Source organism: Suricata suricatta, chromosome 2 (assembly GCF_006229205.1).
Source record: "Suricata suricatta isolate VVHF042 chromosome 2, meerkat_22Aug2017_6uvM2_HiC, whole genome shotgun sequence".
Taxonomy (NCBI): domain Eukaryota; kingdom Metazoa; phylum Chordata; class Mammalia; order Carnivora; family Herpestidae; genus Suricata; species Suricata suricatta.
This window is the reverse complement of record NC_043701.1, coordinates 158,900,113-159,035,950: the sequence shown is the minus strand read 5'-3', so window position 1 is coordinate 159,035,950 and position 135,838 is coordinate 158,900,113. Positions and strand designations below refer to the sequence as shown.

The following is a 135,838-nucleotide window of genomic DNA, read 5'->3' as shown; positions in this document are numbered from 1 at the left end:
CCCTTGAGACTCCCTCTTTGACTCACAGATTATATATATTATATATTAATATATATATTAATATATATATTAATATATATTATATATATAGGCCATGATTTTTAATCATTCTGCCAATGTGTCTTTTAATTTGTGTATTTTTACCATTTATGTTTAATGTAATTATTGATGTATTAGAGCCTATCTGATCTTTTATTTCTTGCTTTCTGTTTGTTCTGCTTCTCATTTTCATTTTCTTTTCCCTGCCTTTTTGTGGGTTACTGGAACACTTCTTAGAATTCTGCTTAAAATTTTTTAAATGTTTACTTATTTTTGAGAGAGAGAGAGAGAGAGAGAGAGAGAGAGAGAGAACACAAGTGGGGGAAGGGACAGAAATAGAGGGAAACACAGAATCCAAAGCAGGCTCTGAGCTCTCATGGAGCTTGAACCCACAGACTGTGAGATCATGACCAGGGCTGAACCAAACAACTGAGCCACCCAGGCACCCTTTAGAATTCTACTTTTAGTCTTTTGACCTTGGGGTCATGAGTTCAAGCCCCACACTGAGTGTGGAGCTTAAAAAAGAAAAGAATTCTATTTTTATTTCTCTATGTTTTTGAGTGTAAGTCTTTTTTTTTTAAATGGTATCTTTAGGTATTATATTAAATATGCAAAACTATCACAGTCTACAAGTGTCATCATTTTACTAGTTTGAGTGAAGTGTAGACATTTTAACTCATTTTATATCCCTTTATCTTCCCCTATTTATAATATAATCAGCTAAAACATTTCCATTATATGCATCAGTGTTGTGATTTTTGTTTCAACAGTCAAACATAAGTTAGAAAACTCAAGAAAAGAAGGAAAATCGACTGTGTTTATATTTTTGCTTACCATATTTTTTCTTCCTTTCTGGTGTTTCAAGGTTTCTTTTATCAATTCCTCTGTGTTTGGAGAATTTTCTTTAGGTATTCTTTTAGGATAAGTCTGCTAGTAACACATTCTCTTAGTTTTTCTTTATCTGACAATGTCTTATTTTTCCTTTCATTTCTGAAGGATATTTTCACTGCATACTCTGGGTTAAGAGTGCTTTTAGCACTTGAAAAAGTTGTGCCACTTCTTTTTTGTATTTATGTTTTTTGATGAAAAATCCACTGGATTTGAATTGGGTTCTCCTTCAGGTAAGGCGTCATTCCTCTCTCATTACTTTCAAGAGTTTTCTTGGTCTTCAGTGTTTAGAATTTTGACTACAATATGCCTTGGTGTGAACTTCCTTAGGTTTATCCTGTTTGGAATTCACTCACCTGCTTGAATCTGTATATTTACATCGTTTGCCAAGTTTTGGAGAGTTTCTGCTATCTTTGAATACTTGTTCAGTCCTACTCTCTATTCTTCTTCTGGGACTCCAATGACTAAAGTTTTAGACTTCTTGTTATAGTCCTACAGTTTATTTTTGGTATTTTTTCTCTCTGTTGTTCAGATTGGGTAATTTCTATTGTTTTATCTTCCTCTGTTCTTCTCTATTCTGCTTTCAAGCCCATTCATTGAGATCTTTAATTCTGTTATGGCATTTTAGAATTCTAAAATTTCTTTTGGTTCTTTGTATTTCTATTTCTTTGCTAAGACTTTCTATATCTTTGCTGAGACTTTTCATTTTCTTGTTTGTTTCAAGTGTGTTCATAATTGTTCATTAAAGAATTTTTTGAGATGTTGCTTTAAAAATCTTTGTCCAATAATGCTAACATTTTTGACAACTTAGTGTTGGTATCTATTTATTTCTTTTTCTCATTCAGTTTGAGATCTTCCTTGTTCTTGGTATGATAAGTGATTTTTTTATTGAAACTTGGAATTTTGGGTATTATAAGACTCTTGATTTTATTTAAACCTTCTGTTTTAGCTGGCTTCCACTGACACTCCTCTAGCAAAGGCATGAGGAAATCATCTCTCTGTTAGTGCAAGGTTGGGTAGAAGTCCAGGTTCCCCATCTGGCCTTTCTCCTTATTACTGCTGGGTGGAGGTGAAAGCTCCAGCTCTTCACTAGGTTCTCTGATACCTCCCTGGCTGAGAGGGGTTAGGAGTGCTTTGCTACTCCTATCCACATAGCTTTCATTGATACCATGGAAGGAATGGAAGTCCTTAAACTGTACTAGGCCTCCTCCAACAGCACTCCAAAGTGAAGGAGGGTCACCTCATAACTGCTGGGTGTGGGTTGAAGTCCAAGACCTCCATGTGGTCTCCACGGACACTGTGGGGTGGGGAGCTTGTTACCTCTGGCAAGTACAAGTGTCCACACTCTCTACTTGGCCTTCTCTGACATCATCCTGCCAGGGGTTGGAATGCCTCATTACAACATACTTAGAAGTCTAGACTTAGCACTCATCTTTGCTGGCATATGGGGTGGGGCCACAGATATTTTTTCCTGTGGAATTCAGTTGAAGTAGATCAGTTATTGTCTAAAAGCTCTTACTTAGTTGCCCTTTCCTGCTTGTTTGACTAGAGAGAGCAGCTTTCATTAGGATTTTTTTTTTTTTAACTTCTTGGTGTTTCTGGGCTGCCAGCTTCTTCAGCTCCGGGTCTAAGATAGATGAGGTGGGACAAAAAGAAAACTCAGAGAATTTAATATGTTGTTCCTTGATTCCTCTTTCCAAGGTCCCTAGCTGATTTGCCTTCTTCTCTCCACCTTTCAGAGTCTTCTGTTTGCTTTATGTATAACATCCAGGAATTTTAGTTGTACTTATTGAGAAGAATAAGGAAAAGTATGTCTGTTCTACCCATTCTATGCTATCTTTCTAGGATAGAAATTTTTCTGATGATTTTGAAACCAACCCATTTTCTGGGTCTTCAGGACATAGTAGGCACTGTGTAGGCACTTCAGGGGGAGCGTAATACATAGATTATAGCTCCTGTATGTCAGGACCTCACCATTTGGTGAGACAGATAGCCACGTCTCATATAGTCTGGCTCACTGTTAAGAGCATGGCTTAGAATCAGGACTGAGTCCCAATTCCAGCTCTGCACATCCAAGCTCTGTGACCCTGGGTAAGTGAGTTAACTTCTCTGATCCTGTCTCTTCACTTGTAAAACAGGGGAGAGGGGTGCCTGGGGGGCTCAGTTGGTTGAGCGTCCAACTCTTGATATCAACTCAGGTCTTGGTCTCAGTTATGAGTTCAAGTCCACATTAGGCTCTGCACTGGGCACAGAGCCCACTTAAGCAACAACAACAACAATGAAACCAAAAACAGGGGGAAAAATAGTACCAATATCATAGGCTGTTGATGGATTAAATAGTGCATGTATATCACTTTGCATGATGTTATCACATAGCAAATGCTTAGTAAATGTTAGTTGTTGCTGTTATTGCTGCTGCTCTTATTGTTGTTATAAGGCAGGCTGGACCAGGTATAAGAATTCTCCCTTCGCCTAGTACTTTCCAGACAAAGCAAGTCTTTTGACCTATTCTGTCCCCACTGCCTCTCTCTTCTTACCAATTGTGGGAATCTTTTTAACTTCATGCAGTCTCTTTGAAAGCGTTGAGGGATGTTGCACATGACTGGGGGGAGACAGATGTTAACTATTTATTTTCACTCATTCATTCCCTTATTTGTTCATGAATTCCTTCACCAAATCTTTGTTGAACAATAAGCCTGTGGTTGGCAACATGAAGGGAATTACAATTTAGCAGGATAGGCATCTAAGTCATGATAATTTGGGGCAGACTCTACGTGCCAAGAAGGATATGATCAGAATACTCTGAGAGCTCAGAAGATAGAGAAATCATATTTGGGTAGAAGAACAGGGAAGAGTTCATAAGAAGGATGCATCAGAACTTAACTTCAACAGGTAAACATGGAGGAAGTACATGAGATGAGCAAAGAAACAGAGAAAAGAAGGTACAAGTTGTCCTTAGAAAACAGAAAATAATATGGTTTGACTAGAACATAGTGTGCCTGTGTGTGGGAGGGAGTAGTGAGTGGTGGCTAATATTTGGAGAGCTTTGAATATCAGGTATATCAGTCAGGGTTCGGGCTGACTGCAAACACTCAAATTACATTAACTTAAACCCATAAAAGTTTATTTTTCTCTAAGTAAAATAACTTCAGGGTTTGGTGATCTGGGGTTGGTTTGGCAGCTCTACTGCCATCAGAGACCCAGGCTCCTTATATCCTTAGCAAATGCTTCCATTCTTAAAGTTGTGTTGTGGTCCAAGACAGCTGCTGGAGCCAGCATCCCAGACATGGAGAGAAGGGAAGGGAAGAAAGGCAATCTGTCCAGCCATCTACCCTCCTTATGGAAACTTTATGGAACTTCCAGGAAGTGGCATCTAACAACTTGTATTAACATCTTATTGGCCAGAACTTAGTCACATGCATTTATCTACAAGAGAAAAATGTACCATTTATGTGCTAAGAAAAATAAACTTAAACCTCGGGGCAGATTGTTCCTCTGGATAAGATATAAGTTCCATTACTAAATTACTAAAGATGAAAGGATAGTAAGTAGACAACTGGAAGTCTCTTACTAAACCTTTATATCAGAGTAAAGGGTTTAGATTTAATTAATCTGGCAGTGAGAGCCCTATGGGGGATTGTTTAACAGGAGACTGGAACAATCCAAGCTGCTGACTAGAAAGATTAGCCTGGGAATGTGAAGACTAGATTGTAGTAGAAAGAAACCAGAGGCAGAGAAATTAGTTAGTAGGATTTCACTGGTCAAGCAGGAAAGGGATGCAGATATGAGATGGAAAATGAAGGAACAGAGGGGAGACATATTTCAGGACTATATTATTAGAGTGGCAGCTGATTGGATGTGATTGTGTGGATTGATTTTGCAATTGGAAACTCAGCCACTTGACCGATAGATACGGAATTGGATGATGGGGCCATTTTTGGAAAGAGGAAATCTGAGGAAGAGCTTTTTGGGGCCAGGTGATGATTTAGTTTGAAACAAGATAGTTAGGCAGAACACTTACGCCATTGGTTCTCAAAGTGTGAGCCCCAACCAGCATAAGCATCACCTGGGAACTTATTAGAAATGCAAATTCTGGCTGGGATCACATGCCAGACCTACTGCCTCAGAAATTGTGGGGTTGGGGCCTAACCATCCATTAGTGCAGTAACACCTACTGTATTTTTATATACTTGCAATAAACAATAGGAAATACATTTTTTAAACGCCATTTACAATAGCATCAAAAAATTTTAAACACTTTGGGATTAACTTGACCAAAGATATGCAAGACTTATACTCTAAAAACTAAACAACACTGCTGAGAGAAATTAAAGAAACCCAAATAAACAAAGAAATATTAGCCCTTGCATTGGAAAATTCAATATTGTTAAGATGTCAATATTCCCCAGACTGATCTATAGATTAAATGCAATCTCAAAATCCCAGCAGGCTGTTTATTTTTAGACACTGACAAATTAATTCTAAAATGCATATGGAAATGTAATAGAGTAGCCCAAACAATTTTGAAAAAGTTGAAAGGTTTACACTACCTGATTTTAAGACTTATAAAGATACAGCAATACAGTGTGGTGCTGGATTAAATATAGATAAACAGTTCAATGGAACAGAATACAGAGTCCAGAAATAAACCCATACATAAGTGATCAATTGATTTTTGACAAAAGTACCATGGCAATTCAATGGGGAAAGGAGAATCTTTTCAACAAATGGTGCTGGTGCAATTGGATAGTCATATGCAAGAAAAAAAAAAAAGAACCTCAATTCTTACCTCACACCATATACAAAAATTAACTTGAAAAGGACCAAAGACCTAAATATGAGAGCTAAAACCATAAAACTGCTACCAGAAAACAGAGAAAATATTAGTGATCTTGGGTTTGGCAAAGATTTCTAACTATGACCCTAAAAATGCAAAGTATTAAAAAAAATCATGGGAGCCTGGCTGGCTCAGTCTGAAGAGCATGTGATTCTTAAAGTTCGAGTCCCATGTTGAGTGTAGAGATTACTTTAAATAAATAAATAGTAAATTTGACTTCATCAAGTTAATAATGTTTGTTCTTCAAAAGATATTGTTTAACAAATGGAAAAGTTAAGCCATATACTGGGAGAAATTATTTGCAAAGCAAATATCCAACAAAGCACATCTGTCCCAGAATAAATAAAGCTCAATGCTAAAAAGACAATAATCCAGTTTTTAAAATAAGCAAAAGATTTCAACAAACACTAAACCCAAGACGATATATGGATAGCAAATAAGCATCTGGAAATCGGGTCAACATCATTAGTGATTAAGGAAATACAAATTAAAACCACTGCATACCACTACCACGATATTACATACCCCCCATGTACCCACATACCCATTGGAATGGCTAATATTTGTTTTAATAAGGTTTTTTTTTAATGTTTATTTATTTTTGAGAGGGACAGATAGAATGTGAGTGGAAGAGGGGCAGAGAGAGAGGGAGACACAGACTCTGAAGCAGGTTCCAGGTTCTGAGCTCTCAGCACAGTGCCTGATGTGGGGCTCGAACTCAGGAACTGTGAGTTCATGACCTGAGCTGAAGTTGGATGCTTAACCAACTGAGCCACCCAGGTGCCCCTGGAATGGCTAAGATTAAAAGACTGGGGGTGGGGGCTGGAAGAAGACCGATCATACCGGATACCGGCAAAGATGTAGAGCAGTTAGAATTCTCATACAGTGCTGGTGGCTGTGTATAACAGCCAATCTGAAAAACAACGTGGCAGTTCCTTAAAAAGTTAAATATGCATTTACCATATGACCGAGCCATTCCACTTGCAAGAGAAATAAGAGCACAAAGATTTTTACGTGAATGTTCTTGGCACCTTTATTTGTAATAGCCCCAAACTGGAAACTCAAATGTCCATTAACCAGTAAACAGAGAAACAAACTATTGTCTATACGATGGACTACTACTCAGTAATAAAAAGGAATGAGCTATGGATACAGGCAACAACATGGATGAATCTCAAAATAATCATGGTAAGTGAAACAAGCCAGAAACAATAAAGAGTACATTTTTGTGATTCCACTTACATAAAATTCTAGGAAATGCAATCTGTAGTAACACAAACAAGTTAAAGTTTAGCTGGGGGTGGGAGAGGATGTTGGGGGGAGGGAAAGAGGGATTCTAAAAGAAACAAGGAAACTTTGAGGGGGGTAGGATATATTCATTACCTTGACTACAGTGATTTCATGATTGTATTCACATCAAAACGTATCAAATTATTCACTTTAAATATGTGCAGTTTATTATATGTCAATCATACCTTGTATAATGCTGTAAAAAAATATTCTCTGGCTCTACTCCAGGCCTACTGAATCTGAAACTATGGAAGCAGGTCCAGCAACCCATTTTTAAACAAACACTCAGGTGATTCTGATGCACAACAAAATCTGAGACCACTGATTTAGGTGACAAACTCCCAGCAGGTGGTTGAAATAAGGCTCTGGATTGGAGTACAGATTTCGGAGTCACCTGCTTGGAGGTCATAGCTGAAGTTATGGCATGAGGGGGTTTAGAGAGGAAAGAAACAGAAAGCAAGAGGTGGGACTAGCGAATACCTACCCCCAGGAGACAGAGGAAAAAGAGGAGCAGGTGACAGAAGCAAAGAAGGAGTCTGAGGTTCAGGAGAGGAACATAACAGGTGCTGAGGAAGAGATTTTAAGATACAACGTGATCAACAATGCTGATACTAATGTGGCATTTCCATGAATGATGTCCAGTTTCCAAATCCTTTTCATGCATGTTCATGCATTAACCATGCCAGGGGTGGGCAGACCGACTTTGATGATGTTATACCTGGTAGGAAGCACTGTGTACAGGAGAGAGTCCAGGATTTGGACCTGGACAGATCTGGGTAGAATCTAGCTCCTTTGCCTACTCATGTGTACATTTGGTCAAATTACTTGAACTGAATTTCCATTTTCCTATTTTCAAACAGGGATAATTCTACCCACTAGGAAGGTAGAATATTTCGGGCATTTTGACTTACAAAGTTGTGCATTTCTTTACACTTTTCACCTTCACTTTGTAACTCCTTATCTTACAGATAAAGGAATTGAGATCCAGAGAGGGCACATGATGTACTCCAGGTCACAGGGCTGGAAAATATTCCATTCTGGGAGACACATTCTTGACTTGGAACCCACAGACCACAGGGCAGGTATGTAGATGGGCCTCAGGAGCCTGTGAAACTGCTGAAATCATGCACAGACTGGATATGAGTACCTGACATGTGTTTTTCCTGGGCCAAGTATTCATTATTTACAATGGCATCTCCATGGGGTCCAGGATCAAAAATGATTAAGAACTTCTGCTCAAAGGTCAGTTGTATTTAGGGGCACCTGGCTGGCTCTACTAACATGGAGCATGTGACTCTTGATCTTGGAGTCATAAGTTCAAGCCCCACATTGGGGGCAGAGTTCACTTAAATTTACAAAAGTCAGTTGTATTTATTTTTCCCCAAGTGCCTGATTCACATCCCATAATTCTCATCCATCTCATATCTTCTTCCAGGACATAGTTTCACTACTTCCTTGCTGACTGACCAGTCTGCATACCAGGAAACTTGCTTCATGGACTCATCTCAGATCATTTATTCACTTCAAAAGCACTTGCTGATCACCTGTAGGTCCAACTGGCACCATCGCTAGTTCCAGGAAGGACCAAACATGGACGAGGATCACTGTGAAGGAGCTTACAGTCTGGTAGGGGAGGCAGGCAGGGATGGAGAGAACTACAATAGCCCCAGGCAGACTGTGAGGGGAAACATGAGAGAAGGTGCACAAGCACAGGTCTAGAAAGATTGCATTTCGACTGGCCATGCCCTGACCCCTGGCAATCTATCCACATGTTTGTCCATTCAGAGTTGTACAACCCTCAGCTTCATCTTTATCCTTCAAGCCATCACAACTTGCTTTCCACCCACCACTTTGATGAAATGCTCTCCTCAAGTTCAACCACCAGGAACCTCTTGTACTCTTCAATAGACTCTGCCACTGTTATCTTTGTTGCTAGGTCTCTGTGACACTGAGATGTGTTGGCTGAGGCCCTTCTACGTCTCCTTCTTCCCAGGCTTTTTATGACAACCAGCATCTCCTTGTCCCCACCCCACCCTGTTTCTCTGGGATCCCTTTTATCCTCCATCTCACACTTGCCAGTTCCACCTGCAGCACACAACTCTCCCCTTTACTGACTCACTAGGTGGCTTAATCCAGGCCCCTGGCTCCACTGACATTGACACAAACAATCCCCACACATTTCCCCTCATTTAGCCCTTCTCAGAGCTCAGTTCTGAATAACTGACTAGCACCTCCAGCTGGATTCCTCAAGAATCTCAATTTCAACACATCCACAATGAATTTACCACCTCCCCCACCCCAAATCCATTCGTGTGCTCCCGGAAGTAGTCACCCAAACCAGAAACCTGGGAGTCACTGTGAATGCCATCTTTTTCATCACCTCTTTCATCCATGCCATCACTAAGCCCTGTGAATTTGACCTCTTGAAAGCTTTTACATATTTTTAAATTTAATTTTTTAGAGAAAGAATGCAAGCAGGGGAGAAGGGAAGATGTAGAGAGGGAGAGGAGAGGGAGAGGAGAGGGAGAGGGAGGGAGGGAGGGAGGGAGGGGGAGAGAGAGAGAGAGAGAGAGAGAGAGAGAGAGAGAGAGAGAGAGAGAGAATCCCAAGCATGCTCCACACTGAGTGCAAAGCCCAACACGGGGCTTGATCCCATGACCCTGGGATCATGACCTGAGTCAAAATCAAGAGTCTGATGTTCAATCAACTGAGGTACCCAGGCGCCCCACCTCTTAAAAGCTTTTAAACTGGCCTCTACCGTCCCACCCCTGTTGCATCCGTCTTAGCTCTGCCCTCACCAAAGGTTTCTTGAAAACCTGCAGAAGCCGTCACGCTACAGCTTCCACTGGTCTCTGCCCAGCCCAGGCTGGCCTGTAGTTCATCTTCCCTGAGGCCTGTCACATGCCAGCCTCACTTGTACTGTCACATCATCCTTACAACGACTCTAGCCAGCAGGCACAATTATTACCCCCATCTTACAGACAAGGGACTTGGGGCACAGAGAGGTTAAGTCACTTATTAGTAGCACACCTAGTAAGTAACTGTGCCAAGATTATTCTAAAATACAAACAAATCTTAATTAGAATCACACATTACCCTACAATCCTTAAGGGCTCCCCATCCCCTTCATACAAAAACTCAAATTCTTTAGCATAGTAATGCAGACCTTCAGAGCTGAGCTCTGCCTACTTTTGCATCAGCATTGTGTCTGGGTTTTAGTAAGACTTTTCTTTATACCAGAAACTCCCCCTTTTCCTACACATCCCCTTCCCGGCTCCCCCCCCCCCTTACTTATTCTCCTAAAGGCTCATGTATTATCTCACACAGGAAGGCTTCCTTGAGTGCTTTGCCCTCCCTAGTTGGGTAGGCACCCGTGGGGGACACTATCTTGTACCATCTAGATCCCCTTCAATGAGGAACTTATCCTAGTTGCTGGGAGTGCTACCAGGCAGTCCTGTCAGCTCCTGCTGGAGAATGGCCTCAGCTGAAGACAGCTGTCCAGCCCAAGGTCATGCCTGCTTTTATGGGCTACCCACCCTCTGACTATCAATGTGGGGGCTAAGAGCTGAACTGTCTGGCCCCAAGATGGGAAAAAGTTGAAGGGCCATTCCAGCTTGAGTGCCACAAAAGGTTGGCTCTGTCTAATCCTGATTCCTTCCTCTTCTTCCATGGGTTTTGATCCCTAGAGTTTCTTGACAGCACCTTGCACATTAATCTCCATTTCAGAATCTGCTTCTTGGGGAAGCTCTCAGTGCTTATGACTCAACTAGGCTCTGAGCTTCCTGAGGATTCAATGATCCAGGGCTAGGCCACTATAGGAGAAAGGCAGCGTCCCCATGAACATCAGCCCCAGTGGTGCAGCTCTTTAAATGCAGGGCAGTAAGTGACAAACCCTTGGTCTCCATTGATCCACCTGGTCATGGCTTCTTAACCAGATAATTCATTTCCAGGTAGCCCTGGACTTCCTGACCCCAGGTGGGTCATTAATTTGGTGACTCCTGCTACCCTCCAGCACTCACTTGACCACTGCCCCCCCTAGAAACCCCCAAACCATACTGTGAAGCCAGAGCATTGATTTCAGAAGACATAAAGTGAGGATGTATGGCAACAAGGGTGTAGTACTCTGTCACATACTCTGACCACTATGAAAATGGGTTACTTGTACTTAAATTGCTCCTGGCCAAAATAATGTGGACCCCCAAAGTCCTAGCACTCCCAGACCTCACATCTTTGAGTACAAACTCCAATTCCTAGTCTGATCCTCAAAGCAAAGAAACAGCATGGGGTTCTGGAAAAGGCACAGCTTTGGAGTCAAGTAAATCTGAAGTCAACTCCTGAATGTTCTCTGTGTTGGTGGTAAGACCTTGGGCAAGTCACCTCAGCTACCTAAAGCTTCTTTTCCCTGTCCATGGAACAGATGTGGTGACAACCCCTTCTAAAAAGAATTTTTTTTTTATTGAGACACTACATATAAGACCCTTTACATACAGGGGGCCACTCATACCTGACAGTTCTCTTCCTCTAAGCAGACAGAATTTTTCCCATATAAGAAAATTATACAATAGATAGAACTATCTAGCAAATGAGAAACATAAACATCAGTGTCATGGAGTTTGTCTTTCTAGCTGTCTGCTCTTCAGTTTATCTTATTATCTCTTTGTCCATCTCTCTATGTATCCATCCATCCATCCATGTTAACAATTTTTTAAATGTTTATTTTATTGAGGGGGGTGAAGAGAGAGAGAAGGAAGGAGAGAGGGAGGAAAGGAAGGAGGGAAGAAAGGAAGGTGGAAGGGAGAGGTAGGGGCAGAGAGAGAGAGAGGGAGAGAGAGAATCCCAAGCAGGCTCCCTACTGTCAGTGTGAAGCCTGATGCAGGGTTCAATCTCATGAACTGTGAGATCATGACCTGAGGTGAAATCAAGAGTTGGATGCTTAACAAGACTGAGCTGGTGTCCATCTTCTTTTCTTCCTTCTTTCCTCCCTCCCTTCCTCTCCTTCCTTCCTTCCATCCATTCTCCATCTATAGCTGTTCATTCATATGATAAATATTTATTGAGCACTTACTGTATGCTTGGCTCTGTGCTAGTCTAGGGATATTAAAGGTGGGTAAGATGTGATTCCTAGCCTCAAGGAACTTGTGACCTTCATGTTACCATGAAGAATGATAAGGAAACCAATTTCACCATACAGTAGGAGGGGGCTGATATGGTATTCTACACACGTGGCCATGGGAACACTGAGAAGGAGAATCCAAATCAGACCAGGTCAGGGAAGACTTTCTGGAGGTGTCCGTGGTCTGTTTGTCTACGTATGTCTCCATCTGCCAGTCCTCTCATTTATCCCACCATGCTCCAGTCCATATTTCATTTGTCTAATTCACCTCTGTCCATTTGTCTGCTTACTTCGTACCCACCTACAAACTATCTGCCTCTTTGTCAGTTTGAAGAATCTGTTTATTGTCTAACTGTCGGTCTCTTGGTCATCTATCTGTATGTCTTTCTACTGGTTAGTCTCTCCACTCAATTATATCATACCTCTTCAATTTTCCAGTATCTCTTTCAATTTTGTCTGATTTGTCAGTTGATTTGTGTAGCAAGTAAGATGCATTTGGCTGCAAGTAACAGATAGCCCTGCCAAAAGTGGCGTCGATGAGAAGAAAAATATTATGTCACATAACAAGAAGTTTGGGGGCAGGAAGATTCCTAAATTGGCTAATGTGACCCGGTGGCATCATTCGACACCCAGATTCTTTTCACATCTTTGCCATCTTTGTCATGTCAGCTTTTAACTCAGGAGGAATCTCAAGGTTTAAAAAAAAAAAAGGCTGAGCACCTCAGCATGTTGTATTTTAATATAGTGAAATCCAAGATCCAATAGGAGAAAAGGGGGCATATCTCTTCCCTGGGCCCTTTTATAAGTGATATAAAATTTCTCCAAAGTCTCCTTAAGAGACCTCTTCCCACATTTCAGTGTTTCAGAATTATAACATGTCATTCCTAAATCAATCCCCAGCAAGTTGAGTGGAATTACCATGATTTTCCTGGACTAATTAAGTCACCTCTGGGACAAGGGAGGGGTTCGACTCCTCCCCTGCAAAGCAGTCGATCTCTAAACACCAAACAGAAGCATGGGTTCTATTAGCAAGGAAGGAAGATGGGATATTGGGCACGGCTCTAGGCCCGTTCTGTATGCTGAGCTATACATCCATCTTCTCTGTGCAATCAGCTGTCCATCTTCTATCGATTGGTCTGCCTGTCTGTTGGTCTGTCAGTCACTCCTAGAGATTGTCTGCCTGCCTGACTATTCACATCAGTCTGTGTGCCTACCTATACAGCTATTTATCCGTGTCTCTATTTGTCTTTTGGTCTGTCTATAAATAAATCTATTCATCAGTTTGTGTGTTCAGTCAGTATGTCTATCTGTCTCTGTTCATCCATCCATCTTGAGTTTCTGCCCACTATTGCCCTTCTATCCCTCACCTGTCCCATATTTAACAAATGGATAGCTCGTTTCCTTTTTTCACCATGGAGTAGTCTAAAACTGTTGAAATCATCATTCTGAGCAAAGCATACACCTCAGGGCCAGAGTTTTTCAGCCTACCCCCCCACCTCCCGCCACCATGGTGCACCATCTCCCCTCTTCCCAGGTCCTTCCCAGAGGCTGGATTTTTCATGATGTGTCTACCATTGTAGTCAGGTCCTCCCTAAGCTATCTGAGCTCCCAGAGTGATTTCGTTCATTCATCATTCTTAAATGAGTATTTACTGGGTACTTACTATGTGCCGAGCTCTTTCTTAGGTGATGGGCACACAAGGGGGATACAGAGTTCCTGCCCCTACTGGGCTTACAGTCTATGCATAGACATGTCCACACAGATACACTTACACAGGCTTATACACCATGATAGATGCTCCCGAGTGTGTATACACACAGGTTCTCAAATATACATTTACAGACATACACAGCCACACTCCGACCCTGCCAGCCTCTGCGAACATTTCTTGAGCCTAATACATGTGTGGCACTTAAATTAGTACTGTTCAAAAGCATATCTTTCTTTCAAAAGCACACACATACACACACAGAGTTTACCACCCCGGGGCTCCAGTAGCAGGGAGAGGAAAAGTGGCACAGGGTTCTTATTTCTGATCCCTCTTCTAGTCTGGATTCCCAGCATGACCTTGAATCATCACCTCTTGACCAAATGGTGTCCCCCCCCACCCCGTACAAAAGGGGCAATGCCTGGCCCAGCAACGATCAGACCCCTCTGGTTCTCTGAACTGCTCTACTCTTGCTCCTCTGTGGCATAAAAGTTGCTTCCAATCTCTCACTGGAACTGTGTCTCTGTCCCTCTTCCCCTTTCGGTCTGCCTGGTTCCCGGTCTCCAGAGGGTCACCCTGACAGTGCTCCTCCTTTTGTGTTGCCCTTTAGAGTGCAGCAGTGTCTGGGGATGGGTCTCTGTCTTTGTGTGATGTTTGTGTACTAGGGTGTTTGAGTTCACGTCTGAGTATACGTTTGAACTGCTGTGTATTCCTATGTGTGTCTGCTGTGGGTCTCTGTGTGTTTTTATCCAAGTGTGTATGTGTGTACACACTCACATACATACACACACAGGCGCGCACTTGGCTCCCCTAATATGCTGAACGGGCCATTACGCCTCTTGCATGTGGGGCTGGGGGTGGATGGGGAGGGGAGACAGAGGGAGGCAGCAGGATTCTTTAAGAACATTAAATCCCAAATAAAGTAGAAAATATTTTTTAAAATTACCGACTTCCCGTTTTCTCCGAAATGGAGTGAAACGAGGCTGGTCCCGAGGCGGGGGCTCCGCGGGGCCAGCCATTGGAAAGGGGCAGCACTTTATTTTTTATTTTTGTAATAAGAGGAACTGAATTAGAAAAAACGGGGAAGGAAGAGCAGAGTCAGATTGTTAAAGGATTCAATGAGCTGTGGCCAATGTATTCGAAAGGTGCTTAAGGCAGCAGAGCCGCTCACCAAACACACACTCGCACGAACGCACACACACACACACACCAAGGCACCACATACCGCCATCACACTCACACGACCAAGACAAAGGCACATTCAACCACGTTCACATTGGGACACACACCCAGAGACACACCCAGGGCACACGGACATACTAAGCCCACCCCACACAGCCCCCCGCAGAGCTGGCACACGCTCCAAGATGCACACATCCATCTCAGGTGCCAGGGCAACTCAGATACACCCCCAAGACACAAAGTCACCTATTGTGAACAGATACATACAATGATACAGACACCCACAGACAAACTCATTCACAGTCACACAAAGACATCCGCACTGACTGCTCTTGGACCCACACAGATATTTTCATATATTTTGATAAAAGACCAAACACGCACCTAACACCTGTACACTCACTCTTTCAACAAACTCATCACAAATAGAGTTCACGCTTACTACTCTCACCCAGACACCCACTGTGACTGATATACACAGATATCCAGGCCCCTAGACACACCCACACCATCATACACAGTCACCCAATACGCCCCACATGCAATTATTAACAATGATACTGCATGTTTACAAAGAGATTTACAGCTGACCATTTATTTCCGTCTATTTAAGCCCAACAATCACCCTGTGGAACAGGTACCCTATCCCTACTTCAGAGATGAAGCAACGAAGCTCAGGGAGGGTAAATGACTATCCAAAGCCACACGCCAGTAACAGTCCACACCAGGAAGCAAGCCCCCTGTTTAAGATTTAAATTCCCATAAGCAGAGAGTTGAACACACACACACACACACACACACACACACACACACACACAGTGTCCTGCTCACACACTTTCATGACCTCGGCCTCCCACTCATCTGTTCAGGCAGGTTCCTACTCTGACAGCACAGTCCCTTACGTGCGGGCACGCAGTCTCAGTCACCCCTTCCACTCCCTTTCTGTTTTCTGCTTCTCCACTTGCTTCCTAGTCCTGCCTCCCTGGATAGCAGGAGCTGAGGCACACTGAGGGGACAGAAGAGGCCTGGGACTCTTGCTCTCAGTTACACCTAGAACTGCATTCCTTCTACCCCACCTCCTGGCTGCCCCAGCCCTCCTCCAGGGCCTGGGAAAGGTGAGCTCCAGCTTCCCTCACCCCATTCCTCCCACACATTCTAACTGAGGGGACATTAAAAAGTGCTGACAGGGCAGGGGAGAGGCCACCTGCCTGCCCGCCAGGCGGGCCACTTTCATCTCAGCCGCCTCCTGCCAAAGCCACCCCGCCCTGGCCTGCCCTCTCCCAGGTCCCGCTTTATTAATCTGGCCCCGTCTGACCAGCTAGGCCTGCCCAGGCGCCCTCATCTCCCCTCTGCCTCTAGCTCCAACCAGCGGGGGAGGCTCCAGTCCCTGCACCGATCATCCCAGGGGTTGTGGAGAGTGCCTCCAACAGTCCCAGGAAGCTTGCTCTCCGATAGATTTACTGCAGGAGACAAGGCCTTCCAAGTGGCACCCCCAGACACACAGACACATGGCAGTCCTAAATCACATCACACAGAAAACACAGAACCATCTACAACCTCAGCCACACCTGCTGTTGTTACATCAGGTTAGACATAACACCCACAATGACAGGCACACATAATGACACCTAGAGGAGCCTTATATGGTCACCCATAGTGGCCATCATTTTGAACATATGGCCAACACATTTTCACACACACCCTCATGCATAACGACACAATGCAACAACATCACACACAAGGACACACTATCACCCACAGTGATATTGGTTGATATGTTGGTTGCCCGTGGTGATAAGTGAACAGTACCTGGCACATAGTAGCGCTTAATATTTACTGAATGAATAAATGATACAGTAGCAACACACTCACACACCATATGCACATGTATACCTTACGGCTGAAATGCATATGCCACAGAAAGTGGAAACCAGACCTGCTGAGAACACCCCAAGCAGCATGTGACTGAAGTCAGAAAAGGAGACAGAAGGAGGTGATGGAATGAAAGGAAGTCAGCTGAGACAGGGTTGGGGACAGGGCATTCAGTTACCTTTTACAACTGGAGACATCTTTTCAAAACACAAATCTAATCCTCAAATAAAGCCCTAGCCCTCTTTAATAGACCCTGCAACCTTGTCTGGTATATGGCGCCAGCCCGCCGGTCTGGCCACATTCTCGCCTCCCACACCACACTCTAGCCTCACTTATTCCCCTACCAACTTTGTTCCCTCTGGCCCCGGGGCTTTGCATTTGCTGCTCCCTCCACCTGAAACACTTCTGTTCTCTATTCTCCTAGTTCACTTTTAGCTCTGGGCTCCAGGTTACTTTCCATCTAGGTTAAATCCCTCATGCTACAGACTGAATGTCTGTGTCCCCCACAAATTCATATGTTGAAACCTAATCCCCAATTTCATAGTATTTAGAGGTGGAGGAAGTGATTAGGTCATGAAGGTAGAGCCCTCATGAATGGGTTTAGCGCCCCTATGAAAGGGAACCCAGAGAGCTTCTCACTCCTTTCACCAAGTGAGGACACAGTGAGAATGGTCGTCCCACTATCCAGGAATTGCATCCTCACCAGACATCAAGTCTGCCAGTACCTTGGTCTTAGATTTCCCAGCCTCTGGAACTAAGAGAAATAAATTTCTGTTGTGTATAAGCCACTCAGTCTATGATATTTTGGTATTTTTGTTCTAGCAGCTCAAATGGACTGATACCCACTTACGAGTCTTCATTTTCACACCATTGATCTTCTTCACGGTACTTGCCACAGATGTAGTTTTGCTGCCCCCACCAATAGACTGAAAGCCTCATTAGAGCAGACAGTGACTGCTTTTGCTTCCATTGACAACCAGGACTGGTACCTAACAGTAGGTGCTCAATAAACATCTGCCAAGTAAATGAATGACAAACACAAAGCACATAAAAGAACACTAGAGAGACAGCTCAGCTGGAAGTTAACAAGTCCTAGAATGCTAGAACTGGGAGGGATCTGAGAAAATCCTGAGTTTTTGTTCTTGTTGTGTGACCTTGGGCCTCATCTCTTTGGGCCCCAGTTTTTCACCTCTAAATCAAGGCATCAGACTTTCAAAATGTGCTCTGTGGGGCTCTAGGGGTTCTCAGGGGCATCTAAAGGTGCTGTGGGCAAAGGTTGGGGTGAGGGTGAGCAAGTTTGCTGATAAAAGCCACTTCTACTTTTAGCTGTGTGTTTTCAGAATTGAAGAATCTAAAGTTTAAAATATTCTTTGAGAGGCGCATGGTGTTCAGTCGGTTGAGCATCTGACTCTTGGTTTTGGCTCAGGTCATGATCTCACAATCTGTGAGCTCGAGCCCCTCACTGGGCTCTGAGCTGAGTGTGAAGCCTGCTTGGAATTCTCTCTCCCCGCCCCTCTCTGCCCCTCCCCTGTTTGTTCTGTCTGTCAAAATAAATAAGCTTAAAAAGATATTCCTTGAAATCTCTGGACTAGGTGATCTTTAGCTCCATTCCAGAATATCATAATGCAACAGAAGCAAGATGGTTCCAAACAGTAAGATACCAGAGTACATGCTGCAAAGTTATCTAAGTGGAACCCCATCTGCAGAATCAACAGAGGAAAGGAGCAATAAGAACTGAATGAGCCCAACTGGAGGAGTCCTAGAGGAGAAGAGAGTTTTCAACATTTTGTGCTGATTCCTAACTCTGGTGACAGACTCAGACACCAGAAGGCTGATGGGGGAGGCACCCCCTTGATCAGGGCACCACTTCCCAGAAGGACAGGTGATCAATTCGACCAGTCAAAAAAGGGCAAGTCTGGCCTGAATGGGGGGAGCAGCAGAAGACTATGAGGAAGGGGGAGAAGAGTGCAGGGTGGTCTACAAGCTTCCTGAAACAGGAAAAAGCTCCATGGTCAGGTCACCTAATGGGAGCAAACTGTATCCTGGGAAAGGGAAGGCTGAGGGCGCAGGAATCACTGAGTCTGGAAGGAAGGGTAGGAGAGCCAGATAAACCAGAATAGTTATGGGACATGGGCTATCTGTTATTTTCTGTGTTTCTTGGGGAAGGACGGAGAAAATAGCTTGAACTGGGGGTTGGGGAGTGTGCAGAGAAAGGCCAAAGAATTGAGCCTGGAAAAATCCATTACTTTGTACCTCAGGTGAGGATTGTTCCTCGGGAAGCCCTTAGGTCAGAGAGGAACCACCTCTCTTGCTTCTTCCCCTCCATCAGCCTCACGGCTGCCTTTCTCAAATACACCGTCTTCAGCCTGCTTTCAGATCCCCCAGTTCTGTCCCTTTGTCTCTCCTTGAACTCCAAAACCTCCAGCTCACCAGCCACCTTCACCTACCACCTCCTTCCCTCAGTGGCTCCGCTGCCTGACTCTGCCCTCCACCCTGCTGCTGTCTTGAAGTCACTTGTTCTGGAAGCAGCCCTACCCTGGGCCTTTTCTCTGCAGAACCTGGCACTGGTGAGGGTATCAGGAAGCTCTTGGCCTCCTAGTATCCTGGCAACTCTCTCCCAGCAGCTCTTCTTCCCTTATGTGCAGAGAAGGCCAGGCTCTCTGAAGATTTCAGCACTTCACATCCTTTCCCATGACCAATGTATCTGCAAGTGGGACTTCAAATCCAACCAGCGACCCCACAGGAATGGCCCTCGATAGATGTGGATTACTGACTCCCAAATCTGTACTTCAGTCCTGACTTCAACCAGCATCTCTGGCTCCTCACCTCTCTTTCCTGGCTCCCTATCATTACCTTAAATCCACCATGATCACCACATCCCGAATACCAGACATGGGTCCCAAACCAGCCCACCTCTCCCAGAATTCCCTCCCAGGTCAGTGCCCACCAGATCCAGCCCAGCCCGCTCTCCATTCATGCATCTTCACACTGGGAGTTTCCTTAGTGTTTCCACTTACTCCAACCCCAAACTCTGTCCAGCTCATGTCTGCTTCCTGCCAGGGTTTGGCCCCACTCCCCTAAGAAGTCTCCAGACTCTTCCCCCAATCTTTTCCCTGGCTGTATAAGTATCTCCCTAAATATAACCTGTCCCTCATCCAGAACCCCACAGCTCTCCATTTCTCCTGCTCAGTGTCCAGACCCCTCAGCCTGGCCTTTTGGGGTTTGGTCCAGCCTACCTTTGCAGACCTCCCCCACCTTCCCCTCTGGGGAGCCTTGCTTCCATCAGGGTCTGATCCTTCCCAGGCCCCTACATATATCCAAGCTCATTCTAAATGCTCAGCACTTACTCAAGCTGCTCCAGTCTCTGGAACTGCTACTCTTCTGAGGAGTTAAATCTCATGCATCCTTTCCAGATGGTTTTCTCCTGAACGTTCTCAACTGGGATGTGCCTGCCCACTGTTAACACTCCTGCCTCCTGCCTACCAAAACCCAGTAGCTCCTTCTGGCCACTGTGATAGCAAAAATGTCCTTGGTTGAGAACAACTGGCTGGATCCCATTCTTTTACCTTTCCCCCACTATGTGACCCTCTCTAAATGACCTGTGCCCCAGGACCTTCCTTTACTTTCTGCAAAGTTTTCAGCTTTTGTTTAGAGGCAGTAAGGGATAAAGACAATCATAAAATAATACCAACTAATGGCATCCCCTTAAGTAGCACTCCCTATGAGGAAAGTGAAGGGAGAAATCGAATAACTTATCCAAGGTCATTTACCTGGTAAGTAGCTAATAAAAAGGCATAGCAGAAAACAGAGTCTGGAGTCAGAAAAATCTTTCAAATACCAATTCTGCCACCAACTGGCTATATGACCTTGGCCAAGTTACTTTCCCTCTCTGAACTTCAATTTCTTCATTTCTGAAATGGTAATAATAATAATAGCACCTGATTCATGGGGGGGGGGAGGTCTTGTGAGGATTAAATTCATTTATATAGAACAGTGTTTAATACAAAGCAACGCTCCCTTTATGCATCTCCTTACATTCTTCTCTCCACTCAGAACCCAACTCAGATACTTAAAAGTGGTAACAATAATCCTCACATTTGAATCCAGGCTCCTGATCCCCATGTTGCATCGCTGCTGCTGGTCCATCAAGCCCTCCCAGGTCAGGATCTGACAGCTGTCCCTCGGTTTCCACAAGGCCCCTCACTGCCCTCACGGTGTCCTGGCCTCTAGGCCCCTGACACTGTTGTAATCTGGTTACACTGTGACTGGATTGCTCCATCCTGTTCCCAAAAGCACAACTTCAGACCCTGCCCGAGACAAACCCCAGCCCAGCTCCCGTGTCCTGACACCACCGTGTAGTATTAGACATTAGACTGCTCCTTTGAGTCCACCATTGCCTTCCTCTATGTTCCTCCAGCCCAGCCCCACCCCAGGCACCTTTACCTGAAGAAGCTGACCTCAATCATGACTATTTCTAGGAGATCAAAGCCTAGGTCCAACTTGAGTCCCTTACCTCACACATTTTCACATCTGAGGCTTTGACCTCTTTTAGCCTGTTTCCATGTCTTTCCTTTCCCTTCTATAACTGGTTCTTTTTAGTGGTGTCAATCTCTTCCTCTCTAATGGCTCCTTCTCCTCTGTCCACAAATCTGCTTCTTTACCTCTGGCTAACAAAGCTTAACTGTAGCTTTCTAAAATAATGGACTGTCCGGGGCGCCTGGGTGGCTCAGTCGGCTGAGTGTCCAACTTGGGCTCAGGTCATGATCTCACAGTTCATGGGTTTGAGCCCTGCATTGGGCTCTGTGCTGAATGCTTGCTTAGACCTGGAGCCTGCTTCAGATCTGTGTCTCCTCTCTCTGCCTCTCCCCTGCTCACGCTCTCTCAAAAACAAATAAATGTAAAATAAAATTGTAAAAAATAATGGACTGTCTCCAATCCTCCTTGTATTTTTCGAAGGATAACCTATAGTCTACCTTGCTGCCCCTCTCTCTTCTCCACTAACTCACTTTAACCTGTACAATTCTGGTGACTTCTTAATCACCGACTCTAATGACCTTCCTCACCCCCACCCCCACCTCCTATACCAAACTCTTCAGAGTTCAAGCCTGTGATCACCCCGTGTCTGCCTCTACTCTCTTGGTTCCATTCCTGATGCCCTAGGAAGTGCTTCTTGGACACGTTCACCCCTGCCCCTGTAGCCCTCTTCTCTCTTTGGATATTCTCATTTGCTTCTCCAGACTCAATACTCAGTGTCCCTATTATGAGCCCAACCCACAGTTCCTTTCCTCTGGCCTCTAACCTCATACCCCTTACTGCAGCCAGGCCTTCCTGCCCTTCTCTCACTCTGCCCAGCAGTGGTCCCTAACCTCTAACCAAGTGGTCTCTTTATTGTCCCACAACCTCAGATGGACCCAGGCCTCTGTAACTTTGCTTCTCTGTGCTAGAACATGTCCCACCCTCTCATCCAATATTTTTATTTTTCATAAAGTCATAGAAGAAAAATAACTAAAAATAAATCCTATCCAATTTATGGTGTAGCTCTAGCTGTCCTGCTCCAGGGAGCCTTCTTTTGTAGGTGTTCATCCCTCTGACCTAGGTGTTTACTGGCAGAATCCAAAATCCTACTCTACTGTCTCCCTTTCACTGTGAATCTTGTCTTCCACACATGGCACTGGGGTCCCCAGAAGCTTAGAAAGTGGAGTGTCCACAACAGGTGTCTATCTCCTAGGACCAAGCTGAGGGAGACTGTATCAGATGGTATCTAAGTTCTCTTCCAGCTCCAGTGTTCAAGGATTTTGAGGATTCTTTCTAGAATGTTCCTCTGGGAAGGTCTTCAGAGTTTCCAGAAGATATTTTCAGTTGGCAGACATACAAATGCTCATGAACTGCTGACAAGAATGCCCCCCTTTTGGGGAGTTGAGACCCAAGTGAAATTAGACAGGTCAAATGTTATTGTGTGTGTAGGTAGGAGATGAGTGTGTCCTTGGGATGGACTTCTTTCAAGTCAGTCATGAAATCCAGAAAGGGGCTTTTGAAAACCTCATTGCATAAGCTAACCTCCTACACACACACACACACACACACACACACACCCCTTATGCCCTCTGGGGGCAAGAAAGTTCCTCCAGAAGCTCTTAAGGAGCCTCATTCTCCCCTCTTACTCCAAAAAAAAAAAAAAAAGGAAAAAAAGAAAAAAAGAAAAAGAAGAGGAATAGTTAGAAAGAAGGAAGAAGGCTGAGCTCAGTGCCTTATCACAAATCACAAAGCATGGCTGCCCCCACGGGGCTTCACTGAGCATCGCAGTCTCCATCGTTATGTCTTCTTGGCCCCACCATGACAGAACAAACCTCCATCTCCGGTCCCAAGAAACTGCCAATGTACTCCACCTCATCCTCTCAGCTCCTTCCCCTCCCAGTACACTCCAGTCCCATTCCCTTCAACACATTACACCCAGCACTCCAATACACCGACCCCCTCCCCCCACACCCCATCAAGGGTCCCCCAGGCCTTGATGCCAGCACTCCTCAGAACATCAAATCTCCTCAGTTCTCAAACATCCATTTTGAGCTTTAATACCATGTCCCCCTCTCCAGACCGATTCTTCCTGCTCTACTAAGGCTACAGTTATCTGGAGAGCAAGTCTGTGTACTCTTGCCAGCCCAGCCCCATGATCCCCATTGTCCTTCCCAGAGGCTCCAAGAAAGACCTAAGCATATCAACTAGGTCACCTTCCATGTCCTACGTCAGTTTCTCAAAATGTGGTCAGAGAGCCATGAACATCAGAATCACCTGGGGAACTGGTTAGAAAGACAGGTCCTGGTCTCCATCTAGAACTACTAGTTGACTGGTGGTAGGGTCAGAAATCACATTCACAATCTTGTCTGATGATTCCTACACCAGCTCAGAATCATTGCCCTAGATGCCTGAGTCATTCAATCTTAACAACTCCAGGAACTTGGCATTGTTATGCTACTTCAGTTAAGGAACCCAAGACATATAGAGCTTAGGTAAACTGGTGACAGTAACACCGCCAGTCACTATAAGGGGATTTGGGCTTATCCCTGATCCCACTGTGATGGAGTTCTTGGTGTCCCAGAAACCCTCTTACCATAGGACGGCCCCTCTGCACCTTGTGCTCCACGCCAGGTAGCTCAGGTCGAAGTATGTGGCCCTAACAAGAGCCACATCCGGATCCCACATACTTGTGCCATGGGCAAGCCTTTCCATGCCTCAGTCGTCGTCTTGGCCACACAGAAGTCCCAAGCCAAACACGACTAAGCTGAGTGCCCCCTGCGGGCCCCCCATAGCGGGGAGTGCAGGAAGTGCAGAGGCACAGCTGCAGCCAGGCCGCCCACTCCCCTCTCACCATTGGTTCAGGATCCATGTGGAGCGAGGGCGCCACATTGTGACCAAAAAGGGGACTGCACATCCCAGGGGAGAGCGATGAAAGGTGGTGCTGGAGATCCAAATGTGCAGCTTCCTTCCCACTTCGTTTAACCCGTTTCTTTCTTACTCCCATGTTGATCCCCATTCTAGACCCAGCCAAGTAACCCTTAGTCCTCCAACTAAGAAAGGCCTGGAATGAGACTCACAGGCCAAGGTCTATGGGCACCCACAAGAAGGGAAGAAAAGTAGACCCCCAGATTTTCACCCAACCCCCAGAAAAGTTGCTTGAGATACAAACATCTTTATTTGGAGTCAGATTATACACCCCTGCCCTTCATCCCGGAAGCTCAGCACCATAGTTTCTAGCAAGTTTCTGGCAGTAGTCAGGTCCATTGCCATGCTGGCTGCTTGTCAAAATATTCTCATTTGTCACTGACCTTCTTAAAAAAAAAAAAAAAGGATCCAGTATTCCAGAGATGGCCTGACCATCTGAGAAAGCAGTGGGGGTAATGGCCTCCGTTGATCTGGCTGCTTTTTGGCTAATGCAATTCATGACTGTATTAGAGGTTTTAGCAGTCACATCACTTGGTTGACTCCTATTGAGCTTGTAGTCAACTAAACCCCCCAGGTCTTTCCTTCATGAACTGCTGTCAAGCTGGGCCCGCCCCCCCCCCACCCCAGTACTTATGTCATTGATTTTGTTTTAACCTAAGTGCAGGACTCTACATTTATCCCTGTTAAATTTAATCTTGTTGGTTCCAGCCCAGTGTTCCAGCCTGTTGAAATCATTTTGAATCCGTACTCTTTCATGCAAAGTATTAGCTGCCCCCTCCTCCTAGCTCTATCACCTGCAAACTTGATGAACCTGCTGCCTGGGTCAGTTGTCAATAAAAATGTCAGGACACAGGCCCAGACTGATCCCTACGGCATGCTGCTGGAGACTTCCCTCTGGTCTACGATGACATGGATCCATTAATCAGCCCTCACTGCATGTGGCTCTTGACAAAGCAACATGACCATTTGGTTCAGATGTTTCTGCTAGGTCTACAGATATTGTGAGAGGCTATCAGCTGCATTGGTGGAAATTTCTCTTGCCCCAGGCCATGATCCCAACATCATGACTTTGCCCTCTTTCCAAAATATATAGTGTCATTTATTTAATCATAACATTAGGGGATTACAGATCTCCAGTGATGCTCCCTCCTGCATCTCTTGCCTCTGCAGATTATTTCTGAGCTTTCAGGATCTTCCTGAGTGTAAGCAACTTACCATTTCCTATCTTATCACCCTGTGCCTTCCTGAGACCTTATCCTCACCCTTAAGTTCTCTCCTGTCTTCTCTTCTGCCTTCAAATATATGCCGTAGCCGCCCTCCTGTAAAAAGCCACTTGTTGCCTCCCTAAACTGTGGCTGGCCTCTGTCTCTCTCTTGAAAACCCAAACACTTCCAACCTCACCTCCCATGTCTCCTGAACTTTCAGTAATACTCCATCCCTCAGGCCAGAGAATTCAGGTAGAATCTAAAGCAGAGAGCCCGTGGGGGGCGGGGGGGGGGGGCGGCTCACACACCAAAGTGAGGCTGTAGTCAAATTACAGAGGTAATCAGGAAGTTCACAGGCACTGAGACAGGTGTTAAGAGCCTAGGCAAAGTGTCTGAGCAAGAAAAGACCTGGAACTGGTCTGGTCATAGAAAAGAGCAGTAAACACAGGGAAGTCTGGGCCTGGAAAGTTCTCACATATTTCCTAGAGGGGCTGAACCCAATCCTGGGACCAAGCCAGATGGGAAGACAGCCTAGCTGGAATGCAGACAATGAGAGCAGAGAAGAGGGTGGGGCCTGCATTTTTCCTGAGCCCTTACCCTAGGCTATGAATCAGATGTTGGGAACCTCAGAACCTCTAGTTCAGGGGTCATGCACTCAAAAATCTATGTGGGCCAGACAAGTCACAGAGATGAGACAGACCAGGGATAAGGTACCAAGATGAGACACAGTGACTATAGCAAACTGGAAGGAACACCCCCAAGAGTGGTAGTTACTCAGCTCCAGCCAACTGTCCTATAAATTTTATTGTCAGATCTGATTTTCCAGAGAGGCCAAAATCTGGCTTTTTAGATGGAAGGTGATTTTAAATGCTGCCAACTAACTAAAAAAAAAAAAAAAAAAAACTTTCAAAAAACAGGTCTGTAGCTCTGATTTGACCCATGTTGGCCATCTTAACTGCTGCCAGTTACCTGGTATTTAGAGAGGCTCAAGACTTGGCTGTGTGGGAATACTACATTCCTTGAGTTTTCTGATATCCATATGGGTGACTTTTGTGTAGAGAGAGTATAATTCAGAGATTAGTTTTAAAAGGTATATTCAATTTTCAAAGTTACATATTCAAAATCCTAATTCTTGTCTAAGCTTTTAAGTTTAGCTTACAAACCTTAGTTTTGCTTATGAAACAAAGAAGTTTGATTTAATGGAAGGTTAATGTATTTGGTTTCCTCAAGTACTTCATTTATCTGACTGAAATAAACCTTCCCAAGTACTTATTATATTTCCAATAAATTAAGTTTGTAAATACAGCATATCTTAAATAATTTAAAACATTCCAAAGCTATATAAAAACTTGGCAAGATTTCAACATAAAATTCAAGCCTAAATAAATTACTCAACACTCTATAACACAAATGGCATAGGGGCACCTCTGTGGCTCAGTCATTAAGCATCTGACTATGGATTTCGGCTCAGGCCGTGATCTTGGGGTCGTGAGAGCCCTGTGACAGGCTCTGTGCCGAACGCCCGGAGCCTGCTTAGGATTCCTTTTCTCCTTCTCTCTCTGCCCCTCCCCTGCTGGCACGTGCTCTCTCTCAAAATACACACACTGCCTCTCATATTCAGGATCTCCCAAAGCCTTATGATCTTTTCCAGTTTGCTCATCCACCATGCCATCTCCTGTGAGATTCTGCATCAAGCACTGTATTCTGAATCAGAATCCAAAAGGCCCTGCTGCCAGCAGTTTTCCTTCTCTCTAAGCACTAACTGAACACTGTTTAGACACTTGGGTCTTCATAATAAACCACTTTAAGTACCCACACTGAACTGAGTATTTTTACATTGCCACATACCTTTGTAAAATATTAAAAGCCACATGTTATTTCCCAGCACTCAAGGTGAAGTAGCCAAGACCAAGAGCTCTCGACTCACCTAAGGACTGAATCAGAAAGCAGCAAATAGGGACTTCAAACCTGGGAGGCCATCTAATGCCTTTACTCCTGTCAAGACATTACACAAACCCTTGTGAGAACAAGGACCACACTGATTGTAAAGTAGGATTTTGCTCAAACAACAGAGTCAAAAACTCACTTTTTGAGAACTTAAGAGGGAAACTTAAGTCCATGGTCCTGCTGCCTTTCGACTAATATGGTGGCTTCTGTGTCAATCTCCTGGTCCCAAATTCCCTGCCTGTTATGCGGCCAGCTTGCACACACCTTCAGTGCCTCCTACCCGTTGGTAGCAGTTCTGATGTTTTCTACTGTCACTGCCATTGTTTGGGGTATTTTTAATATTATAGAAAAGAGATTTTGGAAGATCATTTCCTGGTGACGGTGGTGTGAGAGGGTCCTTGTGAATCAGGCCACTGAGAAGGGGCAGGGACTTGGTAACATGAGCAGGAAAGTTCACACCTCTGCTCTGCTTATGAGCTAACAACTAGATTTGCACTGAGACTAGAAACAGACCCTGTGAGAAAGCTAGACGGGGAAGAGGTGAAGGCTTTGAAAAACAGAAGGACTGAGCCTTGCTATCAAACAGTCACTCTGCTAAGCCTCTCTTTACAAACCGTATTTCATATAGCCCTGACAAGGTAGTAGTTTTCCCCTTATATATGAAGGAGTTACAAGCAGTCTGTCATTTGCCCAAGGTCATGTGGAATGACAGATCTAGGATTCAAAGTCAGGTATGCAGAGAACCTCATTCTCGATCACTACCCTATGTTCCACTATACACTTTATATTGGAGAGGTACTAAAAACCTAGCCCAGATGTAGCTTACATTTTAGGTTAAGGAGCAGAGCTTCCCTTAAGGGCAGGACTGGCCTCAGCGACCAAGAAGGTTTTAAGCAAACTGTGACTAAAACACAGCAACATTTCCTAGGGCCAAAGAGAAGGCTTTCAGGGCCCAGAGCCAAAGAAATCTAGAAGTGAAGAGGTGAATGTAAAATGACTATAGTCCAAAAATGACTTGGCACAAGCTAGAGAGGGGTCTCCTTCACCCATGGCGCTGGAGACCCAGGTCAGAGGCAAGAGGCTGTGTGTGGCTACAGAGGGGCACTACAGAGAGGTTCGGCTCATCGTGGGGAGGAAGAGAGCGGCTCAGCGTGGGGGACAGAGCCTAGGACATCAGGAGGATCTCAGTGTGGAAGCAGCGGAGAATTCCAGGCAGCCAGAATATATCTCAGGCTGACGTCTAAGTACCTGTATCCGGCATCTCTTCCAAGAAGGGAGGCAGAGTGGCTCCAGAGGCCAGAATGCGGACAGATTTCTGAGAAAGAGGACAGTGGAAAGGTTACAAGGGAGCCAAGTCCAATCCATCTGCACTCCAGAACAAACTTGGGCCAGCAACCAAAACGACTTCCAAAGATTTCTGTGGCTAACCAAAGGGCTTTCTTCTTTTGGGGTCCATCACCTTATTCTTTTCGAGGAGTTATTTACAGAACCCTTAAACATGGAGGAGCAGAGAATTTGTTCGGGGACTGGGAAAGAAGCCAGAGAAGAAATGTATGCCTTTCACTGCTCCCTCACCTCTGGTTAACTTCTGGATATCAGCTCAGCCTATGTTACTTCCTGCAGGAAGCCTGCTGTGAACATCTAGCTCCTCCTTTGCACATCTGTAATGCTAACTGCCACTGACCTGAGAGCACATGGGCACAAACTAGCACACGGTCTGGAACAAAAATGTTCCAGGGCACTCCACAAATGGTAGCTATTAAAATTCTAGTCTGAGATTTTTCTGGATTCTCTACTAAAAGCCCCTCTACCCTGGAGCTATCTTAACACATATAATTTAAATACATTGAAGGGCATGGAATCAAAATTGAACCAAGAGGGTCTGACTTGACTGCCTTGGTGTCTCACAGTATGAAATTGGCAAGAGCTTCTCCAGGGGTGCTGGAAACTCTTTCAGATGCCCTCACGCCTCACATAATGTAAGGAGAGCTCATACCTGATGACTTCTCACCCTGGCCCTGAACTGGTGTGGAAAGTGGTAAAGTCTTGCTGTCTAGACAGAAGGCGTCAGACACCGTTTCCTTCCCTCTAGGACAGGTTTAGGTACCAAGGCCCCTCTGTCTGCCCCCAACTCGATGTGGGTGTCTCCAGGGCATGTTCCTTGTTCTTTCCTTTGGTTTTCTTGAGAGAAAAGAAAATCACTGGAAATCTCAGAAATCACTGAAATCAAGTTTCTGAATAAGTCACATAATAAATGTAACAACCACCACCACCACAGCCATTTATTAAGTGCTTGCCAGGTATGTGCTAAAGCTTTACAAACATCATTTCAGTTAATCCAACAACCCTGAGGTAGATATTTTCAACACTCCCCCTCGCGCCCCCCTCCACACATTTCATTATATTTGAGGAAACTGAGGCTCAGAGAGGTAAAGTCAATGAACAAGGTCAAACCTGGCTGGTAAGTAGCAAAGCTAGAAATCTGAACCAGAACCAAAGACATCTGACCAAAATCCATTCTTCAAAACACTATGTTAGGTTGTTTCTCATTGGAAGTTAAGGACACATGCTCCTTTCCAAAATACTACCTGAAACCCAGACTTCGAGTAGGGAAGAAGGCAAGGCCTCGTTTTTTTCACTTCTTGAATCAGCTTTTGTGCCTAACCACTCGGAGCAGTGGAGAGACAGTCTGGGTAAGCTGGCCGCCGGCCCCTCACCTGCTACCCCAGCTTCCACGCTTGTCTCATCTAAGACCTTCGCTCCAGACACAAAACTACTCAACATGCTGTTTCCCTCCCAGCAAGCAATGAAATGCAGAGATCAGCCAAACTTGGTGACTAGAGCATCACCAAAGACACCACAGAGCAGCAGACATCCACAAGATGACCACAATCCCTGAACTGGACCATAAAGGCACACAGACGCATCTAGATGGAAACACAAAATTTGCTTCTTCTACCCTGGCTTGCCAGGCCTGGCCCCACTCCTGGGGATTCTCCCACCCAATCCCTCCTCATGGCTCTCCATCATCCAAGACTCTGGACACCTTCCCCTCACCCATCTTTGGAGGTGCCACTGACCACAGGTCTCTGGGCCTCACGGCTGCTAGTGTCTAAAGCCTCGTGCCCTAAAACACACCAAAAGTGCTCAGCTGGTCTCCACAGAGGACCCTAAGACCTATGAGGATTAAAGAGATGGCTGAAGACTAGGAGAAGGGCCACAAGAGTAGAAAAGCTCAACAGGCTACACAGAATGAACAAAGGAATGCTAAGTGAGCAGAGCAGATACAGAGCAAGTAGACTAACCGCAGGTCAGAAAAGAAGATGACTCAAAGATGCTCAGGGCTGATCCCTGTGCGAGGGATCCTAGAGAAACTATATCTGAGCACTTGAAGCCATGGATGGGGCTTTTGAAGAGAGGGCAACCATTCAGGAAAAAGACCCTTGGTGGAGAGACTGGACAGAGAGAAGCTGAGGAGAAATTGCAGGAGCCCTGAAAAGGGAAACTGGAACATCTTGCAATGCAGGTAGCTTAAGAGGACACCAGAGAGGTCAGCAGGGACTGGAGGACAAGCACTGAAGGCAGAGAAAGACAAGAACAGGGCTGAAAGACTAGAACCCCATGAGTCACTTTCAAGTGCACCCTGGCATCCATCCTGTTTGGGTAAAACTAGTCATTAAGGGCCATTCCCTGCAGCCCTACTAAACTCGGCACCTGATCTGGAAGGGTAGAAGCCACAGACGTAGGGAACTTCTCAAGGAAGAGGCACCATCCTGTCTGTGAAGTTCACATTCTGACAGGAGACAAAGAACCACCCTTTCCCCCAATCTTTGAGGGAGCTTCTAATCTAAGGAACCCACCACATACGAGTCACAAAACTGAGTAATAAATACCAACTAGGGCAAATAATATAGTCCCTGAATTTCGAAGACCGAGGAAGAATAATGAACAGAGGTACTGCGGAGATCTGGACCTGGGAAGATCCAGGTCAGGACTCTCCACACCTCACGGCTTGGCCGCTAAATGTGATCTCATTACCTGTTCACATATCTGGGTGGGGCCTCAGTGCCCTCCATGCAACTACTACAGCGACCAGTATGGCTGAAGGGACTGGGAAACATCAACACTGCTGGGAGGCCTGAGTGAAGAGTCCCTCCCCAGGGAGCCCAAAGGCAGAGGTTTGTTCTCTACTGATCTTCCTCCTCTCTCAACAATCTCTCATCTTGTCCTCACAGGGTACATGATTCATGGCTTCATAACCTCTGGTTGTTTCATGTGGTTTCCTCTCCAACTAAGTAGAAGCTCCTACAGGATACAAATCAGGTTTTCTCCACACCCTGTGGTGTTAGAACGTAGCAAATACTTGTCACAAGTGGGGTACCCGAAGTGTTGAATTAAAAATTTTTTCTACAAACAGCAAATACGTCACAACTATTGTTATCCTTTGCCCTATCACTTGCACTTGACATCCACCTCTGCCTGTTTGATGGCTCATGCCTATACATGTCCATTCCTGTATCCCCCTCAGGCTGGGGTTTGGGCCCACCTAGCCTCTGTCAAGAAGTATCAGCTCTGCCAGCTTGTGGGAATAATGAAAGGGTATGTGGCCCAAAAGTGTCTGGCGGGGGCCAGAGGGCGGGCTTCCCCATACTAGGCTGGCCCACTGATAAGGATCCTTCCCCTCTCAGTCTCCTAACAGATTCAGATTAATGATCGCTCATTCCTAATTGTCAAATTTCTTTTCCTTCATCCTGTGTCTAATCACCAGTGACAGAAACCATTACGCAAATGAGAGCAGACGACTTCCCCCAACTGTTCGCGTTGGTAAAAACCTTGTAATTTAGAGCTCTGATTTGTAGGGGAAGCTGGTCTCCCCCAGGCATCTTGGGCATCTGCTCAACTGATGCCCAGAACAGCCCCCCTTCCTCCCCCGAACCCCAACCCCCCAACAAATATTTGACTTCACAAAAGAGTAGTTTCCTGTGTACCTACTGGTATAAAAATGGGAGCCTGCAATATGGCTGACCTCCACTCAGGCCCAAAGCCCTACCTTCCCTTGGTGTGTGTGTCTCTACACTGCTGGCTACCACAGCAGTAAGCAACAGAGCAGGGAAGTTTCCTTGACCGCAAGTAGAATTTGAGCTCGAACAGCCCTAATCTAGGGAAGTGAAGGAAAGGAGCCTAGATCTCCTCCTTGGGGGAAAGGGAGGCAGCAGAACATGAATCAATGTTCTTAGTTCTCATCTAGAACTGGATCTTCAATCCCATAGGTGCAGAAGTGTGCCGGGAGAAGTCATGGGGCCTATTCAAGGACACACAAATAATGCACTAGGATATAGAACTCCATTTCCCCACAGCTCCTGCCAGCATTCTTAATTCAAAACAAGGCTTCCTGGTAGTTTTCCCAAGCGGTCTTTAGCTGGAGCCCAGGAGAGCTTTTACCCTGAGCTGTATCTCATGCATACTCTTGGGCACCGCCCAGCGGGGTGAGATCAGAGGATGGCCTGTAGTGCGAGGGAGGAGGCAAAGTAAGAGAATCAACAGTTTGGTGAGAAGGGAGCAGCTGGGGGTTTGCAGCCAAAGAGCACTGGGTTCAAATCCTTATTGCCATTAATCACTGAATCTCTGAACCCATTTCGTTAGCTGTGAAATGAGAATACCCACCTTTCAGGATAGTGAGGAACAAGATAAGAGTACTACACAGATATTAGGTGTCTAATAATCAGGGTCACTATTATATTATCCAAGGATCAGGACCAATCCTGTAAAGGACCCTCCCCCTTGGTAGCCTTAGGTAAGACCTGGGTCAGCACAGCACGCAGCAAGGGCCAGCTGAGTGGCACACGCCTCTCTGCTACACCTGACCCTCACCTTTGGGGGCTGAAGGAGAATGAAAATAATCTCCTATCTTTCAAAGTTTGACTGTGGTCAAGTTTATCCTCTGTCTGCCTTGTTTTCTTTGCTGCGCTCCTCTTTCCCAAAGGAGATAGAGGGATGGAGATCACTGCAAACACATTTTCCAGCATTGGCTATATTTGAAAGAACTACACTTGAGAAGGTACCGTGTTTGCACACCCATGCTGCATCAGAGAACCCCAGAATGGAGTACTAAAAATAAACACCCCTCCCCAAAATGCACACACAGATGCGCACACACACACACCCTCTCAGCCCATCAGTGCGTGGTAACTGTAAACTGAGCTTCGCAGCTTAGAGCCACAGCTCAGACACTGAAAGTAAACCTTTGGCAAAAAAAAAAAAAAAAAGGAAAAAATAAAACCAGAGTTTTCCAACTCTTCTTCCCTTCCACAGAGAAGAAGCATGGAGATGGGCATGGAGGTGAGAAGACACAGGGCCACCACACTGCCCAACTCCAGGGGCCCCAGTTCCAATGAGTCATGTGACTGATGGCCCCTTCAAGTCATGCAGTGCCCAGCTGTAAGCGGCTGCCCTGACATGGGTTCCCCCACAAGTAATAACAGAAAAAAAATTCCACTTTTGTGCTCCATCAGTTGCCCTGACTTTCAACGGTGTTTACGGAACATTACAGTGGGGTCTGGCAGAGACACTGGCTTTAAGAGGCAAGGCTACATTTTTGTCCTTGCCCTGAGGTGGATGACAGGTGGCAAGTTATCTGCCTAAGCCTGACCCCGTTAGTCAGCCAGGAAGCTCTGCAGGAGAGGAGGACGACATGGCCTGGGAAGGGAGGGTCCCAGGCCTGGAGGCTCTGGCCAGTCAGCCTCAGGCAGTTTGCAGTGAGACCCAGTGAGTGTCCGATGGCTAAAACGGGTTTAAAAGCTTTAGGCTAGGTCAGGCGGTACTTCTCTGGGGCTCACACTGTCTGTCCCACTGGACGAGGTTAATCAGTGGAGAAACTCGGTAAGCAGAGAGGCAGGCCAGTGTCACACACACACACACACACACATACACACACGTGTGCGCATGCACACCACACACATCCAAAGAGGCTTATACCCCTAGAACCTAGAGAAGCCACTACGAGGACGACTCCCTTGGTACTCGGCACAGGGAGCCAAGAGCTGGTGCTGAGAGAGAGAAGCTGTATGTGTCTGTAGTTTGGAACTTATGCATAATCCTTGGCTCTTATATCCCAAGTTTCTTTTCTACATATGGCTTGAGCTTAAAGGTCTGAGTTGGAACCCTGTCTGATTCTCTCACAAGAAGGCTACCTAGAGGCTCATAGAGACAAGTCTCCCTCTCACTTTCCCCATTAAGAATCCCAGTAGCCATTCCCACCCAGCCTAGAGCCTAACTCTGAAAACTGGAAAGAGAGCTCTGGACCTGCAGCCTAGGTGTAGTGGGCGTCCAAGACCATCTCCTCTCTCTCAGGCTGAGGCACTGAGGTTGCAGGAGACAGGGCTGAGAGCCAGCAGTGGCATCCTGACCCAGGAGAAAGCAAGAAACAGATACATACATGCGTGTGCATGCACACACACGCATACACATCGTGAAGGTGACAGACTGACACACACAGACATGATGACAACCAGAAGTTGGGACTCCACACACTGAATGCAGGACCTTAGGGGGGCAGAGAGGGAAGATGCTGGGGCACAGAGGCGAGGGCAAGAAGTCCCTCCAAATGGGAGTGGAGTGCCAACCACCCTGCCTTGCCCCAAACACCTGGCTCCAGGGCCATGGCAATAGTCCAGTCCATTAAGTGCAGCGTGCAATACTAGCGCCTGGAGTCTCCTGTCCTCATCAATGAAGCGGTGTGGACGGGCTAGCAGTCACCTGGCAGGAGGCCTCGACTCCTGGGCAGGCTAGTTGTATCGACCCTTGATCATTGTGTTCAACAAGGGCCCCACCTGTGAAGAGACATGAGGAGCCAGTCAGAACTGCCTGTCCCCTGGCCCTGGAGCCAGACGTGGTCTGGACGCATTCGATGTCCAGCCAAGGGCAGGGACAAGGCTTTCATTCAATTTTAAAAACCCTCTAACCTCTCTCTTCTGGGATATATTCCAACATGTGACCCCTCCATCTGGGTCCATCTTGTAATAATTTTCCTCCCACAATACCTTATAAGCAGCACAAAACTGACAGAGAGAAGGTCAGAGGAGCCACCCAAGAGTGCCCACATGTTTCTTAAATGTGACTTAAGGAGGTTAAATGCCTCTGTATCCTGAGACGGTCACCTGCAATTGGGGCTGGTGCCACCTCCCAACCCCACAGGTCCTCTGGATGCTGAGGCTATCCACAGGAAGAAGGCAAGAGCATTATGAATACCTCCCTTGGGTACTCAATGGGCCACTGGCACACCTGTGTGGGAAGCAGGTCTCAACATTACCTAGAGCACCTTGGCACAGCTGGGAGAGTGTGAGGAGATGCTTTACTGCTCGCCTTCCGTTCCAGAAGAATCCCCTCAGGGGTCCCCAGCTGGCACACAAGCCCCATGGGGAACATTACCACTAGCATGGAACAGATTATAATTGATCCACCAGTCAAGCCCAGCTCTCACCAGAAAACAAAGATTTTCTGAACACACCCATAACCTCTATGGAGAGAAAGGACACCAGATACTGAAACAGAGGCACTATGGAGAATGTGACACCAATCCTGACTTTCCTTGGTCACTTTGCCCACTGGCTTAAGGAGTGCCACCTTGGGGCGGCCACATACCTCTTGTGGGTTCCCCAAGGCCTCTCCAAGCATCTTCTCAATGTTTCTCATTATGGCCACTTTCTGATGGGCTTTGAGAGGATATTCAATTCTCTTAGGGGTAGGGGCCCCCTGCAAAGGAAGAGCAGCTCAGGAAATGCCTTTAGCAGCAGGCTTCAGTGTAACTCACCGTTCTAGCACCTTCTTCCCTTTTAAGAAGCCCAGTTCAATCCCATCCCTCTTCATCTCCCAAAAGACCTGGGAGTCACTTTTAGAGATAGCCAACCTCCCCACCCTGCCCCAAAATCATTTATTACACCTACCTCACCCCAATCCCATCTAGGGGGAAAAACGCATATTCACCTTATACCAGAAGTTCACAGTGATGGTAATCCCCCCGTTAAGTAATGACTCTATGTGATGCCACCTGCAAGAAAATAAACACGTTCCCATTTGCCACCAATATTCTTTAGAGAGAGGAATGGAAAAAAGAGGTAAAGTCCAGCTAACGCAAATATCAAGGACATTATCTTTATACTAATTCTGTGAAACACACCCGGGACCAGAGGCAGTGGTGTTCAGTCTCCAAATACAAAAGAGTCAAGAACAGTTTCTCCAGCCTTAAGCCTCTGGGATCTCTTTTGACCTGAGGAATTGTCATCTTGTCCTAGAGACAGGGAGGGTTCTCATTTCCTCATGTTCAGTACGCTCACATCTGGATATGCCAACCTTCCTGCAGATCACAGAAGACCAATCCTGCCACAACTCAGAAGGGACAAGATAGAGTTTTCCAGGGAATGGGATAGAAAGCTCCCAGTAAGCCCCCAGTCCTAGCCCCCTCCTCACCAGTACATTGGGATGTAAAGAACATCACCAGGGCCAACCACTGTTTCATAACCAACCACGTTCTGGAAATTGGGGAACCTCTCGTAGTCAGGATTGTCAAAGTCCACCTGAGAGGTTCAAGAGAAAGAAAAAAAAAATCAGTCAATCACCAAATCTCTATTATTAACTATGACGTACTAGTTTGGTAGTCAAAAAAAAAAGGATAGCTTTGAGAAAAAAAGATGTGTTTAGAATTCATACCTGGCGGAAGATACCATACAAAACATTAAACATATTCTCTCTCTCTCTCTCTTTCTCTGAAAACAATGTTAAGACAGGCTACGCTCAAAGATTAAGTGCTAAAGAATCCTGGGCCTCAATTCTCCTGACAGTAGAAGCCAATCAACACAGCTTGCAGGTCAGAAAACCTACTCATGGCCCACAGATCTGAGGAATGAGGATGCATCCTCCAACCAAATCTTCTGAAACTTTCTCCCACACACATATCCTTAGCCAGCAAAAACTCCTACGTGAAATGGCTAGGCAGTTTTCTCCTCAAGAAAGGAGAAGACCTCTCTGGTTGGCCATAAAGTCAACCATATACGTCTTTTAGATCCAGGCAAGACAGTAAGTGATATATCTCAATTCTACTCACCCTTCTTCTATCATAAAGAAGTAGCATCCACGACAACAGAAAACAATTATTAAATCCAATGGAGACACACATACACATTCAAACAGTGTAACCAGAATCCACCAGCATCAGTGATGGGGTTTGCCCTCCAGAATTAGCACAACAGGACTGTTTATCCTTATAAATATTTGGGGACCACCACAGGGGCCTGAACAATGTGAACTATACTGTAATATCATCCTGTGTTTATCCACAGGGAAGGAGAAAGACATGCCAACCTTGGATCCCAAAGGAATTCTATACTGTCCTCAGACCACAGAAGCTTACCTGGCTCTGTCTGTCACATGGGTGATGAACAGGATATGGGTACAGGCATTCAAACTGATCCGGAGGGAATAAAATGCATCGCTTGTAGCCTTTTATCTGGGCAAAGAAGTTCTGCTGCTCATCATAGTGAGCAGGTGTCACGTTTCCTGTAGGAAGAAAGACAGATCTTATTCAGAGCAGTGGCTCTACTGCATAGGCAAAAACACAAGGCCCTGTACCCAGCCTGCCCCCTCAGCTAAGGGTTCCCACTCAAAGTTTCAAGCAGAATCAGGGAGACTGCAATTACAGCTCACGGCAAATTAGGTGTTGTGCTTTCAGTGGATGATAAGTTGTTTAGAAACCATCGCTAGCTAAGAGTTCACCATCAATCAGAGCAAAGCAAACTCTCATAAATGATGCTTCTGTCCTTACTAGAAGCAGCAGCACATCAAGATGATACTCACAAGTCTGGCAAGATAATATACTGTACCTGTACCTCTCTTGACTATGATAAGAACTCAAGAGTAGCAAAACAAGAGTTAAAAACAACTGAAATGACTAATATCAACAATGCACACATCTCCTTCGATGGCATTAACTAGTCATTTCAAGTTGTATGAATATGTTCTTGCCTGGGGTAGCAGTTCTGCAGCTCAAAGATTCTCAACCTTTGTTCTCACTTCAACATGTCTTTGGGATGCAGCACTACTCAGAGCATCACTAGGGCTGTTAATTCTCATGAGGGAATGGGAAGAGTATATCGGACTCCCAAAGAATGTTGTATAATTTGAATAAGACTGATAATTTAAAATGCCAACTTGGGGCACTGGGTGGCTCAGTTGGTTGAGTGTCTGACTTCAGATCAGATCAGGATCTCACATTTTGTGGGTTCGAACCCCATGGCAGGCTCTGTGCTGACAGCTTGGAGCCTGCTTCAGATCTGTGTCTCCCTCTCTCTCTGTCCCTTCCCGACTTGTGCTCTCTCTCTCAAAAAATAAAAATAAAAAATAAATAAAATAAAATGCCAACTTGACTTACTCTGTCCTAGTGTATATATGCTCCGTCTACTCTTTATAACTGGGACCTCATCTGTTGTTTATTCTTTGCACAATCCTTGGGAGCTGAGGGGCTCTCTGCCGGACATGGAGTTTAGAAAACACTCCCCAGGTCTGCCTGGATGGGCCAAGACAGGTGCCTTCTGAAATGCTGACAGTACATGCGCATCCTCAAAGATCTGCTCTCTCATCTCTACCTGAAGGATCCGCTTCTGTGCTCTCTACCAAAGGACAAGAAGGCAGCAGCAAAACTCCTAGTTCAGTAAACTACAATTGGCGCCTGGCAGGTCAGGTCAATCAAGAATTGCTTCCAAAGGGACAGGTTAAGGGTATAATCCATAAGCTGCAATGCTAGAAATCTTTATTAATAAAGGCAGCAAAGAATCCAAAACTGAAGAAAGGACAACCAAAGGAGGAGAAGAAACTTCAGAGCCCAGTGGTGAATGACAACAATTAATTACTCCACTTCCTTGTTCAATACAAATTATTCACCATTAACTAAATACCTACTACGGGACTGGCCTTGAGCTAGTGCCAGAAACAAAAATAAGAATGAGACAATGACCCCAGCCAGTAAGCAGCTCTCCTCCTTCTGACTAGAGTTCAAAGGCTTCTCCTTTTATTCAAATGAAAAAAACCCAAAAACAAAACAGATTCACATATTTGCTTGTGTATGCATAAACTCCTCTAGCAGGATACACAGACAACTAATAACATGCAGTATCTCCAAGGAGCAATACTGGTAGGCGGGGAAACGGGAGTAGAATGGAAAATTATCATCATACCCCTGTTTATACCTTTTGAATTTAATTCCATAAATACATTATCATTCAAAAGATTCAATTTATATTGAAAAAATAAGCTTGCCTCTTCTACTGGGATAAAAATCTTCTGAACATAGACAGATCAAATAGAAAACAGCAATATTTCAGGAAGATCCCTAATATCTGAATGTACACACTCATGCAGCAACTGAGGAAGGGAAAAGAACTAATTTTCTTTTTCAAGTGCATGAAACAAGCTTAATCGCTTAACGTACATTATCTCATTGAGTCTTTATAGTTATTTATAAGATACCATTATGTTCCTTTTACAGTTGAGAAGGCTGAAGCTTAAGAAAGTTAAGTGACTCATTCAAAGGCATAAAGCAAATGAGTGGTGAAGACAGGCCTTGAAGTCAGGTTTGGATGACTCCAAACTATGCTGTTTTCTGAAAGATTTCTTACCTTCCATGCCAATGAGCAGCAGGTTGGATGTCAGCTGTCCCCAGCCACGCTTTCCCTGTTGCTTATTAATCCAGTTCCAATTAAAACCCAAGAAGTCCATGACAATCTTCCTGCCCACGGTGTCATTGAGTGTTTGCTGAAGATACAACCTATGTTCCCCGAGAAGAAGATCCCATTAGTGCACGTACACAGTCCCTCGGCATGGCCTCTCCACCCTGGAAATGCAAATCCACACCTGTACCTCCCACAGAACAGCTGCAGTCATGCAAATCTTAACCAAGACAGATCCTCCCAGAACTGAATCTTTCCCTATCCTTCTTTGAGCTCTGTTCAACACCAAACTTATATTTTAAAGAAGTGATTCTTTTTTTTTTTTTTAAGTAAGCTCTATGCCCAATGTGAGGCTTGAACTCACAAGGGCTGCATGCTCTACCAACTGAGCCAGCCAGGAGCCCCTAAAGAAGTGATCCTAACCCTTTCTAGGTCACAGCATAAATCCAAGAATCCAAAGGTTTCCATAAAAATGCTCATATACACAGCATTGCATAGATTCCTCAAAGCCTACTCATAAAGTCTAGAATGATTAACCAGCCTTGCTCCACAGACTCTCAGGGCTTAAGACATCCTCTTTGGGCCTCGATGGCCATTATGGTAAATTGTCTTACTATTCACCAAGAGCTAGTTTCCTCCCTGTGGGAGAGTTAATTCTTCTGTATCTCTCTTGAAGCTAAGCTTGCTTATTTAACTTACTCTGACCAACTACATGTCCACAAAAATGACTTGTGTTGTTTCCAAACTATAATCTGAAGAACTAATATACACTACCACATCTCTTTCCCTGTGCTAAACAACTACAAGGTTTCAGATAGTAGCTGCTGGACAATCTGGGTCCCAAAATGAAAACGATGTGCGAGCAGAACCTCCACATTACCTGTCATGGACATGCAGCATGACTACTGTTATAAACCTAAATAAACCTTTGTTGTTTCAAGTCACTGACTCTGGCTTGAACTCTGGTTTATCTTAACTGACTCAGTCACCACTCTGTAGTAGCCTTCTACAGCTGAAGGCCTCATCAGGCTTTCTGCAGACCCAGGGCTAATACACCTAGGAAGATCAGAAGTTACCTAAGGGATATGAAAACCCACACACTTGATCAAGCCCCACAAGAGTTATTAATAAAAAGGCAAACATGAAGACAAACTACAAAAGCAGCCCTGTCCTAGTCCTGAGACTAGGGGCGCCTGGGTGGTTCAGTGGATTAAGCGTCCAACTCCTGGTTTTGGCTCAGGACATGAGCTGCATGTTGGGCTCTGTGCTGACAGCCCTCTCCCCTTCTCTCACTGCCCCTCCCCCAGGCTTTCTGTTTCTGTCTCCCTCAAATTAAATAAACTTAAAAAAAAAAAAAAAAGGCCCAAAGGTTTCTCAGTGCCTAGAACCAGGATGTTTAAAACAATATTAACTAGAAATCTTGACAAGCTGTAAACACTAGCTACCTTTTGGGCAACATGGAACCTGTAAGCCTTAAACGTAACCTTTAGACTCTCCCCAGAGAAATACACATTCACACAAAAATTCTGCCAATTAACTTTGAAAGAGGCAGAACACTCATCAAATGTAAATCTAAACAATTCCTATTATACCTGAACAGTACTGGTCAAAAGAGCTCAAAGAGGAATCCTAGAACCATAACAAGCTATACAATAACACAATGGATTTGGCTGGTGATAAAGTCAGCTGGTACAGAACTGGTACGTAGGAAGAAATTTTCCTTGAATTACCCATCGAGTACAGACTACACTCATAGCTTATACTTAGTGAGGCAAACTGCTCTCCCTAAGGGAAGTAAGAAACTTAAAGTGACCGAGGAACCAGGAGTTATGTATCTAATCTCAAGCTCCTTGCAGTACAAATGTTCACTCAATGGAATTACACTCCAGCACCATTTAAATCGACCTCTCTTCCCAAATGTTGGGGGTATGTGTGGATGTGTGCACACACATACATGTTATGTTAAATGTGAGGAAACTAATGCACAAGATGATTCAGCTACAGCACTCTTTGTAAGACATAAAGAACAGATCAATCATAGTTGAGATCCTAGAAACTCTTTTTGGCTAAAGTTCTATCACTATGATAACTGCAAAGTATCAGGAAGGAAAAAAAAAGATATTTCAAATCCATCACTTAGCCATATGCTGCTAACCATATGCTGTCACCAGACAGTCAGAAAAGAATTGAGGCTAAAGAGAAACCCAGAGCTGAACACCAAGTGTGAGATGGAGATGGTCATTCATTATGACATATTTAGTGAAAGCAATGTCTGGAAACAATGTTATAGCGTGGAACTGAATGCTGTCTGGGACCCACCTAAGAGGCTGTCCTCATATACAAGAATAGAAAGAGTCACTTCTGTGTGTGCCTTGTGTTTGCTATCTCTAGTACAATATGAAAATCGATACCAACCCCCCCTTGAATCTGATCTTCCCTAATCTAGCATATGTGCTGCTGAAGCAAGCATGTGATCTTCCCTAATCTAGAGGATCCTGATATCCTTCACCTCATAATCATGACAATATAAAGCTTTTCAGCTTTAACTGTCCTCAGCTAGCCCAATATTTTAGGGCACAGGATACAAATTGGGAATCTCAGGGCCAAATCCAACTGAGTTGTTTTTGTTTGCCCCAAACTCCTCACCCCCCCCCTTCCCTGCCCCATTTTAAAAAATTTGAATTAGGGGCACCAGGGTGGCTCAGTTGGTCAAGCGTCTGACTCTTGGTTTCAGCTCAGGTCATGATCTCACAGGTTGTGAGTCTGAGCCCCACCTTGGGCTCTGCACTGACAGCATGGAGCCTGCTTGGGATTCTCTCTCTCTGCCTCTCCCCAGTACATGTGCGCGCGCTCTCTCTCTCTCTCTCTCTCTCTCTCTCTCTCTCTCTCCAAAAATAAATGAACTTAATAAGAAAACTTTTAATATAAAAAAATAAAAATCTGAATTAGTTGCCCACATTTAAAAGTCAAAAAAATTTTTTAAGTAAAAATTTTCATTTCTGGCTTTCCTTAAAAAAAATCAGAGTACGTGGCAACCAAATGGAAACAAGAGTCAAGTAATGACTTCTCACTCTGAATAGGGCATATGCATTCAACTTCACTGTAGTTTTCACCTAAACAATTTTACTCACTTTGTTCACCTGTGACTCACACTTTGTAAAGATGACAAAGAACTTCAAAGTTCCAGTTCAAGTCTAATCAATTCTCTCATCTCTCAAACTAGAGAACTCGTCCAACTCCTCCATACACTCAAGCAACTACAAGAAAGGAAAATGGATGCCCTACATTCAATGGGAAACCATGATCTGGGAACTTACCTCTCTTCCCCTCCTTGCTGCTGTATATCCTGTAGTTTCTCAACAAACTCATGAAACTTCATTTCTTCCCTGTTGGACTTGGGCTTAAAGTTCTGGAAATTAGTCATCTTTTTCTCATCGTAGTACAAGAACTTGTGGGTGCTGGCACTGTACACAGAGAAGTCTCCGTTGCCAATGTTCTCCTGAAGGTATTCAAGGTCCCATTTCAGAGCAGGATACACAAGATTTGTGTCTGTCAACACCACAGGCTCCTAAGTGAAAAACCAAGTGAAAGAAACAAATGAAGTTATCCCAAGGATCTGGTGGATTCTTGTCTCATGACTCCAGAAACTTCCCCACTTCAGAATAATTTCTACTGTGAACGAGCACGAATCCCTTAAGGCCCATGTCTCCTTGCCTCCCTCTCCATCTTCCCTGAGGTCCTAGGCGACAGCCCCGCCAGTCCCCCACTTAAATCACCATTCACCTTTGACTTTTCCTCCAAACCTGGTCCCTTCCCCCTCCCGCTTTGGACAGGGCCCCGCCCCCTACCTCATTCTCAATAAGTTCCTCCGCCCGGGGATCGCTCTGACTCAGACGCGGGATGGGCCTGGTAGGGAAGCTATAATTGCGCAGTTGGGATTCATCCCAAGCCGGGCCGGGGGCTTCCGCTTCTTCCCGGGGTTCTCCAGAGCCCGAGGCCGCGGCCTCCGACGCCGTCGCCGCCATCGCCGCCATCTCCTTCGTTACCGACGGCCCCACCGGAACCGGAAGCTCCGCCTATTATTCCGGATAAACTATGACGGAAACCATAGAGATGAACTTCAAGAGAGAGCGGTCCGGAGTCACAAAGGACGCAGAATCAGGGCCTTGGGGAGCTCCTCCTAATGGTAACCTACAACTTTACACCCTAAGCTCTGACCCTGAAGACTTGGGACCCAGAGGTTAGACCTACTGAATAGGGGTGATCACCTGGTTACGCAATCGGCAAAATACTGCGTCAGTGTGCCCAGGCCTACACAAGAAGCAGAGAAGGAGACCAGTTTAGTCGGGCTTTAAACTTTACAGTCATGGATGGGGAGATAAACCAACACTTGACCTACCTAGGGAAGTCAGAAGGAAAAGTCATATTGATAGATGTTGGGCAAAGGTTGCTCTGAAAGCCTAAACAAAAGATATATGGCAAGTTGAATTGTTTACAATCAAAGATAGTTTTCTTTGTTTAACATTATTTTTCTGGCTATGTTACTGTCTCTCCTACTTAAAGATATTTTTAAAGTTTATTTATTCATTTTAAAATAAATAACACTTAACATAATAAAAAATAAAAAACAAAAACAAAAAAATAAATAACACTTAAAGGGTTTGTGCTTGTTCACAGTAGAATTATTCTGAAGTGGGGAAGTTTATTTATTTTGAGAGAGTCAGAGAGCCCAAGCAGGGGAAGGGCAGAGAGGGAGGGAGACAGAGGATCTGAAGCAGGCTCTGGCCCGACAGCAAAGAGCCTGATGTAGGGCTTGGACTCATGAACCATGAGAACATGACCTGAGCTAAAATCAAGAGTTGGACGCTTAATTGACTGAGCCACCCAGGCGCCTGTTTATTTATTTTTAAGAGAGAAAAAGAGAGAATAGGGGAGAGGCAGAGAGAGAGAAAGAGAGAGAGAACCCCAAGCAGGTTCTGCACTTACAACGTGGAGCCTGACATGGGGTTTGATCCCATGATAGTGAGATCATGACCTGAGCTAAAATCGAGTTGAACGCTTAACCAACTGAGCCACCCAGGTGCCCCATTTAAAGATGTATCAGCCATAGAACCAAGATTATTATTAATGGCCAACCATAAGCGTCTCACATTTTCAAACAATTTGTATTGATTATTTAAAACTTTGTCAATTACTTCTATTGCTTATTTAGATAGTTTTAATGGCTGGCTCTGGGAGGCCAAGTTCTGAGATGGATCCAAAGATTTCTATCCCATCATGTACATGCCCTGTAGGTCTCCCCACTTGAATAAGAGCAGATATTATGAATGATATGATGTTATGTTACATAGCAAAAATGTAATTAAGGTTCCTAATCAGCTCACTGTGAGTTCATCAAAAGGGAGATTGATCCTGCATGGGCCTGACCCAATAACTGTATCTTCCAATCTGGGTCTAGGGGTCAGTGACAGAGCCAGAAATATTTGAAGCCAAAAAAGTTCTCTCCTGTTGGCTTTGAAAGAGCAAACTACTTATGGCAGAGAATGGCAGGTAGGCTCTAGAAGCTGAAAAAGTCTCCTGGTTGAGAGCAAGAAAGCAGGGACCTTAGTCCTGTAACTGTAAGGAACTGAATTCTGCCAACAACCACTGAGCTTGGAAAAAAAACACAGAGCTTCAGATGAGGACAGCAGCCCCCACAAATACCTTAATTTCAGCTTGGTAAGACCTGAAACCAGCTAAACTGTGCCTGGACTTCTGACTCGTAGAAAATGTGAGATAATTAATTGGTGGTGTTTGGGGCTGCTAAATTTGTGGTAATTTGTTATTCAGCAAAAAAAAAAAAAACAACCCTAATACACTAGCTTAACTATGTAATTATGCTGCATAGTAACTATGTTACACCAAACTGATAATGGGGTTACCTCTGTGGAGGGTTTGGGGTTGCGGGTGCCAACCAAAACTCTGGTTTTATCTGAAATATTTGTATTTTTACAAGAGTATATTAATATGTAAACTTGGAAATTAAAACAAGTTAGATCAAGAAGATTCAAGTTATTAAAATCAAGAATGAAAGAAGGGTCATTACTACTGACTTCACAAAAATTAAAAGGAGTACAGGGAATACTATATAGAATTGTATGCCAAAAACTTAGATAACCTGGGTGAAATGAACAAGTTCATAGAAAGGCACATACTATCCTAACTGATTTAAGAAGAAATAGAAAATCTGTATAGGCTTATAACAAGTAAAGATATTAAAGTAGGAATAAAAAAACATTTCACAAAGGAAAGCCCAGGACTAAATGGATTCACTGATAAATCCTATCAAACATTTTAAAAAGTATTAATACCACTCTTTCACAAACTCTTCCAAAAAATAGGAGAACACTCCCCAACTATGAGGAAAGTATTATCCTGATACATTTCAGAATGAGACAAAAATATCATAAAAAGAAAGAATTACAGACCAATATCCCTTATAAATATAGATGCAAAAATCCCCAACAAAATACTAGGAAGCCAAATCCAGCATTATATTAAAAAGGATTAAATACCATGACCAAGTAGAATTTATTCCAAGAATGCAAGGTTAGTTCAACATCTGAAAATTAACCATATTAATAGAAGAGAAAAAAAATCATATATTTCACTAGACAGAAAAAGCTTTTGACAAATTCCAACACCTTTCAGGAAAAAACAAGGGGGGGGTCCAAAAGGACACCATCAAGAATGTAAAATGACAATCCATAGAATGGGGGAAAATATTACAAATCATATAGCTGATAAGCAACTTGTCTCTAGAATTCATAGAGAATTCTTACAACTCAGCAATAAAAAGTCAAACCAATTAAGAAATGGATGAAAGACTTGAATAAACATTTCTCCAAAGATATACCATGGCCAATAAGCACATGAAAAGATGTTCAACATCTTTAGTCATCAGGAAAAAGCAAATCAAAACTACAATGAAATAACATTCACAAGCCAGTAGAATGACTATAATAAAAACGATAGTAACAAGTTTTGGTGAGAATCTGGAAAACCCTTACGTGCTGCTAGTGGGAATGTAAAGTGGTACAGCTTCTTTGAAAAACAGTTTTGCAGTTCTGCAGAAAGCTAAACATACAGTTATCCTATGACCTGGCAATTCTTTTTTTTTATACCAAAGAGAATTGAAAACATACGTCCACACAAAAACTTGTAAAGGAATGTTCACAGCAGCATTATTCATAATAATCCCCAAGTGGAAATAACCCCAGTGTTTATCAACTGACCACTATATAAACAAAAACCATATCCATATAACAATACTATTTGGCCACAAAAAGGAATGAAGAACCATCACCTGGACAAACAAACATTATGCTAAGTGAAGTAAGTCAGACACAAAAGGTTACATATTACATACCATTTATATGAAATGTCCAGAATAGGAAATCCATCCATACAGACAGTAGATTAGTGTTGCCAGTTGGTAGTGGTAGGGGGAATACACTATCAGGGACAGGGTTTCTCTTGGGGGTAATGAAAACGATTTAGAATTAGTGGTGATAATTGCTCAACTTTGTAAATATACCGAAACTCAGTATATTGTACACTTTAAAGGGATGACTTTTATGGTATGTGAATTATATCATGATAAAAATAATTAAATAAATGAGAACAGCTCTGTTTCTGGACCCAGGTTAGATCAAGGCTCGCTATTGAATGAATGCAGGTATTGTACAATTATTTTGAACATCAATTAGTGATGCTCATTAACAAGAGAGCAAGTTGCTATGAAGTAGTTCTCCCCCAAATTTATATGCCAAATAGTACATATAATTTTTATTGCTGTAATATATATTTGAGAATGTCTATAATAATGGATTCTGCTCCAAAACAGTGATCATCCCCAAAGTTGCTGAAGATATGTGCACACTTATGGTGTGTACATTATAAAAATCCCACCTGTGTAAAAGTGAAGACATATTCATATGCAAACATGATAACATCCCCCCATTCTTCTGTTAAGCTAGTGTTTCTAACTGTGGTCCGGCTTGAAATCTATTTATACAGGTCCTAGCCAATCTGAAGTTTTAGTCGGTCTCGGGAAGAACTGTTTCAGGTGCTAGGATTGGTTTTACATTTGTTAGATTGAGGTGACTGGGACATTCAAGTGTAAATACGAAGTAAAACTGAGGAGCGAATTTGGGGCCGATTTGTGTGTTGCACCATGCCTGTACGTGAAGACTGCCCAATTTGCAGAACAAAACAAGAACAAGGAAAACCAAGGGCTGAATCTGAAGAATGATCGCGTTTGGGGATGAAAGGAGGCCGTGCCAGTGAAGGAGAGGAAAAGGGCAAGCCGAGAAGAAATTAAGGCAGGCTCGTTTGACTTGTACTACTCCAGGAGGGGCGAGCGGGGTAGGTTAGCTGTCCACCTGAGATCCTCGGGTTGAGTCCGCATTATCCTTGTAAGCGCCTAAGTCAGCTGATGAAGAAAGGGACACAAGAATACGAAATATTAAAGTAGTGACTTAATTCATTTTCTCTGCTTCTCGCTTTCTCTCACTCTGTCCATTCGTCAATCCTCCCTGAGGCTTCCCAACACAGTTTAAGCCCCGCCCTCGTTGAACCCTTAGGACTTTCCTTCACTAGGGCTTCCCTTGCTGCGTTTGACCCGGCTCCGCCGCCGTGGCAAAGCCTTTGCGCATGTGCAGGGTGAAACTGGAAGAAGGTGAAGATGGCGGCGGCCAGGGCGCGGGTCCTGGGAGTCCGATGGCTGCAAAGGGCAGCCCGGACCGTGGTGCCGTTGGGCGCACGGACAGGTCAGCCAGAACGGGCAAAGCCTCAATGTGGGAAGGGGATGCCTGAGGTTTAGTGTGTCGAGGGGTGGGGGGGGTGGGTTTCGCGGATACTGCAGTGGCCATGTCCGGCGAGGGGGCGGGAGTATATCCAGGGAAAGGGGAACGAGAGTCTCACCTGGTGCTTTGAAGCTCAGGCCGCCGCAACCACCGCAGCTTGAAGTCTTCGGGGCAGCAGGAAGGACAAGGTCTTTTCTGCCCTCCCCCCACCCCTTTCTGCTCCCCAGCTTCGCACATTACCAAGGACATGCTCCCGGGGCCCTACCCCAGGACCCCAGAAGAACGAGCCGCCGCCGCCAAGAAGTATAATATGCGAGTAGAAGATTACCAACCGTACCCGGATGATGGCATGGGGTGAGATGCAGCGTCTGCTGGCAGCCGGGTAGTGATGGGAGATGGCCAGCTGGGATGGATGGCCCGACTCTGACCATTTTCCCTGAACCTTCTCGTGATCCCTCAGAGTCAATGGTGTGGGTGCTTTTCTCGGTGGAGGGAGGTGGGAGGTGATGGGTGAGCAGCTGCAGCCTAGAGGACTTCAATTTTCTCCTTGGCTCAGGCTGTTTCCTCAAATGAGGAAGCCGGGATTTTAATAGCTCCCTCGAGGACCCCTGAATAGCAGGAACTTTCCTTGGCTTCACCCAGAGCGCAAGGTTTCATTTAGATTGAGCATCTGCTGGGCTCAGGTGCTGTCATGCAGGCACGTGATCAGGCTGGAGCTGGACTCCTGTCTTGAGAGCCTTATTTGTAGATAGGAGTACTCTGTATTTGTCTGTATATCTTTCTTTAAAAAAAAAAAAGTATCTTTGCTGTTAGGGCTGTGGAAATTGTAGTAACTGTCAAGCGGATTAAATAGCCAGTTCCCCTACACCAATCCATCCCCCGCCCCCTTTACAAAACATCCTCATGGTTAATTCTGGAGTGATTACTATCAACCTCATTTTCTCTCCTCGCATCACTCTTTCAATAGTGATTTTAGCAGCTCCTATTATTCTTGTGTTTTCCAATCATTTCTGTGACACATGACTAGTTAATCGTTTTCTATGTCTCTTATTTTGTTGTGGACAAGAGTAGCCTTGGTAGCAGTCTTTATAAACTGAAACTGGATTTGTTGGGGGAAAACCCAATTCAGCAGGAAATCCCATGAGGTGTTTGAGACATGGAGATGTATGCAGACTTGGGTGGTTGGGGAGCACAGTTGCTATGAAGACAATGCTTTTCTGATCTGAACCCCTTTTGTTTGTATTCCAATTAACTGGGGGACCTTGGGTTCAAACTAAACTACAGTTTTATTTTATGTCTAATGAGGGAATCAGAGTGATTGCTAAATTCCCTTTCAGTTCTGACATTATAACGTTGCATGCCTTTTTGTTGTTGAAAGAGGAGGACAAGCATATATGTTATAATGTTGCAGAGTTTGACATAGGGGCGCCTGGATGGCTCAGTCTTAAGAGTCGGCTCTTGGTTTCTGCTCAAGTCATGACCTCACGGTTTGTGGGTTGGAGCCCACACCAGGGTGAGGGGCAAAGGAAAATTCTGCTTGGGATTCATTCTCTCCCTCTCTCTCTCTCTCTCTCTCTCTCTCTCTCTCTGCCTCTCCTTCACTTGTACACTCTCAGAAATAATCTGTAAAAAAATAAAATAAAAACCAGAGTTTGACATGAACTTTTATTTATACTTTGGACTTCTGGGGTTGGTTCTGTGCTTAGTGACTATAAATCGAGATCTTGGTTTAAAAGTAGTTTCCTCTGTCTTTTTGTGAGGAAATGATTTCTGTCACTTGGGTTCTCATCTCTAAAATGAGGGGACTTTGAGTTTTCTGAGTAAGGCTGCTCAGAGCCCCTTCCAGAAGTTTTTCTGTCTCTCCAGGTATGGGGACTACCCGAAGCTCCCTGACCGCTCACAGCAGGAGAGGGATCCGTGGTATGACTGGGACCATCAAGACCTGAGGTTGAACTGGGGTGAGCCGGTGAGAAATCCATATCCCATTTGACCTTCCTTCCTCCTCCCTAAATCTTCCTGAGGATTCTTTCTTTAGCTTAAATGGCATGTTGCTGTTTAAGCAACATTAAGGCTTTCTGCCCAAGGAAGCAAGGTCCAGTGATCTGAGATCTGAAGCTCCATGTGTGGTACATGAAATGGGACTTCTGGAAATAATCAGAACTCAGTACTTTGAAAATTGTGAACTTCCATAATTGAGCTATCTTTAATCAGCAGAACCTCAACGTAAGCCAGCACCTAGTCCTGTATGCTAGAGTAGCTCACAGGATAATGGAATGCCTTTATTGAACCTTGTATCAGGCTCTGATCACCCTTTTGCAGACTGCCTGCCTTTTGCAGAAGAGCAGTATGTGGTATTTATCTGCTTTTCTGCCTCAGATACATTGGGACCTTGACATGTATATCAGGAACCGTGTGGACACATCCCCTACGCCTGTTTCCTGGAATCTCATGTGTAAGCACCTCTTCGGCTTCGTGGCCTTCATGGTGTTCATGTTTTGGGTTGGGGAGATTTACCCCACCTACCAGCCTGTGGTGAGTATCTGAGAAGTGCTCCCGTATGCACATTTACTTAGCCCTGTTTCCTTAGGGAATGAAGTCTCTAGAGTAGGGATCCAGCCAATACCAAGCCTGTCTTCCTATCTACAGGCCTTACCCACTGGCCTGGCATAAGTATCAGCATTGCTCCATGCCCACATCTTGGATCAATCTAAGTGAGAAGAATCCGTTTAGGACTAGGTGAGGGATGAGAATGTGGAATTCAACTCGTTCTATAAATGTTTATTTATTTTGAGAGAGAAATAAATAAGTTTATTTATATTGGGGTAGCGGTAGAGAGAGAGGAGAGAGAGACTCCCAAGCAGGCTCTGTGCTGTCACTGCAAAGCCCGGCATGGGGCTCAATCTCACAAACCATGAGATCGTGACCTGAGGCCAAAACCAAGAGTGAGACATTCAGTTGACAGAGCCACCCAGGTGCCTCTCAACTAGTCTTCTAGAGGTGCCATTTGGGGGCTATACTCACAATTATATTTTAGCAAGTGATCTTTCAAGGTAGAGTCAAGGAATCTAGAGCTGAAACCTTATCCTCTGCTGGAGGCGTGAAGGGCAATTCCCATAGGAGACTGGAAGCAATTAAATATTTACTACAAGCACGAGCCATTTTATTTTGGAGAATGTAAAGGACACAGAAAATATGCTGTCTAGCTTTATGGGAGTTTAATTTGGATAAGCAAATGATGAGCAACATTTGAATAGAGAAACTTGGCAGTTTTAGCGTATATATGTAAATAGTGAATGTATGTGTTAAGGGGTGTGAGGTGCTGTTAAAAAGAAGGATGGTGCTGGAGACTAAAAATAGGTATAGAGTTTGGATGGTGGGAAAAAGTTGGAGAGAGCATTTGGGGCAAGACAAACTAGAATGAAGGAAAAGGAGAGTGAGTTAGCTGGAATGGAAAAGGCATGTAAAAATATTACCTAGAGAGCTGCTAAAACTTCAGATTCTTGGAGAGCCTACTTCAGTAGCTCCATGGTGGGGTTCTAAAATCAATATTTAACAAGTTCCCAGGTAATTCTGATCTGGGAAATTAGGTATGGAAATTGCCATGTTAAAATATTGTGAGGTGAGCTGATCAGTTAGGTTGGGATGCTTTTATTGCATGGCTAGGAATTTGAGCTTAGTGGCATAGTAAGACAGTAGTGCAACAAATATTTATGAAGACCCTACTATATATATTCCATATACAGATTGTGCTGGAGGTTAGGGACCCAGTGATGACTTGGACTTCCTCTAGACAGCACCGAACTGTGTTGAGTTTTTGAACAGAAAAGTGACATAATCTAATGAAGGCTAGAATTTTAGGATGATTGATCTGGGACTGGTCTATAGGGTAGATTATCCGGGAAGGAACTGAAAGCAGGAAGGCTGTCGTGTTTGCAGCTGGCTGCTCGGTGCTACCTCTGCGGAGATCATCAATGTCCTGATGGTAGCTGGTGTGTCTGTGTCCACTGACACGAGCCTTCCTACCAAGCCCCAGGGGCTCCAGTCTGGAAAGTGCACGTAGGGCTGGTGTGAGCACTAACTTCTCTTCAGGAGAGCAAGAAACACAGTGTGGTTCTTCCATTTTTCAGTTCTGTAAGCACATCACCCTTTTCTCCTCCCCTTGAGCTGTGTTCCCTGACAGCTGTTTGTTGGTAAAGCCAGCAGCCCCTAAAGCACGTCCCAGCCGTGTCTCCTCTGTGCTTTCCCCCACCGCTGCTCCTGCACGCCTCATTTGCTAGGCCACTTTAGTGGTGGAACCATTAGAGGCTGAGTGACTTAAAGGAGATTGAGTCTGTCTCGACCCCAGGAGAGAGTGGGATGGATGGATGCATCCTCTCATTTAGAAAGCACTCTCCCTCCATCCCTCCCTCCTTCTCTCTCCCGCCCCCCCAACATGCGCACGCGCACACGTGCGCGCGCGCACACACACACACACGCACACACACACACACACACTCTGTAGGCACCACCTCTTTTACAATCTTGGCTTTCTCTCTGCCTTGGGCAGACTAGGGAAGAGGAGCAGTGTTCCCCCTGTGGTAGTCCAGCTGGGTCTGACCAGAGGCTACCTCGTACCCACTTAACCGTGTGTGATTGTTAACTCAGAGTGGGGTGTAGCCAGGTATTGGCTGGATGTATGCTATCTTGCTGACCTGTGTTTTCTCCTTAGGGGCCAAAGCAGTATCCTTATAACAATCTGTACCTGGAAAGAGGCGGTGATCCCACCAAAGAGCCTGAGCCAGTGGTTCATTATGAGATCTGAGATGGCTTCGTCGGCTTTGTGTCCCCTAACTGACTTCCTCATTTCTAGAGATTTAACTTTAATGAAATCCCTAATAAACTTAGTGCTGTGGTATCTGTGCCTCATTTCCCCAGGAATAGCCACTGCCATGAAGACCTCATCCTTTTCCTTTTTTCCTTTTCCTGCCTGCTATCTGTTTCCACCCCTTACCCACTCTGAGATTAGAACGATGGGAGAATGGGGGGAGTTAAGCACAGAAAACTGTACTTTGTTAATATTTCTGGGGCTGTGAAGGTGTTTGAGGGTTTCAGTTGTGCAGCAGGTGGTAAGGGTAGCTCATTTTCCCATTTACAGGGATGAAGAAAAAGGAAGATATGATCCTGACTTCCCAAGTTGGAACAAGATAGATTTTCCTTAAGAAACCTTTCTATAGGGGCATCTGGGTGCCTCAGTCCATTAAGCGTCTGACTTCAGCTCAGGTCATGATCTCACAATTCGTGGGTTAGAGCCCCGTGTCAGGCTCTTTGCTGACCGCTAGCTCAGAGCCTGGAGACCGTCTTCAGATTCTCTGTCTCCCTCTCTCTCTGACCCTCCCCTACTCACACTGTCTCTCTCTCTCTCTCTCTCTCTCTCTCTCTCTCTCTCTCTCTCAAAAATAAATAAAAACATTAAAAAAAAAAAGAAACCTTTTTATAATGGTTAGGGTATTTTTTAGGTGCACCTCAAAAATTTTTTTTAAGTTTATTTTCAGAGAGAGACAGTATGTGTAGGGGAAGGGTAGCTAAAGAAGGAGAGAGAGAATTCCAAATCTGGCAGCACAGAGCCCAATGTGGGGCTCAAACCCATGAAGCTGTGAGAGCATGACCTGAGCCAAAACCCAAGAGTCGGACACTTAACCGAATGAGCCCCCCAGGTGCCCCTAAAAAGTGCACTTTAACATGTTTCAAGTATATTATAGAATAAATAGGTGTTTGGGGACTCACCTGAAGCTGTGACTGTAATGTCATTTCTGTTGTAAGTATACACAAGTATTCCTTGTTCCAAGGCAACTTCAGAATCCGACATTTATGAATTAGAGGGTAGTGCAGTGAGTTATTCTGAACCTATGCATGGCTTTTGCTCCTGTTTTTGAGAGTCTTAATGCATCGGTTAAGTGAATCAACTCCTTTCCTTTATGTCCGTTTGGAGACATTTTCTTAAAATTATACTGCCTGAAAACCTGTCCCATGAAAAACGAACACTTTAATATGACCTATGAAAGCAAGTCCGTCCGAATTATGGGACCTTTAGTGGTTGTCCAGGAAGTGAGACTTTTTTAAATAAAATTTTTTTTAATATTTATTTTTGAGAGAGAGCACAAGCAGGGTAGGAACAGGAAGAGAGAGTATTCAAAGCAGGCTCCAGGCTCCAAGCTGTCAGCACAGAGCCCGACAGGGTTGGAACTCCTAAACTGCAAGATTATGAAGCTGAAGTTGTATGCTTAACTGACTGAGCCACCCAGGCGCCCCTAAAGAGACTTTTATGAGACCAGAGAATGGGTACTTACAATAAAATGCTTCTACTTGAGGGTTTCCACCGGCTTTTTATCTGTCTTCATTCTCTGTCCTCTGTTGCCTTTGCTAATATATGTAACAAATGTCTGTGTGTCTAATATATATATCAGAGACTGATAGGCTCAGGGGATATAAAATTAAACGGGACAAAATAATTGCCTTCAAGTATAGAAGCTAAGACTGGGAGTTGCAAAACAAAGTGAAAAGAATTAAGAGCTGAGTGAGTTGAGACAGAGCTTGCAACTGTGACCTACTTTTTGTTCAAATTTTTCAGAGCACCCTCATCAATGACACTTTTGCCTCATCCCCTAATTTGAGGTGTCTAAGGTTCAGTTTTCCACTCTGAAAACTGCTATCAGGTTTCATCCACTGTTGAGGTGTTCAAGAAATACTTGATATACAGAGTGGGCAGGCACAGACAATGCCCTAAATTGTCTAACATCTGGACTTCAAATCCTCTAATCCCTACAAAAAGGAACTTTAGACTTGTGGCACGGTGACTTGGGGCTCCATGGTAAAATAACAGAACTGGCTCACCATCTTTGGAGGCAAAAATACAGTGGAGTTTCTGCATTAAACGAGTTTTGAATCAAATAACAGGTCTAAGATCTTCAGCTGCTTACGGAACATTTTTATTTGGGAATGCCATAATGTCCTCAGTCAACATAAAAAATCCATCTGACTTTTTCACCTCTCTGTTCAACTCTTTACCTTAGTCACAAGAGCCTGTCCAGTTTTCCTTTACGATTATTGTTCCTATATTAATCCAGGCTTTCATCACTGGATGTGTCTCTATTAATTAGTCTTCTAATTGGAGTCTCTGCCTTCAGTTCTGGTTCCTCTCTAAGGGGATCCATATTGCTTGTCTCAAAATACAATCTTCATCTTATTGCATCCCTACCCATAATTTTAACTAACTCCCAGTTACCTGCAGAGTTGAATTGGTATTCCCAATCTGTTTCCCGCCGCTTTCATTCATGATATGGGGAAAGCCAGGGCGTTTACTAGCCAATTGGGCCTTTCCTCCTCTATGAGACACCACCTATCTTGCAGCTGCAAGGTATGCCACTGGACTTGCGTCCCTGAAATTTTCCAGGAAGCCCCTGGTCTACAATCCCTAGCCCTCTGCATGCCTATAGTGCTTAATTCTTCAGCCAACAGCTTTGGGGCATCAGTTGTTGCTGGGCTGTAGTGTGTCACCGCTGTTTATGGGCTGGATTGCTATTTACCTTTTCAATTAGGATCCATTGAGACCTTCTGGAACTAGTTAGTACCAGTTAATAATGAATTCGTATTTTCCCTTTTCAGGGGTTGTTCCCCGAGCCTGGCTCTAACCGAATAGGCCAGAACTTAGTGTTCGCAGGTTCTGACCCTCTGCGGCAGAACCACGCAATCACAGGCCAGTGAGGGACCCCGAAGAGCCAGAAACCTTTCATCCCCTCCGCGGGTCGGCCCGCTCCTAGAGTCCGCGCTCCGCGGCGCGTGCGGACGGCAGTGCTCGGCCTCCGGGACTACTTTTGGTCTTCGGCGGCCGCCGTCCGCGACGCCCAGCTGAGCGCAAAGGCCCTCAGAGGAGACCGGCCCCGGCTGCGCCGCGCTGCCATGATCTGGGCTCTCCGCGCAGGTGGGTTTTCCCCGCCTCTCTGAGGCCCGGAGCGCCGCTCCACCCTGGGGACAGCGCAGGGGTACCTCGTCCCCCTCGGGGACCCCGGCCCGCGCCCGCCCTCTGATTGGACCCGGCTCCGCTCTCCCGGCCCCGCCCGCGTGCTGCGGCTTCACGAGCGTCTCCCTTCAGGGCTGCCCTCGCGCCTTCCGGTGCGCCCTGGACCCCGGCCTGGCCTAGTCTGGAGGGAAGCTGTGCTCGTCACCCCCGCAGGGCCCCGGGTGCCGAGGGTCGCTGGCGTCCTTCCCTCACTGCAGCAGTCTGTCTGGCTCTCGGTTGAGTGAGCCGGTCTTCCCAGTTTGTAGACCGTCAGGGATTTAACACCTCATCTGGAGTTGAGTTGAGTTTGAGCTAATACAATGGTTAAAAGCACTCAGCTATGGAGAGTAGGGTTCGTGTCTCGGCCCAGCCAGTTTTCTTCCCCGTGAAATGTATGTATTAATAGTACCTGCCGCATGGAACCATTGTGAGAATTGAGATTTGCCGGTCAAACGCGCGGTGCCGAACGCAGCTCCTACTTTTGTTAAGGGCTTTCCCCAGAAACGGGAAAACGGCTTTGACCAGCAGGTGGCAGTGGTGACTGTGTAATAGGATGTGCAGCGAGTCCCAAGTTACCTGGTGTTGTCTCAAGTGTTTAGAGGCCCCCTGAGAATCTTGGCCGAATTGGCAGCTTTAAACTTTCTTCAGGCTGGAAAGTGCGGTAGAGATTGATAATACTACCTACTATTTTTGTAGGTTGAGACTAACCTGACAGTGGTTTCCTTAAGCGGTTCACAGTGGGTCCCTAGTTTTCCTCCCTCAGGTTGTGTTCATTAAAAACAGAATAAAGCAAAACAAAACACTTTTCTGTCACTTTGCTAGCCTGTTGGGATGACACCTTGAATATGTGTTAGAATTGTATTGGAAACTGCAGAATTAACCTGGATGTCTACATTTCTTAAACAAATGTTATCAAGCACTTTATTATTATATGCCAGACATTCTGGCACTAGTTAGTTATAACATGGTGAACAAAGTAGACATGGTACAAGCTTTCCTGTAGTTTACTTATTGGTGGTTGAGACCAACAATGCAAATGTAAATAAATGATAAGTTACCAAGGAGAAAAAAATTGAGTCTGATTTTGGTTGGGTGGCTCACTTCTCTGAGCGGGTGAGAAGCTTAGCCCAGAAAGATGTGATAAGGAGCCATACATAGAATGAAAGGAAGAACATTCGAAGTATAGGAAACAGAATTTACAAAAGCTCTGAGGGATTAAAAAGCCAGGAAATGAAAAAAAAAAAAGGCTAATGTGGCTGTAGCACAATGAATAAAGGGGGCAAGTAGCAAGATATGAGGTTGAAGTCGTAGGCTGGAGACTTTAAGCAGGGTCAGAAGGGGTTTGAGTGCAATTTTGTTTTGAGTGAAGTAGGAGTCATTGGAAGATTTTAAGCATGGAATGCCAAAATTCGATTTTTTTTAATTTTAGAAGTTCCCACTTTTGCTGCTGGGTAGAGAGTTAATTGGGTGATTGTAGAATAAAGATAACCATTTGGAAGCTTATTGCAGTAATGCTGGTGAAAAATGTCGGTGTCTTCAAATAGAGTGGTGGTGGTAGAGATAGAAAAAAGTAAACAGATTAAGATATATTTTGGAAGTGAAATCAGGAAGACTTAGTGATGAATTAGAAGGGAATAAGGGAGAAGAAAGTATTGAAGGTGACTTTCAGGTGCCCAGTTTTAGCAATTGGGTGGATAGTGGTACCATTTACTGAGATGAAGAAAACTGGAGAAAGAACAGATTTGGGGGAGGGAGGTGGTAGAATAGAAAATTCCATTTTAGACAGACTAACTTAGGTATCTTTGCTATATCCAAATGGGAATGTTTGATGAGCAGTTACATACATAGGAGCTCAGGGGAGAAATTAGTGTTGGTGGTATGAATTTGGGGGTCATCAGCACATGGATGCCTTATAAAGCCAAGGGAATAGATGATGTCACTGGGAGATTATCTGATTTAATGGTTATCATCGCCATTGTGTTTAAATATCTTTTTGGGGTTAAAGCATTGGATTTTAGTAATTGGGTAAGAGAACTGTCCTTGCAGATCTACAGATGGTCATGTGTGTGTCACCCTGTATTGCCTTGAAATGCCCTGTTCCATAGTGGGGAGACAGGCACAAGAGCTTGTGACCATAGGCGCTCCCTAGATCTGGTCCTTAAGCTTGCTGATTTCTATTTTTAGTAGGCTGAAGATTATGTCAGTTTTCTGCCACCTCCAGGACAGACCATGAAGCTAAAGGAGCTTGAACGGCCAGCTGTCCAAGTCTGGAGCCCAGCCAGCCAGTGCCCGGTGTATCTGGCCACAGGTATGATGATACTGTGGACTAGGATCCACTGGAAGTACATAGGTCAAGGGGAGACTTAATACCTAGAATTCTTTACTGAGTTTCAGAGAAAGCTTTAGAGTCATGGAAAGGTGGAGTTTGCTTGCAGCATAAACAAGGGGACATTAGGTGTTTGGGGTACCCTGGGGGCAGCCTTGAATTATGGTTCAAGCCTGGACACCTCCTATTTTCTTGCTTTCTTTGGAGTTGCCATTTGAAAATGGGAATACCCAGGCCTCTTCTGTTCTGCTGCCTCTCCACTCCCTAACCATTTGCACCCCAAATCCATGCATGTGTTTTTGCTGATATGCTGCCTCTTCTTAACTTTTTTTTGTGCCTAGGAACATCTGCCCAGCAGTTAGATGCCTCCTTTAGCACTAATGGCACCTTGGAAATCTTTGAGGTGGATTTCAGGGACCCCTCCTTGGACTTGAAACGCAAGGGAGTCCTTTCTGCCTCAAGCAGGTACTATGTCTGAATTGTTGATGGGTGTGCAGGGCAGCTCTTGATATAGATCCTGCTGAGGAATCCTGGGAGTAAAGTGTGCTTCTCAAGGCTCACGAGGATATCTATGAGGGGGGAAAGACCTTCACCAAGTTGGGGAGGAGTTAACTCTGGGTTTATTTTACAAAAGGATTTTAAAAACACCCACTCACACCTCTTTGGTTGGCAGCCGCATCAGGCAGAATCATGTCTTAGAGACGCCTCACACAAGCCTGGACTCAGGAGTGCCTGATCTCTTTCTGAGCCCAGAGATGTTGGCTTCTTCCTCCCTTGGCTCTTGTGAAGATAACCTTACACAATATCTCCTTTTCTGCCAATGGGAGGAGAATGAATGAGAGTCTCCTCATTGTGGTTAGGCACTGATTGGGTACTTGTGGATTTCAGGGCTCTGGCAGGCTTACAGGGCTGACTACAGCCGTTCACAGAGCACATGTATACAGGTCAGGCACTATGCTAGGGGCTCTGTGTATCTTACTCATTCCTCAGAATGAGCCTGAGCAATAAATACCATTATTCCCCTTTTACATAGGAGGGACCTAAGACTCTGGGAGGCTAGGATTTACACATAGGTCTGACTCCAAAATCTACCTTCTTTCGATTATTCAACTTCTCTTTTATAGGTTTTGTAAAGATGTGGTTTACAGTCTGAGGTAGTGGTTTCCACATTTTCATAGCACTGGAGAAAATGTGAATATTCACTGTACTGAAGTTGTATAGGCAATGTAAATAATATACATGCATTACTCTACTATTAAAAGTACCATTGCTATAATCTTACAGATTAAAAATATAAGTCTATTCCTTACAGAGAATTATCTTGTCCATCCCTCTTTAGAGATACCTGGTCAAAATGCAACTTTGCATTCTCTTGTAAAGGTTTTGGTCCATCTGAGAGATAAATTAAGATATTTAGATAGAAGTACCCTCTTTTCTCTTTTCATGGTTTAACCTAATAATGAAAGGTTAGTTATTGTTCCCCATTTCTTGAGCCCCTGTATCACTTTCTGGAAGTATCCCTTACTTTACAGTTTTGTATATCTCTTTGTATTTCCAGTATCTTTCCCTTTGAAGAGCAGCCACTGGAGGGTTTACCAATAATGATGAGATATTCTTAGCCTCTAAGCAAGCATTTCAGAAAGGGCTCCTGAAAGGGGTGAGCTAATTCAATAACATTTGTGTTCCTGGAGTTAAGAAGAGGGGCAATGGGCAAGAGCTCTTATCCTTAGCCAGCCAAGCACCAGCGTTAGCACCGCAGTGGCTCCTTAGTGCTAATAGTCCCTAAGAAAGAAGCAATATATTTGCTTAAGAAACCTTGAAATTGAATCCTAAGATCTCTGTGGGCAGAGATTTTTGTTGGTTTTATTCACTGCTATATCTCTAACTCCTAAAACATCACCTGGCATTTAGATGCTTAAGAATTATCTGTTAAATGGGGGAGAGAGAGGGACGCAAAACCTGAGAGCCTATTGAATACTGAAAATGAACCAAGAGTTGAAGGGGGAGGGGGAGGAGGAAAAAAGGTGGTGGTGATGGAGGAGGGCACTTGGGGGGAAGAGCACTGAGTGTTATATGGAAACCAATTTGACAATAAACTATTTAAAAAAAAGAATTATCTGTTAAATGAATGAGTGACACTAGAAATGTCTGGATTACCAAACTGAGCATTCATATCCACCACTTCAGTTCCTCTTCAGTTACTCTTAGTGCCCTGAGAGTTTTGCAGGGGTGATGATCAGTTTTTTTTGCAGCCAACTAGGTTGAAGGGACCCTTTTTGAAATGTTGGTACCCAAATCAGGAATCATAAACTTCACTTCATATCCTGTTCAATCCTGCAGGGGTTGTTTGGGGTCTATTCCCAAAATAAATAGTACAGTTAACACTTGGTAGTATTTCATCTCTACTTTCTTTTCTATCTCTATAATTGTATCCAAAGATTGAGTTGCATTTCCAAAGACCTAAGGAACTCCCTTTGACATAGATATATTAGAGTGTTGTTGAAATCATCCTAGACACCCCAGGGCCCAAGACACCCACTTCTTTCTGCTCCAGCCCGGGTTCAGTCACTTACTCAGAAATCCACATCTCAAACTATTGACCAAGATGATGAAGGTCGAGAGACAGCTATCCATTCTTTGCTTTATGCTTTCCTCTTTTCTGTGCCATCTTTTCCATGGCTTAGTGGCAAGCACAGATGTATTGGGTTGCATCCTTGGCTAGAGATATGTGACTTTGTGCAAATGGAAGTCTTCAGTTCCCTCATTTATATGTAAAGAAGAGGTTGTACAAGATGACTAAGAACCTACTGAGCTCTAAATTCAGGTCTTATGTTTAGTCTTTCCTTCTCTTTCTTTTTTATAGCATAATCTCTTTTCTTCCCCCCTCCCTTTTTTTTAAAGAAAGCTTCCTTGTGTCTTTTCATTATTACCTAACACATACTTTTCAAAGTCTTCCCCCTTCCTTTGCCTGCCCTTTTCACCAGACCCATGCCTCAACCACATTTGAATCCTGAAGATCCCCTTATATCAAGCCATGATGCATCAGAAAAATATTATATATTTAGAAATATCTGACTGAAAGAGAAATGTTCTGAAACACTGGCATGGATGTTTCCCTCAAACTATAAATAGACTGAAGAGAGAGAATGGATAAAAGCCACTGGATGCATCAGAATCAATATGGATTAGCTCATGCATGGACACAACCGCTGTTTGGTTTGTTAGATGAATCTCCTGAAGAAAGGGTTTTGGGAGAATAATACATAATTTATGTATTGTCATGTGAAATGAGGACTTAGCTGCTGTGGCCGAATGAGGTCAGAAGCCAGTGTATGATGTACAAAACTCCATGTGTAACCTCTGTATGACCTATCCTCTAGTAACATGAAGAAAGTAGGTGCTCTCTCTTCCAGTACCTTTGTGGTAGTTCTGGCTACTTCAGGAGCAGTAAGACCTCTCTCTGGGTGCCTGTGTAAGGGGCAATACCAAGAGAAAAAGATCATTTTGTGTACTTTTCTTAGTTTTCCCATTTCCGAGGTTTGCCTTCCTTAGAGGTTACATCAAGATCACAGAGTAGAGAGAACGTGGGCTTTGTTGTTGGATAGGCCTGGGTTCAGATCCCAGCGCTGCCATCTAATATTCAGCTTAGGCACATATTTAACTTCTCTGGCCCTGATTGTCTCTGCCATAAATTTGGGAGATGTAGGCACATTGTAGCTGAGAAATTAGGCCTCAGGAAAGGAGTTCTCTCACCCACTGCTCCACTTCCCTGTCTTCATTCTCCAGTTTGGAGCACTGCCTTCACTGCTCTGACTTTTAAGGAGATTTGGATTCCCTCAGTGAGTTTGGCATATTTTTACTTTAGTTCACTAATGTGAGATGGGGATTTTTTTTGGATACTTATTTTATTTATTTTAATAGAAAGCAAGTGATCAGAGGAGGGGCAGAGAGAGAGGGAGAGAGAATCTCAGGCAGGCTCAAGCAGGCTCTGCACTGTCAGTGCAAAGCCTGACGTGGGGCTCGAACTCACAAACTGTGAGATCATGACTTGAACCAAAATTAGGAGTCAGATGCTTAACCAACTGAGCCACCCAGATGCCCCTGACGTGGTTATTTTTTTAAAAGGAACCTTACTAAGTAAATACAAGCAAAATCCCAAACAAAGAAGTACATAAATTATGGAAGTAAGAATTTACGCAGTGCATGTTCCTTGTTATAAAGGAGCTAAGGCTTGGCCTCAGCTGAGCTTAGCTGGGATGACCTCCTGATTGCTCAGCCCTGAAGCTGTCCTCTTTAACCTTCTTTTCTTCTCTCTGCCAGGAGCATAGCCATGAGCTGGTCATGGGGCTGGTTCTGTCTTTATGAATTTCACTGTCTTCCCCTACTGATCTAGGCTGGTATCACTCTGGTGTATCCAACACAAGGGTTCTCAACCCTGTTTGCTCGTTACAATTACCTGGGGGCTCTTGTTAAAAATGTAGATTCTAGGGGCCTGTCTCTGGAAACTCTGCTTTGCAAAATCTAAGTAAGAATGTAAAGAATCTGTATTTTCCATTTTTTTCTTTTTCTTTTTTTATTTTAGAGAGAGAATGTAAGTGAGGGAGAGGACAGAGAGGGGAAAGAGAGAGAGAGAGAGAGAGAATATGAATGAATCTTAAGCACACTTCATGCTCATTGCAGAGCCAAGTGCTGTGACTATACTGAGGTTCCTGTGACATCTTCTACCATCCCCCATGTGAGTTTTTCACAGACCCTACTCTCTCCTCTCCTCTGGTTCCTGTGAGACCTATTCTGGGCTTCTCTAGCTATTCTGTTGACTTGCCCTCTGCCCACACTGACCTCCAGCCCCAGGATGACATGGCAGCCTCCTGAGCCAGTGTGGCACACATTCTTCTGCCCTATTAAGATCAGTGCTATGTTAGAAATCATGGCCTTTTGGACAGTAGCTTCAGAGCCACAGTTTGTATCAGCTCTGCTGTTTTGCCTCAGTTGCTGACCTAGTCTCAAATGGTGCTCAACTCTTCACTTCTAACAGGTTGGTGTTGCTCTAATGACTGGTCAGACAGGTTCCTGCCTGGTCACCCTGCTCACTTTCTTGGCTGATGTTTCCCAGGGTGTGGGAACATTTCATTTCAGTTAGGAATCTTATGACATCATTCAGTGTGAAATCTGGCCCCTCCAAAGGGCTGTGGAAATACCCTTGGCTAGCAGCTGTGAAATGGAGGACAAGACTACCTTTGAGGCCTTGGTGATTTCACATGCCTTCCCTAGGGGCTCTGTAGAGGACCTATCTTTGTCTGTAGGGACCCAGGGTCCATATTTTTCTTTTGTGTAAAATGCAGGCCAGAAAGCCAGAAGTGTTTCTCAAGAGGTGTGTTTATTCTCTTTGCTTCTGTGTTTCTAGGGCTGGCCCACTGCCGTCCTATAGCAGATCCAGTGGGCTAGTCATACGGGAGATGCACAGGGTGAAATGATCCTTGGATCCCTTCTTACTTCAAGCTTTAGAGGGAAGAGAAGACAGCAATTGTTGGTATAGGGAACCTGCTTCTAGTAAGGTACAGAAGAGTTTGGATCTTCCTCTAAACAGAATACGATATTTTTTGATGATTAAGAGACCAGGCTCTAAAATAAATGGACCAGACTTTACACTTGGATGCCACCACTTCCTAGCTGTCAAATAGGGATAAAATTACTAACTGTATATACAGAAATTCATAAATTTTCTGTCTCAGTTTCTTCAATTAAAAATGGAGTTAGTAATAATACCTCATAGACTTACTGAATATTAAATTGGCTAATACGTGTAAAGCACTTAAAACAATGCATGACACATAGGAACTATTTAATAAGTGTTAGTTGTTGCTGTTATTTGAGTTGTGAGGATTAAGTGAAGTAATTTATTTTAAATTATATCACTGGGCCTATATAACCCTAATAATGTTAATTTGGGGGGGGGAGGCCTGGCTCCTCACTTCTAGTGTGACAGAGATGGAATATTTTTTCAGAGAAATGGCAGGACCAAAGTGAGGACACCTCAGTTGTGTGGCTGGTAAGTGAGGAGAAATGCAGGCCCCCATCGAGAGCTGGGGATGCCTGCCTAATGGCTGAGGCTCACAGAGATACCTGCTCTCTGCCTGTTGACATGGTTCTAGGTTGGTGCTCATGCCAGTTTCTCCTCTTTGTAGGTTTTACAAGCTGATCTGGGGGAACTTTGGCACTAGGCTTCTGGAAGGCTCTGGAGTTATTGCAGGCGGTGGGGACAATGGCATGCTTACTCTGTACAATGTGACCCACATCCTGTCTTCGGGGAAGGAGCCTGTGATTGCCCAGAGACAGAAGCACACAGGGGCTGTCAGAGCCCTTGACTTTAATCCTTTCCAGGTATTGCATTTCAGTTGGTCAGACATGGCCAAGCCATGGAGTAACAAATCTGGGTGGAAACATTCACTGGTGACCTCCAGCCTATAACTCTGAGCCCTTCCCAGGCTGTTATGGGAGAGGCTTTGGAAACTCTAAATGTGGGTCTCTTTCCCCCTTTCCTACTGTTACCTCTTCCTGGGATGGTGTGTCTCCAAAGACCTATTCTTCATACAGGGTAACCTCCTGGCCACCGGGGCCAGTGATTCTGAAATCTTCATTTGGGATTTGAATAACCTAAATGTGCCAATGACCCCAGGATCCAAGTCACAGGTAAGGAGGTTCCTGGGGCAGCTGATTTTCCTAGGGAGCGTCTTGCATCCTGGAGGCAGCCAGAGCACAGGAGGTTTTGGATTTTACCACTGGAGGGCAATAAAGCTTCACAAACTAACACATTACCAGCCTGACATTAGCAGGGATGGAGGGGAGGGTGTGTGTTTGGTGGGGTGGTTCGTGATTATTAACTGTCCCAGGGTTTCTGGAAGAAAGATGAAGAAGGGCAGTGGGAGACATTGAGAAAAGAAGTGGGAGTATGATTTATCATAGTAGAGCTCAGACAGAGTAGAGTAGGACCCTGGGCTCAGGGAATGGGGCTGAGAGTGGGACACTCAGATACAGCCTTGTCCTTTTGGTGGGGTGGGTCAGCTTTGCCTTTGTGCAACTCCTGTGCAGTTGGGGTCCTGTGTATGCCTGTCTCTGTGTACCTATCTGTCAGTGTATAACTGGGTCTGTCTTTTGGCTTCCTGGATCTTCTCTGTCTTATGCTTACAGTATAGTGAGGTAAGTTAAGTATAAATTTGATAGCACCTTGTACCCTAAAAATAGCAATGGCTTTTCTTTCTGTCTCATTTTCTTTGAGGTTCCTAATGTGTCTGTGTTTCCCTTCCTTTCTCCTCCTCTCCCTCTCTCTCTGCCATAGATAAGAGGGCTGTTGTAAATCTTGACTCTATTCTCTCAGGAGCGACTTGGAATAGGAGTAAAATCCAAGTGTGCCTGCCATTCTCTCAGCTTATACACCAGTACCCCAAAGGATGCTTTCTAGAAAATTCAGCTCCTAGCTCCCTGATATTGTCTGGGTTTGGAAAGCCCATGTCTGCTCTTGGGCTTTCTCTAGGTGGTTGAGAGCAGTGGAACAGCATATGTCCCTTGGTCCAGGGGATGACAAGTTGTCCTCCACCCCCCCCCCCCCCCCCCCCCCCCCCCCCCCCCCCCCCCCCCCCCCCCCCCCCCCCCCCCCCCCCCCCCCCCCCCCCGTCCTGACTCAGCAGCCTCCAGAAGACATCAAGGCACTCGCTTGGAACTGGCAAGTTCAACACATTCTGGCTTCTGCTTACCCCAGCGGCAAGGCAGTTGTGTGGGATCTCAGGAAGAATGAACCTATCATCAAAGTCAGCGATCATAGCAATAGGGTGAGTTCTGGAGGCTTGGGCTCTGGCTTCCTTCTCATGCCTAGGCTTTGGAGCTGCTCTTCCCCAGGCCAGGCTTCTGCTTTCAGCTGCTACACTTGCAGACTTAGCTTCTTATCAGATTTCCTATTGAGGGTGAATGCTTAGGGAAGCTAAACAGAGCTGATCTGGTGACTTCTACTATCCATTACTTACTCACGGTCATCACTTATCACACAGAAGAGACACAAAACCTGCCCTATTCCAACTGGGCAGAAAATGTTCATAATCAGAAGAGTCAGGTTACATCACCTGTTGGAGTCTGCTTTGTTTACAGATGCACAGCTCAGGCCTGGCCTGGCACCCAGAGATAGCCACCCAGTTGGTGCTCTGCTCAGAAGATGATCGTCTTCCAGTGATTCAGCTGTGGGATTTGCGCTTTGCATCCTCTCCCCTGAAGGTGCTGGAGAGCCACAGCAGGTAATGTCTCACACACACTGTCTACATTCTTGGCGGATGGTGGGGCATAACCGGCCTGGGTAGGTTTAGTTGCCTCACTTTAGTTACCAATTACCCTCCCTGTCTTCAGAGCCATTTCCAGTGAACACAGTTTCCCAATCCTAGCTCTAGCCCCAACAGAGAGGAATTTCTTGAGATCATAACCTTATGGAGAGGAACCTGAGATTCCAATTAACTTCCAAAAACTGGAATATGGATGGGGTCATGACAAATATTTGGAACCAATATTTAGTCCTCATGGGAGAGTCCCCAGCCTCTGATCTAAGGATAATGTTAATTTCTTTAGGTGGTGAGGTTGTCTCCTTCAAGACTTCTCCTTTTTTTTTTTAAATTTATTTATTTTGAGAGAGAGAGAGGACACATGCATGGGAGGGGTAGAGAGAGAGAGAGGGAGACAGTGAATCCCAAGCAAGCTCTGCACTGTCAGCACAGAGCCTGATGTGGGGCTTGATATCACAAATCATGAGATCATGACCTGAGCCAAAACCAAGAGTCGGAAGCTTAATAGACTGAGTCACCCAGGCACTCCCAAGACTTCTCAATAAGAAAATCTTGGCTCCTGTTTATCCTCCGAACAGGACTGCCCCTGAAACTGTAGCTCTTAGGCCCATAGCAGACAGAGAAAACAACCCCACACTGTTCTTTCTTACTAAAGGGTGATGTTGGGGCGCCTGGGTGGCTCAGTCGGTTAAGCCTCCGACTTCAGCTCAGGTCAGATCTCACGTTCGTGGGTTCAAGCCCCGCGTCAGGCTCTGTGCTGACAGCTAGCTCAGAGCCTGGAGCTGCTTCTGGTTCTGTGTCTCCCTCTCTCTCTGCCCCTCCCCCTCTCATGCTCTGTCTCTCTCTGTATCAAAAAAATAAAACATTTAAAAAATAAATAAACACAAAAAAAAAGTTTAAAAAAAAAAAAAAGATAAAGGGTGATGTTGCTTTTATGCCGTCTTGGGGACTTTTAAGAATTAGATCCTCACTCCCCTTGTGAGCTAAAAAGCACACACAGGGATGGGTGCTTGTGTGATTCATGCTGATTCACAGTCCCTACTCCACAGTCAGGGAAGAGAAGTGGGCCATCCTGCAGGGAACTGGGGGAAGCAGAATGATACAATGCATAGTGCACAGGCTCTGGGGTTTGACTTGTCCTAGCTACATGACTGCTGAAGGTTCCTTAATTTTTCAAAGCCTAATTTTCCTCATTTGTAAAATGAAATCAGACCACTCATTTTACAGGAATGAGGTACATCCAAGATATGTATGCCACCCTACTCATAGTGGGCATTCAGCAAATGTTAGTTTGTCTTTCCTTTCCTTTTAAGGGGGATCTTGTCAGTGTCATGGAGCCAGGCTGATGCTGAGTTGCTGCTTAGTAGTGCCAAGGACAGCCAGATCTTGTGCTGGAACCTGGGGAGTGGTGAGGTAGGCCGGCCTTTCTGTGGGCATGCTGGGAGGGGAGCTAAGCTGCGTGTTCTGGGTTGTCTTACCTAAGTCAGGGTTTCCCTAATGGTTGGGTTCCCTCACAGGTAGTATATAAGCTACCCACACAGAGCAGCTGGTGCTTTGATGTGCAGTGGTGCCCTCGGAACCCTCCAGTGTTCTCTGCTGCCTCCTTCGATGGTTGGATCAGTTTGTACTCCGTGATGGGTAGGAGCTGGGAAGTCCAGCAGATGAGACAGGCTGACAAGGTTTGAAGGGCTTGGAGGAGAATGCTGGAGGGAATGCTGTCTCTGTGTTGGGGGAGAGAGAAGGACAAATGGCCTGGGAAGAAGTGGGGACTATTGGAGAATGGGAAGCCAAGGGCCTGGGTTCAGGAGGGCTGCACCTTCGCTCTAGTGCCCATCTTCCTGGGAGGATGTCAGCTTCTGCCACAGTACAAAAGAGGTCTTCACCTTGACTCTTGCTTTTGGATGTTCCCTGTGGTATTTCAGGGGCTCTGGATCAACATGGTGGAACCATTATTTTGGAAGTGTCTTATTTCCTTTTCTCCTATAGATCCATTCTGTGGCTACACTCCACTGTAGACCTTGGATACAGTGGGCTTTCCAACAGCCTACTGCATGGGAGTCCTCTCACTACCAGTTCTCTAGAAAATTGGAGTCCAGCCTTTATGGGCTAGATTGGATGCTCAAGGATTTCTCCCCAAATTTGTAGATGTAGCACCACTTCAAGCTGGTGATGCAGGTGTCCTTTTGCCCTCAGATCTCTTCTTCCTTCAGCAAAGGCCAGCCTCTCCCACCATTGCAGGTGCCAGAGCAAGTGGCCCAAGCCTCATTGATACCTCCTCTAAAAAAAACCCCCAAGTGGATGAGAAGGCCAGCAGGTGTTTCATTTGCTGTAAGTGTAGTGGTGGGAGGTGGACGGGGGAGGTGTAGTGCATGGTTGTATGTATGTATGTTTGTGAAGCCTATTGTGTGCCCAGCATGGAGCTATGTTCTGTAGGAGATTCATTGCTACTGCCTGTGTCTCAGATCAGGTCCCACCTTCATGCTCAAGCAGAGTTACTGTAGCTTTCCTTTCTACCCCATTCGCCTTGCTTACTGTGCTGGTCCTGTCTGAAAGGAATTTAATGCTTTAAACTGCTTGGTTATGGAGAACTGGTTGGGATTCCACCTGATCTTTCTCTGACCCTTACATGTCTGGACTGGTAGTGAGTCCAGACATGTAAGGGTTAGAATACAAAGCAGGAAAGAAAAAAATGGAGATTCCATCTGTCACTCCTCTGTTCAAAACCTTTGGCCCCATTGCCTTATGAACTCAAGACCAATGTAGACAGGGCCGCACTTACCTTTCCAGTTTTTATTCCCACCTTATTCTTATGTGTTTTCTATGCTCCAGTTACATATGGTTTCTTTCTGTTCCACAACTAACTCCTCAGCTTCGCTGCTTCTGGCTGTACCCTGCCCTTCAACTTCTCTCCTGAGATATTGAATCTACTGTAGCCTTTTTATGTTCCCCTGCTTAAATACCACCCCCCTCCTGATGCCCATCTTTAAACCCTTGTTAGACTTCGTTTTGAGGATTTACCCTCCTATAATGATACGTTTTACTTGTACTAAGATTATTTACATACTTGGTGGAGACCCCTAAGTAACAGACTCCTGGATAATAGGGACCACATTTTGTTCATTTTTTTTTAAAGAAATTTTTTTTAATGTTTTACTTATTTTTGATACAGAGAGAGACAGAGCATGAGAGGGGGTGGGGCAGAGAGAGAAGGAGACACAGAATCTGAAGCAGGCTTTAGGCTCTGAGCTAGGTGTCAGCACAGAGCCTGACGCGGGGCTCGAACCCACGAACGTGAGATCTGACCTGAGCCGAAGTCGGAGGCTTAACCAACTGAGCCACCCAGGCGCCCCATGTTCATTTTTATTCCTAAAGCAAGTGCTTCTTAAACTTTAGTACACATATGGATCACTTGGAGATCTTATTAAAATTCAGATTCTGGTTCATTTGGTCTAGGGTAGGACCCAAGATTCTGATTTTCCCTCAAGTTCCCAGGTGATGCCCTTCCTGCTGGTCTGAGGAGTGGCAGGGCCCTAAAGCACTAGGTTAACCTAATACTTTAAATATTAGGTTTCAGGGGCACCTGGGTGGCTCAGTCAGTTGAGCGTCTGAGTGTCCGACTTCAGCTCAGGTCATGATCTCATGGTTCAAGTGAGTGTTCGAGCCCCACACCAGGTTCTGTGCTGACCGCTAACACAGAGCCTGGAGCCTGCTTCAGATTCTGTGTCTCTTTTTCTCTCTGCCCCTCCCCTGTTCACACTCTATCTTTCTCTGTCTCTCAAAAATAAATACATGTAAAAAATATATAAATATTAGGTTTGAATTAAAAACAGATGTAGCAAAGAAGTGGTTCTTTGCAGAGCCACCAGTTTTATTGTGGAGGCAAGGCCGACACACTCAAGAGACAGGGAGGTGAAGAATTCAGATGTTGAAAGGCCTACATTCCTTCATTTGTTTTGTTTGTTTGTTTCAGGAGGTAATTCTGTGTTTAATTTTTTGAGGACTCACCACACTGCACAATATTTCCAACAATGCCTAGTTTTTTTTTCCTCTCCATTAGCCCCAATATTTATTTTCTGCCTTTTAAAAAAGTTTTTATTTATTTATTTTGAGAGAGAAAGAGAGTGGAGGAGGGACAGAAATAGAGGGAGAGTGAATTCCAAGCAGCTTCTGTGCCATCAGCTCAGATTCCAATATGGGGTTTGAACTCATGAACCGTGAGATCATGACCTGAGATCAAGAGTTGGACCCCTTAACCAACTGAGCCTCCCAGGCGCCCCTCTGGCTTTTTAAACTGAAGTATAGCTGACACACAATGTTACATTAGTTTCAGGAGGACAACATAGTGATTCAGCAGGTTTATACATTATGCTATGTTTACCACAAGTGTAGCTACCATGTGTCACCCTACAACTCTTTCAATACCAATGACTCTATTTCCTATACTGTACCATGACTTATTCATTGCATAACTAGAATAAGTTATTCTACCTCCCACTCCTCTTCAACTATTTGTCTGTTCTCTTACCCATCCGTTCCCTTTGGCAACCACCAGCTTGTTCTCAATTTATGGGTGTGGATGGAGAGGCCTGCATTCTTATCATAGCTCTGTCACTTGTTAGCTGGGTAACCTTGGGCAAGTAACTTAACTCAGGACTTCAGTGTTCTCATTTGTAAAACAGGGATAGTAACACCTGCTTGGCTCTATGTTAGTGAATTGACATGAACCTCAAATAAGCATATATACAAGCACTTTGTAAAAACATCAAGTATTAACAAGTCAAAAGTTAAAATTGTTTTGTTTAGCACTAATCTGTAGTATAGGTTTGTGCTGTAGGAGAGTCAAGTGAAGAATTCTGCCTGGGAAAGTTCATTAAGGCAGGGGTCTTAGGAAGGGCAATAGTGAAGGGTTGGGGAGTAAGCAGTAGTTGTCAACCATGGCTGCCACCTGAAGAGCTTGAAAATACGCTGATGCCTGGTCCCACCCCCAGGGATTCAGATCCTCTTGTCGGGAGTACAACCTGATGACACCTGGATAACTCTTCGGATGGTTTTAATGTGCAGCCAAAGTGGAGAACTGCTGTTGTAAAGGAACGTCACTGAGCTCTGCTTTGTGTCAGGTGCTTTATGTAGGGCACCTAATTTGGCGAGAAGGATTCTCAGGTGGGGGTGTTTTGGTGGGCGAAGGCTCAGAAGCAGGAATAAACTGGGCACTTTGGGGATGTGGAGCGATTACATAAATGAGCAGGGAGAGAAAGGCTAGAGAGTCTGGCCCTAACCTTGGAGGATTTTGTGCACCACAGGCAGAGGAATTTAAGCCCTCTTCTGAGGCCTTGTGAAACCAGAACAAGCCCCTAAGTAGCAGTAGATACAGGCCAGTAGTCTAAGGCTTGGGTTGAGGAGGAAAAACCCAGAGGCTAGCAACCAATTCCAGTAATCTAGGTGTGCTAGCACTGGGAGTGGGATGGAGGGGATCTGCGTGAGAGACATTGAGCAAGAGGTAAGACTGCTGTTGCTTGGCTGTGGTGGGTATAAAGACTGTGATGAAGCCAAGGTGTTTGGTCCAGGTGATGGTACCTGCACAGGTGAAGAGAAGATGAGTACCATGTGCCGGAGGGTTAAGCTGATGGTGCTAAAAATATAGAGGTGGTTTGGGTATGGCGGCACATTTGCTACTCATTTCCTGATCTTGTTCCACCCCCAGGAGTTCTTATTATTGATTTTCTATCCTAGTGTTGACCAATAGATAGCCTTCCTTGTGATGTAGACTTACTGTTAATTTTTAGCTTGAAGATATGACCTTTACCCTTCTTGTTTTTCCTCACCAGTTTGGGGGAAAGCTGATTACCTTTGGCCTCCCCAGCACCCCTGCCCACCAGGGGCCACAGCCTTGCCTCCACCTAGTCTTCATCAGTCAAGTCACCACAGAATCAGAATTCCTGAGGCGATCAGCTGAGCTGCAGGAGGTATTGGGGTCAGGAAATCTCCTGAATTATTGTCAGAACAAGATCGAACAAACATCACTACAAAGTGAAAAGATGCTCTGGCAGTTCCTGAAGGTAGGAAGCTTGAAGGCTGGCTGCTCTGGAGTGTTTCCCTAGAGTGGGAAACTCCAGGAGATGCACCACCACGCTGTGACCTAGATTTCAGAGACCCTGACCGCTCAGGCTTTTTCTGACACTACCCCCACTCTCTGGACACAAAATCTTCACCTTTTGCCAGTGGCTCAGAGACCCTTTGCAACTAAGGAAGCCAAAGGGTACAAAGACATTTGCCTTTTTTGCTACTATTGCTGATGTCCTGGATACTTCACCATGGCCAAGGTGAAGACTTTCATGCTATGCCAAAGGGCAGATAAGGTCATAGGAAGAGTGAAGAAGAGAAGGAAAAGGAAAGGAAGAAGATTGGCTGGAAGTGGGGGTGGGGGAACATCATGGGAAGGCCTTGAGATTATTTCCGTTAACCCAAGGCAAATTATTGTGGTGGTACTCGGGGCTCATGTCCCAATTTACTCTGGAGCATGAATCGAGTTCCAATGCTAATGAAATTTCAAGCTGTTTATGACACCAGGAGTGCTCTACCTGTGAAAGGTAGTGAGCAGATGAGAGGAGAAAGCTAAAGCAAGAGAAAGAAATAACCAACTGGGAAGGCAGCAAGAGGATTATTCAGAGCTCTGGGATCATAGCACATAGCAAAGAATGCAAAAAGCAGGACAGAGCTTGGTCGGGAGGTTCTGAGCAGGGCTTGGGGTCTGTGCTTCAGACCCAGTAGAACTTTGTGATGGTAGACATCAGGTGTCTGGAAAGGAGACAGGATTTGAGAAAGATCATTTATAGAGTGAAGCTAGGAAAAGATGTGCGAAGAAGAGTAAGAAATGCTGCTTTTCTTCTAAGCAGGATGCAGGCAATAGCTCCAGTAACGGTTGAGTGGGAATAGAAGGTACCATCCAGAGTTGAACATTTACTCTCTCAAACAAAGGAGGCAGCAGTGCCCAAGGACAGAGGGGAGTTGCTTGAAAAGCTATCTAAGAGCTGTCTGTGATGATGGTTCTGAAGCTGAAATGTGACTGAACATTTCTAAAGGACAAGCATGGGTGAAGGAGGTAGCCCTGAGAGACTGTGAGAAAGATATTAGTCAGAATTCACGGTTCTGTGTAGGAGAAATGAAGGGCCCAGCCATCTAACCCAGATGAGGGTAGGACTTCAGGAAGGCTTGGCCCTCAGTATATGGGACACTGAGTGGATAAACTGACTTACTGTGTCTATGCAGCTTCCACTAGGAACTGTTTTTCAACTGGATATTTAGACACGCACAAGGCTCTCTGTGTTCTCTTGGCATCAGTCTCCTCAGAAGGCCATGGGACGGGTACCACAGCTTGTCAGCTGGGCAGCAGGAGGTGGCTGTCTTCTGTGGGAGTCCTTGTGGCAGGCCATGCAGCAGTTCAGAGCTCTCCTCTTTACCTCCCCAGAAGACAGCTCAGGTGCAAGGAGATGAGGTACACAGGCAGTTGTGTAGGTGGCTCTGGCTTAGAAGCCTAATGCCCACAAGAGCCAATGTCTCTCGTACCCATTCTGAAAATGTAGTTTCTAGAGTCCTTGCAAGAGATCTCCCATCCAAGTACTAACCAGTCCCGACCCTGCTTGGCTTCCGAGATCAGACGAGATCGGGTGCATTCAGGGTGGTATGGCTGTAGACTCGAGATCTGTTTAGTTACAAGAGTCCTTGCAATCAGGAAAGCCTGCATGGTGTCCACAGGGTTTGTGTATAGTTTATAATTCCAGCCCAGATGCAATTTATCAGTCACAAGCAATATTGCCTAGAAACGTAGCTGACATTTTACTCTTATCAGGTAACCAGGCCAACAGATCTAGTAAATCAACTGAAGGTCAAGTTCTCATGCAGAAGTGGGAGAGGGTTTTTTTTAACACCGTGCCACCAGTCCAGCAGGATCAAATCTGGGGAGAAAAAGAGGAGAGATGGTGCTGGCCTCAGTGGGGCACCTCTGGTAGTCTGAAGAACTGTGTTAGAGGGTACACTGACTTATGCTGGAGAGGGCCATTCACATTGGTTTAATGGAGACTTGTGTGTTCTGTGGTTCCTTAGGTGACCTTTGAACGAGACACCAGAATGAAATTTCTAAAACTATTAGGATACAGTAAAGATGAACTTCAGAAGAAGGTAAACTGTTTTTGCATCAGAAGCATGTACTTGATGCAGAGCAGAAGAGAATGCTGTCACTGGAAACTGTCTCCATTGAGCTCTTTCTGGGCTTCATTAATGCATATACAAAAATATTACCTCCTGGAGGTAGGCTTTTCCCCAGGTAAAAAGCCCCAGGATCTTAGAGAGTCCGGGCGGTGGGGTGTGGAGGCGGGAAGATGGCATAATGCATGTCTGATCTTCTGTTGGGAAGAGGGCACTCATGGGTCTCTCCTTGCAGGTGGCCACATGGCTGAAGAGTGATGTGGGATTTGGTGAGAGCCCTCAGTCCGAGGAAAACGATCACAGTAACAGACAGCAGGCCTTCTGCAGCCAGGTGTGGTAGGAACCCAGGCAATCAGACCGAGGGTAGCACAGAAGACTTGCCTTTAGGACATCTGCCTCTTTCTGGCCCTTTGCTTTGCTCTCATGAAATGCTCAGCTTCTGTAGAAGTCTTCAGACTCCTCATTTTTTTTTTTTTTTTTTAAGAACCACAGTGAGATACAGAGGGCATAAGCTTTTGGGTGGGAAGAGGAGCTATGTTTTAACCATGGACTGGAGCCCTTCCCAGACCTTACCTGATTATTCTTTTAGCTTTATCCATTAAGGGCCAAATATTAGAGATTCTGGAGAGTTACTAAGGCAGCCCTGTGTCTGTTTTGGGGTTCATTTCCTAAGTAGCCACCTCTGTCCTTCCTTGTACAGGCCTCAAAACACATCACAGAGGAAGCTCCTGCCTCCTCAACCTTCTTTGATGAGCTGGTCCCTCAGAATATGACTCCATGGGAGATCCCCATCACAGAAGGTACCTCGATCCTGAGGGAGAGAGACCCTCTGTGTGGGAGTAGTTGGGCTCAGAGTTCTGGGACTTGAGAATATTTTCTTCTTGTCCCCTGCCTCCTGCCTCCCTCCCACCACACAAATGCTGGGCAGTTCAGTTACTGGTTAGAGCTCTCTCTGGGTTTTTATGGCTGCTTCTTTCCTGTGGAAGCCCTTTTAGCAAGAAATTTCTTTCTATCCTTCTGTTTCCTTGCTTGAAGACTGTGACCCTGTCCTTGCCGAATGAGCACACACTATACCTCTGATGCTGCCACAATGAGGCCCTCCTTCCTCTTGAGCCCTGTCTTCAGAGAGTTACCTACCTGTGGACCTGGCACCCTAGCAGCCCACTACATCACTGTTAAAGAATGAAACCTGGGAGTTTTGTTTGGGGCAAGGGAAGCTGAGTGATACAGAGATAGAAGGAGTGCATGGTGGGCCCTTCAAGGGGACAGGAAGCTAGGGTCTGAGGGAAGGCTCACACAGAGGGATGCCTCTGCCTGCAGACGCTGATGGACTCCTGAGCCAGGCTCTCCTGCTTGGAGAACTGGGCCCTGCTGTGGAGCTGTGTCTAAAGGAAGAGCGCTTTGCTGATGCCATCATCCTTGCCCAGGCTGGGGGCACAGATCTGCTAAAGCAAACACAGGAGTGCTACTTGGCCAAGAAGAAAACCAGAATCTCCTCGGTAACTGCCCGCTGCGCAGGAGAGGAGGGGAGGGGATTACTTGGACCTCGTAGGTGGATGCCCACACCCAGGTGTCCAGATGATCTGCGAGGCTCTCTCTCTCCCCACTCCAACCACCCCTACCTCACCGCCAACCTCTAGTCAGTGGTCTAATAGGAAACTCGCTCATGAGTGGCTTTTCTTAGCATGTCCCTGTGTGTGACTCCTGCTGCCTGTGCTGGATGGATGGCTGACGGCCTCCTTCCCTCTCTGTCCAGTACAGCTGCTAGCCTGTGTTGTACGGAAGAATTGGAAGGATATGGTGTGTACCTGTAACCTGCAGAACTGGAGAGAGGCCCTGGCCTTGCTGCTGACATACTCAGGGCCAGAGAAATTCCCTGAGCTCTGTGGTAGGTAACCCTAGGCTTCAGGATGGAGTGGTGTCACTCCAGCACAGAGTTAATGGACACACTGAGGGAGAAGGCTGAGGAAGAGCCCGAGCTCTGCTAGGCTAGGCCATGTTATCAGGGTCAAGGTATGGTTCAGTGAGGAGGCAAAGACTACAGTGCATCTTCTTTTAGTAGGGATCATTTGTTGTCCTGTTTGACTTTTTCTCATCACATCGTAATGCAAGAGTTCTGCCCTTCATTGTAGAGCAAGGTTGGCCTCAGTATTGTCCGAAGCCACTGTGGTTACTTGTCCTACAGCACATGGCCCTCTACCAATTTCCAAACAGGAGAATGGGGAGAAGCACAGGGAAGGTGTGCCATTAAAGAAATTTCCATCTCTCTGCAGACATGCTGGGTACTCGCATGGAACAGGAGGGTGGCAGAGCACTAACCTCTGAAGCCAGACTCTGTTACGTGTGTTCAGGGAGTGTGGAGCAGCTGGTGGAGTGTTGGGCAAAATGCCACCAGGCTTCATCCCCCCTGGCGTTACAGGTACTCCTTCTCTGCAGGGCACTGGTCACTCCCTACCAGGCTCCTGAGAGAGGCTCATGGTAGGGAAGTATAGGGACATCAGAGGCGAGTGAGTCTTCTGGGTACCCAGGCTGGAATCAGGATATTAGGAGGGAGAAAAGGGCCCTCCTTCCAGGGATGAGTTAGAACCTCCCTCCTCGCTTCTTGGTCAGGGTAGACTGAGCAATTGCTGCTTAGGTATTAACCTTCCTAATTTTTTCCCAGTTCAGGTTTGGTTAATAGAAGTTTATTCTCTATTTGAGTAATTGTGAGTCTGGGCCTTCTATTAGCTGCTATGAAAAGTTCTGTGGATTCAATTTTTTTAAATGTTTGTTTATTTGGGGGGGAGAGAGAGAGAGAGAGAGATTGTGAGTGGGGGAGGGACAGAGAGAGAGGGAGACACAGAATCCAAAGAGAGAGAGAGTGAGCGAGAGATTGTGAGTGGGGGAGGGGCAGAGAGAGGGAGACACAGAATCCGAAGCAGGCTCTAGGCTCTGAGTTGTCAGCTGTGAGCACAAAGTCTGACACGGGCCTCCAATTCACAAACCACGAGATCATGACCTGAGCTGAAGTCAGATGCTCAACCGACTGAGCCACCCAAGCGCCCTGAAAGTTCTGTGGTTATAAATCTTACCAGACACCTTGCATAACCAGAGAAGATGGGAGTTACAGATTCATGGGAAGACAAAGTAACAGATGAAACAATAGTATATCAGAGTCTGAAATTTCTGATGTACTAGCAGAGTAAAGAGTAAAGAAAGCAAAATAAGAGTCTAAGACCCAGATGGGCCCAGTTGAAGTTAGTGCTAACAGCTTGGGAGGTGAGGCCAATGGCCCTTCTCTAACCAGGTGTATCGTCACCTACTGTTTGTAGCCGGCTATGGCAGGGTACCGTCATACACATAGCGGGAAGTCTCTGGGTGAACTGCCTGGGCTTAGAGAGCAGGATGCGCTTTGAAGAGGCCTGACTGCCTTATCTTTGTTCCTGTAGGACCTGATGGAGAAGGTGATGGTCCTTAATAGGAGCTTGGAGCTATTGCGGGGTCCTGACAGGGTGAGCTCAGGCCCTGCCACAACCTACAGAGTCACTCAGTATGCCAACCTCCTGGCGGCCCAGGGCAGCCTGGCCACTGCCATGAGCTACCTACCCAGGGACTGTACTCAGGTGAGTGGGGCCATGTAGAGAGAGCAAGCCATTTCGGTCATCTAACGCTGGCTGAGCACTTCCATGTTCCAGGCACTATGCAAAACACAGACGTTCTAGGACAGGTAATACTTAGTCCTGCAGGAAGCTCACAGTCCCTTGGGGGAAATCAGATGTCAGTAACTTACAGTGTCATAACAGAAGCTTATACTAAGTGCTGTGGGACTCCAGGAAAGTGGCTGGAGTAGTCAAGGAAGGCTTTCCAGTGGTTAAAACAGTTGAGCTGGACCTTAAAAGAGAAGTAGTAGCTTACCAGCAGATGTAGACCATTCTAGGCAGAAGGAACAGCAAGGAGGGAGGCTTGGCAGAGATTAGGAACCTTTGAGTCATCTAAGGTGGCTGAAGTATAGAAATAAACTGAAGTTTGAATGCTCTAGGGGGCCAGGCTTCTAAGAGAGGACATTTGCTTGTTTTAATTTTAATTAACACAGTTCTTCATTATTATAACTTTTATAGCCACCAGTTCAGCAGTTGAGAGATCGGCTTTTTCATGCCCAGGGTTCTGGTGTCATGGGCCAACAGTGTCCTCCTTTTCCCTTCCCCCGGGTTGCTGTGGGAACTACCCCCTATTCTACAGAGACATCATCTCACAGATTGGGATTCCAGTCTTCTCACCAGGTAAGACCTGGTTTGTTCATTCATTCAAAAATATTTATCCCCAATGTTCATAGCGGCACTTTCTACAATAGCCAAATCATGGAAAGAGCCTAAATGTCCGTCACCTGATGAGTGGATCAAGAAAATGTGGTATATATATATACAATGGAGTACTACATGGCAATGAGAAAGAATGAAATATGGCCATTTATAGGAAAGTGGATGGACCTTGAGGGTGTCATGCTAAGTGAAATAAGTCAGGCTGAGAAGGACAGATACCATATGTTTGCACTCATAGGTCTAACAGGAGAAAGCTAACAGAGGAACATAGGGAGGGGAAGGGGGAAAGAGAGTTGAAGAGAGTGAGGGACACAAACCATGAGAGACTATTGAACACTGAAAACGAACTGAGGACTGAAGGGGGGGCGGAAGGGGGTGATGGTCATGGAGGAGGGCACTTGTGGGGAGAAGCACTAGGTGTTGTATGGAAACTAATTTGACAATAAACTATTATAAATTTTTAAAATAAAAATAAATAAAAGATTATTTACTTGGTTAAAAAAATTTATCAAATATCTACCAACACCAGGTCTGGTTCTAGGCAGTTAGAAATGTTAGTGAACAAAAATGATGAACATTCCCAACTTCATAGAGCATAGATCCATTTATTTTTCTAATAACTTTTTATTGGACAACTGTTAGATTCTTAGAACAGAAAGGTGGCCAAACTATGATTCATGCCCTTAATTAGCTCCTAGCTTAGTGGAAATATAGATATGTAAAATGTAAGTACAGTAAAATTCATAAATGCCATGATTGCAGTATGATAAGGTGCCATGGGATCACAGAGAAGAAAACAACTTTTACGGGGAGCAGGGGAAGTGTAGGGAATGTTTCAGGATGAGTATGACGTTTGATCTGAGTCGTAAAGATTAAAAGTTATTTAGGCAAGGGAAGGGGTAGGTGAAAACTATCTTTTTTTTTAAGTTTTTTTTCCTTCATGTTGAGAGAGAGGGGAAAAGAGAGCACAAGCAAGGGAGAGGCAGAAACAGAGAGAGAGAGAGAATCCCAAGCAGACCCCATGCTGTCAGCACAGAGCTTACATGGGACTCGATCTCACAATCATGAGATCGTGACCTGACACGAAATCAAGAGTCAGACCCTTAACTTACTGATCCACCGAGGCACCCTGGTGAAGACTATTTCAAGCAGTGGGAACAGCATGTATGAAAGCATTGAAGGGAGAATAAGCAACGCCCACTCGAAGAACTACTAATATTTTAATGAGGCTGCAAAACAGGTGTTTGTGGCAGAGGAGTAAGGTTACGTGAAGTTTGAATAACAGGTAGACGAGACATCAGGAAGGGCCTGGAATTCTGTGCTAAAGATCTTAGACCTGACCCTGAAATTGATAGCAGTCAGGATCTATTGAATGGTCTTATGCAGGACAATGACTAGCTAAGAGTTTAGGAAGGAGACATCTAGGAGGCATTAGCAAGAAATGATGAGGACATGAAATGATCTAAAACTGGAGAGTGAGGTTAGATTTAAAGTATTTAATAGATAGAATTGGCAGAAATTAGTGATGGTTTAGAGGAGTCTGTGAAGTTGAACTAACTCCCTGGTTCCTGGCCACTATGCCCAGATGGTTTGGGTGCTGTCAACTTAACCAGGAGCCTACTGGAAGGGCCAGGGAACAAAATCTAGCAAGACTGCAAATAGAGATATTAAGGAGAAGCTCTGATGATTCACCCTGTCCCACCTTCAGTTCTCACCCTAATTTGCTTTCTTCCTTCCCCCTTCTTTCCCCTCTGTCCTCTACCTTTTCCTATTTTCTTTCTTTCTCTGTTTCTCCCCCACTCCCACTCTCCTTTCTATTTTGAAATAATTGTAGAGTCACAGGAAGTTGCAAAGAAATGTACTGGGAAGTTTCATGTATGACATCCCCACCCCACCTCGTGCTGGTCACATACAACTATAGCACAATATCTAAACTAAAATAGATTCAGATTTCACCAATCTTACATGTACTCATGTGTGTATGTGGGTGCGTATGTAAGTATGTAAGAACGTGTCTTTTCATTTTTTAAACATGGTCCTTCACAGAGTAAAAAATTTTAATTTTATAAGGTCCAGTTTATAGTTTTCCTTCTATAGATCATGTTGTGTCAAGTCTAAGAACTCTTTGCCAGTCCAAGGTCCTCTAAAGTTTTCCTGTGTTCTTTCTAAAAGTTTTACAGTTTTATGTTTTACATTTAAGTCCATGTTCCATTTGGAGTTAATTTTTGTGTATGGCATAAAGTATAGTCAAGCTTCTTCTTTTTCTTAATGTTTTATTCATTTTTGAGAGAGAGAGAGAGAGAGAGAGAGAGAGAGAGAGAGAGACAGAGCATGAGTGGGGAGGGGCAAAGAGAGAGGGAGACACAGAATCTGAAGCAGGCTCCAGGCTCTGAGCTGTCAGCACAGAGCCCGACGCGGGGCTTGAACCCACGAACGTGAGATCATGACCTGAGCCAAAGTCGGAGGTTTAACCAACTGAGCCACCCAGGCGCCCCTGTTCTTCTTCTTCTTTCTTTTCTTTTTTTTTTTTTTGTCAATGGATATCCATAATCATTTGTTGAGAGCCTCTGACTCTTGGTTTCAGCTCAGGTTATGATCTCATGGTTTCATGAGTTTGAACCCCACACTGGGCTCCATGCTGACAGTGTGAAGACTATTTGGGATTCTCTCTCTCTCTGTCTCTGCCCCTCCCCTGCTTACACTGTCTCTGGTTCTCTCAAAATAAATAGATTTAAAAATAATTACCTGGGCATATTTATATGGATTTATTTCTCAGATCTCTATTCTGTTCTGTTGATCTATGTGTCTTTCCCTCTGATAGACCACTCAGTCTTGAATGCTACCTCTATAAAGTCTTGGCATGAGGAAGAGTAATCCCTCCCACTTTGTTTTTCTTTTTCAGAATTACTTTGGATATTGTAGGACCTTATCTTTTCCACATAAATTTTAGAATAAGCTTGTCTATGTCCACAAAGAAACTTGCTGAAATGTTGACAGGATTTGTATTAAATTCTAGATTAAGGTAGGGAGAATTGACATCTTTACTATGTTGAATCTTCCCATCCATGAACATGGTATCTCTCTCTCATGCTGCCTCCATCAGCATTTTATATTTTTCATCATACAGATCCTGACATGTTTTGGCCATTTCAAATCTAAGTATTTCATTTTCTCTTGAGCAATTTGAAATTAAATGGCAATTGAATTTTTTATTTTGATTGTCCTTTGTTCATTGTTGGTATATAGGGATATAATTGATATTTTTGTGTTAATCTTGTATCCTGTGACTTCAGTGTTCAGAAAGGAGTTTCAATGTTTCTGAACATATTTTTAGTTCTAGGAGTTTTTTTGTGTATCTCTTGGGATTTTCTATATAGACGTCAGGTTGTCTGCAAAGAGACAGGTTTTTTTTTCCAGTCTGCCTTTAATTTCTTTCTCTTGCTTTATTGTAGCACTAAATTTAGAAAAGTGCAAGCAAACATCCTTGCTTTTTTCCAACCTTAAAGGGAAAATATTCAGTCTTTCACCATTAAGCATGACGTTAGCTGTAGGGGTTTTTTTGGTAGATGTTCTTTATGAGTCTGTGCCAGTTTCCCTCTATTCCTAGTGTGCTGGGTCATGAATTATTTTGAATTTTGTCAGATATTTTTCCTGTTATCATTTTAAATGATTTTCCTTCTTTAGCCTGTTGTTATGGTGGATTAGGTTGATTGATTTTTAAATATACCAAACCAGCCTGACATCATCTGGAATAAATCCCATTTGGCTGTGGTATGTTATTGTTATTTTTTTTAATATTCACTGTTTGGGGTGCGTGGATGGCTCAGTTGGTTGAGCATCCAACTATTAGTTTCTGCTTGGGTCGTGATCCCAGGGTTGTGAGATTGAGCCTTGCATTGGGCTCTGTGCTGGGTGTGGAGCCTACTTGGGATTCTCTCTCTCTTTTTCTTTTTCTTTCTCTCTCTCTCTCCCCTTCTCTCCCCTGCTTGCACACTGTTATGCTCTCTCTTAAAATTAAAATTAAATAGTTCATTGTTAGATTCAATTTGTAAAAATTTTGCTGAGAATTTTTGTGCCTAAGTTCATGAGAAATATGGGTCTGTAGGTTTATTTTGTGCTGTCTTTGTTTGGCATTAGTTTCAGGGTAGTAATGACCTCATAAAATGAGTTAGGAAATGTTCCTTCTATTTTCTGGAAGAGACTGTATAAACTTTGTGTTAATTCTTTGAATGTTTGGTAAAAATTTCCATAAAATTATCTAGGCCTAAGGATTTATTTGAGGGAGTGCTTTTCAATAACAAATTTAATTCCTTTAATTATTTTTAGGACTATTCAAGTTATATATTTAATTTTGGCTGAATGTGGTTCTTAAGGAATTGGTTCATTTCTTCTAAGTTCTCAAATTGATTAACATAAATTTATTTGTAACTTTGTTACTTATATTCCTCTATTATCTTTTTAGCAGCTGCAGGGACTGTAGGAATATTCCCTGTGTCATCCCTGATCTTGATGAAATTGTGTTTTATTTCTTTATCTGTGTCACTTTTTATAGAGACTTATCAGTTCTGTTGATTTTTATTTTAAGAGCCAGTTTTTTGTTTCATATTCTCGATTGTTTTTCTATTTTCAATTATTTACCTTTTTTTCCCTTTTCAAGTGATGACCGTTTTTCTCTTCACAGGTTCCAACTCCATCCCCAAGGCCAAGGATTTTCACACCTCAGTCATCACTAGCGACACCCTTGACACTTTCCCAGTCTAGCCCTTATCAAAGCTCCAGAATGCAGAATAAAAGTGACTACAGGTCACCTGGGCCCCAGGCAGCCCAGCCTTTGCCCTTGGGCCCTGGGCTAACACCTGGTGAGTAAGTGAGTGAGTAAAGATTTGTCTGGGCAGAGCACAGAGGAAGACAATTGGCATGGCCAGCATGGGTTTGGAGGGCATTATGTCTAATGTGTAGTGTGAGGAGCTTGGAAACTGAAGTCAGATTCCTTAGTACTGTTACTTACTGGCTTTGTATCTGTGGGCAACAGACTTAGCCACTCTATTTCTTTTGAAAAGTGATAGTAGTTGTTATGTTGGTCATTTCAACCCTACAGAATTATTTTTAGGATCAATTGAGAAATAGTTAAAAGTGCTTTGTAAATGGCAGATCTCCATACACCTGTATTAATCTTTAATTATCATCACTATTAGGTTTGTTTGTTCATTTTATTGCTGCCTTATTCTTCCTTGATATGATCTGAGTCTCTCCCAAGTTGAAGATTGTTGACAAATGACCTGTTTCTATTCCTTTTCAGCTTTATTTGAGCTACCACTGTTAAGAGGGCAAAAGGCACAAGTTCCTAACCCCATGGGCTTCCCTGGAACATGGCCTCCTCCTGGTCCACCCCTACCCATGGCACCCCCAGACATTGTACAGCCTGGCTCTTCCTCTCTGGCTCAGACTGGTCAGCGGCTCCCTCTGCTTCCTGTGGGACACCTAGGGGTCAGCCCGATGAGCTTCCAGCCCCCAGCCCCTCCTGTCAGCTTCCCTGCAACACACCCTCCAGGAGGCCCAGGTGCTCCATGCTCTAGTGCCTCCCCAACCACTGGCCTCGCGGCTGCTCCCCCAGGTCAGTCTTCCTTCCATGGCTTCCCTTTTTTGGGTCATTGCCTCTTTCTCCTCCCCTCGCCACTACCACCTTAGGAGTCTTTCCTCAGACCAGTAAACCAGCAGCCATTGGGTTGGAGAATGTCAACTGAGAGTATGGCTAGTCTGCAGAGGGAGGTGTGATGGTCTCCAACTAAAATAATTCTGCTGGACTTTAGACTAAAAATTTCCAGGGTTCCTGACCGTGCCCCTAAATACCTCTATTTTTGTGCTATGCAGGACCTCAAGATTCCTTGAAAAATGCCCCAGTGCCTAGGACAAACCTCCAGAGGAAAAAGGTCAATGCATCTCTTGCCACCTACCTCTCATACATTCACCAATGACCTACATTCCAGTTGAATTCAGCCCAGTCCCCTTCTTAGGCACACACTCTTGTCCTGTCTCTTTCCCCCCTCATTCTTCTCCCTCAGCCATCTCCTCTTTGCTTCTTGCATACATATACCAGTATCCCCACTTCCTGGTTCTCTACTCACTCTTCTGTTCCCTTGCTCACTCATAACTTCTGCCACTCTCTCAAGCCAGGGCCTAGGAAGTCTCTCAGCTTAGACTCATATGCCTTTCTTTCTCTGTCTCTAGTTGCCAGAGTCATATATGCCCCCAGCACCGATTACCGCGCCGGTCATGAGCCTCACCTCTGAGCCACGAGGGGTCCTTTCCTCCCAGCCTTCTGTCCCTGGTGTGAGCCATGCTCCCCCAGGAGCACCAGGAGAACTCAGCCTGCAGGTAACAGGAACAGCGTGTTTCCCTCTGCTTTCCAACTCTTCTGGCGTATAGAAAAGCAGGGAACATGGTGGATGGGCTTCTTTCCTCAAGAGGGAGGCAGATTTTGCTCTGGGAAACTGGTGCAGGCAGGTACCAAATGTCCTTACTACAGAGAAGAAAGGGTGTACCTCTCCCCAATTCTGCTCTGCTCCAGTGGGAGAAGTGTGACACTGAGTCACTGAGGAAGAGTCCATAGGGCAGCTGTAAGAAGGACACCTTGCCCGTCTATCCTGTCTCCCTGCTCCTTCCTCAGCAACTTCAGCAGCGGCCACCTGAGAGGGTGGAAAGGAAGGAGCTGCCCCCGGAGCATCGGTCCTTGAAGACAAGCTTTGACAAGCTTCTACGACGCTGCTTCTTGTCTGCCACTGACTTAGTAAGTCTGAGCCATCCCCCATGGTGCCTTCCTCACACCACCAGCTAGTCCGAGGATTCCTGAGCTGTAGATCAGTTCCTTGTGTGACTCTTTTCTCCTAGTCCCTGGGCCCCGCTGTCTGTGTCTTGTACTTATTTGATATCCATGTGGGGATGTGGGACTCATCTGGTCTGAGTCCAGCTTCTTGGTAGCAGGGCCCAGAGGCATTAAGGCTTAACTCTGGGAAAGGCAGCCCCGGGGGCACTGGAGGGAAGGTGAAAGCTAGGAGTATGGAGACCTGCTACTCATTCACAGGCTGTATCAGCTTGAGCAAGTCACTTACCATCTTTGGACCTCCATTTCCTCTCCTGTGAAATGAAAGCAGTCGCATTAAGCCATTCCAGCTCTAATATACTGTGATTCTTTATAGTCCTAAGTAGTGTTAGTCTTAGGGGCTGGAGTCAGAATCCATTCCCCCCCGCCCCCCAGAAGACAAAACGGAAGCTGGATGAGGCAGCCCAACGTCTAGAATGTCTATATGAGAAGCTCTACCAGGGGACAGTAAGTATGCTTAGTGGTGCACCTCTCCCCCCATCCTCCATCACCCATGGCCAAAGGGAGCCTAGTGTCCTCTCCCATAGGTCTCACCGGGTTCCCTCACAAAATACATACATCTTGCCAGGGCTGGGCTCCAGAGCTTAAATCCTCTCTTACCCTTCCATCCTGCCAGGGTAGGGGCTGGGTTGGGCTCCCTGACCTAAGGGTTGATCCCTCCACAGCTCTCGCCTCATGTCCTGGCTGGGCTCCATGAGGTTGCCCGATGTGTGGACGCAGGAAACTTTGAGCAGGGCCTTGCAGTGCATGCCCAGGTGGTGGGCTGCAGCAGCTTCAGCGAGGTCTCCAGCTTCATGCCTGTCCTGAAGGCTATCCTCACCATTGCTTATAAGCTGCACATGTAAACCAGACAGCCTCTCTTGCCAGGAGGCTACTTCTGCTGTTACTTAACTCCTCCCTGCAGAAAAGGTGGAATTTCGGAATAGATTGTTTTCCCCTACCCTCTTCCCTTGTTGCCAGGTATAGGATGCTGTGGGCTTGCCTCTAAACTAGGAGGGTGTTTTCTACCCTTTTATGCCTGGCCTTGTAGAATCCATCCAAGGCTCTCTCGGCCTCTGAGGCAGAGCATTTAGCTGGTTCTTCACTTTCCCTGTCTCTGTACTCTGACAGGCCCTGGGGCAGGATGTCTTCAAGGACCCCAGGGATATTCTGTTTAAGTGGCTTCTCAGGGGGATGAGCAGGGTCATTACCTCCAAGTCTACCTCTGCTGTACCCATCTTGTGGGGCTTTTATTTCTCCCCTTTTGTGGGTTTGGAGCCGGGCCTTACCTTCTCCTTGCCTCTGAGTTCTTATTTCCAGGTCCATTTCCCACTGAGCCCCAGAGGCTGGGATAGGGTTGACTATTGTTCATCTTTTGAACAACTCATGGACGTGAGGCATGGGTGCTGAGCAGAACCAAGAGAAGGAACTTAGGTGCTTTTTACAAGGACCTTCTTTTCTGCCCGCATCATAAGGGTGGGCTAGGTTAGGTGGAAAGTAGAAGGGGTGCACTGCCTTTTGCTGGGAGCTGTCTTAGGCCATACAGGAGCAGAGGGATCTCTGCTGCAGGGAATGATCCTGACTTGACCTGTCTGAGCCCTGGCCCAAGGCCCTAGGCCTTCCATTGTGTGATTCTAAGCCCAGTTCTGGAACAGGAGCCATATTAACAAGACTTTCCTAGCACTGCTCCCCAAGGCTTGGAGGCCCTTCTCCTCCTCATCCCCCATGCGTCTCAGGGCTGCCTTCTCTGGCTGCACTCTTCATGGCTGGACCTGGCATCTGAACCACTGATGTACTTAATGGGCAATAAAGCCGCTTTGATTTCGTTTCCTCAGTCATCTCCCAATTATTGTCTCCTCTGGGTCCTGCTTTGCCTTTACCCCTCTCTTCCTAGCCTCTTTGTTCTTCTTCCCAATAAGACAGGAAAGGGGTTTGGGGACAGATGGGGAGTCAAGAGAGTTGAAGAAAGGAGGGTGGCACTGAATTAGGCTGCAAGGCTTTCTCCTTGTAGCATTTGTGACCACCCTACTCTGTGTGTGTGTGTGTGTGTGTGTGTGTGTGTGTGTGTGTGTGTGTGTGTGTCTCTCTCTCTCTCTCTCTATCTATCTCTCTCTCTCTCTCTCCATCCGTGCCTGACATGCAGCTCTCCGGTTTTCCCCACATCACTTCAGGGCTGAGCTCAGCTGCACAAAGGGGCTGGGTGTGAAGCCAGGGGTACTATCTCTAATCCTGTTGTAGATCCCATCATGTCTGTGGGCTAGATGTGTGTGTTTGGGAGGAAGGGATTGTTAGGCAGTATTTGTTTGTAAAGCCACTTGCTCTTCAGATAATACTTGCACTAACTTCTATTGATGAAGCAGTGTGAGCCCCAGCAAAGTCCTTTCCCAAAGTGTCTTTGAAGCCAAGAGCCCATTGAAGGGAAGAAAGGCCGGGAGAGAGGATTAGTTTGTTCAGCAGCTGTGAATTTCAGTGGGAGGTTGATGAACTCCGAAGTCTTTGTTTAAATTAAAGGGGGGGAGAAAAAAGCCGCTGCTGGAGCGAGAGCCCCACTTGGGGCCCTGAACTAACACAAGGAGAAGTCTGAGCTGCAGGGAGCTGTGTACTGACTGCGAAGACTTTTCCCAAACACTTTCAGGAAAGGTGTTGTGAGAAGAGAAGGGGCGGAGTGGGGGATTAGCATGTGAAATGAAGTTTTCATTGACTCCAGTGGGGGTAGAAGGCTATTTTAATGGCATTTTGTTCTCTTATTTTCTCTTCTTGAGCTCTTTAGAGATATTGTTTTGCTAAGGCAGGCTTTCTTCCCCCTTCTTTCCAGTCTGCGGATTGCCTCTATGGGAGCCAACATAAATATTTCTCCTCCAGGAATGCGGGTTAATTAAAAGGAAATGAATGAGTGGAAGCATCCAATCCAGACCCACAATAGGCGGGTGCCCTGGCCTGCCCTCCCCTCCCACCACCGCCAGCACCACCAGCACTGAGCACGACCCTGCCTCTGTCTTTGCCCTAACCTGCTGCTAAGGCCAGTTGAGGCTGGGATTCTTTTCAAGAAAAGAAAGCCCTGCCTGAGTGTAGGCTCAGAGGCCAGGGACAGGAAGGAGACAGTGTTTTGCACTATTCTCCCCCCCTCACCGCCCCCTGCACGAACCCATATCCTTGTCACTTCTCAGGATCCCCCTCTGCTTCTCTCCTCTGCTGGAGACAGATGGGCCTTAAAGAGGACACAAGAGTAGGGAAGGGACCAGGGCTCCCGGGTGCACCCCGTGGCAACTTACTAGTTGGTTGAACAAGCCAGACATCTTTTTCAGCATCACTTTTAATCTGTAAAACAAAAGCTTTGGCTAGCTGACCTCCAAAGTGTCTTCCCAAGCATCTGTTCTGTAGTTGTCTGTATTTGCAAAGGGGAACGTAGCCCTGGTGATTGTGTATAACCGAGAACCTGAACTCCACAAATGCAGGGAGGCTGCTGTGCCGTTTGCCGCTCTGTTTGCACTCCCGCATTTGTTCAATGACCAAATGAATGAGTGGATAATGCAACTGAGGAAAAAAAAGCAATACAGATCTAAGGTAGCTCAATATTGTTTTCTTTATAGAATTCAGATGAGTCTGGTATCAATTATATCCATTTGGAAATTCAAAACAACCATCTATGAAAGAACTTTGTGGCAGCATGACAGGTTTCAAGTACTGACCTGGCATTATCAAATGTGAAGCACAATAGTCCTACTTTTATGCTGACAGACCTCCTGGAGGATGCAGCTTTCCTTTACAATATTGTACTTTTGTATCTTCTAGCTGCCTTGCCAGATTTTCTTACCACACACTATCCAGTAATTCTGCCAAGTGGGATAGCCAGGTTAGTATATGCTACTGCTTGATTAGGAAAGAAGGTCAAGTTGGGAGATTTACTAGGTTCAGATCAAAGCTGAGGGAAGGAGCAAAAAAGCCCTTTGCTGATTGTACTGGAAATGAAGCACTAGGAGACCCTAAAGGGAAGTGTATCCCTGTGAGGAAGGACGGACAACCTCTCTCTTCAGTAAGCTTTCATTGACCAGAGGCTGCGTAGGGAAGAGACTCAGGGTTTGGGGTCTCACCTGGCCACTGCCCCAGTCTGGTATATAAGAGGAGACTTTCCACTGTCCCAGGCCAGCCCTAATGCCTCAGCCTGTTACCTACTGGGAGCCACCTCTGTGCTCTCTCCCACTCCGGGAAGTAGGATGAGGTGGTCTGGCATCCGACCAGTTCTCCTAAACAGCTGTCCTGTGTCCAGACCCATGACCAGCCTAAGAGGAGAAGGGAGATGGCTGGGAAGCTCCTTGGGCTGCAGAGAGTCTATCAGGGACTTGATGCTTCCCTTTCCAGAGCCCTCTTTCAGAAGCAAGTCTGTGCCATGCTGCTTGTCTCAAGCTCCACAAGCAGTAAGCTCTTAGCTACTGGGTGAATGTATTGGTGGAAGATTTATGTGGATTATTTACTAATTGTTGGCAGATTAGCCTCATACAGGCCAGTGTAACTACTTAGGCCATCAGGGAAGTGAGGCTTAAGGGAGGATAGTGTTCTGGCAAGGTGAGGAGGAAGGGAGGGCCTAGACATTATATCAGATCTACACCCTCCCCTATGTCCCCAGGAATAAGTTCAATACCTAGAAAAGAAGGCACATATCACAGTGACTGTAATAAATTAAAGTTCAAGGTGCTGAACTTCCTATTGGAAAGTTTCATTGCAGGAAGTTTACCTATCAAAGGAAAGTATCTAATGCCCTGAATCCTGCCCGTTTGAGATCCAGTTTTGTGAAAAGAAAGGGTCCCAGCTTCTCCTTCCTTATGATCTGCCTTTAGAGGTGCAAACTGGGATCTGAAAGGGAAATTGACATTATTTAGCTCAGTTTTGGCTCAGAGGAACAAGGATCATATAGGGAAGGAGAAGAAGTAACATTGGTTGCTAGGAGGAAATAGGAATAGGGAGAAGGTTTCTTTATAGGATAGGACGTGACTTGTAATCTGCCCTTAGTCATTCTAGACACTGTGCGTCTGTGTGGAGCACCTGGGGTGATTGTCTAAGAAGGTCCGACTGATAAAAGTCCACTGGAGACATGTATCACGAGAATGAGGAGTACCCTGGTTTCCAGCAAGTCAGCACTCTAGGGTTCCCACTTCTTCCATCTTCAGGCCCTGCCTCTAGGAAACAACCCTCAAAGACATGCTTTTTCCTGCGTCAGTCACAGTTTTTCTTCAGGAAAGGAAAAAGGAGAGAGGAAGCATTAGAGATTGCTGGGGTGTCTGTCAACAGCAGAGAATCAAAAGCCTGGGGAAGGAGCTCTGCAGGGCAGGGCGGGGCGATGTGGCTATGGTAGACCTGGCAGAAAAATGGGGACATGGGGAGGAGGCAAGAAAATGGGCAAAAGAGAGAAGCATGGCTTTACCCTGACCCTGCATTATCTGAGAAGAGTTCTTGCAGTTCCCGGTGGCTCTATAGGCTAGGTCAGGCGTTAGGGCAGCTAGGAAGGGGAGGAGGAACTCCTTTTCTCATCGAGTCCAAGGAGAATCAGTAGCTCAGAGTCTCAGAACTGGAAGCCCTCAGACCTAAGTGTGGACCGTGAGGATAATGCAGGGCTCGAGGAGAGCACAGAGGAATTGAGGAAAAGGGGTGGAAAGTGGCAAGCTCTGGAGAGACTGTAGCGTGTCTCCCTCTTGGGATCCCTGGGCAGAGGAATGCGGGGGGCGGGGAGGCATTCCCTAGGTTCCTCTATTACTGGGTACTCTAAAAGAAGCCAAGGACAAATGGGGAAAGGAGACCCTCAGGGCTTTCTCCCGGGTTTGTGCGCCGCGCCCCCCCGCGGCCGCTCGGCGCGGCTGCAGAAGTACTTGGTAACCCGCCGGCGGCACTGCTCGCAGCGCACGGCGCAGCACCAGTGGAACTTGCAGTTGCAGCTGGACACGGTCTCGGCACGGCGCTCCTCCACCGCCAGTCCGCAGTCTCCGCAGAGCCGGCGGCAGCTGCGGCGCTCCCAGCGGCCCAGGGCCCGCCCCCGCCGCAGGCACTCTCGGCCTTCGGTGCCCAGCAGTCCTAGCGTCTTGTTCTCCAGGCAGTAGTCCGGCGAGTCCTCCAGGTGCACCAGCTCCCGCGTGGAGATGGAGCGGAAAGTGTCGGCAATGGCGCCGCGGCCGGCCGCACTGTTGCCAGCGCCCTGCAGCAGGTCCACCTTGAGCGCCGCGTGGTACTTCTCCTTCAGGTGTGCGCCCACCTCGCGGAATTCGGGCAGCTGCAGCCAGCAGGTCTGCGTGGTGCAGCTGCCAGACACGCCGTGGCACTTACACGTGCGTTTCATGGTGCCCTTCACCGCCTGGGGGAGAGAGCTAGGAGTGAGCTGGTCTGGGATGACGTTGTGGGGAGTGCGCTGGGGGTAGGGGACAGTTGCTAGGCGTCTAGCTAATTAATCCACATGGCTGGCCAGCTTGGTGCCTCGTTTTTCCAATCTGTTAAACGAACCGAAGAGCTGTGCGCACCCAGGGCTGGGAGTGGACGGAGCCAGCTGCCTGACCCCAAGGCCTGCAGGACTCACCTTGCGGCCCGCCTCGTTGTTGTGCAGGTTCATGGCGGCCCGGGCATCCTGTCCTGTCTCTAGGGCATCGACGAACTGCTTCGATATGGCCTCTCCAAAGCCCACGTTGTCACTGCAGCCTCCCCACAGCCAGCCTTGGCCCCCTGGAAGAGTGCAAGGGGAGGAAATGTCGTTGAGCAGGAGGGCTTGGATCCTCCTAGCTACTGTTTCTAACTGGGGTTGGGGTTGGGCGGGGGCCCTGTCTCCAGATTAATTTCAGCCCAGATTTGTTCAGGCCACTTTTGGGCTTCCACTTCCAGCCTCACCCAGCCCCTTGCTCCGGACTCCATGACGTAAATAGTTGCCGAGTGGATACACAGTTTTTCTGGCTTTTGGGCAGAGTGTGGATGTGCCTGGCCAGAGATTGACATCCACAGAAGGGCCCAGAAAAAGGTGAGCAAAGTGCCAGCATGGAGTGGGGCAAGAGGCTCAACTGGAAATAATATGGAACAACAAAGTTGGAAGTTGAGCTGGAGGGCAGAGAGCATGGGAGAGGACAGTGGAGAAGATACAGGGATAGGCAACAGGAAATGACATTCCCCCTATTTTCAGGGAGTAGCAAGATTGATCCACAGGGAGTGTTGTTACTTTATTGTGTTTAAATTAAGGAAACCTTTCAGTGGTTGAAGGAGGGTCCCAATTAGCCTGGTTTGTCACTCTAGGGTTTGGGCTTAAACCAGCTGGCCCTGATATTCCTCAGGTTTAGCAGAATACAATGCTTTTTCACCCCCACCAAACTACCCACCAGATTTTTCATTCATAGTAGACTTTATGGTCTGCCCTCCCCTCCCCGCCCCCGCAGCATCACTACTCACCCAGCTGGCCATTGCGGGAGTCATCACAGCCACAGTTGTCAAAATCCCCGAGGCTGCAGTTTCTAGTCAGAGTGTACATGACCCCAGCAGAGCTGATGGCATGTACAAACGCTGTCTCCCGATTAGCTGGCAGGAACCAAAAATGGGTCAGTTGGAGGGGTTGTAACTCAAAGAAGTCTCAGTCACCCTGTCTTCCTTTAATAACATCATTATGCCCTCCTTCCCCAGCTGCATCCTATTTCCCTACCTTTACAGTGTACCTTACTCACTTCCACGGTCTGCTCCAGCCTTGGTCTCAGCACTATGCTTCTTCCCTCCCATCTTTTCAGGGCACGCATTACGACTCAGTGACTAGATTATTGTTTGCACTCATGGTTGTAAAGGATTTAGGTGGTGAAGAGCCAGAGGAAGAAATGGGGGAAGGAGATGAATCTGAAAGCCAGGGTGTAAAGAGCCCAGGCCTCTTTCTTCCCGAAATACTGAAGTCTAAGAGGCACATGCTGGCTAGTCTTGAAAAGAACCTCTGATTGGCAGCTCTTTCATTTACTGGCATGACCACTCTTTATCTTCTTCATGGGAAGTCCAGGTCAGGCCTCACTCAGCCTGTACCTCTCTGCTGAGCTGCTGAAGGAAGGGGCTACGAGGCATGAAGAATTATGACCCTTACCTACCTCCTGATGCTATTTATATTTAGCTAACTGGGAGGCCAACGGTGGTATAGGATTGGGGGTGAAGCAAAGTCCATTCATTGAGCAGTGAGAGTGTTGGGAAAAAAGAAGACAAAAAAGCAGATCTCAGAGAGGATAGAAACCAGCTTGAGGAATGTGGAAGTAGAAGCAGCAGGAGGCCATCCCTGAAGAGTGGGGCTCTAACCTGTGGCCAGGGGGTCCGGGGAGCTGTGGCCGAGGCTTTCCTTACCACTGCGAAGGCCGCCATGGCTGGACAGCTGCAGGGCTCTCTCAGGGCAGTTCCATCGGTCCCAGGCAAACTGATACTTGCATTCTTCAATACCACTCTGGGCACCAGCTGCCACGCTGCTGGAATAGATCAGGTAAGCCTGCGCAGAAACACAGGGGTCAGCATCCAGACCCGCAGCTGAGCTTGGGAGGCATTTGCCCTGTAGTGGCCAAGCACCTTTTTCCTGCCCACTCTCCCATCCTTCTAAAATAATGACAGAGTAAGCACTTTTAATATGCTGTCCCATTTAACATTACAAATAACCTTGTGAAATAGGTACCATTTTTATAGATTAGAAACCGGAGGCTTAGAGTGGCGAAGAAAAGCAGTTTGCTCAAGGTCGCACAGCTAGCAGATAGTAAAAGTAGGAACGAAATTCAGTGTTATCAGCCTCTAGACCTCACTAGCCTTTATTCACTATACTATTCTGCTTCTCCAAAATGAGCCCAAATTACACAAATGGGTTTTCAGCTGTTCTCACTCCATTACTATCTTAGAAAAGAACATTTTGGGGCTGGAAATGTCCTTGGAGATCATGTAGTACAATGCTAGCAGTTTAAAGATGGCAAACTGCATCCTACCACTGCGTTGAGAAGAATGTGTGACTGCAGCTGGACGCCATGAAAGGCTGTTGACTTTTCTGGCTCTGGAAATTCTAGCCATACATTCAGAATCAATACTCAATTCTTGCCTTGGCCCTGACACTAGCTTGCTGTGTTCTTTTGGGTATATCCCTAACCCTCTCTGTGCCAACGTTTTTCTGTCTGTAACATAAACAGCTAATAAAAATGTGAATATAATGAAAAGAAATTCTTCTTCAATCAAGAAGCTAAGATTAGTGAAATCCAAATAAATCGAAGGACTTTTATCTTACCTTTGGACCAGTCATCAGAAAATTGTTCACTGACCTAGAAGAGAGAAAAACCACAGAGCATAATGGAGATACACCAACTCATTTCTGTTGCCAAGCATAGTGAGGATTACTTCAGCAAACAGTTGATAGGAAGAAAGGGAAAATGGTTTTCCCAAGGAAAAATTATGCATAAGGAATCTATTGAAGATAATTCATCTAATAGAATATGGGGGCACCAGGGTGGCTCAGTCGGTTAATCATCCAACTCTTGATTTCAGCTCAGGTCATGATCTTGCAGTTCTTGAGATCGAGCCCCACATTGGGCTCTGTGCTAACAGTGCAGAGCCTGTTTGGGATTCTCTCTCCCTCTCTGCCCTTTCTCTGCTTGCATGTATGTGCTCTCTCTCAAAATAAACTGAAAAAAAGAATTTAAAAAACATGTACAAAAGGAGCTGAGATTGCTTTGTTTTGATTTTTAAAATTTCAAATACCAAAAATATTGGAAGTAATATTTGATCATTATTTTGCCATGGAGTGAGAAGAGAGAGTATAACTCGCTGCAGTGTACCAGACTCTCTACTGAGTACTTTATATATTGCTCTTGTTAAGTTCTCCACCATCATTATCCCTATTTTTAAAATAGGGAATCTGAGAGTCAAAAAAGGTAAATAAGTTGTTCAAGCTCACCCAGCTAATAAGTGATTGAAGCAGAATTGAATCCAAGTCCATCTGACTCCAGAGAACTCTGAGAAGGACAGTTAGTTCTCTAATCAAAAAGGCAAACAGTGGAATGTCTTTCTAGGGACTGAGTCATAATTAAATTCCAAAAAAAAATTTGACTGTGGAAAATAGTTTGCTTATTCCTTTCAAAAATGCACTTGTGGGGAGAAGCACTGGGTGTTACATGGAAACCAATTTGAAAATAAATTATTAAAAATTTTAAAAAAATGAAAAGTGGACTTGCCATTCAACTTAGCAGTTCTACTCTTGGGCGTTTATCCCAAGAAGATTTATCTTTATTCAGGAACTTGTGTACATGGATCTTATAACAACTTATTTAGGATACCCCAAAACTGGAAACAACTCAAATATCCTTCGAAGGGTAAGTGGATAAAAATAACTATGGTACATCCATGCCATGGAGTATGACTCAGTGATTTAAAAAAAAAAAAAAGGAATGGACTATTGATATGTTCAATAACTTGGATGAACTTCAAGGAAATTATACAGAGTGGTCAAAGCAAGCACAAAAGGATACATAATTCATGATTTTATTTATGTCACAATTGTGAAGTATGTGATTATAGAGCTGGAGAAGGGTTAGGGGATGAGTGCAGCTCTAATGGGGTAACGCCAGAGAGTCTTACTCTGGCCCACAAGGGCAATCTCTATGTTAAGCATAATTTGCAACAAGTTTTGGACATTACTAAGGCAGTCAGAGCCTAGTTTTCATTCCAGAGGACAGACAGTGTCAGGAAAGAAAACAAAGCAACAAAACAACAAAAATCAAGTGGCAGAAGAAAGAGAAAGCTTTGTCATGAGCCTGGGTGAAGAGACACCCTGTGAGAAGATACTAAGTTGGAATCCCAGGGAGTGATGGGTGGAGATAGTAGAGGATTCTTCTTTCCTCAAGATCCTACAATATGTAAAGATTTGTATGATACATAGTTGAGCCCAAATGATTAATCAATCAGATTTAATTGAACACCTGCCATGGGACAAAACTGTAGGCCTTATGTGGACCACATTTCCATAAATTAACATGTCAATTCCTGAGTTATTTGCAGACATATTTGAATCATTATGGCTGGCTTCCTCATATCCAAACTATCCAGTATGAAGAAAAGATTTGGAATAGATGTTAACTAGATTTATTGTGATGATAATTTGCAATGTGTATACATATATTGAATCATTCTGCTGTATACCTGAAACTAATATAATGTTATATGTTGACTATATCTCAATAAAAATACTGTGCCCTTGCGGTGAACACCAAGGGAAGAAGATCTTTTTTTTTTTAAATATTTATTTATTTTGAGAGAGAGAGAGAGAGAGAGTGAACAGATGTGTGGGAGGGGCAGAGAGACGGGGAGAGAGAGAATCCCAAGTGGGCTTCTTGCTGTCAGTGCAGAGCCAGATGCGGGACTCTTATCTTATGAACTGTGAGATCATGACGTGAGCTGAAGTCAAGAATCAGATGCTTAACTGACTGAGCCACCCAGGTGCCCTGAGGATCTTGTTTTTAATTAAGGAGACAATGGCAAGATTTCCCACTCAGGAGTAAAATATAATATGGATTACAGAAAGAGTGAGCATGTAATGTTAGAAAGTAGAAAAAGAGCCAAAGAGGATGGCTGTTTATTACCGAAGGACAGTTATATGATTGAAGAAAAGATGCTAGCAAACAGTGGAAGATAACAGCGTTTGCTCACTGGGTGGAAGCAGTTCTATAGAACATGGTACAATTAGCATGCTCCTATATGGACAGTGCTGAGGCTACCACCCAGATTGAGTGTCATTCAAAGGGTTTGTGCCTTACCCTCTCAGCAATTCTCAGACCTTGAACTCTATACTTGCATATCCAACTATATTCTTGACATCTCCACTTCAATGTTTAAAAGGCATCTCAAACTTAATACATCCAAAACTTAACTTCTGATCTTTGCTGCCACCGTCCCAAGCCTGCTCCTTCTGTACTCTTTCCTGAAACTTAAGTTCCTCCTTTTAGTTGTCAGACAAAAATCTTGGAGTCATCTTTGACTCCTCTCTTTCTCTCACATTCCATATTCATTCTATCATCAAATCTTGCTAACTCCAGCTCAAAATATTCAGACTATCTAACCAGTTCTCAACACCTTCACTGCTGTCTCCTGGTCCAGGAAGCAATCATTGTTAAATGTTAAAGCATTGTCTCTTGCTTGTTAAAGCCTGCTCACTGATTTCCTTGCTTCCACCCTATTCTCCCACATTTTATTTTCAAAATGACTGGTCCACTTAAAGACTAATTCCTTTAGGGGCACCTCAGTGGTTCAGTTGGTTAAGTGTCAGATTCTTGATTTTGGCTCAGGTCATGATCTCATGGTCGTGAGATCAAGCCTCATGTTGGACTCCATGCTGGGTGTGGAGCCTGCTTGGGAGTCTCTCTCTCCCTCTGTCCCTGCCTTTAAATTCATTTAAAATATAAATCAAATTTTGCTACTCTTCTCAAAATCCTCTAGTGACTTCCTGTTTCACATACAGCAGAAGCCAAAACTCTTGTCATAGTTTGTAGGGTCCTATCCAATTAATGCCTAATCTCTTACTACTTTCCCCTTACATACTCTACTCTAGCCACACTGATTTCTTTGTTGTTCCTCCAACACGCCAGGAACTCTCCAGCCTCTAAGCTGCTGCACTTGCTGTTCTTTCCACCTAGAACGCTTTTTACCCAGATATCCATATAGTTTTTTCTTCATCTGCGTTCAACCTTTAAACTGAATGTATCTACCAAAACAATACCCAAACTATGGAACTGTCTGAGCCCAAATGTCCATCATCTGATAAATGGATATATATATACAATGGAATATTACTTAGCCATCAAAAAGAATGAAATCTTGCCATTTGCAATGACATGGATGGAGCTAGAGTGTATTATGCTAAGCAAAATAAGTCTGTAAGAGAAAGACAAATACCATATGATTTCACTCATTTATGGAATTTAAGAAATAAAACAGAAGAACATATGGGAAGGGGGAAAAAGAGAGGGAAATAAACCATATGAGACTCTTCTTAAAAAATTTTTAAAGTTTATTTAGAGACAGAGAGTGAGTGGGGAAGGAGCAGAGAGAGAGGAAGATGATAGAGAATCCCAATCAGGCTCTGCACTGTCAGCACAGAGCCCAATAAGGGGCTCGAACTCACTAAACCTGAGATCATGCCCGGAGCCAAAACTGAGAGTTGAACCTTAACCGACTAAGCCACCCAGGCACCTCCATGCGAGCCTCTTAATGATAAAGAACAAACAGGGTTGATGGAAGGAGGTGGATGGGGGGTGGGCTAAATGGGTGATGGGGATTAAGGAGGGCACTTGTTATGATGAGCACGGGGTGTTGTATGTAAGTGCTGAATCACTAAATTCTACTCCTGGAACCAATATACTATCTGTTAACTAACTAGAATTTAAATAAAATTTTGAAAAAAAAATCAAGTGTGTTATTCTCCTTAAGACTTTCCTTGATCTTCCTATTTAAATAGCCACTCCCCCATCCTCTTTCTCTGCTTCATAAGTTATGTAACTGTGTATACAAAATGTCCAGAATAGGCAATTCCATAGAAACTGAAAGCAAATTAACAGTTGCCAGGGGCTGCAGGGAGGCAGAATGGGAAGTGATAGCCAATGGATGTGGATGGGGTGATAAAAAAGTTCTAACAGTGATTGTAGTGATGGTTGCACAAATTTGTGAATATACTAAAACCCATTGATTTGTACACTTTCAAAGGGTGAATTTTATAATATGTGAATTATATCTCAGTAAAGCTATCCTGGTATATAAAAAGCTTACACTTAAGTAAGTATCTAGCTCAAAAGCCACAACCAGCATTTCCTGAAGACTCACAGCAACTTCTTTCTACCTCACATTAAGGTTTTCCTTTGTTCTCTAATACTCGACTACAAGTAGGGGTTGCTTTAATTATCCTTGTATTCCCTCTAGAACCTAATACAATACTTTGAACACAGTAAGTAGTCTTTAAAATTGATTGAATTAAATGGATTGAAGAAAAGGATGGATGCATCATCAGAATGAATAGAAAATTCTAGGATAATAAGGACCAAAAAAGATCTGGGGGAATGTATGAGAAAGAAGTCTGGCAAGCCAGTGCTTCCACTAATTTTCCAACATTATGAGCAGACGACCATGCTGCATTAGCAGATGTACGTACCAGAAGAACAACAGTCAGTGAACACGCAGCATATGTACACAGAAGTTGGTGTTATAATCAAAAGTTTTAGCAAAGTCAGTCTGACACACTTAATGTTATGTATAATTGTTATTGTGCTTCATAGTAATTAGACATAAGTAGTGAGCAATTTACATAAATAACTGCAGTTAGTTTTGTTTTTATACTGCCAAATAAAAATTTTATAATTGTTTCTTCTCCTTTTGACAGCCTTCCAATATATATACTGATACCATATAAAATTTAATTTAATCACACAGTAATAGCTGACATTCATTGAGAATGTCTCTTCTAGAAGAGTGTTTTACCTGTACCATCATTTTAAATTTCCATGACAACCCCATGGGGGTACTGTAATATTTACCGAATGTTTATTCTGAGCACACAAAATACTACTTTAAGTGCTTTATGTGTTTTAAGCTCATGTAATTGTCACAGCAATTGTATAAGGTAGAAACAATTATGTTTTCCATTTTACAGACACAGAAACTGAAAGAGTGGTAAACTAGCGTCACACAGCTAGGTAAGTGACAAATCCAGGATTGGAACCTAGAGTGTGATTCTGGAGCATATATTCTTTCACTGCTGTGCTTTCCTGAAACCCATATTTCTCTTGCTCTTATTCCCACCTGCTAATCCAGGACTCCCCATCCCCAAAAAGTTCTTGATAAGTATTTCTTAGAGGTCTTAGTGATGTTCTGCACACACTCATGTACAGGCTCAGTTAACTATCACAATTGTCTCTGCTGCTTTTCCAGTCTCCCTTGCTCTAGCCCTACCTCTCCTTGTATGTACTGTACCTATACAATATCTGCCAGGCCTAGGCTCTGCTCTATCTGGGTACCACCACATCCCTTGGACACATTTGGCGGGGGGACTGTTGCTGCCTAGACTGGGTTCAGTGCATAAAAAGTAGGAACATACCACACTAATTTAGGATGTTAACAGTGGGGGAAGCTGTGCAGGGGACAGATACATGGGAGAACTCTACTTTCTGTTCAAGTTTTCTGTGAACCCAAAACTTCTCTTAACTATTATTATTTTTTTAAACACAGGGACAAATGTCTTTTAACTCATTTTAGAGTCTTGCATTTCCATTTAGGTATCAAAACTGCCATTTGTGTACAAGTTCTGATAGAGTTTTAGTAAAAGTAGTTCTTTTAGGTTTTGCCTGTAACATGCCCTCCCAATCATCCTCCAACCGCCTTTGTTGGACTAAAACTGAGGAGCTTGCTAACAAATTCCAGTGACAAGTTTCATTGCTGGATCTTCTCTTTCCCTTCCCTTAGAGTGAATGCTATCCTGGTGAGATTCCATAGTCACTCATTTAGATAAATGTCTGGAGCCTGCAGCCCCACCAGTTCTGCTAACCTGCCCATATCTGTGGAATCCAAATAGTGGGCCCAGCCTGGAGCCCCGTCAAAGGGTGCTCCCTTCAAAGGGTGCCATCCCTGCAAAGAAATGGGTGATTAAAAAAAGTATTAAATAGAGTTTCTCTAGTGTTTTGTTGATGCCTTTCCTGGGCTCAGCTTTTGGTGACCTCATGCTAAAAGTACCTTTACCCACCCAAGAGCATTATCCTTGGCCATGGCACACTGGCTATTATTGATTCACCCACCCTGGAACCTCTTCCATCCCTATCACGAATCCCTGAAGAATAAGCACCAGCACACTTTCTGAGTTTAGGAAAGACTCTTACTACCTTGGGAGCTGGCAGTTTCCATTGGCTCAAGAGCAACCACCTGGGGCTGCAGTCTGGCCAGATAAGCAGGATAATTCTTCAGTAAGATTCTGACTGAAGCTAGCCCTGCCCTTGTCCCCAGATGCCTGAAGAAGGTGGCTGTGGTGAAAGCATCTACTCAGATCTGCTCCTGGCCTTTTTGTGAGTCCTGGTGGTGAAGGGTGTAAGCAACAATCATGCTCCACCAATTCCCTTTAACTGTCAGGTGGCCACAGTGCCTGGCCTAGAGAGGACTGGATTCCTTCCCTACCTTCTGTCTCCTGGTGTCAGTCTTGCTTTAGCCTTTTTTTTTTTTTAAGTGTTCCATCAGTCTAGGACAATGGGTGCAAACGTTAGTGTTGTATATAAAACCAAAATTTGAATAAGCTTTACGGATGTGGCACTATAGTTATAAGATGTTAACACTCGAGGAGGCTGGCGAAAGGATACAGAGGACTTCCCTGTACATTTCTTTGCAAGTTTCTGTAAATATATACAATTTTATTTATATAAAAATACATTTATGATTTAAATATATATAATATATAAATATGTAAAAATAAAATATTATATACTTACATGACCTGAGGTGCCAAAGATTTGGAGAATAGACTTCAGGTATAGGCATTTGAAAATCAATCCACATGTGTTAGCTGGTAGAGCCCATGAGAATCATCTGAGGAATTTATTAAACATGAAGATTCTTGAGCCCTAGCTCAAGGGGCTCTTGTTGACCAGTGGTGATAGGGGAAATGAATGGTAGGAATTTGTATGTACACATTACTGAGATGGTCCTCAGAGTCCACTTTGAAAAACACTGGTCCAGAGGGAGAACAGGGAGGTGCTCCAAAGCATCTAATACCTAAGTAATAATTTGAGGGCTTGGGAAGCTCAAATTATTGTTTTAATTTTCTGGAAAATGGCTGCTCCAACTGTACCAGTAACAAATTGGTGGGCGTCCTCTTATTTTGTTTCTGGATGGAATACCTCTGGTTCTGGTAGCTCTCAGAGCTTTCTCTAGTCACTGCTTTGAGGGGCTGGGTCTCAGCGCTGAGCATTAAAATCCCAGGGATCTCTTTCCTTCCCTGTAGTTTCTCTTGGAACTGTAGTTTTCCCACTAGCAATTATAACTGACCTGTTTATGCTTATTTTCTTCATAGCAGGAATAAAGTATATTGGGGGTGGAAAGTGCCCACAAGATTCTGAGTGTTTGTCTAGGGGCCATCTGTCCACTAGGAAACATGCTACCTACCTCCACTCATGGAAGTCTTCAGTACCATAGCTATTATTTTATATTCTTAAACCACCTTCACGTTCTTGTCATCAACCCATTGTCATTGGTGAGTCCATAATTCAGTCTTTGGTTTGTACTTTTTCCTAGGAGCATCTAATGCCATCTCATCCTTCTTCCAAGTTAATTTACCAACAGTAAGAATTTGGGGGAGCAATCATCTCTCTCTCCAACGTTCTTTCTCAGCTCTCATAATAGCACTTCACTATAAGTACCTCCCTTTTGCTGTCACTGGTTCCCGTCTAGGCTGGTTAGCTGAGTGATGTCCTTCTGTCCTGCTTTCACTACCCTCTGCCCAGCTCCCCTCATGTCAACCTTTATGAGTTCTTTCCCCTTCATTTCAATGTGTTGTTTAAGTTCTATCTATTCTCTTAATTACTAAACGTTTTTTCAATTCTTGTTAAACAACCATCCAGATACTGAGGCATTTGTAGTTTTGAAGCTATGGGTAACGCTAAAGCAGAGCCCTGTGGACTTTCTATCATTTTCCCATTGTTCCTCTGCCCTATGGACCTTCCATCTTGCAACAATTCAGTGGCCATAATTGGCCACAATCTAATTACCAAAATTCTTTGCTGTAAGGCACTAGAGCTCCTCAAACAGCCACAGCATTCAGCATTATGCAGCTTCTCTTGGGGGCTATCTTGCCTACTGAATTGCCTATCCTGCAATCAGCCTGACCACCAGCAAACATTTCTCCCAGGGAACTAGGACAGGACAAGAGAGACTTTGGATCAACCCAAATACACATGCCATCGCTTCTCTTTTAGCTCTTGGAAAGTCTCCAAGCGTCTTTTGTTTGTGTTTTCGTATCTAACATTTATGATCCATAGATGCATACACTCTAATTTTCCAAGCTCCTCTTCATTTAATACCATTTGAAGAAATTTATTTTACCACCTTAGGAAGTTCACAGAAAATTGCAAGTTCCCATTCTCTGGTAGTAATGCCTAATTGTGGATGAGCAGTTTAAAACGCTATCCAATTAGTTTCAACTACCTCTCCCTATGTGGGGACGTTTTCTGAACCGACATAGCCCACGAGGCTGCCTGTAGCACATCACGTAGCATAGTTTGCTGTTAAGCAGCTGTGGTTAAGGCACATGCCTGATTCTATGTAGCCCGGGGCACAGGACCAGCAGTACCCAGCACCATGCTATCTTCAGGCTTCTTCCTTTGCATGACCAGGACCTTGTTATGAGGTCAAGTTCATGTGCTGGGACTCCATCTCCCCTCAGTATGAGAGTTCAGCAAGCTTCTTCCAGCCCAGCCTCACTAGTTTGCCAGGTGTGTGCCTTGAGGCATTTGAATCCCAGTGGTTAACATAGTAGTTTTGATTTAAGTTAGGATGCCCTTTTTTCCTTCCCCACACATAGTTTTTAAAAGCAAAGGTTCAAAATATGACTCTCCAGAATATAGTGTTTTCTTCTCAGGGTCCAAAACTTTCATCTGATCCTCTGATCCTCTCCTTTGTTCTGTCTCCCTTCACTTTCCTCGTAAATCTTTGAATAACAGGGTTGGCTTCTGCCTACCCTTTAATCTCATCTTTCAAGGTCCATAAAAAAATCTCTGGGTCCTGAAGCTCTAACCTGCCTACTTCAGGAGAGACCATCTGATCCCTACAGCTTGCGCTGAGAGCCCAGGGAAAGAGCGAAGGGGCAGATGCGGGTCTCCATCTGGTGGTCTGGCACGGAGAAGGAACAAGAAGTGGGTAGAAAGGGCAAGAGGAGGATCCAGAGCAGGGGAGCTGCCTGGAGCTGTAGCTAGAAGGTGCTTTAGTGAAGCAACTTCTCCTAGAATAAATGCCTGAGAGCCAGCTTTTCACCTCACAGAACTCACAAGATGCCTCGGGCCAGTGAGAGCCCAAAGACAGTTCTTTCTCAGCAAGTTTCCTTGTGCTGCTTTCCATCCTCTAGGGCATCTGATCCACAGAACACATACACAGCAGCACACCCACACAGATATGTACACTCACACAATTACACGGGAGGCAGGCTTTACTAATGACTGTGAAATATATCCCCTCGGTTCAAAGTTCTTCACTGCCACCTCTGACAATACACAAGGATATTTAAGCCAGGAGCAATTTACTGTATAATTAGAAAGAATGAAATTTAAGATGGAAAAAATGTTTAAAGAGTGAGCAGCATAACTAATTCTTATCCACTGTGAAGTACAAGTAATCGAAATCAGGCTCTTTCCCAGTTCACTAGAGGAAGGGATTAGGAAGTAGAAGGCACAGATATCTGAAGTCTTGAAGGGAAGAGAAGTACCCAGAATTTCAAAGACACATTGTCTTCTCCTTAAAAATTCATCCAGAAGGGACAAAGGTGGCATTAGTGGAAAGATCTGTTTCAGTAGAGTAAAGGAACAGAAGTGAGATTACAGCGAATGAACAGTTATGAAATGAAAGCAGAAGCAGCCAGTATAGACACACTGAGGGAGAGTATGCCATTGAAAGGGGAGAAAGACATGATTGTAGTGAAGACTGGGGCCAAGCGAAGGCTTTCTTCAGGATAAGTATAAGAAAAATTAAGGAATGTGTAGTTTTTGTCACATCCCCATATCAGTGTCACTGATTTAAACTCCATCTCTTTCTTCAAAAGGGAATTCAGGCTGTTTTTTATAAATATGAATTTTCCATATTATAGTGCAGTGCCCTAAATTATATTTTTAAGAAGTCTCATAAACCACTTAGCTAAGGAAAAAAAAAGTGAAACAGATGCATCAGTTTTAGTAGTAGTTGAGTTAAAATCTGTGGTAAAATTATCACACTATGTCAAATCCAGCCGGTGCCGGATAATCACTGACAAAGAGCACATAGGACAGCGGTGTGTCACAGGTCCCTCGCTGCAAAACCATCCCAGGCGGTCTTTCCCGAGCAAATCACCAGCTTTCAAGGGATGACTATCCCTCCAAAACTAAAATGTCATTTGTATTCCAGGATATTTTATAAAGTGATAGGCTGTCTCTCCTTGTCCTCATTTCCTTCCTCCTTTATGTATTGTGGCAAACTCTGCTGAGAAATGCTGAGCTACAAAAAAAGCACTTCAGCACTTAGCATTTAAATGAGGATTCTCACTGGGAATAAGCCGTACTCATTCTCTATTCCATGGTCTCTAAGTGGAAGCTGCTAAGGAACAGCTCAAGCCACTGTTCCCAGAAAGCCTGGGGTCACAGGAGCCTCTTCCAGGATCATTATGAAGGCAGAGAATTTTGTTTGTTGACCTTGTGACTTTGGGCCCTGTAGCATAGACGTTAGAAAATATTCATGTTCTCAGTTGCATCGATGGATACAATATTAGTTTATTTCAGGATCAAGAAGGTAGGCATCTATGGTAATTCTAAGAATTATCCTGCAGAAAACTAGGCGAACAGTCAAAGGTGAGAAAATTGACAGGTTTTTGAACTTTACTGCCATTTTACTACTTAATGGAACTAAATCTAAATAGATGGTGAAAATATTCTGTCTTCAATCCAACCCAACTATCAATTTCTGTTGCCTTGCTTTTCTGTTGCTAACTAGCCACAGCTCAAACAGAAATAAATTCAAATATGTATTTGAATGAGTTTCCTCTTCTTATGAGTTCTTATTTGGGATTTTTCCCCTAAGGGGGCCAGTCATATCTGTATGAGTCTCCAAGATTCACTCTAATGACTGGCTCTAGATCTCGCAGACATGAGACAGGAGATTCCTTTTCCCATCCCTCTTCTTCCAATTTTGAATCACTTAGTATTTAGAAGATTTAGACAAAAAGAAATACATGCAGTTGAAAATGTTACACAAGTATAGATGAAGCAAGATTGGCTAGTGGCTGATGACTGTTGAAGCAGAGTTATGGGGGGATCCATTGTATATGCTGTTCTCTCTGGAAATTTTCCATAATGTAAAATTAAACAATATACTGCTTCTGAAACAATAATGTCTGAAAGCTAGGCTCCCCCAGACACCTTGGATTAATGGGAAGAAATGTCAGACAGGATAGTATGGTTCATTACATATTATCCCAGCTATCAGTAGGGGATGGAATCTTTAAAGTCAGATAAGTGAACCTGAAGAGCCTGAGTGAGAGAAAAGGACGGAGATTTGTGGCAGCAAAAGAGAATTCATTTTGAATGAAGGGGAGATTTCTCATTATACAGGATAGCTTAAGCTTGGCCTAGAGAAACATAGGAATCTCATCTATGGAGTTATATAGAAAGAAAGACTGAGCTACTGGCCCACTTACAGGGCCTTATGGAGACTCCTGAAACATAGGCTCATACTGTGCTGGTTCCAGAGGACGCTAATGTTGGGAAGACAACCGATTAAGAAAAGTGAATTTGTATTGGTCAGATATGGTGAATATAAGTGATCCCCTTATAGTCTGATTGCTCTTGGCCTGGACCGTGGTCCTTCATGTTGTGACCCTCCTTCCTTCTCTGTCTGGCACTCCAATTTTCTGGGAATTTTTAATGATGTTCACAGTAGTTTGATATGCATTTAGAAGGCTGGCAGTAAGTACTTTAAAAGATATTGGTTCTGGCAGCTTATTTAAATCATTTCTTAAATTTATTGATCCATAGAATTTATATTATTTCATTCTATTATTTCATTTCTTTCATCTCACTGAAAACTCTGGCCTAAGAAGCATATAGAGAAATGATATGATCAATAACAAGGGTCTACAATAAAGACTGAGAAAAACAAACCCATAAAATCTTGGTTTATAATGAGACTAGAGAGTCTGTCCAAAGTGGATGGTAGTTTCTTTTGAGAGGCCCTCGGAGTATAGGTATATTTCAGTGGGAGGCAATGGGGAATGTTATTTATATGAACCAAGCTCAGAGTTTTCCCCAGGCTAGTCTTTTACTTAGGATAAAAAATCTGTTTTCTGAAAAGTGAAGGTTTATCCTAAGAAAAAGTATATTGACCTCTCTCTCTAAGGCCTTTGAATTCTCCTTTGCCTTTCTGATGGAGATTTTTAAAAAAATCTATCTTTCTTCTCTTCTTTCTTTCCTTCCTTCCTTCCTTCCTTCCTTTCATTCTTTCTTTCTCTTTCCTTCCTTCCTTCTTTCCTTCCTTCCAGATCAACACTGTGCATTTATTTATTTTCTACATCTCTCCATCACATGATTGAATTGGAGATCTTGGGGAATTTGTTTTTGCCACTGGCTATTACTTTGAATGTAAGGGTGATCAAAAGGCAAGAGAACTCTAAAGATTCTAAATGTCTATTTAAAAGCTGTGAAATGAAAAATGAAATGGAGGACACTACAATAATTCTTGGACTCCTGGAAATCCTAAGACATGCTACAAAAATGGGTCTTTATCCTTAGGAAAATATAGTAAGAGCTAGCTCTCTTATTCTATACATAAAATCTTAACATCAGAGGCAGTACAAATGGTAGAGATATTTTTTGAATGATCTCCAAAGAAGCACAAGACTTCTGCATTGAAAAGAACAGGTAATTTGGGGTTTTGGGCAAAAGACAGTACTTTGCATATGCTACCAGAACCAATATCTTTTAAAATAAAAATTGTAGGCAGGTACAAGCTTTTGTTTCTTAATGCCAGCCTTATGAATGTGTATCAGACTATCTGAACATCATTAAAAATTCTCAGAAAATTGGAGTGCCAGAACGAGAAGGAAGGATGGTCACAACATGAAAGACCACAGTCCAGTACTCTGGTGACTGTGGTACAGATGTGGCCAGGTCAAAGACAGCAAGGTCCTACCTGAAGCAGGATGGCTTCCTGTGAGTGATGTAGGTTCAAATTCCTGTCTCATCACCAACAGACTTTGTGTCTTTAGCCAGTTACATAGTGAGCGTGAACTAAATGTTGGTTCATATTACTATTATTCCTGAGTATTGATTCTGTCCTAGGACATGGAGCAGAGCCAAAGGTCATCCTAAATTACCCTTTTTTCAGAGGATTATAGCAATCCAAAAGTAAGGACTTCAGTAAACCAGGGAAGTTCTACTTTTAAACTAGAAAATATGAAAATGCTCTATTTCTGGGAACTGATACCTACTTAGGAAAGTTTCTGAATTTAAGATTAAGCTTAAATTAAGGTTAAAGTTTCCTGTCATGGTTCTTCCCTTATGTAAAATAGTTCACATGCATTGGTCAGTTCAAAACACTCATGAATAGGGCATAGTGGTTCAGCATAGGCTCCTACAACCATGTTTTCTGTGTTCAAATACCATCTGGATCATTACTTAGTTAGGTGATATTGCCAAGTTATTTTAAGATCTCTGGGCCTCAGTTCCCTCATCTGCAAAGTGGAGATGACCATAGTGTTTACTTAAGAGGATCAGGGTAAGGATTTGTAAAGTACTTACAATAGTGCCTGCCTGCATAACAAGTTACTCATTGTTACAATTGTGGTTAATTTCCACCTAAGAGACACAATGATAAATAAGGCAAGGTGTCTGATCCTAGAGGAGTTTCTGGGTTAGTGAAGAAGACAGATTCAAAAGCAAATTTTCAATAAAATGTACCAAGTGCCATAATGGTTTAACCTGACACTAGATATATGGGGAGTGAGGGTGCGGAGGAGAGGTAGCTAATTTAACCTGGGAAGACTTCCAGGAGGAGAGAATATGTAAACTAAGTCCTCAAAGATGAGTAGATGGCAAGGTTCTGGCAGAATCTTTGGAATTTTTCAGCCAAAAACCATTTCACCCAAAATGTGAGCAAATAAAATAATTTCTAATGTCCTAACTGATTTTAAAATCATAATCATAATCATAATAAACATCCAGCAGATTAAGAGAATTTGATCATATCAGTTGAAAAAGAAAAAAGCAAAGAGTAAATGGAGCCCAGGAAAAAAGGATGTTTATTAATAGTTCCAAAAGAAAATGGCATTACCCCTTATATAGCATGAAACCAATGGTCCCAGCAAAGAAGTAAATTCTTTCCATGGAAGAGAGAGGGGTTGGGTTGAAATTCCTTTCCTTCTGATCCTTTTTTAATCTCTTCATTTACATAATATCACAAAAAAGAGATCCTTCTTTGTGTCATATTATCATACACACACACACACACACACACACACACACACACACACTAGAGATGCATCATGGAACATTTGCCTTACTGCTTATACCAACTGGTTTTGTAAGAAAAGCTGTAATGAAGTGTCTCTTCCCAGAACTTCTTAGCCTTTGTAGTTGATGATGATGATGATGATGATGATGATGGTGGTGGCGGTGGTGGTGATACTAATAAACATGATTAACTAACATTATTTTTAACTAACTGTTATTCATGGAGGAAATATAGAGACCCTGAAAGCAAAAATGTAGGGCTAAAGTTGTTGACAAATCAATGACGAAACTAGACGTTAAACTTCCATGATCATGTCTCAAGCCCTTAGAAGGACTTCCAATGGTGCAGCTGCTAACCTCATCCCCCTCAGAGTTACCCCACAAACCCCAAGTTTTTTCATGGATTATGAATTTTTTTAAATAGTTTATTGTCAAATTGGTTTCCATACAACACCCAGTGCTCTTCCCCATAAGTGCCCTCCTCCATCACCACCACCTCTTCCCCCCCCCCCCGCCCCCTTCAACCCTCAGTTCATTTTCAGTATTCAATAGTCTCTCAAGTTTTGCGTCCCTCTCTCTCCCCAACTCTCTTTCCTTCTTCCCCTCCCCCTGGTCCTCCATTAGGTGTCTCCTGTTTTCCTGTTAGACCTATGATTGCAAACATATGGTATCTGTCCTTCTCTGCCTGACTTATTTCGCTTAGCATGACACCCTCAAGGTCCATCCTCTTTCCTACAAATGGCCACATTTCATTCTTTCTCATTAAAAATATGGAACGCTTCACGAATTTGCGTGTCATCCTTGCGCAGGGGCCATGCTAATCTTCTCTGCATCGTTCCAATTTTTAGTATATGTGCTGCTGAAGTGAGCACCTGAATTTTTTTATTGATGAGGGAAGCTATTAGGTATATGATTCTTTGATATTGGCATATTATTTTCCAAATTCCAAAGCAATTTTTCACTCACCTTTTGTTTCCCTAACTTGAGAGATTCCCAGCCTTTGTGAGGATGAGAATTCCTTTTTAATGTAACAAAGTTTACAGTGCACTTGTTGCACTGGTTCTTTTTGTATCTGTTGGTGGGAAAAACTTAACATGGAAACCAGTTATCATGAATTCAGTAATTTTAAATGTGTATCTTATTGTTTATAACACACATTTGAAAAATAGTACCACATGTATGTGGAGAACAATAATTTTAGCTATGGATGATGTTTTGGGAGAATATGGATTCAACACAACCCCCTATAATAACTGAAGCCCTTGCTGATCAGGGGCTTTGCATGTCATTATCAGATGAAATTTCAAGAGCCATAGAAGGGTTGCTCTAAATACATAAATGTAGAGAGCCAAGGTATGATGTATTTCAAAAGCTGTCTTAAAACCCAAAGATTTTTGATAAATTCTTGCTCTACTGCAGAAAAGAAAGAGACTCTGTTTAAATCCTGTGGAAAGAAGTGGAAGGAGTGATTTTTGCAAAGAATGAGAGCAGAGCTGCAGTTAACCTCCGTGTTCCAGTGAGTGTATCTTTCTGATTGGTCATCAAGTTGAGGGGGGTAGGGAGAGAAAGAGAGAGAAGAAATGTAAAGAAATGGACAAAACCTAGGATCATTATGAGACATCATTTGGTGTAAAATGAAGGCAACAGTTAAAAACAACAACAACCATGTTCTAGGCCAGATCATTCCAGATGAGTATGTGTACCGGAAATGGAAAATCAAATTGGCTCATCTTTGGCCACCATTATAACCATCACCATCTGCTTGGCTGTATCATGCATTCCCACTCTCTTTTTGGGGGAGAGGGACAGGGAGCCATTAGGATCAAAGAAAACAAATTCAAACAAAAGTTTTTTTTTTCCCTCAAGTGAGTAAAGGATAATTCTCAGAATTGTCCCAACAAGAAGAAACTGTGGAGAATGCTTCCCTACCCCCTACCCCACCCTCCAGTCATCTTGCTTTGAGAAATCTAGTAAAACTATATGTTGTAAATGAATGTCATCTTTATTTTCTCCTTTCAAGCCCAGGAGTTTCTGTTGACGGACTTTTTTTTGACAGTAATTTCAGGCAAGCCTACAATTGAACAGCCAAGCAGAAATTGTCGTTCTCTATTTGTTAAATGCTTTTGAGGTCCTTACATAAAAGATTGATAATGAAGTATTAAGAGAAACATCCGAAAGGCTGCGGTTGGTCAAATTTCTCTGCATGGCACAAAGGGGAAGGTGACCTTATGCAGAACCCTGATAGTTCCATTATAAGGAGAATTAAGATTTAATGTTAAATTTAAAAATCACTCTTCAAATGCTACCAAAAACAGACTCTAGGCAAAGTATAAATGTTTAATTCAAATCGGGGCTTATGGAGAAAAAGCAATTAAAATCTAATTGCATTATAGAGGAGATTTATACGTTTTCTCCTCAAAGTCAGGCAAGGCAAAAAGGGGTTCTTAAACCCTGTTTTTAAATTAGAACTTTCTTTCACGTCTCTTTTTTCTTTTTCCTTTTTAAATCCAGACACTTGAATTTGGACAGACAAGCAACCCAGCCACCTTTGAGTGTGGCTGTGTCAGTATCGGAATGAAATGATCATGACCCCCTCCAGCAGGGAAGGAACACACAGTAAAGGTATTTTTTATAGAACAATTCTTCACACTGCCCTGGTGACTGGGGAAAGGAATCTCGTGTTTCTCTTTTGCTGATACTGAATCAGCTGAAGAATACCATGAACATCAGTAGAAATGCTCGGAAATAGTCTCTGCTCCCTTTTGTCTTTTTGTTCTCATGAGGGGAAAAAAAGAGAGACTTTTTTTTAAAAACATGAACTATTTAATTAAAATGCCAGCTAAAAATTGACCAATTATTTGGTGGTTCATTTTGTAATCAGAAGTGTTGCAAATTATTGCCTTAATCTGCAAATCATTATATTTATTTGGCATATTTCTTATCAATTCTCTAATAAAGATGGCTATATTCATTTGTGATTAAGAATACATTCTTGGCACAGGAAGCTGATTTCAACAAAGAAATCCCTATCCTTGCTTCCTCAACAGTTTATGGAGTGATTGGATTCATACCTTGGTTAAACAGATGGTCAAAATGCAAACTGATAGAGACTGAGCTTATGTATCTCAATTGGGGAGAGACTCCAAACACATAGCAATGCAGCAACATGTACTTCCCAGGTCTTTCTTCCATATGTTATTGCGTCGTTACTTGTTAACATTTTCATGTATAGATACTTGGTGTGGTTTCCAAGAGCTAAATGAAACTGACAATTATATCGTCTATCATTTGTGCAATGGTTTATAGTTTCCAAAGCACTTTTACAAACACTGCCCCATTTTCTGAGCAATTTAGAAATGTTTGGAAATTGTATAGGTTACATAAATGTGTAGAAAGTTGGGATTTCTAAAATATTTCATTTCAAACGTGTTTGTTAACCCAATACCAACTCAACATATAAAGTTAATTTTTATCTCTATGATATTATTTAGAATATTCTGAAAAAATAAAGTTAAGTCAGAAAGTGCAAAATAAGATCCCATTGCGTTTTGTCTCCAGCCTTCACCTCAATGATCAGATTCAAACACAGTAGAACTTGCTTTGAACCACCTTCCTTTTCTCTACAATGCTGACATCAGGATTCAGTTTAAAAACAAAAAAAGCTACTGTCCATTTCCCCCAAAATGACTTAGAATATTTGTGGTACAGCAAGTTATTAATCTATTTTTTGATGTATTCCTTTATTGGTCAGGGTCCTAAAGATTTATTGAAATCAGCCATAAATATAGAAAGAGCCCCTACGCCATAGAACAGTTTTTCCTAGGAGAGATCCCAAGTCATCCTACATTTCAGGAAATGAAAAAGAGCTCTCTCTCTCATAGATGACATACATTTACCTGGTCCCAGTCCCAGGTGGGAGTCCAGGTTACTTACCAGGTGTGGCCCAATCGGAGGATACAGGTGAAAAGGAAAATGCACACAGGAGGCTTCCCAAGCAACATAATCCTCTGGAGCAACAGAAATAGAAAATTCTAAAAACGTGGGAGACAGAGAAGATGGGGAAATATTCTTGTGGTCGGGATGGAATTCTCCTCAAGCCCCAACTTCCGTGGTGTGTAAGCGATCCCAAACAGAGTTGAGGGGAGGTGAAATGGAGCTGCCAAACGTCCAAAGAAGAGATTATCTACTTAATTAAAGTGTTTTTTTCCCCTCTAAGTCCTTCAGCCAATCAGAACTCAAGTGCCAGAGAAAGATTGAGTCGATCAAAAGAACACTCCAGGATCCTCCCAGACAAATGCAGAAGAAGGAGACGAGGAAAAGGGGACAAAGAGAGGAACACGGAGAAAGAGGACAAAGAAAGAAGAGGGGGGAGGAAAAGAGACATAGCAAATCCTCTCCACAGAATCAGCGCTTGGAGTTTCTCTGCTCCCTCTTGCCGACGCCCTCCCGCCCCACCACAGCCTCCCCGACCCATGCACACTTGGCAGCAGACACCGACTCACGGAGAGGAGGGCCTGGTCCCCAAGGGGATTTAGAAGGGACTGTGCTTTCCCTGTTGTCCTTTGTAGGGCTTTGAGACTTAATCTGCATTCAGAGTAGATTTCCTCAGAGAAAAATATACCATGTCCTACTGGGTGAACCTGAGCCCTCTGATTTGAGAATGTGGGGATTCCATCCAACCACCTCTGTAAGCTTAGGAAACTTTAGGGGACCTGATGGTTTCTTCCTTTCAGCATTTCCATGTAACACTTACTTGTTGAACACCTGTTCCGTTCTCAACCCCACACTAGCCATCATGAACATTTTAAAAAAACCAAAACATAATTTCTGTCTCAAAGACATTTACAGTCCAGTAAGGTGGTAATATAAGGATGTAATTTAATAAGGTATTAAGTTGCTTCAAACTGACTGTAAATCATAGAGTTATTTAGGGAAGGTTTTCTAAAGATAAAATTTGAACTTCAAAGAAGGGTAGAGATTTCAATAGGCAGCCAAATCCCTACCCACTTAAACTCTGGTGGTGAAGCCAGTGGGACAACTCATCTTGCTCATACACCAACAAGTCGATGTTCCTTCTGTTCACTAGGGAGGAAGTGTCAGCTCAACCACAGTGCAGGGGTCCTCAAAAGGCCCCCAACTTACTTCCCCATAGCCACATCTTCTGCACCGACATCATCACTTTTCCCTGGAGCTCACTGGAGGCAATGGTCTGTCTTTGTTCTGCTCCTTTTTACCCCTGTTGCTCTTACTTCAAAACTCTTTGGCCAGATCTACACTGACAAATGCAACTGGAAAATAAAGAATTATCAGATTAATTCATTGTCAGATTATTCAGGCTGGATGGTTTAAGGCTCTTAATCTGAATATTTTGACTGGGTAACTTTGTGGTCCACTTGGAATCTTCCAGACCAGGCCTTTATTTGGGATTTCCAAGTGTGAGATGAGCTTAGTTGGTTTTGATTCCCACTAAATTTTAGGTTCTTCTCTCTTTCTTCTTTTCCCCCTCAGCTTTATTGAAGTATGATTGACAAATATACATTGTCTACATTTAAGATGTACAATGTGATGGTTTGATATATGTAAATATTGTGAAATGCTTGCCACAACCAAGTTAATTCACACATCCATCACCTCACATGGTTACTGTGTGTGTGTGTGCATGTGTGCATGTGTGCATGTGTTGAGAATACTTAAGATCTACTGTCTTAGCAAATTTCAAGCACACAGTACAGTATTATTATCACTATCACCATGTTGTACATTAGATCCCCAGGACTTATTCATCTTATGACTGAAAGTTTATACCCTCCGTAGGTCTTTCTGTCCTTTGTCATTCAGAAAGGGAGCAGCCTAGTCTATTTAAGACTGTAGAGTCAAGTCCTAGAAAGGTAAAAAGCAGTGACTTCTGAATTTCAATCTTGACTTCTTTCGTGATGATAATAGACTAGGGAATTAATTCCCAGGGGATGGAGAAACTCGGAGGAGATAGAACAGACTTGGGCGACTTTTATGTGAAAAAAAGAGTTTCTTGATGCATTCCCCCACTACCTCAGAATTTTTTCACACAGACAGAAAATTTAATATCCTTATTTTTATATCAAAATTAATGCATTCTCATTGTAAAAACTTAAACATGACAAAAATATATAAAGAGCACAAATCCTCTTTGATGACCCACCACCTACTCTGCACTTCAGTGTAACCACTGTTAAGTTTTAGGTGGTCTTTTAGGCTTTAAAATACACATAACTGAATATAAATATGTATATATAATTTTTTAACCCAAATTATATAGATTATATTTTGCAGGTTGATTATCTTATTTAATAATATATTATGCTGCTTTCTATATTAGGGCCTAAATCTCTCTCTCTCTCTCTCTCTCTTTTTTAATCAGCAGGATTATGTAAATTGTCAGATATATAAATTGTCAGCATTCTTATTTTGCTGAATATTTGGGGGTTGTTTTTGCTTAGCAAAAGAATTGGCAACTTTTAAATTTATTTATTTATTTAATTTGGGCTTAAATGTTGCTGGAGTTTTTGCGGGGTTATACTTTATTTGTTTTTTTAAGTGTTGCTACTTTCATCATCTTGATACTGGAGAACAGAGTTATCTCAGTTTCTTAGGGACAATGCATTATATATAAAGTTATGAGTTCCATAGTACTTTGGGTTTGTTTTCAACTTTATAACTTTCTTTTTTTCTTTTTCATACCTCTTAATCCCCTTTACCTATTTCCACCATCCTCCCAGCCCCCTCCCCTCTGGCAACCACCAGTTTGTTCTCTTTATTCCTGAGTCTGTTTCTGGTTTATTTGTTTGTTATGTTTTTTTTTAAATAACCTTCTTATCTGAAATTGAGGCATAATTGATATATAACCTTGGGTAAGTTTAAGGTGTACAATGTGTTGATACGGTGTAGTATGATTACCATTGTAGTGTTAGCTAATACCTTTATCATTTCACATAATTATCATTTCTTCTTTGTGGTGAAAACAATTAAAATCTAGTCTCTTAGCAACTTTGAAGCTTATATAATTTTCTCAATCTCTGATCTCCAAATCTTAGGTCTGGAGTTTCCTCTTCATGTCCTCAAATCAAGGATTCTATGTAAAAATAAACCACATTTGCATAGTTCCTCTAAAAATGAACTATATTACATTATTTAATATTTTTTAATATTATAGATATTTGAAAATAAGATGTTTTTAGGTTTCCTGGAATTTTATACCAGCAACTGATATGTCAAAGCATTTTATAGTCAAATTTTTTAATCTTCTTCTACCTTAGTTTATCTGAAGATAAAATGTTTACTTGCCTAATATCATTTTAGGCCTAAAAATGTGGAAATAAAGGCACAGGGCAGAAAAGCAATATACTAAATACTCTAAGTGCTAAAAGTCTTTTAAGTGATTATTAACAGCCTAACACTGCTATATTGTTTAATCCCTATTTATAATGTTGATAGTGGCCCATTTGCTTTGTTGTACTTTTTCCTGGGAAAGCACAGAAGTGTGAATTTGTCTATATATTTAATTGGCAAAATCTTAACAGTCAATGATGTGTCAAGCCCTTTGTCAGTCCCTGAATTATAGTGACAGAGGATTCTGTCACCACATTTATAGTCTGGAAAAAGACCAGTAAACACTCAGAAGTGCTAAGGGAAAGAAATGCATGAGGTGTCCTGCATGCCCAGAGGCTGGATATCTAAAGAAACAGGAGAGAGGCAGACAAGCTTTGAGAATATGCAAATATTTGGATGAGTCTAAAAAATAAGTAATAGTTCATCATTAGTGACAAGGAGAGAGGGGATTTTACACAGAAGGAGAAACAAATCTGTGAAGCAACATGGTACGTTTGGAGAACTGTAATCAGTCATTGGTGGCTGTAGTGTGGGGGACATAGAGAGGGAAGGAAGGCCAGAGAATTAGGTAAGATTCAGGCGGAAAGGGCCGTGGGCTAAGCAGTTTGTATTTTACCACGAGGGCAACTGGAAACCACCAAAGGGCGAGAAGCAGATGCGTGACATAAAATTTGGACACCAGAAGGATTATTTTTTGGCAATGATGGAAGATGGCTTGGATGAGATTAGAGGCAGAGACAATTTAGGGTCAGTTACAGAAATGCAGAGACAATTACTCACCTATGTTAGTGAATGAAAGAGAATGGAATTAACTTTTTAGTAAAACAAAAGCCACTATGATCTAATACATGCTTGGCACTTCATTTTCATTAGTCATTCACTATTTATTTGTTAATATTTTATTTTATTATTTTTTAAATGTTTTATTTTTGAGACAGAGAGAAACAGAGCATGAGTTGGGGAGGGGCAGAGAGAGAGGGAGACACAGAATCAGAAGCAGGCTTCTGGCTCTGAGCTGTCAGCACAGAGTCCAACGTGGGGCTCGAAGCCACTAACAGGGAGATCATGACCTGAGCCAAAGCCAGATGCTTAACTGACTGAGCCACCCACATGCCCCTATTCGTTAATACTTTAATCTATTTTTCTCCAGAGTCTTTTTTTAAAAAATCTATTCTTAAAGCTGATCTGAGGATAATCAATATTTAGGCAAAAATATCCTTTTAGGTTGAAACAGGCATCCGAAAAACAAAAACAAAATCTAAATCACCTCTCTATAAACAAAATAAAAACACTGTCATGCCTGGGTGGCTCAATCAGTTAAGTATCCAGTTTTGGCTCAGGTCATGAGCTCACGGTTTGTGAGTTCAAGCCCCACATCCGACTCTCTGCTGTCAGCATAGAGCCCCCTTTAGATCCTCTTCACCTCTCTTTTGCCCTTCCCCCCACTCATGCCCATGTGCTCTCTCTCTCTCTCTCTCAAAAATAAATAAACTTTTAAATAAATAAAATGACTAATAGAAATTTTTCAACATATATGTTGCTTTTACAAACCATTAGGATGAAGAAAAGAGTTCTATTTAAAAACAACTCATTTATATGGGTAAGCTCTTCAAAAGTTCAGAAAAAAATACTCAAAAAGCAGATGATGCACCAAAACCCATAAAATACCTAGGAATGAACCTTACCAAAGAGGTGGAAAATCTATACACTGAAAACTATGGAAAGCTTTTGAAAGAAATTGTAGAAGACACACACAAAAAAGGAAAAATATTCCATGCTCCTGGATTGGAAGAACAAATATTGTTAAAATGTCAATACTACCCAAAACAACCTAAATATTTAATGCAATCCTTATAAAAACAGCATTCTTGACAGAACTAGAACAAACAATCTTAAAATGTATATGGAACCAGAAAATGACCTGGAATAGCCAAAGCAATCCTGAAAACCAAAGCTGGAGGCATCACAAGTCTGGACTTCAAGTCTGGACATCACAAATCTGGACTTTAACATGTATTACAAAGCTGCAATCATCAAGGCAGTAATGTACTGGCACAAAACAGACACTCAGATGAATGGAACAGAATAGAGAACCCAGAAATGGACCCACAAATGAATGGCCAACTAATCTTCGACAAAGCAGGAAAGAATATCCAATGGAATAAAGGCAATCTCTTCAGCAAATGGTGCTGGGAAAACTGGGCAGTGACATGCAGAAAAATAAACCTCGACCACTTTCCTACACCATACACAAAAACAAACTCAAAATGGATGAAAGACCTGAATGTCAGACAGGAAGCCAACAGAATCCTAGAGGAGAAAGCAGGTAAAAACTTCTTTGACCTCAGCCACAGCAACTTCTTACTCAACACGTTCTCCAGAGGCAAGGGAAACCAGCAAAAATGAATTATTGGGATCTCATCAAAATAAAAAGCTTTTGCACAGCGAAGGAAACAATCAGCAAAACTAAAAGGCAGCTGATGGAATGGGAGAAGATATTTACAAATGACATATCAGATAAAGGTTAGTATCCAAAATCTATAAAGAACTTATCAAACTCAACACAAAAAACGAAATAATCCACAAAAGAAATGGGCAAAAGACTTGGATACATGCATGGCATGTCATATTCATGAAGAAGACATCTAGATAGCCAACAGACACATGAAAAAATGTTCAGCATCACTCATCAGGGAAGTACAAATCAAAACCACAATAAGATACCACCTCACACCTGTCAGAATGGCTAACATCAACAAGTCAGGCAACAACAGATGTTGGTAAGGATGTGAAGAAAGAAGATCTTTTTTGCACTGCTGTTGGGAATGCAGCCACTCTGGAAACTGGTGCAGCCACTCTGGAAAACAGTATGGAGGTTCCTCAAAAAATTAAAACTAAAACTACCCTATGACCCAGCCATTGCACTACTAGATATTTATTCAAAGTGGCCGACTTCAGCTCAGGCCATGATCTGGCAGTTCATGGGTTCGGGCCCCACATCGGGCTCTGTGCTGACAGCTCAGAGCCTGGAGCCTGCTTCTGATTCTGTGTCTCCTTCTCTCTCTGACCATCCCCCCCTGCTCATGCTCTGTGTGTGTCTCTCTCAAAAACAAATAAACTTCAAAAAAATTAAAAAATATATTTTATCTAGCATATTTAGCATATTTAAATGCTTTCAGTGGAGTTGTTCAGGGTGTTAGTCTGCCATACTAACAGAACTGAAAGTTCTGAGTCAAACTTCTTAAGTGTATTATTCAATTTTTTTGTTCTTCTGTTTGCATCTATCATTCTTTTAATTTTAAAATAGATTTTATTTTTTATTTAAAAATTTTAAGTTTATTTATTTGTTTTGAGAGAGAGGGAATGAGAGAGAGAGAGAGAGAGAGAGAGAGAGAGAGAGAGATAGCACACAAGCAGGGAAGGGTACAGAGACAGGGAGAAAGAGAATCCCAAGCAGGCTCTGCACTGTGAAATCATGACCTGAGCCAAAACCAACAGTCAGATGCTCAACTGACTGACCTACCCAGGCACCCACAGATTTTATTTTTTAGAGCAGTTTTAGATTTCCAGAAAAATTCCAAAGATAATATAGAGAATCCCATAACCCTACACTCAGTTTCTCCTTAATATTAAAAATTTTCATGTAATAGTTGTCAGGCTTTCCTGGTTTTTGATGACCTTTACAGTTTTGATAATTCCTGGTCAAGTATTTTGTAAGACGCCCCTCTGTTGCAATTTATCTGATGTTTTTATGAGGATTAAATTACAGTTATGGTTTGAGAGCTGAAGACCAGAGAGGATAAAGTGCCACTTTTCATTGCATATCAAGAATACATACGATCAACATGACCATCACTGTTGATGTTGACCTTGATCACCTGGCTGAGGTACTGTTTGTTAGTATTTGTGTTCAATGGTTTCCCCCGCCCTCCCATTTCCATACTGTAATCTTTGGATAGAAGTCACTGTGTGTAGCCACACCTAAGGATTAGGGAGTTTTAATCCACCTCCTTGAGGGTGGAATAGCTACATAAGTTACATGGGATTCTTCTAATTTTTAAAAATTGTTTATTTATTTATTTTTGAGAGGGAGAGAGAGAGGAGAACAGAGAGAGAGAATCTCAAGTAGGCTCCACACTCTCAGCACAGAGCCCAGCGCAGGGCTCGATCTTGTGACTGGGAGATCAAAACCTGAGCCGAAATCAAGAATCAGACACTTAACCAACTGAGCCCCTACATGGAATCCTTGTACGTGGGGGATGTGTCTAATTTATTATTCATTAATTAATTCATTCATTTATTCAGTCTTTTACTTAGTAAGTACTCCTAAATATTTATTTTATACCTTGAATTATATATAATTCATTATTGCTTTATTTATTGTCCTGCTCAAATTGTTATACATTTGGTCATTGGGAGGTCTTTCAGCTAGCTCTTGTGTCCCTTTGACACATCTCTGTCATTGTGGGTTTGTTGTTTTTTGTTTTTGAGCTCTTCCTACTTTCTGGCACTACAAGAATCTCTAGGCTTGTCTTGTATATTTCCTGACCCAGTCTTAGAAACAGCCCTTTCTCCAAGGATCCCTGGTTGTTCTCATTGGAGAATGGTATTAGAACCAAGATCATGGCACTAGGTGTGCTCACTGTGACTAGGGTATCATTACCTCAAGGCCTTCTCAGTTTGTAAAGCAAGGAAATACATGTATGTATCCTAACCTCTGTGTGTGTGCGTATATGTATATACATATACATATATATGTATTTGTGAATGTATCTGCATTTTATCTTAAGCTAAACATGAATTCATACTGCTTCTGTGTTTTTAACTTACTTAATATGTACATTTCTTTAAGAAGTATATTTAAGTTTCTCATACTTGTATAGTAATTTTTAATTTCTCCTTTATATCTCTCATTTTTCTTTATAAATTCTGAAGCTGTGAGTTAGGTGCATAAAATTTTCTGGTGGTCATATATTCTTAATGATTTAAACTTTCATTAATGTGAAATATCTCTTTCTGTCCCATTTAAAGTTTTTAGCTTTGAAATCTATTTTCATCTTATATGAATACACTTTAAGCTTCTTCCTATAATGCCTGCTAAATGCGTGCTGTATGCCTGCTGTATTTTTTTCCTTTTTCTCTGTCCTTTTTGGTTTAATTTTGCTTTAGGCATGTACCTTGTAAATGGCTGTGAACTAAGAGTTGTTTTGTTTTGTTTTTTGTAAGTAGGTTCCACACCCAGTGTGTAGCCCAACATAGGGCTTGAACTCACAACCCTGAGATCAAGGCTTGAGCTGAGATCAAGGGTTGAATGCTTAACCAACTGAACCACCCAGGCACCCCTAGAGTTTTGAGAGCCTGTGCTTTCAGGTGGAAATTTAATTTAATCAGTATTTTTTTGATTACTGATATGTTTGGTGGTATCCCCCTCTTACTTTATGCTACCTAGTTAATGGATTCTTTTTGTATCATGATCACCACCATCATCATCATCTCTATCATCATCGTCATCACCTTCATAAGTACTCCTTTCATAAGTTGGTTCTATATTTTCCTCTCTAGACGTTTAGAAATTATATATCTTTATCCTATTCTTTAGTGCTTACCCTTAAATTTTAAAATACATATTTAATTTATATTTTTCTGCTGACATCTCAGGTTAATCAGTGTCTGTATCCTTTCCCCAAACAAGATAAAAGCCTTAGGGTGTTTTTATTTCCTTCACCACCTCATCCATTTCCAGGTGATTATCTTGCTGGGTTTGGTTTTTTTTTTAGCTGCTTTTTATCTTTGCAAATCACCTTAACACTTCTCAGAAGAGTAATGCTCTTTCTTGTTTCTTCATGCTGCTATGGATTTATTCTCTGTCCCCACTCCCCCTCACTTTATGAGATTTTGCAAGTGTCAGCTTTGCTTCTGGCAGAATAAGCTGAGGCTCAAGATAAATCTTTAGGTAAATACTGTTACCTCTCAGTAGACTACATGCCCAAATTTTTATCTTGGTCTTATACACTAGGCTAGGATAATTTACCCTTTTGTCTTATTATTTCTCAGGTGGATTGTCGTTCTCCTATAGGCTGTGAGAAAATTGGTGAGCACATTCCAAGAGGTATGATTTCTTTTGTTTTCTCATTATGACTTTTGTTCATCTCAGGCCATATTCTGTAAGTAATATTTCCATATATATTTGTCTACATTCACACAGAGACTTATCAGTATCCATTGTGCTGAATTCTTTAGGTTTCCTTTTTCCCATACTCAAGTTTAGATGGTCCCAGAGGCTATACAGCATGGATGGCTGTTGCCATCATCACATCACACAAGCACATCCATATGCTCCAATCTCCCTAACCATTCTGACTCATGCATGAAAAAGTCCTTTCTCCCTTTAGTTCAGCCTTTAATTTTTTTCTCATCTTAACTTTGAGATTTATCCCCAAAGCCCACTTCTAATCTTCTCACCGAAGTGTGACTTCACAGTTATCCATTCAACTCTCCTCTGGATTGTTCGAATTTCAGACCTTGTTCCTGTGACTTGCTTTGTGTGAAGTGGCCAAAATACAAGTGGGCCAGTCATGTTGAGAAACTTTTCTAGGATTTATGTCCTCTAGTTATTTTGCAACTTCTCATTCGCACCTACAGATTCTTGAGACGGTCCAAGCATTTTCACAAAAGACCCTTATGAGTTCACATGCAAAACCTGTAGAAAAGGAAGTCAAGGAAAAGGTGGGATGATGTAAAGACTACTCTTTTTTCTTTAATGTTTATTTATTTATCTTGAGAGGGAGAGAGAGAGAAAGCATGAGCAGGAGAGGGCAAAGAGAGAAGGAGAGAGAGAATCCCAAGCAGGCTCTGTGCTGACAGAGATGCAGAGCTCATACCCACAAACTGTGAGATCATGCCCTGAGCCAAAATCAAAAGTCAGGCACTTAAACTGACTGAGCCACCCAGGTGCCCTTCTAAAGTTGGAGTTCTCTTATATAAGCATTATTTCAAGCAGTAATATTTGAGTTCAGTTGGGGTCACAAATAAAGCTTGAGACAGAATTTGACAAGGACAGAAGAGAACAGTGTTGGAAAGTGTGAGAAGAAGTACTAGTGTTAGGAGGGCCAGTAACAAATTACTGACCATAAAAAAGGCAATTTAATCATTACATTGAGAATCAAATGAGAAGAAACAGTAATTGCTCTAGGAAGGATTTAGGTTAGATATTAGGAGGACCTTTTTGATAACTAAAAGTTATTGGATGCTGAAATCCTTTTTTCAGAAAGTGGTGGAATCTTCTCTGGAGCTATTTAAGGAGAAAACAGGCTTCTCTCGTTTCAGATTGCTTGAAGGTAGTTCATTCAATCATTCAACACATTTAATGAGTGCCTGTATTGTGCTAGAAGCTGTTTTATGGACAGAGATACAGCTGTGAAGAAACAGACCAATTCTTGTCATGGAATTTATATTACAGCGGTGGGAGGGAGCCAATGACAAAATAACTTCAGATGATATATGCTATGAAACAAGGTAATTAATTGGAAATGACAAAGGTCTATTTACATTGTGTGGTCATAGGAAGCATTTCTGAGGAGGCAATTTATGAGGTGATATCTGAAAGATAAGAAGGAGCCATCTGGCATAAATCCAGGGAAGAGAATTCTGTGAAAAAAGTAAATGCAAATAGCCGAAAGGTAGAAAAAAGTTAGGCAGGTGTCCAGAGCAAAAGGAAGGCCTGTATGATTGAAGAATAGCAAACAAAGAGGGGAGAATAGCTTGAGATAAGGTCAAAGAGGTGGAACAAACTAGATCAGAAAAAGCCTTCAAAGTGTTTGGATTTTATTTTAGGGGCAATGGAAAGCCATAGGAGGGCTTAAGCAGGGGAACATCATATATAGCTTATATTATAGGAAAACGTATTCTGTTTGGTGTGTGAAAAATGGATTAGAGCGGTGTAGAATAGAATCAGGGAGAACAATTTAGGAGGCTACTGTAGTAGTCCAGGTGAGAGATGATGGGTTTTGGCCAAGGGTGGTAACAGTGGACGTAAAGAGAAGTGGACAGATCAGAAGATTTTTTTTAGTACTTTGGTTCCACAATTTTCCAGAGAAGTTAAACATTTCCAAAGTAAAATAATGCAGACATGCAAGAAATGAGAGCATTTTAGTTCTAGTGCCTGTGATTTCACAATGATGTGTACTTTTACATTGTTTGGGGATAGGAAAGGCATTCTTTGAAATGCGAAAACTAATGAAACCAGGGTCATAGTAGTGTTATGGAATGGTATTGGAGATGCATTCTCTACTTTGTACATTGAAAATGGCTCTTTTCTTCTTGTCAATACCCTGAAAGCACACCATGCTTATTGGATATGAGGCTAAACAGATGAGTTATGGCACATTATGCAGAACCTCGTATGAGAGGCTGAGGACACCATATTTTATTTTGTAGGGGGAGTCATTGAAATGTTTTCTGAACAGAGGAATAACATGATGAAAAACCTTTATAAAAATGTTAATTTGGTTTTAAAAATGGCTCCATGGAAAACATCCTGGAGATAAGAGAATCGCTTATAAAACTCTTACAATTATTACCTTGGAAAGAGGGGACTGATGAGGTGAGAAGCATCTTGGAGGCTGACTCCACCTCCAGAACTTACAGGTGGAGCTGAATGGAGTTAGTAAGTGGAAGAGAAGTAGTCAGAGGCTGTTGGTTGTTTCTGAGCTTTTTTTTTTTTCTGAGCTTTTGAATGTGAGTGACGAGGATGCTGTCAAGAGAAAGTAGAATACAAAAAAGGAGATAGTTTGGGGCAAGAGGAAAGAAAATAGATCTATTTCATTGAAATGTGGATATACTTAACACTGACTGAACTGTATACTCAAAAGTAGTTAAGATGGTGAATACTGTGTTATATATATATTTTTTACCACAATAGAAAAAAAAAGAAAATAGGATAAACGAAAAAATAAAGACAAGCTATTCTGTGTCAGCAACAGCACTCTGCTAAAGGACATTCTGTAAATGGCAAAAATATGGAGACAAAGGTCAGTGGTTTCCAGGGATTGGTGGGGAGGGATGAACAGGTGGAGCACTGAGTATTTTTAGAACAGTGAAACTACTCTGCATGATACCTAATAACAGATACATGTCATTGCACATTAGTACAAACCCATAGGATGTGCAGCCCCCAGAGTAGACCCTAATGTCAACAATGAACTTTAGATGATTATGATGTATCAGTGTATGTTCTGTTATAACAAAGGTACCACTCTGGGGGGTGATGTGGATAATGGGGGAGACTGTGCATGTGTGGGGGGAGGGGTACATGGAAAATTTCTGTACTTTGCTCATAATTTTGCCCTGAACCTAAAACTCTTCTAGGAAAAATAAAGTCTTTTTGAAAAAAAATTATTTAAAAAAAGGTAGAGGCAAGCTTATTCTGGTATTAGAAGTAGGCATGGGCAGAGCTGGACTTCCCAGGCTAAATTGATTCCCCTTGAACTGCCATGTTTTTGTAAAATTTACAAAAACAAGGCATTTTAATGGGTTTTTTTTTTTATAAAGAAGGGCCCCCACATTGTATAACCTCCAGGAACCATAAAATCTGGATCGGTCCAGGATGTAAGGGATCCCGATCCATACTACTCTCTTCACCCGAGTGACCATTTTTGTAGCTAGTAGAGAATAGCTTCCCTGGGAAAGGGGATTGGGATTCTAATAGTGAAACAGCTTCAATAGCATTAAATGAGCTTTTAATCTTTTTTTTAGTTTCAATTAAACTAAAACATGAAAAATTCCAAACACTTAAGTTCCCAGTATAGTTGGATTCTCTCACAACAAAGAGAGTATAGATCATTATCTCTCTGTTGGATGTTCTTATTTTTATCTTCAGTATTTGTCCCTTTATCTTTAGTGATCTTTAACATTTTACTTCTTTCTGATTTTTTAAATTTCCCTCCTTTTTTGCCTTTTTCTTATTTGAAGACATTATCTGTTATATTTTTCACTGTGATGTTCCTGGTCATTTAATCTTTATTTCTGAATTTTTTCCTCTTATTTCTAATTCTTCCATGAGTATTATCACTTAATTTATGACTTTTTATATTTTTGATTTCTACTATTCTTTTATGTCTTGTGCTATTTTTAAATGGTTTCTGTTTGTTTTGAAGCAGAGTATAATAGTTTTTAGTCTTTCTGGTATACAAATGTTCTGCTTCTTTTTTTCCTTTTATGTATAATAACTTCCTTTGGTTGAATTTAACCTTGATACTTTTCTGTTATTGTTGTTGTTGTTGTTTATGTGCTGTTGGTTTTCCTAAAATTTTAGGAGATATGAGTATAACTGAAAAGTATGGTACCGTGATTACTGTAGCCTCCTGACATTGTTCCCTCCCCTACTTGATCTGGACCTTTTCTTTCCTTGACTATGTTATCACAATCCTGCTCAATTTTGATTCTACACCCAGAAGTTTCTCTCAGTGTGTGGCCATGTCCCAGAATGGAGCCCTGGTTGGTCAGTTTCAAGAGTTTCTAAGGGGTTAGCTTGCTCTAACCTCTTCAGGTTTTACCAGGGGCCCCATGCACGCAGCCACTAATAGGATTAGGCCAAACTCTCAGTTTAATCTCATGTTTCCAAATTGACTCACCTCCCTTTCCTCTTGGCTATTTTGGGGTTTTCCAGTTTGGGGGTCTGTCAGATGTCCTGTTGCTTCCTCTGCTTTTTCGCACAGATGCTGAAATTATGCAAATGTTGTGGCTGTTACTGAATTGCTCTCTCCAGCTTGGCATAAACTTTGGTCTTGCTCTCTGTTGTTTTCTTGGTTTCTGGTGTTTTTTTAGGGGGGTGCTTTTGGTTATTATGTAGGGATTTAGAGAGATTAAGTAACTATGCTGTCATCACTGCTGTTTACCTAATATCTGTATTTGATTTTTGAAAAGATGTACAAAAAAGAGACATTCCAGTTGGTTTTTTTTTAATTTACTGGTATATAAAATTAGAAAGGGAACGCTCTCTTCCGTGTGTGTGTGTGTGTGTGTGTGTGTGTGTGTGTGCATTCCCACTGTTTTACAATCTACATTTTTGTTGCAATTTGGTTTTTCTACTTAATGATATGTTTGGGACATCTTTAAGGATTAAAAACTGATAGTTTTTGTTATTGATCATCATTACCAGGTGGTTAGTTCTCTCAGGAAGGACAAAACTGCTTTTGGTTGCTTTGAAAAATAAACATTTAAATAGTGTTAAGATCTGTCACAAAATAATTGACAGTATTTGTCTGCAGTTTGAGAGGTCTCAGCACTTGGGACCCCAGGGAAAAGTCTTCCTCCATGAACTCTTGCTGCTTTTCTCTAATAAACTTCCATTTGGGGATATAGTCCAGGCTAGGGTAGTCGTCTGAGATGGACTTTCTAAATGCTACTTTTCCTTTTCTCCAGCCTGGTATGAGATTTAGTCTTGGGCCAGAGATGAAGGAGACCATTGAGTCCACTCATGAAGCAATGCAGCGCAGCAACCAGGGATTCACAAAGCGGGGCTCTGGGCCGGCCTCTACCACGACTCAGGTAACAGTGAGCAAGTCATTTTACCTTTCCTGGCTTAAAGACATATTTTATTTGTCTAGAAAATTATTTCAGTTGCTACATTACAACTTAATTCTTAGAAAGAAAGCAAGATATGCAGGGCCTATATTTTCTGGTTCTGTTTGGTAAGGATCATCCTTTACACTCGGCCCCTTAATACATGTGCATGATCTACTTGGCCTCCAAGAGCTTTTCAATTTGCCAAGGTAATTCCCCCGCCCCAAGTTTTATTGAGATAGATTGGCATATAACATTGTATACATTTAAGATGTACCACACAATGATTTGATACATGTATGTATTGTGAAATGACCACCACTATAAGTTTTGTCAATATCCATCACCTGGAACTATGTAATTTTTAAGGACATGTATCTCAAAAGTGTGATCTAGGGGTTAAAGTGAAGACTCTTGAGCTCCACACCAGGCTTACTTAATCAGAATCTTGCCCATCATTTCTCAGCATTTTGCTTAAAATCAAGTGCAGAATCCTGCCAAGTAGCCTAGAAAATTGCATTTTGTTTATGTGCTCCTGATTATCCTATTGCTTACAAAAGTCTGAAAACTCCTGCCCAGGTAAATTCCAACAATATCATTCTAACATTACAGACAGAGAGAGGCATGAGAAAGGGAACTAGGATGGAGAATATAGTTATTGTTATTGCATCTACCTGCGCAAATTCTGGTGTGGGAAGCACACTTTCCTTACTTTACTTTCTTTACAGGTTATTAGAGGCAAGGTCAGTAGTTCTCCTCAAAACAGGGTATTAGGGCATGGAAAACTGCAAACAGAGAGAGTCAATGGATGACACAGGTACTCAGACAAATTCTAGAGATCAAGGTGGCAGGCATTTACTACTACTACTCCTATTACTAAATGGGTTGCTAAGAATTTTAAATGATCTCATTTGAATCTTAGACTTCAGAGGCAGGTATGACTATATCTCCTGTTACAAATAAAGGTTCAGAAAGATTAGCTAACTTCTTTAATGTCCCATAGTTGATGACATGTCAAGTCAGGATTCAAAGTCAGTTCTGAATGATGTCAAAGAGAACCTGATCACCTTTATGCCCTCACTGGGATGACAGCACACAAAGGGGAAACAGTGAGGTCTGGTACTAGGGAATTATGAATCTGTTGTTTCACAGAGTTTTTGCTAAAAATGGGCAACAGAAAACACTTATCAGAGGTCTCTTTAGTAAGCTCCTAAAAGACATAGGTGAATTTACTCAGTAAATTGTGCTCTTATTAGAGAACTCACTGATACAGAATAGATTCTCACTACATTCTCTGTTATTGACTTAAGAAATGAAAGCTCTATTTGCAAGAACTGATTTCTCTTAAACTATTTTTTCCCTTCCAAATCTTGTATACATGAATCACCAGTGATCGTCAGAACTTTTTGAAGACAGATGACTGGGCTCCTCCTCAAATTTATGAATCAGACTTTCTTGGGGTTGAATAGAAGGAATTGATATCTTTAAAAAACATTCCCCTGGTGATTCTGTTGGCCAGGCAGGTTGAGACCTATTGGATTAAAAGATCCAAAATGAATTACTTGAGTTAGGGGATGACTTTACTTATTGCAGTGGAACTGATCTGAGGTGCTAGGGAAGCTCTATCTGGCAGAAAGAGCTGGCTTTCTTCCTTAACCTCTCCTTCCTCCTAATCCCTTGTGGCTCCGTCCTGTACTTTCTCCTTTCTGTCTCCCCCTTGACCCCTTCTCATACCTGCCTTGGAAGCTGGCTGAAAAATGACACTGAGAACAGCAGCGCCACATTGTGGAGAGAAGTAATCTAGCGCGGATCACTGTCCTAAAAATATCACTAGGGTTGCAGTTGCCCCTTTGTCCTGCAGAGAGCACCACTTTCTTATGTTTTTAGGTGTCGTAGTTTCTTTCCTTACCTGTCCATTGATCTCAAGTAAACATCCCCTAGAAGGCATGGGGTGCAACATCCCTCCCAGACCAGAAATCACATCTTCATCTTGTAAAACTAGAATAAACTAGGGAAACACTAAGTGCATAGGCATGAACACACTTTCTGCTGAGGTTAAAAGTCAATCTCTATGATAGTCTTGGTCAGGGTGAGACTATGGTAATCCCCAAGTCAATGTGTGATTTCATTTCTATCCAGAGTACCACTTTCTGTAAGAAGTGTCTTGTAGTTATTTTTTATATGGTACACGTAAGACAGACATTAATGAAGAGATCAGGCCTCCTGTCTGGTGATATTTCCACCCAATGATATGTGGCTTTATGTTGGTGGAACAGGTTGGATCACTGATCATGCATCTTTTGATTGATTCCCACCAGGCTAAGTCTCTGTCTGTCTCTCTGTCTCTATCTGTGTCTCTGTCTTTGTCTCTGTCTCTCTGTCTCTTCTGTCTCTCTCTCTCTCTCACACACACACACGCACACTTTTCTGATACTTGTACCTGGACAATGGCTTAATCATGTTTAGTGACATCCAGCTATATAAATATAGTTAGAAAGGAGATGTGTCCAAGTTTGTATAAATCCACCATCTACCTGGTTGCATTCTCTGTGTGTTTTCTAATAGCTGTACATAGGCTCCAAGTTCAGAGGTAGCACTGAGAAGGCTTCACAGCTCTGCAGATTTGCATAACATTTCCTGTAAGATGGTGGCATGGGTTTGTTTCTCTATTTTTGAGTCTTCGGCTGCTTGATTTTCTCAACCAAGAGTTTCTGGAGTTACACTCATAGCCAGGATCACATGGCATAGTGTAACAGTTTACTCGTGGTTTTGTTTTCTCTGATATGTTTGATGTCTTCCTAACTAGAATGTCCGTTTTTGAGTGCGGGCTCCATGCCTAGATCTCGGATATCCTTTGAATTCTCACCTCACACATTGTTAGATGTGCACTACCTGCTCAATCCAAATGTTTAGGTCAACAGATTGAATAATGAGGAAAGGTGCGTTGACACTGTAAGAAGTAAAGGAGAATCAGGAAAGAAAAAGAGATAAAAAATAATGTTTCTAAAAGAGTGACTTGACTAACTCGTAAAAGGAAGTAGTTGAGCAAAGGAAAATAGACAAGAAGGTCTGAAGACAGTATAAAGAGAAGAAATTAGAGACTTAGTTTTTAGAAAAGTGGAAATGTGATTTTGGACAATAATAATTGCTGAGGAGATATTCATGGTCAATATAGAAGAATAAAATTTTCTGACTGATTGAAGACAAAATGAATGCTACAAGGGATATCCTGTAAAAGAAAGTTGTAATTTTGGAATGGGTTCAGAGTGATGAATGATTCTGTCAAGTTAAAATTCTCCCTGAATGTTACAATCAAATACTGATTATCAAAATTATTTTAAAATCTTTTATGATTCTGTATAGCTGAGCCAGGTTAGTGTCCACTAAGATTTCAAAGAATTCTTCTTTAGCTTTATCTTCGTAAATATAGCGAATAAAAGAGAAATGACCTTGGGGCGCCTAGCTGGCTCAGTCTGTAGAGCATCTGATCTCGGGGATCATGAGTTCAAGCCCCATATTGGGCACAGTGCTTACTTAAAAAAAAAAAAGAAAAGAGAAAAGAAAAGAAACACACACACACACACACACACACACACACACACACACGAGAAGTAGCCTTGCTGACAGTCTCATCAGTGAGTTACATTTTCCACAGACCCTGATTTAGCATATTTTATAATTTACAGATATTTGGAATTTAGAAAAGATTAAGATTTACTGAAATAGAAGCACACTTGGAAAATAGTAGCTTTATTTCTTTTTTTTTCTCCTTTTTAATTGCATATATACCCTACAAAGTATATCTGGAGTGTTCTAAAGCAAAACTCAGAATTTTATCACTTTATTCATATCTATTTCTTATTTAAATAATTGATTTTTTTCTGTCTCTGAAGTGATTATTTTGGTAGTTTTTCTATTGTTTGAGGGAGGAATAATCCATTGATTTTAGTAGTATAAATGTGAAATGGCTAAGATCTGGATCAGTGATTTGGTCATGGTTGTAAAGAAAAATAAATAAATCTAAAAACAGTAAAATCTTGGAATAGAGCATACTGGTTAATTGGGTTTCTGATTAACTATGGGTTAATGAGAAGACACTTTTTGTTGGAATTATCCCTAAATTGCCTCAGTGCATTTTCTGCTTTTAATAAGTAGTCTAACGAACATAATTAAATCTTCTCTTACTGATTCAGCATCCTGCAATGTCTCAGGAACATTAATCTGAACATAATATATAATTCTATACTGTATGGTAGCTGCATAATGAATAAGAGTTTAAGATGACTCATGGATATTGCTATACTTTAAAAAAAATCTCTGTGATCTGTGCAAATCACTGTATATCAATTTACCTTAAGTAAATGCCTGTTACCTATTATAGAATAATAGAATATTCAATTCAGAAGAGACTTTTGAGATTATGAAATTCAATGCCATTATTTAAGAAATGAGAAAGCTAAGGGGCGCCTGGGCAGCTCAGTCAATTGAGTGGCTGACTTCAGTTCAGGTCATGTTCTCGCGGTTCATGAGTTAAAGCCCCACGTCGGGCTCTGTGCTGACAGCTGAGCCTGGAGCCTGCTTCAGATTCTGTGTCTCCCTCTCTCTCTGCCCTTCCCCTGCTCATACTCTCTCTGTCTCTCAGAAATAAATAAATAAATATTAAAAAAAAAAAAAATAAGAAATAAGAAAGCTAAGACCCAGAAAATAACAAGAAGGATTGCTATAGCTAGGCTATAGTCAATGTCTCATGATTGCACATCTAGTGACCCTTTGACTTCACGGGGCTGTAACTTTCAAATGCTTTGGCATTCCTATCACTTATCTCCCTTGCCTCTAGAAGTGCAGAGTCCATTCTCAAAGTTGGTTGTTTAGGAGTTTGGTTAGGGGCGCCTGAGTGGCTCAGTTGGTAAGCATCCGACTCTTGATTTCAGCTCAGGTCATGATCTCAAGATTCGTGAGATGGAGCCTCCACTTGGGCTCAGTGCTGACAAGCTTGGAGCCTGGGACCTGCTTCTGGTTCTGGGTCTCCCTCTCTCTCTGCCCCTCCCCCACTCATGCTCTGTCTCTGTCTCTCTCAAAAATAAACATTTTAAAATAAATAAATAAATTGTAAAAACACTTTTCAAATAGTCAAATTGGTTAACAAAATAGCTCTGCAAAGCAGTTTGTTGTATATGAATTCATATGAATTCTACATAATAATTCAACACATCTCTCAAAGAAGGCAAACCAAGCTGTCAAAACTAGGGAGAAGATAGTGAGGCTGAAGGTTTATCAGCTGCCGTCTGAGCCTTGCCATGCCACCCAAGGACAAGAACAGAGATGCCAGAAAGTCCGCCAAGAAAGACAAAGACCTAGTGAACAAATCTGGGGGCAAGGCCAAAAAGAAGTGGTCCAAAGACAAAGTTCGAGGCAAGCTCAATAACTTGGTCTTGTTTGACAAAGCAGACATATGACAACCTTTGGAAAGAAGTTCCCAACTATAAGCTTACAACCCTGGCTGTTGTCTTAGAGACTGTAGATTTGTGGTTTCCTGGCCAGGGCAGCCCTCCAGAAGCTCTTTATATATATA

General features: G+C 43.4%; 4 protein-coding genes, 1 long non-coding RNA gene and 1 other non-coding gene across 14 annotated transcripts; 3 read left to right on the top strand and 3 right to left on the bottom strand.

Moving 5' to 3' along the window:
- Positions 1-29,774: 29,774 nt before the first annotated feature.
- On the bottom strand, positions 29,775-44,310 carry HIF1AN (hypoxia inducible factor 1 subunit alpha inhibitor). The gene is made up of 8 exons (XM_029932389.1): positions 44,086-44,310; positions 43,555-43,805; positions 40,187-40,335; positions 37,927-38,072; positions 36,987-37,093; positions 36,504-36,567; positions 36,162-36,272; positions 29,775-35,350 (listed from the first exon to the last, which is right to left on the bottom strand). The coding sequence occupies exons 1-8, from the start codon at positions 44,269-44,271 to the stop codon at positions 35,306-35,308; spliced, it is 1,059 nt and encodes a 352-aa protein (XP_029788249.1). The 5' UTR covers positions 44,272-44,310; the 3' UTR covers positions 29,775-35,305.
- A 26-nt stretch (positions 44,311-44,336) lies between these two features.
- Positions 44,337-48,764, top strand: LOC115285781. Its single transcript, XR_003905692.1, has 2 exons — positions 44,337-44,477; positions 48,373-48,764. It is a non-coding gene; the product is annotated as an uncharacterized LOC115285781 (long non-coding RNA).
- Positions 48,765-48,925: 161 nt separating this feature from the next.
- On the top strand, positions 48,926-53,977 carry NDUFB8 (NADH:ubiquinone oxidoreductase subunit B8). Its single transcript, XM_029932390.1, has 5 exons — positions 48,926-49,047; positions 49,311-49,437; positions 50,950-51,049; positions 51,460-51,615; positions 53,792-53,977. The coding sequence occupies exons 1-5, from the start codon at positions 48,963-48,965 to the stop codon at positions 53,882-53,884; spliced, it is 561 nt and encodes a 186-aa protein (XP_029788250.1). The 5' UTR covers positions 48,926-48,962; the 3' UTR covers positions 53,885-53,977.
- Positions 53,978-56,955: 2,978 nt separating this feature from the next.
- SEC31B (SEC31 homolog B, COPII coat complex component) lies at positions 56,956-88,958 on the top strand. 9 transcript variants are annotated; one of them, XM_029932382.1, is made up of 26 exons: positions 56,956-57,040; positions 59,303-59,426; positions 59,786-59,909; positions 65,630-65,825; positions 66,039-66,134; positions 67,130-67,270; positions 67,584-67,726; positions 69,079-69,178; positions 69,283-69,444; positions 69,959-70,093; positions 73,591-73,821; positions 75,866-75,940; positions 76,203-76,298; positions 76,668-76,767; positions 77,288-77,466; positions 77,729-77,855; positions 78,241-78,386; positions 79,396-79,569; positions 80,065-80,226; positions 84,947-85,124; positions 85,565-85,879; positions 86,137-86,195; positions 86,494-86,640; positions 86,933-87,052; positions 87,521-87,592; positions 87,811-88,958. In XM_029932382.1, exons 2-26 carry the CDS (start codon positions 59,348-59,350, stop codon positions 87,988-87,990), a joined length of 3,537 nt encoding a protein of 1,178 aa, XP_029788242.1. In that variant the 5' UTR covers positions 56,956-57,040; positions 59,303-59,347; the 3' UTR covers positions 87,991-88,958. The 9 variants fall into 9 exon arrangements, with proteins under 9 accessions (XP_029788242.1, XP_029788243.1, XP_029788240.1 ...); XM_029932383.1 differs by having other exon boundaries at positions 67,127-67,270; positions 70,004-70,093; XM_029932380.1 differs by having other exon boundaries at positions 67,127-67,270.
- A 3,960-nt stretch (positions 88,959-92,918) lies between these two features.
- On the bottom strand, positions 92,919-99,789 carry WNT8B (Wnt family member 8B). Its single transcript, XM_029920264.1, has 6 exons — positions 99,671-99,789; positions 96,369-96,402; positions 95,456-95,594; positions 94,538-94,663; positions 93,684-93,826; positions 92,919-93,464 (listed from the first exon to the last, which is right to left on the bottom strand). Exons 1-6 carry the CDS (start codon positions 99,787-99,789, stop codon positions 92,919-92,921), a joined length of 1,107 nt encoding a protein of 368 aa, XP_029776124.1.
- A 12,314-nt stretch (positions 99,790-112,103) lies between these two features.
- On the bottom strand, positions 112,104-112,211 carry LOC115286090. The gene has a single exon (XR_003905849.1). It is a non-coding gene; the product is annotated as a U6 spliceosomal RNA (small nuclear RNA).
- Positions 112,212-135,838: the final 23,627 nt, after the last annotated feature.

Bases quoted from the DNA above. Each gene is read 5' to 3' on its own strand.
- HIF1AN (XM_029932389.1), bottom strand. From the start codon at position 44,271: ATGGCGGCGATGGCGGCGACGGCGTCGGAGGCCGCGGCCTCGGGCTCT. The intron at 43,806-44,085 runs GTAGGGGGCGGG...TTTTTCACTTAG, and splicing joins AGGAACTTATTGAGAATGAG to GAGCCTGTGGTGTTGACAGA. The intron at 36,568-36,986 runs GTGAGGAGGGGG...ATTTTCTTGCAG, and splicing joins CTTTACATCCCAATGTACTG to GTGGCATCACATAGAGTCAT.
- NDUFB8 (XM_029932390.1), top strand. From the start codon at position 48,963: ATGGCGGCGGCCAGGGCGCGGGTCCTGGGAGTCCGATGGCTGCAAAGG. The intron at 49,438-50,949 runs GTGAGATGCAGC...CTGTCTCTCCAG, and splicing joins TACCCGGATGATGGCATGGG to GTATGGGGACTACCCGAAGC. The intron at 51,050-51,459 runs GTGAGAAATCCA...TTTCTGCCTCAG, and splicing joins GGTTGAACTGGGGTGAGCCG to ATACATTGGGACCTTGACAT.
- SEC31B (XM_029932380.1), top strand. From the start codon at position 59,348: ATGAAGCTAAAGGAGCTTGAACGGCCAGCTGTCCAAGTCTGGAGCCCA. The intron at 59,910-65,629 runs GTACTATGTCTG...TCCTCTTTGTAG, and splicing joins GTCCTTTCTGCCTCAAGCAG to GTTTTACAAGCTGATCTGGG. The intron at 85,880-86,136 runs GTCAGTCTTCCT...TGTGCTATGCAG, and splicing joins CCTCGCGGCTGCTCCCCCAG to GACCTCAAGATTCCTTGAAA.
- WNT8B (XM_029920264.1), bottom strand. From the start codon at position 99,789: ATGGATATCTGGGTAAAAAGCGTTCTAGGTGGAAAGAACAGCAAGTGC. The intron at 96,403-99,670 runs GTATGTAAGGGG...TCTCTCTTCTAG, and splicing joins ATCAGTGTGGCTAGAGTAGA to GTCAGTGAACAATTTTCTGA. The intron at 95,595-96,368 runs GTAAGATAAAAG...GTTTCTGCGCAG, and splicing joins TTCTGATGACTGGTCCAAAG to GCTTACCTGATCTATTCCAG.